The sequence below is a fragment of the Eulemur rufifrons genome, chromosome 8 (assembly GCF_041146395.1).
Source record: "Eulemur rufifrons isolate Redbay chromosome 8, OSU_ERuf_1, whole genome shotgun sequence".
Lineage (NCBI taxonomy): Eukaryota > Metazoa > Chordata > Mammalia > Primates > Lemuridae > Eulemur > Eulemur rufifrons.
This window is the reverse complement of record NC_090990.1, coordinates 6,963,767-7,101,635: the sequence shown is the minus strand read 5'-3', so window position 1 is coordinate 7,101,635 and position 137,869 is coordinate 6,963,767. Positions and strand designations below refer to the sequence as shown.

At 53.4% G+C, this 137,869-nt stretch overlaps 7 protein-coding genes and 1 non-coding gene across 11 annotated transcripts; 3 read left to right on the top strand and 5 right to left on the bottom strand.

Annotated features, from left to right (window-relative positions):
• Window positions 1-10,426: 10,426 nt before the first annotated feature.
• Window positions 10,427-10,567, bottom strand: LOC138390972 (U4 spliceosomal RNA). Its single transcript, XR_011234624.1, has one exon. It is a non-coding gene; the product is annotated as a U4 spliceosomal RNA (small nuclear RNA).
• A 1,445-nt stretch (window positions 10,568-12,012) lies between these two features.
• NPPB (natriuretic peptide B) lies at window positions 12,013-15,865 on the top strand. Its single transcript, XM_069479139.1, has 5 exons — window positions 12,013-12,138; window positions 12,367-12,622; window positions 14,470-14,569; window positions 15,353-15,419; window positions 15,767-15,865. Exons 1-5 carry the CDS (start codon window positions 12,013-12,015, stop codon window positions 15,863-15,865), a joined length of 648 nt encoding a protein of 215 aa, XP_069335240.1.
• Window positions 15,866-21,896: 6,031 nt separating this feature from the next.
• NPPA (natriuretic peptide A) lies at window positions 21,897-23,001 on the top strand. Its single transcript, XM_069479138.1, has 3 exons — window positions 21,897-22,019; window positions 22,140-22,466; window positions 22,990-23,001. Exons 1-3 carry the CDS (start codon window positions 21,897-21,899, stop codon window positions 22,999-23,001), a joined length of 462 nt encoding a protein of 153 aa, XP_069335239.1.
• A 3,812-nt stretch (window positions 23,002-26,813) lies between these two features.
• CLCN6 (chloride voltage-gated channel 6) lies at window positions 26,814-59,307 on the bottom strand. Of its 3 annotated transcripts, XM_069479357.1 has the most exons (23): window positions 58,915-59,307; window positions 57,729-57,788; window positions 49,832-49,897; window positions 49,052-49,117; window positions 46,791-46,857; window positions 44,804-44,910; window positions 44,108-44,234; window positions 43,356-43,423; window positions 41,774-41,832; window positions 40,433-40,565; window positions 39,691-39,804; window positions 39,240-39,406; window positions 38,581-38,704; window positions 35,435-35,561; window positions 34,962-35,115; window positions 34,664-34,823; window positions 34,469-34,575; window positions 33,263-33,449; window positions 32,322-32,479; window positions 32,008-32,164; window positions 30,238-30,345; window positions 30,007-30,132; window positions 26,814-28,539 (listed from the first exon to the last, which is right to left on the bottom strand). In XM_069479357.1, exons 1-23 carry the CDS (start codon window positions 58,999-59,001, stop codon window positions 28,459-28,461), a joined length of 2,610 nt encoding a protein of 869 aa, XP_069335458.1. In that variant the 5' UTR covers window positions 59,002-59,307; the 3' UTR covers window positions 26,814-28,458. The 3 variants fall into 3 exon arrangements, with proteins under 3 accessions (XP_069335458.1, XP_069335460.1, XP_069335459.1); XM_069479359.1 differs by lacking the exon at window positions 49,832-49,897; XM_069479358.1 differs by lacking the exon at window positions 57,729-57,788.
• Window positions 59,308-61,750: 2,443 nt separating this feature from the next.
• MTHFR (methylenetetrahydrofolate reductase) lies at window positions 61,751-72,396 on the top strand. Of its 2 annotated transcripts, none has more exons than XM_069479356.1 (12): window positions 61,751-61,904; window positions 62,195-62,437; window positions 63,556-63,794; window positions 64,601-64,711; window positions 67,486-67,679; window positions 68,357-68,607; window positions 68,821-68,955; window positions 69,161-69,341; window positions 69,619-69,801; window positions 70,647-70,748; window positions 71,615-71,734; window positions 72,089-72,396. In XM_069479356.1, exons 1-12 carry the CDS (start codon window positions 61,795-61,797, stop codon window positions 72,305-72,307), a joined length of 2,088 nt encoding a protein of 695 aa, XP_069335457.1. In that variant the 5' UTR covers window positions 61,751-61,794; the 3' UTR covers window positions 72,308-72,396. The 2 variants fall into 2 exon arrangements, with proteins under 2 accessions (XP_069335457.1, XP_069335456.1); XM_069479355.1 differs by having other exon boundaries at window positions 62,192-62,437.
• Window positions 72,397-73,630: 1,234 nt separating this feature from the next.
• Window positions 73,631-92,089, bottom strand: C8H1orf167 (chromosome 8 C1orf167 homolog). Its single transcript, XM_069479136.1, is given in 22 exon segments — window positions 73,631-73,795; window positions 73,983-74,508; window positions 74,786-74,841; window positions 74,843-74,897; window positions 74,986-75,128; window positions 75,417-75,698; window positions 76,649-76,768; window positions 76,878-77,151; window positions 77,658-78,065; window positions 78,940-79,084; window positions 80,753-80,961; window positions 81,707-81,829; window positions 81,904-82,101; window positions 83,479-83,665; window positions 84,182-84,357; window positions 85,752-85,929; window positions 86,364-86,494; window positions 88,293-88,432; window positions 89,094-89,301; window positions 89,673-89,716; window positions 89,812-91,022; window positions 92,020-92,089. Coding segments are annotated over 22 exon segments (5,049 nt in total).
• Window positions 92,090-101,413: 9,324 nt separating this feature from the next.
• AGTRAP (angiotensin II receptor associated protein) lies at window positions 101,414-114,007 on the bottom strand. The gene is made up of 5 exons (XM_069477339.1): window positions 113,936-114,007; window positions 106,450-106,484; window positions 104,494-104,599; window positions 103,481-103,655; window positions 101,414-102,178 (listed from the first exon to the last, which is right to left on the bottom strand). Exons 1-5 carry the CDS (start codon window positions 113,960-113,962, stop codon window positions 102,063-102,065), a joined length of 459 nt encoding a protein of 152 aa, XP_069333440.1. The 5' UTR covers window positions 113,963-114,007; the 3' UTR covers window positions 101,414-102,062.
• A 13,507-nt stretch (window positions 114,008-127,514) lies between these two features.
• On the bottom strand, window positions 127,515-136,843 carry DRAXIN (dorsal inhibitory axon guidance protein). The gene is made up of 7 exons (XM_069477338.1): window positions 136,393-136,843; window positions 134,536-134,726; window positions 134,306-134,308; window positions 133,129-133,240; window positions 132,629-132,718; window positions 131,129-131,218; window positions 127,515-127,627 (listed from the first exon to the last, which is right to left on the bottom strand). Exons 1-7 carry the CDS (start codon window positions 136,841-136,843, stop codon window positions 127,515-127,517), a joined length of 1,050 nt encoding a protein of 349 aa, XP_069333439.1.
• Between the last annotated feature and the right edge of the window lie 1,026 nt (window positions 136,844-137,869).

Genomic DNA, 137,869 nt, shown 5'->3' with positions numbered 1-137,869 from the left:
GACTAGCAAAAAAATCTAGGCATTATACAAGCCCAAGTTAGAAAATAGTTAATTATATTAAGAATATTAAACCCAGGCCAGCCTGGGCAACATTACAAGACCCCGTTTCTACAAAAAATAACATAAAAATTAGCCGGTCGTTGTGGCACATGCCTGTGGTCCCAGCTACTCAGGAGGCTGAGGCAGGAAGATCACTTGAGCCCAGGAGTTCAAGGCTGCAGTGAGCTATGATCATGCCATTGCACCCCAGCCGGGGTGACAGACCAAGATCCTGTCTCTAAAAAAAAGAAAAGGAAAGAGAAAAGAATATTAAACTCAGTGGACTACAAAAGGATAAATGGCAGCTCTTTAGCAACATGGAGAAGTATATTAAAATTTATATGTGAATATATATGAATTCCTCAAACAACGAAACATAGGGTTCCCATGTGGCCCACCAATTCCACTCCTAGGTATATACCCAAGAAAGATGAAAACGTGTCCACACAAACATCTGTGCATGAATGTTCACAGCAGCATTATTCATTACAGCCTAAAGGTGGAAACAACCCGTATGTTCGTCTATGGACAAACGGATACACACAATGTCTTATGTCCACAATGGAATATTACAAAGCCATGAAAAGGAGTGAAGCACTGATACACACTACAACAGGGGTGGACTTCGAAAACATCGTGCTAAGTGAAAGAAGCCAGACACAAAAGGTCACACATTATGTGATCCCATTTATATAAAATGTTTGGAATAGGCAGATCTACGGAGACAGAGAGATTAGCGGTAGCTGAGGACTTGGGGGCAGGGATGGGGAAAGGCACAGTGGCCACAAGGTATGGGATTTCTTTGAGGTGATGAAAATGTTCTAAAATTGTCTATGACGACGGGTGCACATATCTGTGACTATACTCCAATCTATTGAATTAGACACTTTAAACACATGAATTTTATGGTATATAAATTATATCTCAATGAAGTTGTTTAAAATGTACATATATGGATAAATATGTAAATGCAAAAACTGTAGACATGTTTATGCATCAGTCAGTCGACACACGCTGCTGAGGCCCCTTCCGCACGTCCAGTTCTACATCAGCCGCCCCAGGTCCAAACGGCCCAGTCTCCTCATGCCCTTGGGATCAGCCGCCGAATCCCATGCCGCAGCATGGGGGTACGTCAGTAGGGTCCATTCAGTGCCTGGGGAGGCGCGGGGGAGGGGGGAAATAAAACTAAAGGGGGTGGGGAGGGTGGTTGGCTGGGTCCAAGCCAGAGTCACATGAGACCCAGGTGAGCAGAGCCTTCCAGGTGGAGGAAGCAACCACGGGGTGAAGGGTCTTGGGGACTCGAGGCTGGCTGGGGTCGGTCGGTTCAGGGAAGCACAGGTGCAAAGCTGGAGGCCAGAGGAAGAGAGAAGCGGAAAGTGAGGCGTGCTGGCAGGGGAGGGACCCGAGCGGCAGGCTAGGAGTTTGGGTAGAGCTCAGCAGAGAACCCGTAGCAATGAGACGGAGAGTCGGCGGGGGCTGTGGGGTTGCATGGTGTTGAACAGTAGCCTCCAAAAACATGTGTTCCTGTCCCAACCCCTGGAACCTGAATTACCTTATTTGGAAAAAAGGTCTTTGACGATGTCATTAAATTCAAGATCTTGAGCTAAGGTCGTCCTGGATACACGGTGAGCCCTAAACCCAATGACAGGTGTCTTTATTGATGAAAGAGAGAGGGACACAAGACACAGAGACACCGAGAAGGCCGTGGGAAGACTCAGGCAGAGACTGGAGTGGTGCTGCCATGAGCTGAGGGCTGCCTGGAGCCACCAGGAGCTGGAACAGGCCAGGAGGACCCTCCCCTACAGCCCCAGAGGCAGTGTGGCCCGGATGACTTCTTGATTTTGGACATCTGAGCTTCAGACCTGGGTGAGAACATTTCCCGTTGTTCGAAGCTGCCAAGTTTGTGGGCGTCTGTTCCGGCAGCCTGGGAAAGGCAGGAGAGAGCGTGAGGGAAGGCGTTTTCTTTGAGGCCGGAGACAAGGTCGTGTTCACTGTTGAAGGTCACCCCCGCGTGTACAGCCAGGGTCCAGCTGGAGACAGAAGCCATGCCCGATATTCTAACAGAGAGAATTTCGTATATGAAAGCGTCAGGTAGGTACTGAAAACCGGGAAAGGCAAAAAGAAAGCGCTGAGTGTCGAGCAGGGAGAGATCTCAAGAAGTAGCACCCAGCCCTGGGCCTGGGGTGATGAAGGGAACAGGGTGGAATTATTAGAACTCAGAAGCTTGGAGAAGGAGTCCTGGGGGCTGGGCCCCAGAGCTTTGAGGAGGATGGAAAGAGCCAGAAGAAGCACCCAGGGCCAGCTCTCAGGAACAGGCTCGGCCACACTTAATGCCAGTGATCATATTTCCCCTCAGCTCTGAACGCTCGAAGGCCCCATCCTACTGGGAATGAAGTTAGCCCAAGTCCTGACGAGAAGGCTGGACCCCCTTTCCGGCCCCTCTCTCTTCACTCCGTTACTCCCCAGCACTGGCTTCCTCTGGTTCCGGAATGTTCCAGACATGTTGTAAGGCCTTTGCACTTGCTGTTCCCCCTGCCTGGGACACTCTTCCCCTGAATATCTTTAAGGCGCCCTCCTGACCTCCTTCAAGCCTTTGCTCCAACTTCACCTTCTAGTGAGTTCTTTACTTTCCTGCTAAACACCCAGTGACACCCCCCCCCCCCCCGCCACAGCCCTCGCTCTTCTCTGCCTTAGTTCCCTCCTTGGCATCATCACCCTCAAATATGCTAAATAGTTTGGTTACTTGATTTATTGTCTAGCTCCCCTCTGCTGAAATATAAACTCCCCAAAGGCAGAGATTTCGTGTCCGCTGTATCCTCAGCACCTAGAACACAGTAGGCACTCAATTCATGTTTATTGAATGAACGAGTGAATTAGAGCCTTTCCTAGGTCAAATGCAGCTACTATTAATAGAAAAGAAGAGCTTGCCAGGTGCTCACCTCTGAGTGGCCCTGCCTGCCCTTCCTGTTCCTGTTGGGACACAGGCCGCTGGAGCTATTCTGTCCCGGAGAGAACTGGAGGCTGGCCAGTCACTCCCTGATCCCTGGCCATCTAGAGCCTGCGAGCCCGCTCCGGCGCCCTCCGGCAGGAAGAGGGTGTGCGTCCGATGGTCCAGCCCCAGCGACACTGGCCAGAGCCCGCCAGGCCAGGAAGGAGCGCTCAGGAGGAAGGCATGTGTGAGTCACCCCTTGCCCTCCCGGCCGGCACATCCTGGGAGCCTTTGGGAGATAGCGGCTGAGAGTGGGTGACAGGCCTTAAAATAAGTCCCCTATGACCATCCTGGCTTCTTCACGCTCCCTTTTCAGGCCTGGAGTGCTCCCCTGTCCCCCACCCAGAGAGCTTAGCTCAACCAGCTGGGCCCTGGACAGACGGCAAGAATTGTCTGAAGAGCAGGCACAGGCGCCGTGAGCAGGGGGACAGCCTCCTGAGCTCAATAGCGCTGTGTGGGGATGATGGTGATGATGATGATGATACGGGGTAGCAGTGAGGGTCCTAGCAGAAAACGGACAGCTCATACTGCAATAGTTCAAGGAAGTTTAATAAAGGAGTTGTTTACAAAGGTGTGGGCGTAGAGTAGAAAGATGTGCATATAGAGAAACCTCTAGAAACTGTGTCCAGGGAAAGTAAGCAATGGCCCTGTTACTGCTCCTGGGTCCAAGGGATCCTGACACAGAGATCTGGGGAAGTGGCAGGTGTCGCCCCTGGGGGACAGGGCAGGGCAGAGCTGCTGGGAAGAATGTCCTGACCTCTCCCTCTGCTCTCGCCCGCTGATGTTTGCTGCTCCCACCACGGATTGCACCTGATACAAACCAGAGGGCACAGACGCTCATCCATGAACATTTGCCTCGTGGGTACAGAGCAGGCGGGAAAGACGGAGGCTGGGTCTACAGGGGCAGCCTAGAGATTTCCAGCACAAAAGCAACCACTACTTACGGAGGAAATTTATCACCAAATGGGGACAACAATGGGACCCCTTGCCTAGGGTTGTTATAAAGACTAACTGGGGTTGTGTAGCTAAAGTGAACTAGCTAGGATGATGGCGGCCACCTGAATTCAAATCTCCGCAAATCCTCCCCTAAACACATACGGTCAACAGAGAGTGCACATAAAGCCACACGTGACTCACCCCTTGGACATTACTAGGAGACAGAACGCAACAGACTTCAAATTACCTGTAGGTAGAGAAAAGCCCCCGAACTCCAGCAGACCTCCTTCGCCATTGCAGGTCTAGGGGTGGGGCCAGCAGGGGAGGGGAGGCTTAAAAGCCTCAGCAAGAAGAGGAAGAGGAAGGAAGCAGAGACAAAGCAGAGACAAAATCATTCCCGAAGGAGTGCCACGCTGAATATCCAAATACCGAACACAGGTCTGGGACTTGGTGGCTCACGGCACCAGCTACAGGAAAGAGGCTTGCAGTGAATGGGTCAAAGCCGCAGCCTCCGTACAGCACTGCTGCTGGGAGAGAGTATGATTGACAGGTGAGGTGGCTCATCTTTCAGATGGTCGCCATCAGTTCTTTCCCTTTTGACAGATGCACGCCGCCCCCCACTGAGAAGTGGCATCCATGCCTCTGCCCTCTTCTATCTGGGGTGGCCTGTGACTGGTTTAACCAATAAAAAATGATGGAGAAGACACTGGGTCAGTTTCAGCCCTGGCAGCTTCCACTTTGGGACATTTTGCTATGCGGATGCTGTCACCACCCCGGAGGAAGCTCCGGAGGGCCACACAAGGGGCCAAGTGGAGAGAGACATAAGGAACTGGCCTCTGTCTGCTCTGGCCACTCCAGCCCAGGTAAGAGACGGCGGATGAAGAAGTCTTCACGTGACTCTTGGCTCAGCTATCATCTGACTACAACCACCTGAGGAACCCCAGTGACAGCCGTGTGGCTGAGCCGTATCCACCACTGGGACCATAAGATACAATCCAATGATTGTTATTTTAAGCCAGTAAGTTTGGGGCAGTTTGTTATACGGCAAAAATAATCAAAACAATAGAAAGTGGTGGTGTCCCTCGGAGACAATGAGCAGAAAGAAGGAAGGAAGAGGGTGTCATGGACTGAATTGCATCCCCCCAAAATTTGTATGTTGAAGCCCGAACCCCACTACCTGAGAATGTGACTACTTTTTGAAGACAGGGCCTTTAAAGAGGTAATAAATTTAAAATGAGGTCATTAGGGTGGGCCCTAATCCAACAGGACTGGTGTCCTTATAATAAGAGGCAATTAGGACACAGACGCACACAGAGGGACGACCACAGAAAGACACAGGGAGAAGGTGGCATGTGCGGCAGGGACCTCAGGAGAAACCAGCCCTGCCCACACCTTTATCTCGGACCCTCAGCTTCCAGAGCTGGGAGACAGTACATTTCTGTTGCTGAAGCCACCCAGCCCGTGGTACTTGGTTAGGGCAGCCCTAGCAAACCACCACAGAGGGAAATTATGGATCCTGTAGAAACTTACAAGAAACAAGATGTTCTAACCCCTTTCCCGCAGCACTACCCGCCAACATCATCCTTTACAAGCACCACACTTTCCTGATAGAAGGGGGTGTTCTTGAGCCAGGAATTGTGTCCACAAAATGCCCTGGAAGATGGAAAATCAAACCCGCTTTAAATTATATAACAATTTTTAAAAACCCAAGAATCAGAAATTCAGATATTAAGAAAAAAAGGGACCCAAAACTGGAAGAAATGCAGTGAAAGTTGTCTGAAGTCAGGAAAGAAATTGAATATAAAGACAAAATCATGTCAGAAATAAAGAATAAGGGACACGTTTCCCAGGAGTGAATTATTTATTCAAATAAATACTGTAAAACACACCGAAGAACGGGGAGTGCAAGAGTGAGAGAAACTGAAACGAAGAGTAAAAAGGAAAAAGTGATCAAAGTAAAGACAAAGAAGAATACCCAACATAGTGATCACTGTAGTCCCTGAAGAATAAAAACAAAACAAAGTAACATGATTAATGTTTTATGTATTTTTTGTTTTTTTTTTTTTAGAGACAGGGTCTTGCTCTGTCATCTAGGCTAGAGTGCAGTGGTGTCATCGTAGCTCACCACAACCTCAACTCCTGGGCTCAAGCGATCCTCCTGCCTCAGCCTCCTGAGTAGCTAGGACTACAGGCATGTCCTACCATGCCTGGCTAATTTTTAAATTTTCTGTAGAGACGGAGTCTCACTATGTTGCCCAGGCTGGTCTTGAGCTCCTGGCCTCAAGCAGTTCTCCGACCTTGGCCTTCCGAATTGCTGGGATTACAGGTATGAGCCACCATGCCTGGCCAATATTTAAAAATATTCAAGAAAAACTTTCATAAGCAAGAGAAAACTTATATTCTTGGAAAACTGAGAAGTTGACCAGAAACTATCAACTCCAAGACTTTTACTGATAAAATTATTAGAAAAAAAGTACCAGGGCATCCAGGCTTTAAAAAAGGAACAAATTACTCCTAAAAGTAAAAAAAAAAAAATTAGCCTAACATCAGACATCTCAGGAGCACGACACACAGCAAGGCAGCTGTGCAGCAACATTTTCAAGAGACTCAAGAAAACAAAGTGTGAGTCAAGAACTTTCCATCTGGTTGTTCTTCTAGTATCAAGGGTGTGGAGGAGCAGGTTTGAGCTCAGGACGTACTGTTTACAGGTGCCTTTTTGGAGAAACCTATTAGAAGATGAACTTGATCCATCTAAGAGGTAACTGGGGAAACAGTTAAGAAACTGATCATGAGCATTTAGCGTGTTTATGTGAGGAGCAAAAATGGAAACAAAACGCGGACGTGGGGGAAAGAATAGTATCTGTTGGCAGAGAGGAAGTTTAACATATCAAAAGTGACCACTATGCAAATTAATGTGAAAACCTGGTAAATAGGTAAATATTTAGAAAAATAGGTAAATTATTTGGAAAACGTAGCTTACCAAAATTAACTGCAACTAAGACAAAATGAAAACTTAAATAGATCAATTTCCACAGAGGAAGTAGAAAAAGTTTCCCACAAACTATCCTTACAAACAAAACGAAACAAAAAACAATCCCAGATGGTTTCATGGGGGGCATTCTACAACTTTAAAGTCACAACAGTCCCGGTGTTCCGTAAATTTTTTCAGAACATAGAAAATGAAGGGAAGTTTTCTAATTTTTAAAAATTAAGATATAATGCACAATTCACATTTTAACCATACTTTGAATATATTCACAGTGTTGTGCCACCATCTCCACTAATTCTGGAACATTTTCATTACGCTCAAAAGAAACTCTGTACCCGTTAGTAAGTAGTCCCCGTTGCTCCTCTCTGAACGAGGCGGGGCCTAACGGGGATCCCCTAACGTGAAGGATCTCCAGGGGAAGGAGCCCGGCCCGGCTCGGCTCCGGCAGGACAGCACGGAGGTTCCAGGTCTGGTCATCTCAGAACGCGCTGACAGAAAGGTGGGGCACACAGACAAGGGGAACAACAAAACAGCAGCCAAGATTTCTGAGCACTCAGTACCTGCCAGGCGCTGTCCCAGGTGCTGCATATGAGAGTTAATTTCTTCAAGTCTCACAAAAGATTCTATTGCGTCCATTTCACAGATGGGGAAACAGCACAGAGAGGCTGCCTGACTTGCCCCGTGCTTTAGTCCCCCCTTCTGGGGCTGGGTGGGGAGACTGAGGCACAGCAGGGAGCTCAGGAAAGAGACAGGGGAGGAGGGTCTTAGGGGTGGGGCAGGCAGACAGACACAGGCAGGGGGAGCTTGTGGAGCGATCATGACTACAAGGAGGTGAGGAGGTGCAGCTGCAGCTGCGACCACTCCTTGTAATTAGCCTCCCAGACCAGGAGCAGGTGGGAGGTCGGGCAGTGGGGAGGCGCTGGGGGTAGGGAGAGGTGGGAGTGGGGAGGGGCGGGGGGAGGGGCCGCACCACCTGGTCTTCAACGCAGGGCACAGGGCGTCAGCACAGCTGGGTGGAAGGGGTGTGGCTAATGAAAGTCGGGAAATGCCCCTCTCCCTGGGGATGAAAAGACCCCTCTATGGGGGAAAAGCTCAGGCAGTCCCCACCCATCTAGGGTTGCCAGATCCAGCATATGCAAATGTGGGACGTCCAGTGAAATTTGAGTTTCAGACAAACAGGGACTAATGTCTTCAGTTTGAGCAAGCCCCACCTGTGAACTGCCACCTGTGAACTGCCGGTGCCCTCAGCGCAGATGTGGCTGCTCGAATTGAGAACTCGTAGAAGAGTCCCTGTGCACAGCGCCTGACCTGGGTGGGCACTCATTAATGCTGTCTCTCCGGGCCACACCAGCCATGGGAACAGACTCTGGGAGCTGAGGACCAGCGGGAGAGCCTGTGGGGTCAGCTGCTCTCCCCAAATCACCGGCATGGCCCATGAGGTATCCCTCCATGGCTGTTTCCACTGGAGTCCAAATCGGCCCCTCAGTTGGCGGCCCTGACCCATCCACACCTGACTTATGCTGGGTCAACCCAGTGCCACCATGAGGCCTGTGGAGGTCAAGAGCAGCATCCCTGGGGCTCACCTCACCCCATGGGGTGCTGAGTGCAGACCCGATCTCCCTCCTGGACTGGGGAGATGTGCTGGGCTGTGCCTTGGCCTCTCCCCTGCAGGAAAGAGGTGAGACTCCTGGAGCACCTCAGGATGCAGGTGGTGTCGGGGTACAGCAGTCACAGGCTGCACAAGCCCCTGGTGGCTGGGTGGGCCCTCATCTTAAGGAGCCCTCTTCGGCCTGACAGAGGGGAGGTCTGTCTGCCAATTAGACTACAAGCAACTTGAAGGCAAGCTCTGGACCTTCTAATTCCTCCATCTCTTCCCCCCGTGCCAGGACAGAGCCCTTGCAGGCGTGGACGCTGGGCTGACCTCCATCCTCCCTCCTGCAGCCCTCCAGCCTGTGATCCGTGTTTAGATCTGAAGAAAATCAGGCTTCTGATTTTTCTGTCCAGCTCCTACAGCCTTTTGGAAAGTCATGGAGCACATTTTCTGCTTTCCATCTGACCACAGGGGACCAGGTTGCATTACAAGAGGAGAGAGTTCAGCTAGACAGTGTTCAGAATGTTTTTGCCTACACAGGCTCTGAGACCTTGGGCTGTTACCAAGGGCTGAGATGTCCTGTGCTCAAGAAACATTTCTAAGAAAAGTGCAGGCAGTTTCTTTTGGGGACTGTATCAGTTAAGAATCTTTGGGATGGCAGTGACAGAAATCTAACTGAAATTGGTTTAGTTAAAAAGGTAGGGGGCAGATGTTTCAGCGCAGGTAGCTGAAAAGTCCAAAGTAGATTGACTTCAGGCATTGCTGGATCCAAGGGCTCCAATGATGTCACCGGAATGTCAGCTATGGAGATAATATGGACACGGTCCTTTCTGGAGGGGTGGGAAGGATAAGGTGACCCTTTCTGAGTTCCTTTTTCCTTACAAGGCTATAGCAATGGGAGCGAGGGAGAAAGGTGGGGGGAGAGAGAGAGAGAGAGAGAGAGAATACTACCTTCCAACATACAGTCATCTCCTCCACTACATTTAGATGCTCAGAAATTGCTGGTGAGGCTGAGGCTGGACATGGTGGGGTGGAGTTGATAGCTATTTTCTTTCATGCTGTCAAGTTCAACCCTCCCTCTGTTAACCACCGTTCTAGAGATTCATGTCAAGAGCAGGGGCAGTCTACACACTCATGGTGATTTCCAAAGCATCCCTTTTCATGCATGCGCGCGAGTGCACACACACACACACACACACACACGTGCACTGCCCCTGCCTCCAGAACTTCTCCAAGACTGGCATCTTTACACGGTCCTTACCCATCCCCCATCCTCATCTGCAGAATGCTCATCTGAGCCACTTGCCATCCTCCCCCTGCACACACAGCCACCAGACTTACACATCCCCATAGCAAAGCTCCCCGTGCCTTCATCAATGACAAGGGATTCCTCTGTGTTTTCTTCCTGTAGAAATACCTTGCGATCACCCTGTCAGTGATTAAGAGCTTCAAGTCTGGAATCAGAATGCCTGATTTGGAATCCAGGCGTTACCACTTGTCAGTTGTGTGACCTTTGGAAGGTAGATGAATTCATCTGAGCTCAGTTTCTTTGTCTGAAAAATGAAGAAGAATAATGATACTTTCTCAATGCCTAGCAGGTGCTATTTTTTAGGTACGATTTGCTCAAAGGACCCAGCTTCTTCTTGCTGCCCTTTCCCAAATCGCTGCCACAACCCATCTGCCTTCCTAGACAGCCCCCAGCCACCCTGCTCCTTTAGCACAAATTCTCTGTAAGGGGTAGTGACATTGGTCACATACACTTAAGAGGGTTATTTAAGCTGCCATATCTCTTCCCAGGGCCATTTCTCTTCAATGCTTCATTTCTTTTTTCTTTAAAAAAATTTATTTATTTATTTATTTTTCTTTTTTCTTTTTCATTCAGTCTCCATACAGACTGTCAAAAATTGCCAGTGCTGACTATATTACAAGTCATCATGGCGGGGTATTGGGAAAAGTTTTCAATTAGCAATAATCACACCTTGAATGAACCTCATTGGCTACGATACTGCCACTGCTCAAAGCTAAAATTTTCTTTTTAGAGACAAGGTCTCACTCCGCTGCCCAGGCTGGAGTACAGTGGCATGATCATAGTTCACTACAGCCTCAATCTCCTGGGCTCAGGTGATCCTCCTGCTTCAGCCTCCTGAGTAGCTGGGATTTCAAGCATGTGCCACCATGCCTGGGTAATTGTTTTATTTTTTTTGTAGAGGTGGGGTCTCAAGGTGTTGCCCAGGCTGGTCTTGAACTTCTTGACCTCAAATAATCCAGCTTCTTCAGCCTCCCAAAGTGCTGGGTTTATAGGCATGAGCCACTGCACTGGGCCCAGACCCTCATTTCTAAAGACATTCAGGAGTCCAGACCACCTGCTCATGGGAATCAGTTCATGGGTGATCAGATGAAGACAGCACTAGGGGAGGAGGGGCACTCCCTATGGCTCTGTTGTCTCCCAAGTAGATAACCACCTTTCCAATTATCTTTGCTTTTTCCATCATATGTTGGTTTGGTGTGGGAGAGAAGGTGTTGGCACCTGGAGGAGATGCCATAGAAAGCATTCCTGGATTACTTCATCTCTGGGCCTTGCCTCTCAAAATTCCAGCCACATCTGCTCTTCCCTTTAAGGCATGGAAGAAGGGTCAGCATTCCAGAGGTTCTTTGTCACGCCCAGGCTTTTAATGAGTTAATATTGGAGACTCAGCCTCGCAGTGCTGTAAGGCTTGTGGCTTTGGGGCGTTGTGAGGAAGTAGGGAGGGGTCCCAGAGGTCTCTCTTGCCCTTTCCCACGCAGTTCTTTCTGGCCTGGAAATTAGGTTGAAGGGAGCAGGTCTTGAGAGTTCGGGCCAAGTTCACTCGGGGCGATCAGCACCACGGACAGCGGCCAGGGCGCCCGGGAGACCTGCGGCGGGTGCGAGGAGTCGCGGGTGCTGAGTTACAGGCGGGCGAGGGAACCCGCGCGGGGAGGGAGGGCGCGCCGGTGGTGGGGGTGTTGGCTGAGGCTGTTCTCGCTCTGAGTCACCCCATGCGCCCCGTACTTGCGTCGGGCCTCGGAACGCTGAGGTTCTCCCTGCCCTTGCCAGCAACGATTGGGGTGGGGGGGAAGGGGAAAGCACCACGCTAAGGGCCGCCCCCCGCCCCGATTTTTGCAGGGAGGGAGGAAGCGGGCGACCGAGACGTGTTGGTGTCCCCCTCGGGCTTCCGCCCCCAGCCCGGCCCATTTCTATACAAGGCCTGCTCTCCCAGGTCTCCACCTCCAGGGAGGCGCGGAGGGGCGCATTCGTGGGCCCTGAGCTCAGCGGGCCGGAATGTGGCTGATAAATCAGAGATAACCCCGCAGGGCAGGGCCGGCCGGACCTCCAGCTCCGGGATAAAAGGCGGCGGTTGCCCCGGGAGCCAAGAGAGCACCGCCGGCGGCCAGGAGGTGGGACAGAAACCCAGAGGCAGCGCAGCGGCCTCCTCCCGCCCCTCCAGCGACATGAATCCCCCGACGGCACTGCCCCGGGCGCTCCTGCTCCTCCTTTTCTTGCACCTGTCGCCGCTGGGAGTTCGTTCTCACCCGCTGGGCCGCCCCAGTGCAGCCTCGGAACTGTCTGGGATGCAGGTGAGAGCAGAGGGACTGCGCAGGTGTGGCTGCCTAGAGGGCTTGGGTAGCGGCAATGAAAGGGTCTCCACCCACTGTCTTAAGGGGTCCCCACATTCGCTTGGGAATCAGTGATAAGGGAACCAGAAAGTGGCCGGATTGGGTGCCGGGACCCCATACCCAAGGCAGTGGGTTCACGTGGGCGTGGCGCGGGTTCCTGAGGCCCCCGGACTCCCCTATCCATCGCAGGAGCTGCTGGATCGTCTGCGGGACAAAGTCTCCGAATTGCAGGCGGAGCAGATGGCTCTGGAGTCCCTCCATCAGATCCAGGGCCCCGCAGAAGCCTGGGGAGCCCGGGAGGCAGCCCCAGAGGATGTCCTGGGGCCCCGCGAAAACGCCCTCCAGTTCCTGCGGAGCCTGCGCAGCCCCAAGATGATGCCCAACTCAGGCTGCTTCGGGCGGAGGCTGGACCGGATTGGCTCCCACAGCAGCCTGGGCTGCAATGGTGAGCCCCCACGTGCCGGAGCCCCCACCCAATGCCCCTGCCCTCCCGACCTTTTCCCCACGCGTGCCACCATTAGAATCAGCTGGGGGTTTATTGTCTCTGGGGACAACAGTCTCTGAGAAAAGCACACCTGGAACCATTCCTTCTTGTTGACAGTCTTCAGGGCCAAAGGCGTCTTTTTGGAAATATTGAATGTGGGCCCGTTCATGACCATGCCCATGAGTCCCCACCCACATCCTGCCCGACACCTGCCTCTCTGATCCAAGGGGGAGACTCTCCTTAGGGTGGACTCTGTTCATTGTCTGGCAGCCCCTCCCTGGAGTGAAAGGGTCCTAAACATTCTTCCTCCTGGTTTCCCCTACACTATCGCCTCAAAGGCGGAGAGCAGGGTCACCGGGGTGATGAGAACCCCAGTTCACAGATGAGGAAACTGAGGCCCAGAGAGATGGATGATTCCAAAGCCTCAAATATCAAGATAGTTGGCCAATCGCGGTGGCTCACGCCTGTAATCCTAGCACTCTGGGAGGCCGAGGCAGGTGGATCCTTTGAGCTCAGGAGTTCGAGACCAGCCTGAGCAAGAGCGAGACCACGTCTCTACTAAAAAAAAATAGAAAGAAATTAGCTGGACAACTAAAAATATATATATATAAAAAATTAGCTGGGCATGGTGGCGCATACCTGTAGTCCCAGCTACTCGGGAGGCTGAGGCAGTAGGATCACTTGAGCCCAGGAGTTTGAGGTTACTGTGAGTTAGGCTGATGCCACAGCACTCTAGCCCAGGCAACAGAGTGAGACTCTGTCTCAAAAAAAAAAAAAGGTTGCTGATGACTAGCGGTGGTGGGGAACCATGATGTGGGGAAGCTCAGCTCCCGCCTCAGTCTCCCACCCTAAACCCACTGTCCCCCCCTCCCTTCTCCCCACAGTGCTGAGGAGATATTAAGAGGGAAGAGGAAGTCCTGGCTGCAGACACCTGCTTCTGGTTCCGCAAGGGGCTCTGTCCCCAGTCCTAGGACCCCCTTTGAAGTGACTCCTATTTATTTTTATTTATTTATTTATTTATTTGGTTGTTTTATATAAGATGGTTTCTTAACCTTGAGCACAAAATTTCCATGGTGAAATAAAGTCAACATTATACGCTTTTTCTTTTGAATCTGATTTGTCTCTGCGCCTTGAAAATTATCCCTCATTTCAAAAAACCCAAACCAAACCAAAAAACACAAAGTGTTCTCTTTTCTTGAAGGTCCCAATGGTGTCATGATGGTGGGGCAGGGACACGGCCTCACGGGCTGGTTGCGTGGGGTGGTGGGGCTTTCTTTTCTTTCAGGTTTATCATGCTCTGAAAGAGATTCCTTGCGGAAACTGCTTTTCAAAGCAGGTCAGCTTCTTGCTGGCTGCGGACTGGGCCCTGATGTGTGCGTGCAACCTGAGGGCGTGTGTCCAGGCACTGCTCCGCCAGCCTTCCTTCTGCCTGGAACTCTACCAGTGAAGCACTGTCCCTGGCATTTACTGTTTCTAGAAGGTCTAAGCTGAAATGTCAGAGGTTGGGGTCAGTGTGTGTGAGTGACACGCTGGCTCATTTGCATTCCTGACTAAGGGGTGAGCCCTCCATCCTGCCCCAAATCTCAGCTTCAAAGCTCCAATTCCTGGAAAGACCTTCAAAACCCTGGCTCACAAGGGTCCAGAGGCTGACACAAGGCCCAGCTTTCCAGGGTGTCCCTCCCCTGGGGCTGCCTCATCACTTTCTCCTCACCGCAGAGAGAGAAAAGGAGACAGCCCTCAGGGTCCTGCTGGTGCCCGAACCGGCAGGGAGGCCTCCCCTCTGTGGGTTCCCCTCCATACGTCTCTAGATCCAGGCCGCCCAGGCCCTGCTGCGGAGCCTCCAGGCTCCCAGGAAGGGCCCCGTGCCATTCCCCTTCCCGGAATGCTCTTCATGGCCCAAGCTGAGGGGTAAACCGCCATGCGGTCAGCACTGCTATTATCCCCATTTTATGGATGAGAACAATGAGACCCAGAAAAACCAAGCATCCCACCAGAGAGCTCGCAGCCGCTAGGTGCTAGCGTTGGGATTTGAGCAGAGGTCCCAGGGACCCTTGAGCCTCTGTTGTCTGACTCTTGAACCCCACACTCCTGTGAGCGCCACACCCTGGCCTTGAACTGTGCTCTCACGGCCTCCCTGATTTTCCCATCTGATGTTTCTTTGAGTGGAAGGGAACCAGAGGGGCGAGTCTTTGTGTTATTTCTCATTTTAACTCAATGCGTGTCAGAGATGGGGCACCGAATGAGATCAGTTAAGATTGTTTTAAAATGAAGTTTCAGGAGCAGCTTATTTTCCAACGAACTGTGAGTCATCTTTGCCTGTTTCTGACCCAGGCAGGGCGGGGTTATTAGAATAGTTAACATTTATGAAGGCCTCATTCATGCACCAGGCACAGTTCCATTAACTCTCACAGCCCTTACAACAACTCTGAGAAGTTAGAACTCTTATTATCCCTCATGTTACAGCTGGGGAAACAAAGGCAGAGAGGTTACGTAACTTGCTCAGGGTCGTGCAGTCAGCAAGTGGCAGAGCCAGGATTCAAGCACCCAGGCCCCTAACCACTGTCCCACACAGGTTTCTCCAAGCCAGTGAAGTAGGTGGGACCTTCCAGCGCTGGTGAACGCTCAGTTCGGCGTCCCTCAGTTCAACATTTGGGGCCACTGCCTGCTGGCAGCCTTTCTCCTCTGCTCCAGCGATGAGGCCACGCCCCTCCCAGAGCCCCCACTCCCCAAAGCCATTCAGCACTTCAGAATTTCCCGGGTGAGTCCGACGCATCCGCAAATAGGGCTCCGATGGTGCAGCCTGTACGAATGGACATCCTGTTTCTTGGGTCTTCTCCCCAAGCAAAGGTCCAGGAAACAGGACCCCAGAATGACCAGTGAAGGAGCCAGATGTGATGGCTGGGGGCCGGGTAGTGGGTGGCATCTCACTGAGCTCCCATTGCAGGGCACGCACCATCTGCGGATGGCTGCCCTTGACGGCAGCCCTCTCTAGTGCTTGCCCTGGTAGCTGTAGCCGTGGCCTTAACCTCCCTGAGCGCCCTGTTATCAACCTCGTCCTGCAAAGAAGCTGCCAAATGATCCACCTCCACAGATCTGCCTCCACAGATGCTCAACCAGCGCTGGCAGGAGTGGGCACGTACAGACCCAGCTCGCTCAGTTCGCCAGTGCCACCTGTTCTATGCCTGCTCGGAGTCCTCTGTGTGAGGGGGAATTAAGCACGGCTTGTCCACGGTGATCACTGACTTCCTACCTTGCCTGTGTCACTCCCCCACTCTCTGCTGACATTTCCTGGGATTGTCTCCAAAAATAAACCACCTACACTTGAATCCTTGCCTCAGGTTCAGAGAACCTACACTGAGGCACTCCCACAGGATTCAACCTTCCCCCACCCTTGCTAACTTGAGCCCTTGGAAGCTTCCGCACTGTTCTCTGGCTGGACCACCCAAGCAGGCACGACACCCCTGCCTCCTTCCTTGTAGCATCCCCGGCTCTCCATCCTGCACTCCCCTTCCAGTTCCAGCCCTCACCCCTCATCAACTGGCCTCCCCACTCCAGGCTCTCCAATCTTGATGCAGCATCAAGGGAGAGAGCAGAAGATGCGTGCTTCAGCCGGAGGGTGACTCCCCTCCCTGTGAGGTCCCCAGGGAGGGCAAGGTGCAGTGGTGGCACTCAAGATATACATGGTGGGGGGGGGGGGCAGGTTAGGACAGGCACTGAAGGCAAACTTGTTGGTCCAGTCCTTCAGAAAATATTTCCTGAAGGATCACTGTGCGCCAGCTCTGTGCTAGGTGCTGAGACATAGTGCTGTCCTGAAGCCACCTCAAGGGCTGCCTCCGGCTCAGCAGCAAATGCAGCTCCAGCAATGGCGGACATGGTGCTCACAGCTGCTATCTGCCCCCTCCCACCTCCCCTCCTCCCATACCAAAATGCCCCTGCAAGCGGTGCCAACTGGCAAGGAGAGATTGCCAACTGGCAAGGAGAGATTGCCAAGCCAGTTCGCGGGAGGACTGGACTGAGGAATCCCTGGTTTCCCTGGTCACTGCCGAGGATCTGAGTAACACAGCCCAGAAGTGCAGGAGTCAGTGGCCTGCACTTTTGGGCGGGGCTGGGGTGGGGGAGGTGTGTTGAGCAGTGCGAGACAGGAGATGGAAAGGGGCCTACAGGTCAAGTGCTTGTTATGGGCTGAATTATGTCCCTGCAAAAGATATGCTGGAGTTCCAACCCCCAGAACCTCAGAATGTGCCCTTATTTGGAGGTAAGGTTATTGTCGATGTAATTAGTTAAGATGAGGTCACACTGGAGTAGGGTGAGCTCCTAATATGATTTGACTAGTGTCCTTATAAGAAGAGGAGAAGAGGCCGGGCATGGTGGCTCACGCCTGTAATCTTAGCACTCTGGGAGGCCGAGGCAGGGGGATCGCTTGAGCTCAGGAGTTCGAGATGAACCTCAGCAAGAGCGAGAACCCGTCTCTATTAAAAATAGAAAAAATTAGCCAGCTATGATGATGCATGCCTGTAGTCCCAGGTACTCATGAAGCTGAGGCAGGAGGATCGCTTCAGGCCAGGAGTCTGAGGTTGCAGTGAGCTATGATGATACCACTGCACTCTAGCCCCGGTGACAGAGCAAGACTGGTCTCAAAAAAATAAATAAATAAATAAAGACGACAAGATGAGAAGAGATACAGAGACACAGGGAGGGAAGATGGCCACGTGATGACGGAGGCAGAGATTAGAGTGACACAGCCACAAGCCAAGGAGCACCAGGATTGCCGGCAGCCACCCGAAGCTGGAAGAGGCAGGACGGATCCCCTCTTGCGGCTTCACAGGGAGCCAACACCCCACCAACACCTTCATTTCAGACTCCCAGCCCCCCGAACTATAAGAGAATAAACTTCTGTTGCTCTAAGCCCCAAGGCTTGTGGTACTTGTTCCAGCAGCCACAGGACATTGATGCAGCGCCGTCATCCTCTCTCCGCCCCAGCTGCCCTGAGGTGCTCTGCTCCATGAAGCTTTCTGGAGACCTCACTAAGGTGTTTTTGCAAAGCTGCCGGCGAGGCAACATGTCACCTTATACCTGCTCTCCCTCCTTGCCCACCTGTGCGGGCATGAGATGGCCCCAAGGACCCCCGCCTCCTGGCATTTGTGCCCCTCCCTTAGAGAGTGAACAGGACCCAGCGACTCACTTCTAATGAACCCAGTACAGTACAGCAAAAACAATGGGTATCACTTCCAAGATTAGGTTACTAAGGGACTGTGGCTTCCGTAACTCCTCTCGCCCTCTCCCTTGCTTGACCTGATGGCAGTCGGTTGCTTCTCTGTGGAGAGGCCCATGTGGCAAGGAGCTGACGTCTCCAGCCAACAGCCAGCAAGCATCTGAGGCCTGCCCACAGCCACAGGAGTGAGCCTGCAGGTAGACAGTCTCCCGGACAAGCCTTGAGATGACTGCAGCTCCAGCCAACACCTTATTTTTATTTTTATTTTTATTTGTTTTGAGACAGAGTCTCGCTCTGTCACCTGGGCTAGAGTGCCGTGGCGTCAGCCTAGCTCACAGAAACCCCAAACCCCTGGGCTCATGCAAGCCTCCTGCCTTAGCCTCCCGAGTAGCTGGGACTACAGGTGCACTCCACCATGCCCGGGTAATTTTTCTATATTTAGTAGAGACGAGGACTCACTCTTGCTCAGGCTGTTCTTGAACTCCTGACCTCAAGCAATCCTCTTGCCTCGGCTTCCCACAGTGCTAGGATTACAGGTGTGAGCCACTGGGCCGGGTGCCAGCCTACATCTTAATTGCAGCCTGAGAGAGCCCTGAGCCAGTGGCACCCAGCCAAGCAGGGCCAGATCCCTGATCCACAGGAACTATTAGATAATAGATGTGTGTTGTTCTAAGTTGCGAAGGTTTGGGATAATTTGTTACACAGCAGTAGCTAACTAATGCATTTCCTCACCCTGCCTTGCTGCCCTTAAACAGGAACCCCTGTAAAGCTTTGGCAAGTGAACTTTTTGCCCTGGACTTTGTTTTCTAGGGAACCTGTCCCCAACTTCCAGCTCCCAGTGACCTCCATATGGTACCAAAGAAACAAAACTTTGTTTTCAAAGTCAGAAACAATCATCCCTAAATATATCACAGTCTTACCAATTTCTCCCAACTGGGATTTCTGCTTTTGATCATTTCGGTCCCTACAGAATCATGCCATGAATGTGACGGGGTTTCCGTGCCAGGTCTGCACACAGGGGACATTGCACACTCCAGGCTTCCCTGCAGCAGCCCACAGCAGCCCCATGGAGAGTCATAAAACCAAACTCTGGGCTAGAAACTGGAGATACCCAAATTCTGGATTCTCCTGACCATTTGCAACACTCTTTCCATCCCATGACTAAGAGGATTGAGTCGTACGCAGTAAGAACTTTCGACTTTTCAGCTAGTGGGAGTGGTGGGGGTGGGGGGTGGGCCTGGCTTTCTGTGCCTGTTGCTTTTCTCCTCTCACCCTACAGCCTGGCTTCTAAACACCCAGTAAGTATTAGCTCCTCCACACACACCCCCAAAGTTGAGCAGGAACAGGAAAATGAGGAGAAACTGCATCAAGCCACTTTCCGGTTCAGGCTCACGTCAAAGGCTTTAATAAGACTCGGGTAAGTGCCTTTGCAGATTGTCTGAGTCTTTCTGGACCCTGTACCTGGAGGAGTCTTGCCGGTTCTAGGCAAAGCCCTCAGAGCAGCACAACTAGATATCCTTTTTCTTCCCCTCACCAAATAGAAAAGTCCTAAGAGAAGAAACTCAGCAAGTAACACACATGTCCCACTCCAGTTTCGCTCCGGAAAAGGGAAAATGACTTTAATAAAAGCAGCTGGGCAGATGCTGAAATTTTCTTTCTGGAACCTTGGACGGGATTTCTGCTTCTCCTTGGGCCACCTACAGACTGCAGAAGCAGCTGAGGACAGAGGAGCAGCAGTGGTCCAGCGGCCACCTGCTACGGAAGCCTTGGCTTGCATCAAAGGCCTGTCTCAAAGGGCGTCTCCAGGATACAGGCGTGTGACGCACACAGCAAGCAGCATGAGTCCCCCAGGCTGCTCGCCCAGCCCTCTTTGCTAATAATAACCTGCCAACCGCGCAATTAAGCTGTGAGCACATTCCAGGGACTCGTCAGGATACCACACGATTCTGCCCCCAGAGCTCCTACTTAGAATTGTGCTCCGTTCAAATTTCAAGTTGAGATCGGCGGACCCAAATCAGGTGCCCCAAAACCCCAAGCTTGCTGAAAAGGGCCCCCTTCCCTTCCCTCTTAGGAGAGCATCTCCCCGGACACCTCTTTGACCTCTGTCCACTTACTGCCCTGATTTCCAGCCTTATGGCCCAGAAGAGCCTCTTCATCTGGTCAACCAAGAGGTCAGCACAGGTGGGGACAGATCTGGCCGGGACAGAGCTGGTCATTCAACACACATTTTCTGAGCTTCCAAGGAATAGATTAGAACATGTTAGGTGTGGAAATAGGTCCTGGGGGTTGGAGGTAGCCCTCTCCTTGAGACAGAGACAGAGGCCAGACACGCGCAGACTCGGGAAGAACAGGAGGCTCCCGCCCAGCGCGTGGGGGGTGCAGGAGCTGCTCGGGGGTGCCTGAGAGGTGGGGACGGGGGTGCTTAACTGGGGAGCAGCAAAGGGCAAAGAGGCAGCACTCTTCCGGAAATGGGTTAGGATACAGACGTCAGGGTCAGACTTGGGATCCTAGTCCTTGTTCTGCCACTTACGTGCTCAGTGGCCTTGGGCAAGTGACAGCCTCTCAGGCTCAGTTCTGTCCCTCCCTAAATGGAGACAATGTACCTGCTCCTGGGGGGGGGGGTGATAAAAATGAAATCATCCCCACACAGCCCTCACACAGCACCTGGCACGTTACGAGTGAGCACTGAGGGGAGCGCCGTGAACTTGCACACGCATCACACGTTCTGAGCTCATGTGGGCCCGAGACCACCCTGAGAGGTGGGCGGGCGGGTTCTTACACTTTCCTCATTTTACAGAAGAGGAAAATAAGGCCCCAGAGACGTAAGTGACTGGTTTGTGCTGGGCTGCAATGCAGATCTCCCAATCCCTCAATTCAGTGTTCTCGCCCGCTCCCCACACATTGCATTCAACAGTAACGGCTACCGTCGAGTCCCCTGCTTAGCAAATGGAGGCCACTCATTAAGTGTGGACAGCCTCACTGCCCCTTTTGGGGGCCAGGGAAACTGAGGCCTTGGTGGCTCAGTCACATGCCTGGCCTTAGGGAAGGGTGGGGAAGGCATCATGGGAAACTGCCACCTTTGGCCCCCTCCCTCCCTCCACCGGCTAATTCCCCGTGGACACCTTCCTGGGAAGGGGGCGCTGCAGGCTTCACACTGTCAGAGAATGAGCTTCTATAAACAGCAAGGGGAAGGGATGAACGTGGCAGCGCCTGCTGAGCCCCCAGCACCTTGGAGGGCGGCTGTGGGTGTGTGGAGGAGCTTTGGAACGATTGTGTTCCCCCCACTTTCCTTGGTGTGTATATTTGGCAGCCTAATTCTTGAGGGCTTCATCACATCTGGTTCCTGCTGACTTGAAAATACTCTGAAAAAGAACTCCCTTTCACCTGGCCGTGGACAGGGACTGCCCAGGGCGGGGTCCGACCACGGCGGTGAGGCAGGTGTGAGGCCAGCTCCAGCGTCTGGGCTCATTTGTCCCAAGCTGCCGCCTGCCTGCTGTTTCCTCCTCTCCCGCCCTTATTTGGAGCCCCTGACAGCTGAGCCACAAACAAGCCCGGGGAGCTGGGCAGAGGCCAACCGTCACCCTCTGCTTCCCTGCACGGGTCCCAGCGTGGAGGAGAAAGAATCCTGAGGCGTGGCAGTGAGATAACCAAGGACTCTTTTTTGCTCTTCTCACACCTTTGAAGTGGGAGCCTCTTGAGGCAAGTCAGCAAGAATGTGGCTCTTGCCGCCGAGGGTCTGGGGGGCCGTTGGGCTGCCCAAGGCGGAGGGGCTGCGACAAGCCCTGGTGGACTGATAACTTTAAAAGGGCATCTTCGGCTGGCTCCTCACTCAGCCGCTTTATCGCTGCAAGTGACAGAATGGGGAGGGTTCCATCCCTCTTGCGTGCTCCGGAGCTGGGGGGCTATAAAAAGAGGAGGCGCTAGGCAGCCGGGAGACAGGGACGGATGAAGGCTGGGAGAGGGAAGCCCGAGGAGAGGGACGAGAGGCAGCAGGCATCGGATCGCTCCTTGGCCAACGCCAGCATGGGCTCCTTCTCCACCATCGCCGTGGGCTTCCTCCTCTTCCTGGCGTTTCAGCTCCCAGGTCGATCTGAAGCTAACCCCGTGTACAATGGCGTGTCCAATGCAGACCTGATGGATTTCAAGGTAAGGCCAGGAAAGGGAAACAGTCTGGGATTGGCGGCTTTCTAACACTGTGCTCATTCCTGTTGATTTTCCCCAAGTCAGCGAGGCCTCTCGCTTTCCTTGTATTTTCCTTTTGCAAAGAATTTGCTGGACCACTTGGAGGACAAGATGCCTTTAGAAGACGAGGCTGTGCCGCCACAAGTTCTAACCGAGCAGAACGATGAAGCTGGAGTAGCTCTCGGCCCCCTCCCCGAGGTGCCTCCCTGGGCCGGGGAGGTCAGCCCAGCCCAGAGAGACGAAGGTGCCCTCGGGCGGGGCCCCTGGGACTCCCCGGACAGATCCGCCCTCCTGAAAAGCAAGTTGAGGGCGCTGCTTGCTGCCCCTCGGAGCCTGCGGAGGTCCAGCTGCTTCGGGGGCAGGATTGACAGGATTGGAGCCCAGAGTGGACTGGGCTGCAACAGCTTCCGGGTGAGAGGAACTGGGGATGGAAATGGGACGAGGAGGAAGAAAATTGTGGTTTTGTTGAGAGTCAAACCTTGTCAAAGGGTACTCCAGCAGGAAAGGGACTAGGCTTATTCCCTCTGAATTTCTGCCCCAACTGGGAGGGTGCTCCGTGAGTCCCAGGACAGAGCCATCTACACAGACACAACGGCTGAGAAAATGCCAACGGGCAAAGTTACTCCCGCTAGCACTGGGAAGTTAAAACATCCCCAGGGCCAGGCCACCTTTGCACTGCTGACTGGCAGTTCGTGTTCCTCCCCAGAATTGCAAGATCCTGAAGGATTTAGGTGAAAGTAAATGAAATTAGCTTTAATGAGTAACCTGTCTATCAGTCCATGAAACTCAAAGGGTCTTTGGGCTGGGGTGGGGCCCGGTGGGAAGTAGCTGGTCCGTGGTTGAGAGGTTTGGGACAGTCACGCGTGAAGCTGACTTTTCCAGTAGAGTCAAGTCTCTGAGCTGAATATGTTTGTGTTCTGTGTTCTCTTTGTAGTACCGGAGATAACAGCCGAGGAAGAAAAGGCAGGCCAGGCCCCGGGGCAGACGGCAGAGACTCTCACCCCCTGGGCTCTCGCACGTGACTTTGTCTCATCTCACTGCCATCAAAAGCTGAGTTGTGACGAGCACCCCATTTGAGCTGCAGCTTCCTGTCAACATTTCTCACATTTTATGCTAAATATAGATACAGTGGTCTCATTGTGGCTTCCCAGCCTCTCCAACCCCATGCATTAAATTTTAGGGTAGACCCTCACCTGTTACTGACAGCGGTTTGAAAATGAATAAACTTCAGCACCATGGACAGAAGACAAAGGCTTGAGTTGGTGTGATTTCTTTCGTATCCCAGTGGATGGGAATTCAGCCCAAGGCTCCTCCTCATTTTACCCTCTGTCAGAGCAAACAATGCTCAGCTTCTTTCTCCTCCTTTCATTTCTCCCACCCTTCCTCTTTTTTGGGGGCGGAGGCACTCAAATTGCCGTTCTCAACCTGCTCTGCCTTGCCTTCCAGCCAGTCACAGATCCTGAAAAAGCTCCAGGAGACCAAAGGGGCATTTATTTTTAACCAGACTTGCTCACATTCAGGGCACTTATTTATTGAAAAAGAAATTCACAAGCATCCGGACTCTTCCTGGTTACATCTAATGTAGCTTGTACTCAATAGGCAATTTTTGCACTCCCAGTGCTTTTTGGTTACAGAGTTTTTGGGGAGGGGGCACATTTAGAAAATGAGAGTACATAACTAGATTTTCTCTGCTACATCTGAGAGGGTTAGCTGCTGCAGCTAAGAACGACACTTTTAGTTTTGAAAAGAGCAGGCAGTGCTGCACTTAAAAACTGCGGAAAGTAAAGAAATGTTTGCTATGCGGACAGAAGTTTATGTGCCTTTTGTGCACTGACACACGCCTTTGGAAAACAGCCGTGGTCTTTCCCTGACGGGTCCAAGAAGCCTGGACTTGTATTTACTGAGGTGGGAGCCACTGGACAAGACGCAGTGTTTTGTATTTGCTTCTGTCCTAGGCCGCAAATACGAGGCACGAAGTTCACCTTAAACAGGCAGAACTCTACCCTGTCTCCCCAGCCCGGTCCCTCCACAGACCCCACTTTCAGATTCCGTGGCCCTTCAACACCCCCACACCTACACTCGCTCCTCTGCGCCCTTCCTTTTGCTGTTTCCTCCACCTGGGATGCCCCTTATCCCGCCCCCTGAGGACATTTTCCCCACTCAGTGCTCACTGTGAACGCCACTTCTTCCCTGAAGCCACGAGCCCAGCACACATTAGGCTCTTTGTGGCAGCAATTTTACATGTGACTTATGAGTTGACGTGTATGTGATTATGTGTGTCTGTGTCCCTAGACCGCAAATGCCCCTCAGCACTCCCAACTGAGGCTCCATCAATGTTGGCCAAACTGTCTTGGCCTGGTAGGGAAATTGGGAAAAGAGGAAACAAAGTAGCAACGTGCTCCTTGTACATAAACTGATGGTAAGGGGTGGAGGGGGAGGGAGAGCTCTAATCTAACCAACTCCAACCAACATGTTCCTTACTCGGGCTTTAAACCCCAAAGGGCAGAAAAGCAGGCAGCAGAGAAAGACTGACAAGGGCAGGAGAGACGGACCTGTCCGAACGGCTTCTGAGGCCCAGCGCCGGGGGCCCGGGTTGCTAGGAGGGCAGGAGTGTAGCTGGGCACACTCCAAGCTGCCACCAAAACAGGATTCTCACAGGATGTAACTCACTGAAATTGACAACTACCCACGGCAGGAAATGCCCCTGGAACTGAGAGGACGCCAGGGGACAGGCAGAAGGGTCTGGACTGACTGGGACCGTTTCTGACCCTGCTGGAATGGCAGCTTGGGGTAGATCAGAGACAGAGAAAGTCACAATTCTTGCAAAACCAAATGCAAGTGAATCAAAGCCATGGCAGGTGGCACACACAGAAGCTAGCCACAGGTCTCGCCAGCTGCAGCACGACACCGATTTCATCTCTTCTGGTTGGACATCAGGGGACCGTGTCTGTGGGTAAGTTCCTACGCACAGCACCGTGAGGAAACTGTGTTTCTCCATCTGGTGCTCTGGGAAGCAGGCGCTGGCAGGAAGAGAGGCTTTTACGGGAGAGGATCAGTGAACAAGAAGGAAGAGCACCCATCTGAAGGGAGAAACAGAACAGTGGAGACTAGTGACTCTTGCTAAGATCTACAGGACTGGCTGGGTGCGGTGGCTCACGCCTGTAATCCTAGCACTCTGGGCAGACAAGGCGGGAGGACTGCTTGAGCTCGGGAGTTCGAGACCAGCCTGAGCAAGAGCAAGACCCCATCTCTACTAAAAATAGAGAAAAATTAACTGGATTTCAAAAAAAAAAAAAAAAAAAGATAAAAAGATCTACAGGTCTAAATTCAGTCTTACTAACGTAGCTGCCCAGTAGGGCAAATGGACCCCATGAACAAAGAGCCCGGCTAGGCGGCTCCGTGAGGGGAAATCTGAGACTACAGAACTACTTCCTAGCGCTGTAAATTTTACAAATTAGAGAGGAAGTAAAACAAAAACCAAGAACCCTTGAAAGAAAGAGCACTGTGGAGACAAAAGGCTAAAGGAGACAGATGGAGATGTTTTATTCTGACACGTCACGGTTACAATGAGAACTTCCAAGTTCCAAAGGTTCAAATAAAAATAGCATTTTACAAATTAAAAAAAAAATACAATTTATATACACAGGGATTAGCTACCACTACCATATAAACAGTGCAAACAGAAAAAGGAAGCTGCGACTGTCAAAGCGACCAAGGGCCACAGGGGCTGGGGGCAATACTGCACATCAACACTGCGGGGCCGGGGCGGGGCGGGGGTGCTCCAGTCTTTTCAGAAGTTTTCTTGTCACTCAGGGCCATGGCAGTGCACAATTCTGCATCAGAAACGCCATCTGGTAGACTGGGCCAAGGAAGTGTCCATTCCAGCTGGGAACTATTAGACGAGGCCACAAGCAAACCATCCCCCGGAGTGCACGGGCCCCACGGTCAGGAGCAGGGACCTGTCAGCCCTGCTCCGTAACTGCCCCAGCTGGGGGGCCACGAAATACCACGCTGGAGACGAAACACAGAAAACTACCTCTGGCCACCCCCAGACTCCCCTCTGGGGATCGCTGTTCTATCGAGGCGCTCATCACTAGTAGCCGACGGGGTGGGTTTCATAGGTGATGCTGCGAACGCTGCTTTCTACTGTACAGAGACTGAAGGAGCAAAGCTTACGGTTACTTGTCACGAGTGGAGAAGGTATTGTCTTTGGGCTTATCTGGAAAGGGCAGATGCAGAGGGAGGAGAGGAAACCGCGTGCCTTTGCAGAGGGGCCTGGGTGTGGGTCCTCCTTGGCAGCCATCCAGTCAGTCAGGGGGAGGGAGGCATTTGCATTCTACTGTCTATCTCTGGCTAAACTGATGGGACAAAATATCCAGTGACTTAAACACAACACGATGTGCACGAGGGATAAGTTCCAACAACATTCACCAGTGGCAGCCTCGAGGCAAGTGGCCAGTGACGCAGCCCTCCAGAGCCAGGGTCGTCCTGCAGGGCATCAGCTCAGCCAATTCCAGGAAGGGGTGGAAAGAGGAGTGGAATGTCTGTGACGGGTGGTCATGCCACTCTCCTGACTTGGACGACTGGTTTCCTTCTTAATAAGAGGAAGAAAGGCGGCCCAGCTCTGAACACCATCGTAAAGTAAAGCGGCAGCTCGTCGAACACAATCACATTTACAAGGGTTTTGCCTTTTTTGGTCCTTGCGATCTCCTGAACTATTTACTGGGAGTATCACCCCCACTTCCCAAGTCAGGTGCATCCAGGGAAACTGAAAACTTCAGAAGTCAAAGTAATTTTGGTCAAAAAGATAAGGAAATGAGGAGAAGGGAGGGGCCACAGTCAGCTGGAGAAGGTCCCAGAGCAGCCCTCGCGAGGGGATCACTCCCTACAGGGTGCTCAGCACAAGCCCTGGACTGGCAGAGCCAGGACAGCCACCCAGCCCAGGCTGAAAGGCAGTCCCGGCCCAGGAAGCCAGTGTGACGCTGAGGGAGAGGACAGCACTGCCAGGGCCAGGCACCGAGGCAGCAGGCAACTTCTATGGTTTGAAAAATACTAAATGCAGACCAAGGCCATCTTGAGTCCCAAAGTGTGTCCGCCCCAGGGACGCCCGAGGGGACTAGGACGCTGACAGACACGTAGCAGTTAGGGGAAGATACGTGCAAACGCCTGATGGTGGATGCTCACTCTGGGAGTCTAGTCAGAGAGGGGACCAACCAGCCTGCAGAGAAATGAAGTCACCTACGCTTAATGCTAAAACCTGCAGGTACACGCTGACAGGGAGCATCTCCCCCTCCCCACCTCCCTGCAGTGTGGAGACCCTCCTGAAGTTTCTGCTTAGGCTGGGCAAGGCTCACGGCAGCAGGGGAGTGAGACGTCTGTGAAGGGCAGACACCTTCTTCCTTGAATCAACCATCTGCTTCATCACAACATGTACCTTTTGTGGTCACTGGCTCAGGAGCTGCCTCCTTCCCCAGAGTTCCGTGAAGCCGTTTGATCTACGGGTGCCCTGCTTTCAGCTAACTTTGGCAGGTGACGCCAAAACCATCGAGCTGTGGCTGTTTCACCACAAGACCGGATAAAATCTTAAGGAAAGTTTAGCAGTTCACGGAGATGAAAAGAATCAGGGTAGAAACGTGCTAATAGGAGATCATGAATAATTTACAAAGGGAAAGAAAGCTGAACTGTCACAAAGCAGGATGGAAATCTGACCCTCTTATCAGAGTTATCAATCAGAGACTATCAGAGGGATTTTAATGCTTTGTGGTTCTGGTGGGTAGTGGTTCTAAGGAGATCCAAACCATAGGAGCAAGATCGGAACACCTGCTCACACCTAGGAAGCAGAACATTCCCTTAAACTGAACTAGAGAAGATACGGAATTGAGAGTCCCAACAAAGGAAGGCCTTCCTGAACCACAGGGAATTTTCTCAGAGCCCAATTCCTAAATTTAGTCATTAACTGAATTTGCAACTGGCGCACCCCTCCTCACCCCCAGTGTTTGCCTTGGCCAAGGTTCCTCCCATATGTTTACTGCAACAGCTGGGATCTCTAGGAAAGCAGTAAAGATGGGGCAGGAACACGGCTCGGAGTGTCACCCAGCGGTTTGCCTGACTTCCACCCCTGGTACTGACTTTAGCGGGGACTGCGGTGGGCCTGTGGCAACACTGGGGGGTAGGAACAAGGGGAGCAGGGAATGGGAAGATACTTGCTGAGGAAGTTAGGAAAGTTCAAACTCTGATGTTTCCAAACCCTCCCCAGGTTCTCTGACCAGCAAAATGTTGGATGACTCCAGGCTTTCCGAGAAGGGGGTGACTAGGAATCTTCCGTGCAGGCCCAGCCAGCCGTGCTGGCTGGAGTGAGCGAGCTGCCTCCCCAGGCAGCCCCGGGAGATGGGCAGCTGGCCCATCACATGGTCTGGTAGTGCTGCCTCAGTCGGGCCTGCAGAAATTCGTACGTCAGGTTGTGCCGTGTAATGATCCCAACGATCTAGGACAAGGAGAAAAAGGCCCAAGTCACCTGCAGGATAAAACCCACCGGCAAGAACAGGGGTGAGAAGAGCCAGCCCCGTCGGTTTGTCACAGAACGTGGAGGGAGAGAGAACCAGTGCAGAGCCAGATATGGCATGACCAGGGTAAACAGATGACGAGGGCCCTTAAACTGGAGACCAGGGGGACAAGTTTAGCTCCAAAAAGAGGGTGGGGCCAGCTAACATTCTCGGACATTCTTAAACAGGGCACATGCTATAGCTCTAGCTCCCATCATGCCCAGCCTGCTCAACAGACCTGTGCAAGAGGTGGGGCCTCTGGATGCTTCTGAGGTTGTGACCCCTGCCGCATCTTACACTCCTCACCTTGCAGAAGGACCTACTCGTCCTTTGTCACAGTTTATGGTGGTTCCCGCTTGTCACCAATGGGTGGTACCCCAAAGTCATACCATAAACCGTGTCAGAACTTGTCAGTGTAGTCGGCACTGACAGGGACACAATTTGATCTGCAATTGGACCTGCCCGAGGACGTGCCGTGCCGCGCGGGTCACGGCAGACGCACGGGAAGAAGGGCGAGAGGGCACGCAGCTAACTCCGCAGGGCGGACACGAGCGTTTGGTTTTTGAACTTTGCTCATCTGTGTTTTAATATTTGTGTGATAAGAAAAAATGAAGTTCTAAGAAGAAATGAAAAAGTCTGCTGCAATAATTACTGGACGTTGTATGTCTGTAAAACTCAAAATATTTTGCTTGAAATTCTCTCATTTAATGTTCCGAATCCCCATAACAGGGGGACTGAGGAACACCAAGAAGAGGTCAGGAGTGAAGAGAGACGCTGTGGGGCCGGGCGCGGTGGCTCACGCCTGTAATCCTAGCACTCTGGGAGGCCGAGGTGGGCGGATCGTTTGAGCTCAGGAGTTCGAGACCAGCCTGAGCAAGAGCGAGACCCCATCTCTACTAAAAATAGAAAGAAATTATATGGACAGCTAAAAATATATATATAGAAAAAATTAGCCGGGCATGGTGGTGCATGCCTGTAGTCCCAGCTACTCGGGAGGCTGAGACAGGAGGATCGCTTGAGCTCAGGAGTTTGAGGTTGCTGTGAGCTAGGCTGACGCCACGGCACTCACTCTAGCCTGGGCAACAGAGTGAGACTCTGTCTCAAAAAAAAAAAAAAAAAAAAGAGAGACGCTGTGGACACGAGGGACAGCCCCGCCCGCTTCCAGCCACCGGAAACTGGCGCCATCTGCTGGCCAGGAGGGGACAGGGTCCCAAACGCCTGGAGGCCAAGGGGGTGGGTTTTCACCCGGCCAGCTCCTCCCCCGCTCCTCCCCCGCCGGGGGCGTGTTCTGGTGCTTCCTCCAGCTGAGAGGCGCCCCCCCCCCCAATCTGCCCCGTGTTCGGAGGGTCCTTTCTCAAAGGCAGGGGCCGGGCCCGGCTTCCCTGTTCTCCCCCCAGACTCAGACTCACCTCTCCCACCGCATTCACCACTGGCAGGTGGCGCAGGCCCATCGTCCTGAACAGGTTGAAGACCTGGGAGACGTGGGTGTTGGGTGAGACGGTGAAAGGCGAAGGGTTCATGTACGGGGTGACATCCTATAGGAGAGATAGTATGCATCACCCGCAGTCCGAGACGCCAACGGCACAGATGGGCCGCGTTTTGCGCAGGACAGCCGGGGGTGTGGGGACAGCCCTTCTCACCACAATCATCCGTGGGTTCAGCAGCGTCAGGTCCAGGTCATGGATGTCCGGGTACATCGGGTAATCCTCAGCCATCTCGGCGTAGGAAAGGCGGGGTTGGTTGGCGCTCTGCAATTCCAACCAAGACGCTGTCCTTGCTCTGAGCAGCAGGGTCACACTTAGAGCCCCTCCCCCTTACGTCTGCATCCGCCCGGCCACGCCCCACCGAGAGGGAGGCGGTGCAGAGCTGGGGCCGGCAGCAGGTGCTCTGGAGTGAGACGTCTCAACCCAAAGCCAGTTCTCAGCCAGTTCCTAGTGGGTCACCCTAGGCACTCTGATCTCCCTCAAGGTCCCTTTCTTCATCTGCGAGACGCAAATGGGTTACCCTGAAGCTTGAATGAGAAAAGCGCTAGCAGTAGCAGCTGTGGGTTGAACTGAATCCCCCCAACAGATATGACCAGGTCCTGAGTCCTAGTACTATGAATGAGACCTTACTGGGAATAGGGTCTCTGGGGATTCTCAAATTAACATGTCATGTGGGATTAAGGTAGACCCTAAATCCAAGGACAAGTGTCCTTACAAAAGGGGAGAGGACACACAGGGAGAATGCCATGTGACAACAGAGGCAAAGCTGGAGTGATGTGTCTACAGCCAACGAGCGCCAAGGATGCAGGCAACCCCCGTGCACTAGGAAGCAGCAAGGATGACCCTCGCCTAGAGCCCGCAGAGCACGGCCCTGGCCACACCTGCATCTTGAACTTCTGGCCTTGAACTCTGAAAGGATAAACTTGTTTCAGGCCACCTCGTTTGGGGCCATTTGCTACGGCAGCCACAGGAGAGAGGTGCTGGCTTGCTGCTCTTCCTCCACTCTGGGTCGCCTGCTCTCTCCCTCAGTTCTCGCTGCTGCTGTCACTGGACATGGGGCTGTGGTGACAGCTCTCGGGCTGGGCCCAGTGGCCACAAGCACTGGTCACTGCGCTGCTGTAGCAGGATCCTCCCCATTTCCACTCTGCACACCTTCACCTTTACGCAGCTTTCCCTCTCATGCCACCCACTGCCTGCAGGGCAGCACCCCCTCCTCGCGCTTCGTCAGGCCAGGCCGGCTGGTTTCTGCACCCAGGCAAGGCCTCCGGGACCTCTGGACTTCGTGCCTGGTGCTGCACGTCACCTTCTGTCCCACCTTCAGCCAGGCCCTCTGCGCCTTGCCCCAGGTGAACTGCCCTCCTGCAGGCCAGTCAGACCCCATCCCGCAGCCAAGACCCCGACCGGGAGAGCCCGTTTGGAAATGAGGCCTCTGGGTGACTTAGTCCCTCTTCTTCTAAAGAGACAAAGTGTGTGAGGGTGACTGGGGCTCAGGTGGCCACAAGGACCACTTCAAACACACCCTGCCCACCCTTGCTCATCTCTAAAAACCAAACAAGAGAGGAAAAAGAACTGCAGTGGAACAGACAGGAAGAATGGTATTTCTTTTGATAATATACATGTGGGACTAGAAGTTACAATATAGAAATTGCATTCCAGACCTGCAGGCCAGCAGGACACATGACACATGGTGCACAGGCTAAGCAAAGACCACCTGGAGGCCCTCACACTCCCCTCGCTGCACCGTGTCCCCTCGCTGGGCGTCACCTGGAGACGCCAACAGCTGCAGAGGAGCCGTGAGGCCGCACAAGCAGCAGCCGTTGACATGTGAAGGCTCAAAGCCCCACCTCTCTTTCCCTGAAGTGCAGGGACCGTGTTCCTACCACCCTCCTGCCTTCCAGAACCTCGGTGCTAGCAAGAGAGGCTTACCGACTGACTCTCAGAATAACAAACTCCTCGGACAAGCAGGGTGACAAGCTGCGACCGAAGGATCAAGCCGTGGAAGGTCAGAGGGCGGAAGCGTTCCTCCATGGTCCAGTCTTCACTCGGGGACTGGTCCGGGTACAGGTTGGGGTAGGGAGTGTATCTGTTGTTACACAAAAAACAGATACTGCCTAGGATATCCTTGGCAGGACCGCTTCTCCTCCATGCCCCCAACCCACAGCCCAAATTCCCAAGAAACTCAGGAGCTGCCGCCGCCGTGACCCCTGTAGGCAGCTGGTCGCTCGGCCGCCCGTGCTCACCTCCTCTCGAGCATCTGCTGCAGGAGGTCCTCCTTCTCGGCTGCCTCCTCGGAGGCGATGTGCTCGTCACACATGTTCCGCAGCTCGCTCGACGGGTAGGACTTCATGGACTGGCTCCGTTTGCGCTGCTCGCCGGCTCGGGTGAGGATGCTAGATTTCTGCAGATCGGGGTGGGGGGTGATGATGACAGAGGCTTCCACAAGGAGGCCACGGATTGCCGTACATGGGCACACCAATGCCTCAGCGCCGACGCAGGAAGGGCACGGAAGTCTCACGGTGGCTTATGGTTCAGGCCCTAGGACTGGGCTGCAGACCCCACAGTTTCTGTTGGCCCGACATCCCCACTCCACTGATTTGGGGAGAGCACCCCAACTCTCCAGAGGGCAACCAGCCCCCAAAGCCACGGGGTGGGCCATACAACCCGAGTGAGGCCAGGGCCTCTCCCTGTCTGGGATCTGATCCAGAGGGATCCAAGGACAGAGAATGGCTGTGCACGTCCCTCCTGGGTCCCCACAGGGCGGCCACTAGACCCAGCACATGCACCCCACGGCACCCCGCCCTGGTTCTTCAGCTTTCCTGTCAGTCCTGAAGCTTCCAATTGACTTTTTTTCTTTCTAAAATAGGTCAAAGTCCATTTTTGTTGTTGGCAACTCTAGAACCCTCCCTCAGGATAAATAATAATGAAACCCGTTGACTTAAAAAAAAAGTCTGTCCATATGCTTACTGTGGCAAGAATGAACCCACGTCTTGATGGCCTAATTAAGTCCGTGCTCGCTGTCAAATCTATACTTAATGTCACCTATAATGAGAACGGCGCTGATTTCCCCTAAGAGCCAACCGAGTCCACTCCAGCCAGGGGGTGTGGCAAGCGCTAAGCCGTGAGCACCAGGGGACAGCTGTCTTCTCTCACCTACCTTTCCTCTCGAGGCTGTTTTCTTTACCTTGAATTTGATGTTGTTGCTGATGAGCTGGTTGCCCTTCATGAACTCCTTCTCGTTGCCGCGGTTCTCTGTGACCACGGGGAAGGCGTGGTGGACCGTGGTGCGCAGGATGCTCACCAGGGACTGGATGCGGGTGTGCGGGTACACGTAGGTCAGGTTGGGCTCCATGATGTCGCTGGCTCTCAGTCTGCAGGAGGGAAGCCATCCAGCCTCATGACGGAGCCCACAGACCCCTGGGCGCATGCGGTGACAGGGCCCTGCTGGGTCCCCCATCACTGGCTGGACCCCCCGGCCCCTGGACCCCCCGGGGCCTCTCTCTGAACCACCTCCCCGTGCCTTCCTCTGTACTTCCACTCTCCACACATGCTGTTCCCTATGCCTGGAACGCCCTTCCGGGCCGGTGGGCCTTTCCTCCTCCTTCAGCTCAGTACCAACATCCCCTCACCACGAGCCCCAGCTGCTCGCCTGGAGGGTGGCTGCCCCCGCCCCGGCATTCCATGGCACAGTCCACGTCTCACCACTGAATTGCTAACACTACTACTGGAATGTTAAAAACGATGTTTGGGCCTCCCTTTAGATCAGGGGGTGGCAAACCACAGCCCACTCCGGCCATGCTCACAGCATTCCTGCTACAAGAGCAGAGTTGAGTTGTGACAGAGACCACGTGGCCCGCAAAGCTGGTAACAATCAACTCTGTGGCCCTTTACAGAAAAGGCTGCTGGCCCTGCACTAGCCTATAGGGCCTTGCCTGACATCCAGACACAGGAAGCCCAAAGTACCTGTGGATCATTATCGGGTTATCAGGTGATTATGCCCAGAACAATCACCACTGACAGTATGACACTGTGTCAAGCACTCGTGAAACAACCAGTTTTCTCTCCCAGGGTTTGGCATATCCTTAAATATTCACTCATATCACAAACTTGACCCAGAGACCTCACGTCGTATCCAACCAGAATGCCACAGGGGCCAAACACAACCATGAAGTGGCCCTGCCTCTTGTAGTCCCCACTGTGCCCCTCTGTCCCCGCCCCGCCCCCAAAGCTCCCAGCCACCCCGAGCTGCTCAACATTCCTAGACACGCTCGGGAACAAACATGCTGTGTCTTTCAGCCCAACAAATGTGAGTTATTTTTCCTACCCTAATGCCAACAGGCCAGAGCTTATAAATTCTGAAACTAGGACACGAGAAAGATCACAGCCTTACTTGTCCATTTCCACCTCTGTCTCCCACTCCAGAAACGGCACACCTCGAAGGTCCACGTGGATATCATAAATGCCCTTATTGAAAAAGTCCCCTGTCCATTTGGCCACCTGAAACACAAAGTGAAGACCTAAAAATGGGCCCTTTGGGGTAAACGTGGCCCTGACCCTGCAAGCGGCCTGGAGAGGACGCGCTCACCATCAGGGTGATCATGATGGGAAGTCCGTAAGTGATCTCATTGGTAGACTCGATCAGGATGACCGTGAGACTGATGGTCATACGGACGATCCCACCCAAGAAAGCCGCGGCACCAACCAGGGAAAAGGTCCCTGAATAGATGTGGCTCAATCCAATGTAGCTAGTGAAGAACAAAACCGAGAACATGGCTTAGAATCACACCGGTCAGTTGGGGGGCACAGGGAGGACACAGAATTCACACCCTTGTGCATATACACATATGTGCGCACACACACACACACACACACACACACAGTACCTTTTTAGGACATTGGCAACTAAACGTCCAAAAGCTGCTCCACACAGCAGAGAAGGCACAAAAAGGCCACTTGGGACAGAAATGCCGTAAGTCCAACACGCAAGAAAGAAATAGAGGACGAAGAACAAGGTCAAAGTGACGGGGCTGAAGGTACCTGCAAGGCAAGAACTGATCTGAGTCCCACCACCCGATGCCGGCCGCAGCCCACCTCAGTCTGGGGGCAGGGAAGCCACCCGGCCTCATGATGGAGCCCACAGGCGCCTGGGCGCACACTGGGACAGGGCATCTCCGCTCCTGCCAGGTCTTCCTATGCCCCAAGTAGCTCCCCTTCTGCCACGGGAGGCAGAAAACAGTTTTTTGTCTGGGCTGGTATCACAAAGGACAGGTCCTGTTCTTGCCCAGAACGAAGGCCAGCCTGGCCGTGTCTGAGATGCAACCAGGCCCCGGGCATGGGCTGGAGCAAGGGCACCCACCCTCCTGGTGGAAGAGCTGGAGGATGGCAGACTCCTGGGGGTTGAAGAAGAGCGTGGCCATGTCATTGTAGGTATCATTGGGACAAAAAAACGTCTTCATACTTGAATTCACATCTTCTGTTCTGACCTAAGGAGCAGGAATCAAAAAGTCAGGAAAAGGGCACCTGACCTTGGGTCTTGAAGTAGGATGTCTCCAGCTGGGACAAAAGAAAGGTGTCTGGAAGGCTTTCCCCATAAATCAAACAGGCAGCAAAAACCTCATCTATACTGTATTCATTGCATTTTGAATGCAAAGAGTGAAAGACTCAGGATGAGGGCCTTTGTTCATCCACACTCATAATGAAAATGTCACTACAGCTATGAGTCACCACCGACTTGGCGCTGCTTCCTCTCCTGGCGCTGACGTTCTAAGCAATGCTGCCAGCAGCCTGGCCCGAGAGCCCCAGGGACTGTGGGAAGATGAGGCAGGTGAAAGACAAGTGGCTGGGAGTTGATGGATGTTTGGGGACGAGAATCCAAGGCACCACTTGACCTGAAGCCCCAAATTTAGTTCTAAACGGAAAAAGCCTTTGCCTTGAATTTGCTGCAAAATAAAACCCACCTCCACACAAGGCCGGGGAGCAGACCCCACGCTCCCACCTCCTCTCCTCCCAAACCCCATCTGGGGAACAGAACCAAACTATGAAAATAATTATTTCTGTACATTTCAGACCTCTTTTTCTTGCCATCATTCCGTGTGAGAAGATGAGATTCTGGTTCTCAGTTGAGGGCAAAGGTGTCTCAAGTGTGACATTTCTTAGTTCCTAGTTGATGCTGTACAACAGCACAAGGGTTGTGCTTCACTTACCACGTACATGTGAATAGGGAGTGTTATTACAAAGATTCGTTAAGGATGTGGGTTTTTCCTGGATTCAGTTCTATTGATGATGCTGTAAAGACGCCCCTAGTGGACATTATAACGACACTAGGTGGTTGGTGGTCTGTGTGATCCTGCCAGGGAACCTGGCTGGAGACACAGCGGGACGCGGGCTGCCGTAGGAACAGGGCAGCGCCCCCTGCTGGCAGAGCCTGGCAAGGAGGGAACGTGCAGAGCCCCAGCACGCAGAGCAGAGCGGATGGGCTGAATTGACAGTTTAATAAATGACACACGCAGCGTTCCCCGAACTGTCTGGAAGAACATCAGTCCTGAAGGCTCTCTGGAAAGAGTCCTGCAGTCAGCCGCACAGAGAAGCATCATAGCACTTTTTGGAAATCAGTGCATCTGCTAAAAGCAGAGCACAGCCCCCAAAATTAGACAGATGGCTTCGATCTCCTCTGCCACTCCCTAGTGACCTTGGGAAAGTACTTCATTTTGTGCTGCTTTGGTTTCCTCCTCTACAAAATGGGAGTAATATCTCCCCTCATGCTATATATTACTACCTGAATACTCTTGATCAAGACCTCACTTTGCCTCAGTTTCCTTATCTGTAAAATGGGGATAATACTACTGGCCAGCACGGTGGCAGTAAAGAGTAAATGAGATCATTTGTATGATGTGCTTAGTGGGGTATCTGGTACACAGTAAATATGCCAACATTCCTAACACTGACTGGAAGAAAGGCCCTAGGAAATCCTATATTAAAGAAACTTATTTAATTCTGGTTAACCCATTTCACCGTAAAATTGTTTGTTTTTGAATCATATATATTAATGTTCAATAACAGAGCACATTTTGAAAAATGCTGGTCTGGTAATGAGCTGGCCTTGGGAATAACTAGTGACAGGGGTCAGTAAACTTTTCCATAAAGAGCCAGACAGTAAATATTTTAGACTTTGCAGCCACATACAATCTCTGTGGTATATTCTTTATTTATTTTTCCAACCCTTTAAAAGTATAAAACTACTAATATTCTTAGCTTGGGGGCTACATGAAAACAGGCAGTTGCTAAGGGCCAGATGTGGCCCATGAGCCACAGCTGCCGACCCCTATCTAATCCATTCTAGCTGTTCCTGGACTGTTCCTGGGGACACTGAAGAGGCAGCCCTCCAAGACAAAGGCCCCAAAGGGGCCCTGAGAGATTCAAGATTCAAGTGGCTACTTAGAAGCAACAAGAAGACAGAGCACAGCCAGCCCTTGGTATCCGTGGGAGATTGGTTCCAGGACCTCTGGCGGACACCAAAATCCTCCGATGCTCAAGTCCTTGATATAAAATGGTGCAGTATTTGCACACAACCTGCACACAACCTACACACATCCTCCCATATACTTTAAATCATCTCTACATTACTTATATCTAATACAATGTAAATGCTATGTAAATAGTTATATTGTCTTTTTAAATTCATATTATTTTTAGTAGTATTGTTATTTTTCATTGTTTTTTTCTAATACTTCTGATCCACGGTTGTTGAACCCACAGACTTGGAACCCACGGACATGGAGGGCAGACTTTAGACTTAGAGAACACTCCCCACCCACCGCCACCGTAGCGCCAGAACCACGTCCGGCTGACCTCCTGAACCACAGGTTTAGCTCTCAGACCCACTGCACTGGACCAAAACCACAGGGTGGGGTAAGCTCCACTGCCTTCCTCATGGGCCCTGCTCCTCAGGGAAAGGCTCTGGAAAATACCACACATCCCCAGGAAGGGAAGAGGAGAAATGCAGAAAGATGCACGCAGTATGGAGTCCAACCCGGTAAGAACCAGAAGATGCTGGGGAGGGAGGATCGTAGTTGGCCCCGTGCAGACATCTTTTCTCTCCAGCCTAAGGGTGACTCTCACAATCACAAAGGCAAAGCAGTGGGTGACAAGCCTCTGGGCTGGCGGGCCCCCTTCAGACATGGAGAGGTGTGAGAGTGACCAGGGGTTGGAGCAGTGAGCAGTCAGCTTCCTGAGCGGCTGTCTTAATTAGTTTTGCTCAACAGGTAGGAGTTTCCCTCTGTGATGGGCAGGGTTGTTTGCAAAAGTGGACAAGACAGAATGCATTTGGTGTGTAGCCTCTCTTAGGTAAAAAGACGACTACAAATTTCTCTATCTTTTAGCAATTTGTACGGGTATGTAAGGATGAACCCAACACCTGTATTAGCTCTAAACAGAGGCAAGTCATACATTTCTGGACTCTTCTTGGTGGGTATAGGATAAAGGCAGCAGGTGCACTGGGGTTACCTGTTGGAATGAATCATTACGGACGTGACTGGAAAACGACATCTGTCGGCATTCTCCTAACACCATTGAGGCCACAAACACCACCACGGTGGTTACCACAGACACCAAGAGGCTCTCCAAAACTCTGGGAAGCAAAGAACAGCTGTTATCATGCAATAAAAAAAGATACTTTGGTCTTAGGAACTCGAAAACGTAACCCACCGACCCTCCACCCTCATTTCCCTGAAGAGCATTTACAGCAGCCCCTGGCTGGTCCACATGTTTGCAGAATTTATCAGTGACTTGCTGTACTACAGCAGTTTGTACATAAAACGTGGGCTGTCAACAAAGTGGGCTGCGGCATCCACGTCATCTCTCTCTGAGGAACAAAATGGCCTTCAATGGCAAGTTCCAGCAGGGCCACAGGGACCCTCTGACTGTATCATGTGTCCTAGTGGCCAAGAGAGGCCGGGAGTCAACCAGCAACCCTGACGTAAATTAAGCTCAGACTTAGCCTTTTGATCTGCCTGACAAGTAATGTATGACCCTGTTTACATTCTCAGTCTCAGATGAGAAATCAAGGCTGCCATGGGAAGCAGGGTCTGTTCCTCGGGAGAGATGGCCTGGCCCACACCAAGCTCAGGGAGCCACAGCAGGCTGGGGGAGGCGACTGCAGATACCTGACGAGCTTAGGTTTCGGGTGCACGTTTCGCATACGGTACTTTGCAAGCCTCTTGTTCAGACAGTTGAATATGGCTCCCAGGAGGCCCCCAATGACACCCATCACGACGAAGAGACCCAAATCCATAGCTGTCCAGAGATGACATTTTTTATCAGAGTCAGAGCACTGAGAGAAGGAAAAAGGGAGAGAGAGAGAGAAACCACAGCAGCTGTAAGAACAGGAAGGGACAGAAGAGGAGGAGACAGAAGCAAGAGCCAGGGCTGCCTTCTCTTCTACAGAAGCCAGGGCCCGCTGGAGTTCTCACGCCAAGCATGGTCGCACACACAAGAGGCTACAGGGGCGAGATGCAGCCGTTACCTACCCCTCTCAATCACTTCTCTCTGGTCCTTCACTTACGAGCAATTTTCATGGGTCAAGTAAGAAATCCTGGGGAAAAGGGCAAAACATACCTTAAACTCGCCAAAGTTGAGCAGTCCAGGGAGCTGGAAGGAACCCCAACTTCCAAACTGAATCCCAGAACGGAAGAAGTTGAGGGTGAAGGTGGCAGACATGGAACAAAAGAGCTAGGGGACAGGTGACAAAAAGACAAGGAGGTTCAATAATGGCACGTCCTACTCTCCCCCCTACCCTTCCTCCTAAAATCCACCGCTCTGCACAGAGACCTGCAGAATCTAGCTTGTGGTACAGGGACTTGGTAACAACCGCGGTAGACATACCCCGAGTAAAACAAATTTTACATCAAGGGCTCTCAGAAGCCTTTGTGCAAGCAGCCTGCTACGGGTGCCTATTTACTGCGAGCCTGTAGTGGACCAGACCCCGCACCATGAAGGAAGGGTCAACGCAAAGGCAAGGACGCTGTACTCTGAGGTAGGAGCCAGGCCAAGTCCAGGCTCTGTCACTTCCCACCTTATGACAGCCAGTTTCACGTTTTCATGTCGGGTGGTTCATCAAGAGAGGGTAACAGCAGTTTGATTTGGGGTTCACTGGAGGATGGGAACGTATTGATATGAAAAGTATAGAAAGTCCACCGTTTGGAGGTTATGGGCACCAGAGCAAAGGAATTTCTAACTGAGCCAACCCTCCCAGTCTCATCAAAACTACCGTTAAATGCACTGAGTAAGAGATGTCCAGTTTAATTTTCGGGGGTGTGGTTAAACCTAGGAGGCGGTTTGCACAGAAGGTCCCCCTCACCACTTTCCACGTGAGCCCTTGGTTCCAGAAGGATGAGCCCTCCTCCAGACTGAACAAGGTACCCCCAATCGGGGCCCCAAAAGCTGCAGCGATTCCAGCAGATGCCCCTGCTGACACGAAGTCTCGCTTGTCTCTGAAGAGAGGAGAGAGAGCTGGTTCACCCCAAAAGAGCCCTCAGGCCACAAATGCCAGTTTCTCCCTTCCTCATCCATGAACATTTTGTCTCACGACCTCTGGGTAGTCAGGGATCATGAAAGGGCAGGGCCCTGGTGACGCAGCTTCGGCAGCACGGACAGTTCCCCTGACGGCCACCGCTGCACCAGAGCCCCGTCAGGCACAGCGGCTCCTCTGCCTGGGAACGGGAGCTCCCTGACATGTGTTCACGCTGTGATCACAGAATCTCAGCCCCCAGCTCAGACGGCAAATCAAACCTTGCTGCCAGTCAGTGCTGAGCCAGGTTCCCACCAGATCTTGCTTCCAGAAAACCACAGCATAGTGAAGATGTCAGGGTGCTTGCTGGTTACACGGAGAGCAGCAGGGGAACAATGACTTGCAGGAATACACAGGGGAGCAGGTGGTCTGCAACACTGAACTAGGCCTCTGATCCCAAGGGCCTTACAAAGCGTGCAGGTCAGGAATACGCACAAATCCACAGGGCTAGAAAGCCCACCGAGAGGAGCACCTTCCAGCCCAGGGAGGCAGGTGACCAAGCAAACCATCTGGGAATACAAATGCCTTCTTGATAACATGCCTGCCTGTGGCCTTTCCTGGTTGGGTTTTCAATCTTGAACCATCTTCATTTGCCTAGGATGTTTCTAGGACTTAGGACATGATAAATAAAAGTCATGATAACAACTTGGTCCTTTTGCTTCTTATTTATAGAAGAATAATTCAAAGGCCATTTTTTTTTTTTTTTTGAGACAGGGCCTTTGTTGCCTGGGCTAGAATGCAGTGGCATCATCATAGCTCACTGCAACCTGAAACTCCTGTGCTCAAGCGATCCCCCCCTGCCTCAGCCTCCCAAGTAGCTGGCATTATAGGCGTATGCCACCACTCTTGGCTAATTTTTCTATTTTTTTAGAGACATAGTCTTACTCTTGCTCCAGCTGGTCTGGAACTCCTAGCCTCAAGCAATCCTCCTGCCTCGGCCTCCTAAAGTGCCGGGATTACAGGTGTGAGCCACTGCACCTGGCCCCCACCTCATTTTCTAAGTCAGGTTTCACGTGCAGCCTCCCAAGCAGGGGAGACAGAGCCAGGCTAGAGTAGTATCAGCTCTGACTAGCCGTACCTTCTCCCCCCTTCACCCCTCAACAAAAAAACCAGTTCCTAATGTTTCCATACCTGTCGCTTTGGAAATAGGGGAAGTTAATCTGGATCTTCCGTAAGGAGTTGCTCTGAAACTAAAACAAAAGAAGACAAAGTCAGGGGGGCCCATGAGGACTGAAGCTGCGTGAATCCATGGCACCTGGGTAGGCCCCTTTGATGGAGCACACCTGGGCAGGTGTGCTGCAAGAAGGAAGAGTCCAGAACAGCATTTTTTTTTTTTAAATTGAGATAGGGTCTCGCTACGTTGCCCAGGCTGGGGTGCAGTGGCTGTTCACAGGCACAATCCCACTACTGATCAGCATGGGAGTTTTGACCTGCTCTGTTTCTGACCTGGGCCGGTTCATCCCTCCTTAGGCCACCTGGTGGTCCCCTGCTCCTGGTAGGTCACCATATTGATGTCAAACTTAGTGTGGACACCTGATTGGCATAGTGCACTGCAGCCCAGAATGCCTGGGCTCAAGCGATCCTCCTGCCCCAGCCTCCCGAGTAGCTGGGACGAAAGGTGCGTGCCACCACGTCTGGCCAGAACAGCAACTTAGAAAGAAAGAAGTTACCCACTTTGGGAAGAACTTATTTTTCCTGCCCCCAAATTTTTAGAACCTTCTGAAATTGCGTTTTATGCACAGTCAACAAGTCAGAAAGTAAAAGGGGAAACAGCCAAGCCAAGGGCCGGGAGGAAGTGAAAGCGGCGACAGTAGATAAAGTCAGCTCTGCTCAGGGGAGGCCAGCGAGGGAAGGGGCCGACAGAGCCATTCTCAGTCTGTCCCCCAGCGTCTCAGGCTGAAACCCACTCCACACCCGGCCCCCTGCCACCTTGTGCTCACTTCTGTGAGACCTGGTACTTGAGGCAGTGGCAAGAAAGAGACCAAAACACACGCTCTGGAAGAAAGAATCGTCCCTCCTCTACCCCAACAACTCAGTCACAGTAACTTCCTCCCCTCAGGACAGGAGAGAGAAAGGACAAGTGACAGTTCACAAGCAACTGAAACTTCTCCAACCTGTAGCCCAGGAATCTGGAATAGCCCCTAAGAATGAGAGCTTTGGAGTTCTGAGCTAGTTCCTCAACCTCTCTCAGACTCAGTTTCCCCATCCGAGAATGGGGATGAAAATAACTAATCACTCAAGGTGGCTGTAAAGGAGAAGGACGTTGGTATATGCAGAGTCGGGCACACAGACCACTTAAGCAGCAGCTGGTACTATGTTATGACTCTGCCACGCTAAATGGAATCGGCACGGAACTGTGCCTGCAACCGCCTCAGCGATGCTTCCAGCCTCTTGGGATTCCACAGCGCTGACACGTTGCACCAACCATCCTACGTGGAGGTGCCTGGCAATGGCTGCGGAAGCACCAGATGACCTTCATTTGCCTATGTCACTTTTTCCCCTCTATGTCCCATTTCAGCTCCTAGGACTCAGCTGGGCATCATTAAAACTCAGAAGTCTAAGTGATACACTTTCCTGGGAGACGGACCAGTTTTCACAGCAAGTCAAAATGGCACCAGGTTCCAAAGTCACGCTAGCATGCTCCCAGTGGATTTGTCCAAATTCAACCACAGACCTGCCCCTAGGCCTGCCCGGGAGGCCCGTCAATCCTTACCTGAGGGAGGCCAGCTCCCACCACGGCGCCGCTGTGGATCATGGGGCCTTCCTTGCCCACGAAGAGCCCTGGGAATGATGAAGAAGGCAAGACCATCAGTCAGCAGAGAAAGGCCTCTGGGTCAGGAGACCTTTGCTACATAAGCCTTTCTCATGATGACTATAACACAGAGATGGTCATGTGACTTTATAGGAGAAAGAGTCAGCCAAGTTCCCATCAAACAAGTTCTGTTTAAGATCTTGCTATAAGAAAAAATATTCTACGTTCTAAATCAAGGGTCAGCAAAGTACAGGCCAGGGACCAAGACAGACTCCCTGTTTCGGTACAGCCTGAGAACTAAGAATGGCTTTTACATTCTTATTAATAAACGCATACGTTTAAATAGTTATATAAGTACCTTCACAGTATCTTCAATTTTGCCTCTTGGCCCACAAAGCCTAAAATATTTACTATCTATCCGGCCATTTACACACAAAAACCTTGCTGACTTTGCTAAAAGCTAATTCTACAAACTAACTAGATGGTCATGCTATTTCAAAACAGAATGGTGTGTTTGTCAGATATCTCTGAATGGCAACATATTATACTAATAGTGTCTGCCTTTTAAAAATAACCCAACAACAAAAAGGCAGACATCAGCTGTTTGAGGGCAAGCCCTCCGGTGCTAATCTAATTAATTCACATCCATACGCTTCTTGTCCTCTTCACCCCTTGAATACTTGAAGAACAAAAGTCAGAAAGACCTTCCTTACCTCCAGCCACACTGAACAACACTCCAAGGACCTTGCAGACCAGGGTCCGGAAACGGACGATGCCAGGCACCTTCACGCCATTCAGATAGCATTTGATCTCGGGTATCCCAGAACCTGCCGACACGGGCTAGTGGGAGAGAACAGGCACCCCATCAACTCAAAACCCCCTGGTTCTCTGGCCCACCCCCAACAACCTGGCAGCTATCAAGGGAAAACTTTGTTCTTTAACAGGAGCTCCAGTGTCACCTGGGAGGCTTGTTCAGCCACAGTGGCTGGGCCCCACCCCAGAGTCCCTGACCTGGTGGGCCTACGGGGGCAACAGCAGGACCCGCGCTTTTAACAAGGGCCCTGGGAGTCAGCATCGCCGCGGGAACCTCTCAACAATCACCGCAGGCGCCTCATTTCCAGACTCTCCTTGTCTGAGCTGGGGCCCAGTAGGAGCATTTTTTTAAAGTTCTTCAGGGGATTCTAATATGCCACCAAGGTTGAGGAACCACCATCCTCATCTGTATTTTTCCTCTTTAGTCTCGCCAGAGGCTGAAACCTCTACTTGCAAAAGCATCTCTAAGTGAACAAGAGGCCACTTTCCGCAGGAATCTGTATTCTCAGTTTCCTGTTTGCAGACATGGAAGTGGAGGAAAGGGGTGCAGGACTCCAAAACCTCACAAGGAAGCAGGCAAACCCACACCCCCTCACCTCAATTAGGACGACAAGGCTTGCCAAGAAGACAAAGGTCAGGTTAAAACCCAAGAGTTCAAGGAGAGACAGGCCGAGGCAGCCTCTCTGGCTGCATTCCTCCACAGCTACGGAAACTGGGTTAAGGAAACTGCGCCAGCCAAGTGCTGTCCCTGTAACCACTTGAAAGAGCGGGGTTTCTCCTCTCCGGCATCGTGCTGGCTGCGAGTCTTCCTGTTCTCCGTTGTATACATTTTTCTAAAAAATTGCCTGCGATGTCTTCCACCGTAGGAACCATTTTAAAATTATGAACTACTTCAAACATTACCAACAGTAACAAACACCCATGCCCTCAACCCTTTGCTAACCCTTGTTAACAAATTTCAACAGTATGCCTCATTTGCTCCAGGTATTTTTTTAAAAATAAAACATTAGGTACCACTTTAGAAAAACGACAAAAAAACCCTTTCTCTTCTGTTCTCTCTCCCGTGGGAGAAATCACTAACCTGAAACTGTGCATCCTTCCTGCGTATTTATGTGTCCGTACTGTTCTATATTGCGCTTCATGTACATTCTACAGCTTCCTTTTTTCTCTCTCTCAACATTAGGATTTTGAGAATTAGCCATACTGATACATGCAGCTCCGGTTCATTCATTTTAACTTCTGTATAAAATTATATTGCAGGAACGTACCGATATTTTTCCATTCTCCCATTTGGTGATGCCGAGGTTTTGCTACCACAAAGCTGCAATGAACCCCTTTGTACATGTCTAAGGTCCGCATCTAGAAAAGGAATTTATGAGTCATAGAAATGTGCACTTTCCTATTTTTTTCCAGAGGTTTAGTGATCATTCGGTTTTCCTCTTCTGAGAATTCCTGTTCACATCCTTTGCTCACTTTTCTTTATTGGACTGTTTGGGTTTTTTCTTAATTTGCAGCAATTCTTCCTATATTCTGGATACTAATTATTTGACTCTTAAATGCATAGTAAATACTCTCTCCCAGGCTGTGGACTTGCTTTTTCATTTTATTTATTGTTTTGTTGTTGTTTGGAGTTTTTGTGTTTGTCTTTATAAATGAAATATTTATTTTGATGTGGTCATGTTTACTGATGCTTCTCCTAACAGTCTGCGCCTTCTGGAGTTTTATTTAAATCATTCCCTACTCTTGACATCATATAGTCTCTTAAAGTTGTTTTGCTTATTTACATCTTCAATCCATCTGGAATTTATTTATAGTGTGAAGCAAGAATTTAATTTTATACTTTTCCATATGGATAACCAACGTACATTTAAGAGGCAGGGTCTCGCTGTGTTGCCTGGGCTGGAGTGCAGTGGCTATTAACAGGTGCAATCACAGCACCCTGCAGCCTCAGACTCCTGGGCTTGAGCCATCCTCCTGCCTTGGCCTCCAGAATAGCTGAGGCCACAGGCGTGCAGCACCACGCCCAGCTCCAGCATCTTTTATTATATAATTTATCCCTTCCTCATTATAATTTATAACATTAACTCTGTCATTCACCAAATTACTACGTATGTGTGGACCAGTTTCTGCTTCTTTATTATTTTCCATTGGCCTAATGGGGTATTCTTGTACCACTATGACACAGTTTCAATGACTACATCTTAAATTTTGTCTTGACATCTAGTAGGTCAAGTCTACCTGCTTGTTATTCAAGACTGTCTTGATTACTTTTGGCCCTTTAGTCTTCTATATAAATTTAGAAAGAATTTGAGTTCCTCAGTAAGTTCTATTGGAATTTTGATCGGAATGATATTGAATTTATAGACCGCCTGGGGAGAACAGGCATCTTTGTGGCATTTGTGTCTTATCAACGATGAATGCCAGTATATCTCTATTTACTAAAGTCTTCCTTTTGTGTCCTGCAATGATAATTAAAAACCTGAAAGCTGAAGAGCTAACAACATCATGTTTACTGTTAAACCCATTTCTACACAAGAAAGAATCTTGGTGACCACTGCAGCCCAGGAACCATGAAAAGGATACATGCTTGTACCACTCCATATTTGAGTTTGGTGAAAAGTCGCACAAAAAAGTCCACAAAGAGACCCACCTGTGAAGAGCAAGAGATCAATCAGACAGCGTCATTCCCAGGTGTATTACAGGTGTGCTTCTCCTGAAAGCATCGCCTTCCCCCACTGCATTTACAGTGGCCGGTCAAGTGACCAACCAGCAACCTAAGAATGAGCTTTTTATTAGTCACTCTGACTTCTGAGATCCCTGCCCCAGCCTGGTCCCACCACCCCTCCAAAGAACAAAGGCAGAGGGTCCACCCAAGTTATGTGAAGCAAATTTAAACAAAGAGGGAAAAGGATGCAGAAAAAGATGTGAGACCAAGAAAGACCATTCCGTGGTTAAAGAATAACAAGAACCACTCAGTGCTTTCTGAAGGCAATTTCAAAACAATTCCAAAAATGTCTCCAGTGATTCTTAGCTGGATAAGCATATAACTTAAGATATTGCTTTAAAAGACAACATTCACTTAAGCGTATGTGGTTTTTGCATGTTTGTTAGCGCTTTGTATTTTACAAGTCATTATTTTGACTTATAACCATCTTATAGTCAGTGGTCACCTTGGATAGAGAAAACAACCTGTGTTCCACTATTCACTCTTTTAAGTGTTCAGGGCTTAAAGGAGAACTTGAAAGACTTCTAATTTTGTGGATTCAGGATCAAAGGCTTCATGCCTTTAACTCTGGCCTTCCCTCAAGCCAACACCCGGAGGCTTTTTAATACTGAAGTCAAAAGTGGCCACAGATCAAAGGACAAGAGAGTCAGAGTGCTATGTCATAAAGGCAGGTCTGCCTTCCTAAAATACAAGGGTGAGAGGTAAAGTTGCTTCAGGTTGAGTATCCCTGATCCAAAATGCTTGTGACTAGAAGTGTTTCGGATTTTGGAATATTCGCATCATACTGGTTGAACATCCCTAATCAGAAAATCCAAAATCTAAATCTTCTAATAAGCATTTCCATTGAGCATCATGTTGGCACTCAAATAGTTTCAGATTTTGGAGCACTGTGGATTTTCTGATTAGGAATACTCAACTTGTAGTATTAATGAATGGCAGTTCAGAGGAGTTTGATATGAAAGTAGCAGAAAAATTAACAACTAGATGGCTAATGACTATGCCTAATACAGGGGAATTTGCAATTACAAGTGTACACAGAAAAACAGACACTCTGATATTTCAATAAAACAATTAAATCAACCCAAGTTCCCCCCGCAATGTTATTCATCACAATATCATCAAAGAGACCTTCTGAATGCCATTAGTCTTACTTAGTGAGATGGTCTTTATTTGTGAATTTTACTACAGTAAAAATTGATACATGTCATCAAAATAAAAATCATGGTTGGCCCTTGTGGCTACATTATAGTACTACGTGTGTAAATTTCACAGGTGTACCATGCATAGTTAAGTATGAGGCTTGTAGCCAGTTCCAGAGAAAGGTGATCAGCAGGCTACTTCTGAGGAACAGACACGCCCCCATGCGAACACTGCGCTGATGGGAAGTCGGAGCTGACACGTATCATTCTGACCGACTGCCGACTTTCCCAGTTTCACTTCCTCAGGTTTAACAATGCTAGGTCAGCAGTTATGGTGCCAGACCTTTTGCTACCATCTCTGGCATGTTTCCAATCCTTCCTGGTCTGTGATTCACCTGTGAACTTGCTGAGCACAGGAACTTTGTTCATTCAGACATATCCCTCCACTCACAACTGCTGGCTCTACCTTCTAGAAAACATTAGCCATGTGCAGGGAGCAGCCCAGGACAGCACAAAAAATTCCCTGAGTGAGATCCGTGGTGTCCCACCGTGTTGACTCCCACACTATGCTAAATAAAGGCCATGATGCTCAGTCCATACTCACTACTTTGCTTTTTCCCTAGAGTAACCTCAACATCCACTATGTACTCTACGTAATACGTTATCTACCCAATAGAGATGTTATTAGGTAGATTATGGATTATGATCCATAATCATATCATAAAAGATAAGCCTTGACCAAAACTTTGAGTGCTTTAAGAGCACCAGAGTTGCATGTCTCATTTTCATTTCGCAAAGGGAAAGCAAGAGAAAAACTGTGCCAGGATTAATTTAAAAAAAAAAAAAAAGGAAAAAGGAAAATGTTGTCTTGGTTATGATGACGTGTGTTATAATGTCATGTTCTGACAACTGCCCAACGTTATTCGCCAGGCCAGGCTTTCCCTCTGGGCCCCCCAGCCCGCCAGGCCCCGCCTGCTCACCAGCCCAGTGCAGAGTCCAATGGCAAACACCACCATCCACTTCACCACCTCGAACCTTCGACCTTTCTGTTCACACAGGAAAACAATGATTCAGTTTGCTACAGGGTCATGTTGACATCAGGGAGGGAACACATCTTGGCCAACCAGTTTTAGACTAAATTCCACGTGGATAGAGAGCACCGTGTGTATCTCAGGAGCTTTACAACGCAAGAATGATGAACTCTACGGGGCTGGGCCATGTGTACTGACCGTGGGTGCTCTGGCTGGCAGGATGAAAGTCTAAGGAGCAGGTGCTAATACAGGCATACCTGGGAGGTATCGCGCGTTTGGTCCCACACCACCATAATAAAGCAAATATCACAATAAAGTGAGCTACACGAATTTTTTGGTTTCCCAGTGCATATAAAAGTTGTGTTTACATTATACTATAGTCTATTGTGTGCAATAGCATTATGTCTAAAACACAATGTACATATCTTAATTTAAAAAAATATTTTATTGTTAAAAAATACTGACACAGAGACAGGAAGTAAGCACACGCCACTGGAAAAATGACTTTTTGTTCAATGCAGGGTTGCCACAAACCTTCAATTTGTAAAAAATGCAGTATCTGTGAAATGCAATAAAGCAAAGTATGCCTGTATCTCATGAAAAGGTTAAAAAAAAAAACAAAAAACCCAAGGGGTTAAGGATACTTACTGGGGCATTTAGGGGAAGAAAAAAAAAAAAGCTGTCTTAACATCTATTCAGTCCCAAGAGATCAAGAACTGCAGGACTCACCTTGTTATCCATGGTCTCCAAAACTTCTAGATAAGGGTCATTGATACAGCGATCATAATCCAAACTCTGAAAGAGGCACATGTGAGTTAAAAAGTCACATCTAGGTAGGAATAATTGTCAAAACCTGGAAAGGGACAAAATTCTGGGTTCCTGCTATTCGACACTTGGATGCGCGGAGCAAGCCGCTTGTTAGAAATGCAGTGTCTCACACCTGCAGCATCAGAGTCTGCGCTTTTAACAAGATCCCACGTGACGCATAAGTACATTCAAGTCTGAGGAGCACTGCTTTGGGTTAATACTTCATGCTTTAGAAAAAATTTTAAACTACGTATTTTAAAACTTCCTGTTTCTGAAAAATATTTTAAGACCTTGCAGGTATCACCAGCCTTACCCAACTTACTCCATAGGATGTGAATAAAAGCTTCAATCAACCAGAACTGATTAATTAGAAAAGCAATTAATTATCTTTTGTAGTTAGCTTCTATGAAAATGAGGTTAGTCACAAGACAAACTAACAAGGAGACTATTTTTAAAAACAACTTCCAGTTTATGTTAGGAAGAGCCACAGACTTAGCCCATCTCCTGAGACTTGTCTAAAGCAGTGTTCTTTAAACCATGCTTCACAGAACACAGATACTCTGCAATTTGCAGGTATGCCACAATTAGAGAAATGATTCAAAGGAAATAATTTTATTTCTATGTCTTCTAAGAGGAGTGGCAGCCTGTGAACTAAGGAAAATGGTGTCCCAGGTGCTCTCTCCTCATAAGCTGTTCCTACCTCCGTCAGCTACTGCCCAAGGCAGACGTTGGCCAGGCAGCCACACTCCCAGGCAGTAGTTTCAAGTCAACCAAACACACACGTGATGTGTGATAATTTATTCCATTCATATGACTATGACTGCCCAGAGTAACTCCAAATTCCTTTTTTATGACTCCTGGAGTATCAACAGGTGACCGATTAATCAATCATCACACATCCAAATAGAGACTATGTAGCAATAATTATAGTAAGTCTACATGGATAGATATGGAAAATGTCCAAAAATTATTAAGAAAAAAAAGACTCAATTAAAAAATAAAAATAAAGCAAGTTGCAGAATAAAATGTATAATATAATCCCATTTTGACTGAACAAAATTAGGATTATTTGTCAGCATACACAATGCAAAAACACCTGGGAAAACATCTGTGAGTTGATGTTTTGGGAGATGTTTAGATCTGAGTATTGTTTGAAATTCTCATAGCACACATGGTGTGCTTTTTATATTTTAAAAAAATTATCTTTATTTTTATCTGATTAGGAAAAAAAAAAAAAACAAGGGGAGGAAAAAATACCTCTGCTGGGAAACTAGACTCATCCATAAGTGATTACAGACACACACACACATATACACACACGCACACTCACACTGCAGAGGCCAAGAGGACAAGCTCCCCCTCCACCCTCTGAAGGTCTGCCGAAAGTGAGCTGACAGAAGGCAGGCTCATAGGAGAAAAGGCAGGGATTGATTCACATGTACAGCACAGGGAACCACAGGAGAATGACCACCCGATGATCCAGTGAGGTCCAAATGCTTCTACACCCTTCTTCACAGGGGAAGGGGTCAAGGGGGTGCAGGAGTAAATGATTTTTAGGGGACAATGAAAGAACCAAGGAGGCGGACATCATCTTGTGATGATTCTCTTTGGAAACTGAATGGGACCAGAGAACAAGCCATGGTTTGGGAAAAAGTTCGTCTGGGATCTAGGTGTGGTGGTTGATTTTCAGTCTCTTCCTCTGTGAAGTGAGTTTTAATCTTCTCTGGTACATTAAATTTCGGGAAAGGGATCAAAGACAATTGTGTTCCTCTTTGGTGGGTCCAGTTTCTAGGTAGACAAAGAAACTTCAGAGAACGGTCTCATCCTGTACTTTGGGAGAGACAAAGTGTTGAAGGACAGGAAAGGGGGTCAGAAGGTCAGAGAGACCTTTTTTTTTTTTTTTTTTGAGACAGACTCTCGCTTTGTTGCCCGGGCTAGAGTGCCACGATGTCATCATAGCTCACAGCAACCTCAAACTCCTGGGCTCAAGTGATCCTCCCGCCTTAGCCCACGGAGTAGCTGGGACTACAGGTGCATGCCACCACGCCCGGCTAATTCTTTTCTACTGTTAGTAGAGATAGGGGCTCACTTGAACTCAGTCTGGTCTCAAACTCCTGACCTCAAGCGATGCTTCCACCTCAGCCTCCCAGAGTGCTAGGATTACAGGAGTGGGCCACCACACCCAGCCAGGTCAGAGAGACCTTGAGGCTGCTTCTTTAGTTCAGCCTGTCAACGCAACTTATTTCCAAGTATCATTTTCTTTCTTTCTTTTTTTTTTTTTCAGACAGAGTCTCGTTCTGTTGCCTGGGCTAGAGTGCCGTGGCATCAGCCTAGCTCACAGCAACCTCAAACTCCTGGGCTCAAGTGATCCTCCTGCCTCAGTCTCCCGAGTAGCTAGGATTACAGGTGCATGCCACCACACTCAGCTAATTTTTTTATTTTTAGTAGAGATGGGGGTCTCACTCTTGCTCAGGCTGGTCTTGAACTCCTGATCTCAAGCGATCCTTCCAGATCTTCCCACTTCAGCCTCCCAGAGTGCTAGGATTACAGGCATGAGCCACCTCGCCCAGCCCCAGGTATCATTTTCTGAGCCCCAACTGTATGTACATATGTATACATCCACACACACACTCTTTTTTTTAAAAAATCAATTAAGTGACATCACATTCTAGGAATAAACAGAAAAAAATTAAAATGTTGAAAACAATGAGGCCAGCTTGGTGGCTCCCGCCTATAATATCAGCACTTTGGAAGGCCAAGGCAAGAGGATCACTTGAGCCCAGGAGTTCAAGACCAGTTTGGGCAATATAGTGAGACCCTGTCTTAAAAAAACAACAACAACAACAAAAAAACACAAAAATATGAATATATCCAATATTCTTTTGTAATATTTTAAAATACATATTTGGTCTTTTTCTTTTTTAAGATGGAGTCTTCCTCTGTTGCCTGGGGTAGAGTGCAGTGGCATCATTGTAGCTCACTGCAGTCTCCAACTCCTGGGCTCAAGTGATCCTCCCACCTCAGCCTCCCAAGCAGCTGGGACTGTAGGCATGCGCCACCATGGCAGGCTAATTTTTGAAATTTTACTAGAGACAAGGTCTCATTATGTTGTCCAGGCTGGTCTTCAACTCCTGGCCTCAAGTAATCCTCCAGTCTTAGGCTCCCAAAGTGCTAGGATTATAGGTGTGAGCCACTGCAACCGACCTGGTCTTATTTATTTTTTTTTTTTTCCCAGACAGGGTCTGGCTCTGTTACCCAGGCTGGAGTGCAATGGTGCAATCATAGCTCATCACAGTCTGGAATTCCTGGGCTCAAGTGCTCCTCCTGCCTCAGCCTCCGGAGTAGCTAGAACTACAGGCGTGTGCCACTATGCCCAGCTAATTTTTACATTTTTTTTTACAGAAACAGGGTCTCACTATGTTGCCTAGGCTGATCTTGGACTCCTGGCCTTAAGCAATCCTCCCACCTCAACCTCCAAAAGTCTTGGGATTAGAGGCTCCCAGACTATATTTGGTCTTTGACCAGTCACCTGGCATCCAGGTCCTAAAACCCAGAGTGTCTTTTGTATGCTAATGAGATGACTCCTGGTTGAGGGACCCTAGACCACCTCAGAAGAGGGGCTGCTCCTCAGAAAGACCAAGGCAGGATTAAAGGAGTGAGACTTTTAGCCCCAACCCCCAACCTCGAGGGAGGGGAGAGGGGCTGAAGGTTAAACTGATCACCAATGACCAATGATGTAAATAATCGTGCCTACATAAGGAAGCTTCCATAAAAACCCAGGAGACAGGGTTCAGAGAGCTTCCAGACAGCTGAACACATGGAGGTTCCTAGAGGTTAGCATGCCTGGAGACGGCATGTAAGTTCTGTGCCCCTCCCCACATGCCTTGCCCTATGCATCTCTTCATCCAGCTATACCTCTGTATCCTTTATTCTATACTTTCTTAATAAATTGATAAATGTAAGTAACATGTTTCCCTGAGTTTTGTGAGTGCTCTAGCAAATTAATCAAACTCAAGGAGGGGGTCACAGAAACCCTCAATTTACAGCTGGCTGGTCAGAAGTACAGGTGACAACCTCCTACTTGCAACTAGCATTTGAAATGGTGACGGTCTTTGTGGGACCGAACCTTCAACTGGTGGGACCTGACGCTATCTCCAGGTAGGCAGCGCCAGAACTGCATTAGAGGACACCCAGCAGGTGTCCTCTGGGGAACTGCTTGCTGGGCATATGGGGAAAGCGTTGTGCGGAGTGGTGTGGGAGAGTAGAGGGGGAAACACTTGGTTTGTTCTTGTCTCTTGCCTTCATCTCAAGTATGTACAGAAATTACTGGTTTGTTAATTATTTGCCTGATGGTTTTGTGCAATAATGCTATGGCTCCGTAGACATTTAAAAGGTGTTTAGATGTCCAGAATAGGCAAATCCATAGAGACAGAAAGGAGATTAGTGGTTGCCTAGAGTCAGGGTGAAGGGAATGGGCAGTGACTGCTAACGGGTGCAGGGTTTTTCTTCAGGGTCATGAAAATGCTCTAAAATTGACTGGGGTGATGGCTGTAAAACTATGAATATACTTAAAAAAAACCCATTGAATTATACACTTTAAAGGAGTCAACTGTACAGTGCATGAATTATAACTCAATAAAACTGCTAAAAAGGGCATTTAGAAATAATCGCAACACCAGAATTTTTCCTTTTTTCAAAATTAATTTGTTGAATTTGACACTTTGTAAATAGGTCCCAGTGGAACATATGGCCTATTAAAACCAGATATTGCTATTTCTTCTTTGCTATGACTAATTTCTTTTTCTTTCTGCTGTATATGTTGCTCTTTGGTTTGGGGGACTAACACCTCTTTTTCTTAAATAATTTTTTTTTTTTCTTTTTGAGACAGAGTCCTCAAACTCTTGTAGCCTCAAACTCCTGGGGCCAAGCAATCCTCCAGTCTCAGCCTCCTGAGTAGCTGGGACTACAGGCATGCACCACCATGCCCGCCTAATTTTTTATATTTTTTTAACTAGAGGCGAGGTTGTGCTCTTGCTCAGGCTGGTCTCAAACTCCTGACCTCAAGTGATCCTTCCAGATCCTCCCACCTCGGCCTCCCAGAATGCTAGGATTACAGGCATGAGCCACTGTGCCCAGCCTTAAATAAAATTGTATAGGTGTCCTACAGGGCTGTTGCACACGGTTATGAGCAGAATGGTACCTGGCCATGAGAGAAAGCGGAGGTGACACAGTGCAAATTTAAGTGGGCAAGAGCACCATAGTGCTCACACAAAAAACACCTTCAAATGGCCATACGCTATGGGTGTTGCTATGGTCCAGAGGGGAAGGCCTTTAATTTTAAGTCTTCTTCTCTAATGGGTGCTTCTTTCTAACTCAAAGGAGCAATATAGGCTCTGTGACCTGCACAAAAGCATTACTGTTTATAATAGGACATCACACAGCTGGGAAGTTGTTATTATCTGGGAAGTTGTTATTATTCAAATCAACTATAATGAGAATGGATGTCAAAACGGGGATTCTAACATCTTGTAAATTTATAAAGAAAGTCAAGTATGTGCAATGAACTCTTCCTGAGGCAGGAAGGAGAAGGAGAACATTTTAGAAATATTTTCAACAGAAAGGTTTTTTTTCTAGTTGACCCTTAATAAATAAAATCCAAGCAGACTTTTTTTGATTAAGTGCCTAACTGAATTTGCTCTTACACAGGGCAAATGCTCTAAGAAGCTCATACTTGGAGATGGCTAATTGAGAAATATTAATGACTCGCATGAAAGTACATTAACCCACACAGTTTACATGAATATGCATATCAGCTAAAGGCCAACTGTACTACAAATGTAAGTGCAATTTAGCAGAAGGAGTGCAGGACCCTTGGTAATAACAGCAGGGTCTGTGGAGAAGCCTCAGTGAACTCCTGGAAGTAGGACGAAGGCCGCGAGACAGGCTCAGCCGTGCTAATACAGTCAGGAGGACACAACAGGGCTCAGTGAAAGAGTGCAAGGAGACAGCACAATATGGAACATCTTATACTAATTCCTGCAAACCTCCCAACTATGTACAAGGAAACAAATATTTAAGAAATAGGAGAAAATACAGCAGTGGATACAGTGCTTTGTGATTCATTAAAAGCAGTCCCGTTAGAGTAGCATATTAAACTGTACCACGGGGTACAACTGGCAAAATCCAGACAGTAGAAAATTCCAGCGTCCTAATTATGCTGTCAAATACAAGGGGTGAAAAAGATGAAGGAGGAATCTACAGATTAAAAGATATATCAAAATTTAAAAGAAATTTAAAAGATATATCAAATAAATGCAGTGGGAGGACCTTATTTGGAACCTGATTAAAACAAAGTTAAAATATATATGACATTTATAAGAAAACTAAAATATGGGTATTTGCTGTTAAGGTATTGTTATTTTTTTTTTTTAGATGTGATAATGGTATTGTGTTATGCTAACAAAAAAAGGCCTTATCCTCTGGATATGCATAGCAAATTATTTATGGGTGAAATGGTATGATATACAGAATTCCTCCAGAATAATATGGGAAGGAAGCAGATGATGAAAGCATAGACAAAACAAGGCTGGGCATGAGCTGAATGACTGTGGTAGCCGTGTGATGAGGACAGAGGGTTTTAGCAGACTATTCTGTCCATTTTTGTATATGTTTGATATTCTCCACAATAAAAGTTAAAAAAAAAAATCCATACTACACTACAAATCCTATAATTCCAGCACTTTGGGAGGCCAAGGAATGCTAGAACTGGAGAGTTCAAGACTAGCCTGGGTGAGACCCCTGTCTCTGAAAAAATTTTTTAAAAATTAGGTAGGCATGGTGGTATGCACCTGTAGTCCCCGCTACTCAGGAGGTTGAGGCAGGAAGATCGCTTTTGCCCAGGAGCTTGAGGTTGCAGTGAGCTATGATGACACCACTGCATTCTAGCCAGGACAACAGAGCAAGACTGTCTCAAAAAAAAAAAAAAATACTAATAAAAGGAGTAATAATATTAATAATAATTGTTAAGTGGAGGAGGAGCAGGACAGGTTAAAATAGTATAATTAGTAGACTCTCAATTTTGCTACTTAAGAAAAGCATGTCCATAAACATGCATTAGGATGTAGTAGGACATTAGTAAGGTGTGAATAGCCATCTTTTAATGAGTGGGGTTATAGGTTTTTCTCTACCTTCTTTTTGTATATGGTTTAAGAATTTTCTGTCACAACCATGGCTTGTTTTTGTCCTTTCAAAAGTCATAGAAAAGACATGAACTGGTTAAATGATAAAAAAATCAACCATTTTAAGTTCCACCCCAGCAGCGTTGGCCTCAGTAAAAACACACGTACTCTTAACAGTTCCATACTGGAAAGTGGGAACTACAATCAAGAACACTTCTGAGAGAAACTGCTTGGGCAGGAAGACAATCATCTGAAAACTAAGCTCTCTCTTCTAGAACAGAAGCAAGGCCCCCATAGCAAGTTATAAGCACACGCCTACGGGAAAATACACTGTCAGTGGCTTTCACTCTGGGTCTCCGTAAGTTGTAAAAGCAAACAGTTTAATGGCAAATACATATGCTGTCCAGGTTAAGGTGCCATAGATCTATAAAAGCATAAAGACATCAGACCTTGTTTTGGGTTTAAGGTGAGAAAAGGGCTTGTTAAACAGCTCCTTTCCCAGAAGAAAGTTGTCTCTTACCCTCTCACTCCCTGGGACAGAAGATCAAAGAGCATCACTGGTTGGAATCACAGTGCTTCCACCTGAAGTGACCAGGCCACTCACTACTTTAGTTACCCAAGATAGCATCTTAGCATCTCACCTCATAGTCTTTCCTAGGAAGGATCTCATCCTCCTCCTCCTGTGTTTCTCCAAGGATGGTCTAGAAAAACAGATCCATAGAGGGAGCCCTTTTTAGTGGCTAAGAGTGGAAGGAGGCAGAGGTATTTACTGAAATCAGTTGCTCACTTCCAAATCATCTGCAGCCATCATCAAATGAGAACAAGATGGCAAAAAAAACTCTTGGGGTGCCTGGGTGTGGTAGCTCACACCTATAACTCTAGCACTCTGGGAGGTCAAGGTAGGAGGATCGCTTGAGGGCAGGAGTTCAAGACCAGCCTGACCAAGAGCGAGACCCCATCTCTGCTAAAAATAGGAAAAATTAGCCTGGTGTAGGTAGTGGTGTGGGAGCTACTTGGGAGGCTGAGGCAAGAGGATTGCTTGAGCCCAGGAGTTTGAGGTTGCAGTGAGCTATGATGACGCCACTGCACTCTAGCCAGGGCAACAGAGTGAGAACTGTCTCAAAAAAAAAAAAAAAATAGCCCCCCTCCCCATCACTCTATGTCCCTTTACCCTGACTTAAGGAAAAAAAAAAAAAAAAAGAAGGGCTACGTGGGTGAGGATCTACAGTCATCCAGCTGAGCTCTTCTTTCTATTGGTACATTCTCCAAATAACCACTAGTCTTCAGGACACCTCAAAGATGTCTGATGCCAGCTCAAGGGGGGAAAAATTCACGTTCCATCTGACAATGCGATGAAATTGAAATCAGAAGGGACCTGTCAACTCTGGGGACACAACTCAAGTTTTCCCAGGGTGCTTTGCAGGGGGAAGCTGGATTGTCAGTGACCCAGAAAGGGTGAGGGATAGAGGGAACAAGGGCTGAAGAAACTACGCCAGCTGCATGATAAGCACGAAGTCCTGCGAAGGAGCTCATTCTGCAAAACGCTTGTTTCATTCAAAACTCTTTTCAGATGGAAATAAAATAAAATATGGATGGGATTAACTGAAGCTAGCCTGGATTCTCCCTCGGATTCCACAGGATTTATAAGAAAAGACCCCAGACGGGCATGTGACGCAGCGCAGAGCCTTCCAGAACCCAGGCTGCAGTCCCCAGGCCCCACCCGCTGCCACCTGCAGGCCCAGCTCGGCCCGGCACCACCCCCAGCAACGCTGTTCGCAGTCCCATAGCAACCGCCCCCTCCCCAGCACTGCCCCGCCCGCTCCTCACCAGCTCCTCGGGGGTGCGGGTCTCGCGCTCGCCGCAGCAACTGCACAATTTGCAGCAGCAGCACATGGACCCCCTGCTTCCCGCCATCTTCCTCCTTCACTGCCACCGCGAACCCCTCTGCCAACCCCCTCCCACCGAGGATCGGCGCCTCACGTGACTGGCCCCGGGACGGTCACGTGGCCCTCTCGAGCTAAGGGATGGAGACAGGGAGTGGCTGCAGACGGGTGGGGCGAGGGTTTACGTCACAAGACGGTAAAGGCACAGCTTCCAACGAGACCTCCAGGCTCGGCCATGTTGGAGGCGGAGCTTCCTGTCGCCTGCTTGAGTGGTATCCGCCCTCTCGGCCCCCCCTGAGAAACCTGACACCTGCGCCACACTCCGCCCCCACGCGTCCCCACCGCTGTCCCACCGCTGCGACAGGCGAGCGAGCGTTCTGAGTCACCCGGTACCGGAGGGTGAGTGACGGCGATGCCTGGGATCGCCGGGGTGGGAGCCGGCTAACACTCATCCGGGGGCGGGCACTCGCTTGTGGGCGGGGATCGCTGGAGGCCGGCCCGCCCCTTTATTTGGGAGGGCTCCCGCCCCTCCGCGCACCCCTCGCGAGACTACAGTAACCGTTCCCCCCTGCCCCTCCGCGCAAGGCTGCCCGCCCCCCAGCGACCCCCAACTCTCTGACGAAGACTCACTTGCGGCCCCCTACCTGGACTGAGGGGCCGCGGAGATGAGGGGTCCTGAGCCTGGGGTGGAGATCCAGACGGCTGGACCGGTCTGGACCCGCGCCTGGCTGGTGTCCCAGTGACCTGGTGATTCAATTCCCGGCCCTCCGGGCACCCGAGCACCGAAAAGGCTTTTAAACCTGCTTCCCCAGCGAGCACCTGGAGACGGGCGGTGGGCCGCTGGCACTGCCGTCCCGGTGCCCACTGCGTCCCGCTGTGCACGGCTGTCCACCGGGACCCTTCCGGGAGGGTGGGCTTAATATCCTGGTGTTTGGCGCAGTCTAAGTAAGTGCTCAGTAAATGGCAGAGGGTTTTTTTGAGAACGCAGTGACAGCGCCTGGCCCCTTGGTGCCCAGCGAGTGTTGGCTGTTATTACTGTGTGCCAAGCACGGGGCGTACCACAGGCAGCATACGGGTCCTGGTTTCAGGGAACTGGTGGGCAGAGAGGGGAGACAAACATGTTAACCCACAGTTAAAACCCAGGGGGCTGTGGGAGCCCGGCTTAAAATGGATAAATGGTGGGTGTTGGTTAAGGGAAGGCTTGTAATAATACGGCACGTGTCTGGCACATACTAGGAATGCAGCGTTTTTGAAGAGCAGAGTTTGCAGGTGGTTCAGCCTCCTCCCCCGCTCTAGGGTTTGTTCCAGCAGGCAGTAGTGAGGCACTCCTCCAATGCAGGAGGAAGGCCAGCCAGCCTGCTGCTCTCACCATTGGCCCCTTCCTTGCTCCCCACCACCATCCTCACTGGGAATCTGGAGTTTTCGGTCAGAATCAAAACGAGTATCCTAGTAGGAGAAAGCGTTGGCACAAGGGTTCTTAGTCGGGAATCTGTGCCTTGACCTTGGATGCAGCCCTGTGTATTCTGTGTTCTGTGCGCTCGTGTATGTTTCAGGGGAGAGAAGCAGTGATTTCAGCTGATTCTCAAAAAGAGTCTAGAACCCCAGATGGTTAAGTCCACCGGTCTAATGGTGGACTTTTCCTGAAAGGAATGAACCTGACCTGGTCATTCCTTTGTTGCACCATGTCACCACACATTGATTTTGACTCCTGTGCACTTGCCATTGCTGTGCAAGAGTAGTGTTTTGTTTCATTTTTAAGTATTTGTCTTATTTCCTCCACCAAACTGCCAAATGGCCCTGTGCACTCTGTTGGCCTGCCTGTGGTTGCCATGGTGACTCTGCAGTCACCATGATTTCCTTTTTTTTTTTTTTTTTTTTTTTTGAGACAGAGTCTCGTTCTGTTGCCCAGGCTAGAATGCCATGGCGTCAGCCTAGCTCACAGCAACCTCAAACTCCTGGTCTCAAGTGATCCTCCTGCCTCAGCCTCCCGAGTAGCTAGGATTATAGGCGCACGCCACCACACCCAGCTAATTTTTTTATTTTTAGTAGAGATGGGGGTCTCACTCTTGCTCAGGCTGCTCTCAAACTGCTGCCCTCAAGGGATCCTCCCGCCTCAGCCTCCCAGAGTGCTAGGATTACAGGCGTGAGTCACCAAGGCCGGCCAATTCTTTTTTTTTTTTTTTTTTTAAGAGATAGATCTGTCTGTGTTGCCAAGGCTGGGCTTGAACTCCTGGATTCAAGTGATCCTCCCGCCTCAGCCTCTGGAGGTCACCATGATTTCTGTGATGTGTATAAGGAGAGCGGGCTGCAAGGCTGGCACAGATGGGTCAGCCTTTGTTCTGAGTTGGACATGAATTCGTGCCTTTGCTGAACTTGGATCTGGCTACTTTTGGAACACAGCCAGTTTCAAGTTCTAACCCACAACACAGTCTTTTTGGAGTAGGATGAACTCAGAAGAAATCTGACTGCAAAGTTAAACTCTCACCCCTTCTTTCCTGCACACAAACTGTTCCAAGTAACAGGAGATGTCCAGGCAGGGCCAGCCAGAGCGAGCTATTCCTTCTTTGGAGAGTGACCCAGTGGCCGTGAACGTCTGTTGGCCTCATCTCCACCAACCCCTGGAGACTCAGCCCTGGTCCTCCTCCTTCCATCTGCCGCCTCCGACTAGAGCCCCAGCCCTCCCTCCTCTGCCAGGAAACCTTGCCCCCGCCCCCTTGCTCCGCTCAAGGCTCTTCCTTTGTCAAAGCTCCACCCAGTCGTACACACCCGCTGGGGAAGGTTCCTCTGTTCCCTCCCCACTCACTCTGGGGCTGAGCTGACAGAGATGGACCATCGAAAAGCCAAGGTCCTCCCAGCTGTGCACCACTGCCCCTCCCTAGGAATGCGGGCCTCCGAGGCCGGCAGCATGAGATTCTCTGTGCCACCTTCCATCAGGTAGCTGTCACTGAGGATTCATGGACAGGAGGAGCATGTTTCGGTGCTGGGTGGGGGCTACCTCGCATGCAAGGAGCCAGGAAGCAGTGGAGGGCAAGGCTTTGAGTGAGGCAGCACAGACAGCTGTGCAGCGTGGAGCCACTGGGCGGGGGCAGTGTCACCTTCCCCTTACTGGCCTTCCTGCGTGGAAATGCAGCGTCTCTCACTCGAACCTGCTACTCAGGTGCCTCAATGTGCCTGGGGCTTGGCTGCCTGCCCCCTGATGCCCCCTGCCCCACCCCGTGCAGCAGGAACCCGGCCATGCTGAATGAGGCCAGAGGGAGTGGCGGCCTCAACCCCCGCTCAGAGGGCAGCAGCAGTGGCAGCGAGAATTCCAAAGATAGTTCAAGATGTTCCACGCCGGGCCTGGACCCCGAGCGGCATGAGAAACTCCGGGAGAAGATGAGGCGGAGGATAGAATCTGGTGACAAGTGGTTCTCCTTGGAATTCTTCCCTCCTCGAACTGCTCAAGGAGCTGTCAATCTCATCTCTAGGTAAACTGATGCTAGTTGCGGTGGGGAAGGGGTGACAGGGAAGTGAACTGTCAGCCCTGCAGCTGCGCGGCACTTTAACCCGGTAGGAAAAGCAGCCGGAGGAGGGCAGGCAGGAGAAGGCTGAGCAGGTCATTTGATCTGCAGCCTCTCAGTTGTTTGTAAGAGTCCCTCTGCAGCATTGAGTATTTTTAGACACACTCTTCAATGGTTAAAAATGTTGATTCTCTCAAACTGTATTCTTTGGCGGAACTTGGGGCTGGATCACGAGTACATTTAGGAAGTCACAAAGCAGGGAGAATGTTAGAGAATGTTTTCAGCAAGTTAGGAATTTGGATTATGCCTCTTGAAATCTAAAAATGCCAACTGAATTATGTTAACACTGCAGTTCCTGTTTAAAAGTTTATACGTTTTACTGTTTGTACTTCTCATGTGTGGCTCCCAAGGTTTTGAAGTTTAAAGGCACAAGGATGTTTACACTGTGTAACTTGTAACAAAAGTACTCATGCCCATCCAGGCTTTTGAGTCTCGTTCAGGAACTTGGCGCTGGGCTGCTGCCGAGGCTGGGAGGCAGCACGGGAGGCATTTGTGTCTGCTGCCCGTCTCTTTCCTGTTCCTGGAATGAGGCTGTGCTTGGCAGTCTGAGGATTTCCCTAACCCTTGACCATTAAGATGTCTTAGCTCACCCGAGATAATAAATGTGCAAGCACTGTGAAAAGTCTGCAGTGCTGCTCTCGCCCCAAGTGGTGGGATGGCTGCTACCAGTATTTATTATCTCTGTAACAATAGTGGCCGTAATGGCACCTCCCTTGCACTGAGTCTTCACTGTGTGTGTACCAGGCACCGTCCTAAGTGCTGTGGAGCCAGCTATCATCATGTTCTCATGGTAGCGGTGTGGAGTAGGTACTGATATCTGCCACATTTTATACGTGAGGAAACTGAGCTCAGAGAGACTAATTTACCCAAGATTGCATAGCTTAAGTAGCCAAGCCGGGATATGAAGGCAGGTGGGTTTGACTCCAGCTTCCACGTTATGCTTTTCTAACTCCTGGGCCCCCTGGGAAGGTGCTGAGGGATGGTGTTTCCCCTGGAACCTCTCTTCAGAAAGAAATTCCCTACAGATTTGACCGGATGGCAGCAGGTGGCCCCCTCTTCATAGATGTGACCTGGCATCCCGCAGGGGACCCTGGCTCAGACAAGGAGACCTCTTCCATGATGATTGCCAGCACTGCCGTGAACTACTGTGGTCTGGAAACCATCCTGCACATGACCTGCTGCTGTCAGAGCCAGGAAGAGATCACGGGCCATCTGCACAAAGCCAAGCAGCTGGGCCTGAAGAACATCTTGGCGCTGAGGGGAGGTGTGGAGCCAGCACTCCCCTAGGCTCAGGGTTCTGGCTTTCCCCAAGGCCTCTCCTGTCCCTGGAGTGGTCCTTTGCTTTTCCTGGAGTCCCACCCTGAGCATGGTCCCATCCCTGCCAGTAGCATCGGGAGGCATCGTGGGTAGTGAGTCTACCATGCGCACCCACCGCACAGAGGGAGCCACCTCTTCCACCTCTTGACCGTGACGTGGGAGTTCAGTCGGGAATGCAGGCAGCGCCCGATAACCCTCGGCCCTGGCTACACACCTTCTTCATCGATTGCTGGCTGCACCCAGCGCTTGGCCCAACCAGAGTGCAGCTGGAGTGAGAATGGCTGGTTATGCCTCTGGTACCTGCTATCATCCGGCCACCCGAAAGTGGGAGGAGGGAGCCTGCTGGGTGGGATGCTGTGGCCCCGTGTTCCCCACCAGCAGCCCACTTCTCACTTGAGATGAGTAGCAAATTCTCCCAGGAGGCAAGAGCTCTGCAGCCAGGGGAGAGCGAGTGTGCCCAGGTGTAAGCAGGGAGGAGGTCCCAAATCCTCCAGGCTCAGTGAGGAGCAGAGCTGTGTCCTGTTCCCACCGCTAGCACAGGACCCACACGGAGTTGGCACTCAATAAATATTTGACAGGTGGGCTGCCCTCTTCCCTCCTGCTATTTACCAAGTGCTGTGCCAAACCTAAATAATATGAAGTCCCTGCCTTCCAGGAACTCACAGTCCCATTGTAGGCGTAGGTAGAGGAAACAAAAAGGCTCTTTGAAGGTTGGGCAAGACCCAGTGACTATGACCTCCACCAACCCTGCAGACCCCACCGGTGACCACTGGAAAGAGGAGGAAGGAGGCTTCAGCTACGCGGTGGACCTGGTGAAGCACATCCGAAATGAGTTTGGTGACTACTTTGACATCTGTGTGGCAGGTGAGTGGCTGGAGCATCCCGGTGGGGGCAACAGAGAGGGGAAGGACCGAGATGCCCAGAGAGCCTGCCAGAATCCCGTTAGGGACACAGCGATCGAGCGCACCCATGGGCCTGAGCCTGTGCTGGATGAGGGACGTGCACAAGGGGATTACCCAATGTCTTTGTTCTCCTTCCATCACACACTGCCCGTCCAGGCCTGCTGCCACCCCCTGAGTTTTTATTCTTCTACCTTGCCATGCTCGTAGCCTGCTTCCCAACCCTGTTCTTTTCTTTAAAACGGAAGATGGATATTTATTAAGATGACTCCAGGGGGCAGGGAACCCAAGGTCATGAAATAGCCTCAGACCTCACTAGGCACTGGAAGCTGTCAGAAACCCAGGCCCTGCCTCATTCTCTCTGGGGCCACAGGGTCCCCCATCTGTACTTCTTGCTGCATATCTGCTCCGTGCTTCTTCCGGCAGACCTGATGTCTACACTCCTCCACACACATGATGTGCCCGGTTCCAGCCAGTAGCCCTGACTGATTGACAAGTCTCAGTATCCATTCCAAATTCCAGGAGAGAGAATGAATGGGCCGGCTCAACTCTGGTTCCATTGGCTGCAGCCAGGAGGCCAGGTTCACCTGGCAGAAACGGATGGCATGGCCTTTCCTCCTACTCTCGATGCTGAAGCTGGGATTGGACCTTCACTTTCTCATACAGGGTTCGGGTATGGTGAGGCAGTGTGTGCCAGGGACATAGGAGGTCCCTAGATTGACTTGGCACATCTAGGAATGACAGTTATTCTCAAATTTGGGGGGGGAGTCGCATCATTTTTATATTAAAACAACCATCGGGGGCCAGGCGCAGTGGCTCATGCCTGTGATCCTAGCACTTTGGGAGGCCGAGGCGGGAGGATCACTTGAGGCCAGGAGTTTGAGACCAGCCTGAGCAAGAGTGAGACCCCTCTCTACAAAAAATTAAAAAATAAGCTGGAGGTGTTGCTACAAGCCTATAGTCCCAGCTGTTCAGGAGGCTGAGGGAGAAGGATCACTGGAGCCCAGGAGTTTGAGGCTTCAGTGAGCTATGATGATGCACTACTGCCTTGGCAACAGAATGTGACCCTGTCTCAAAAAAAAAAAAAAAAAAGGCTACATTATGCAGTAGTGTCTCAAGTGATCTGAATTAAAAAAAAAAAAAAAAGTGTAGCTTCAAGAATTAACTTGTGGGTGACTTTGGCCTTGTCCCCAGGCCCCCATCTGCATACCCACTCTTTTGTCGACAGGGTGTTTAAGTGTCTGGGAAGCACAGAGCAGGAGTCAGGAGCAGAACAGGCATTTCCCGCTGTGCAAATTGTCATCGCTGTGCCGGCCACGATCCAGTCAGTTAATTGCGGGTGTGCACATGTGCGCCAGTGATGGGTGCTAGGTGAGCAGGATTGAACCAGCAAAGCTGTGAGCTCACAGTTGCGGAATGGTTTTGTGCTTTGCTTGTCATAAAGTGGCCAACAGAGAAGGTCAGTGGATTGGAAAGCACCAAGATGGCCAAGGTAGAGAATATGGTAAACTGAGCAAAAGCCACATGTAATCACATGCTAGATTCGTTTGGCAATATTTAGGTGTTACAGCTATACGGTTTTAGCTATTAAAAAGCTCCTTTGTTTCTGAAATTCCTACTGGAAAAATACCTTTGTTATTGAAACTGTAAGATTCTGGTGCTTAATCCCCCATCCCCTTACCCCTTGAAATGATAGCTTTTATATCCATTTTTGATGACTCAGGGTTTCTTAAGAATGGAACTGCCTTATCACAGCAAAGCAGCTTGGCTTCCCAACCGCCCAGCTCTCGGGTCTGCGCCCTGCCTGGCCCAGGATCCCGCCCTGGGTTGGGCCAAGGAAGCCGGTGCTCTCCATGCAGTTCCATTAAGGCCTGTGGTCTTCCTGCCTTCCTGACCTAGCAAGGCTGCTAGTAAGTTTAGTCACTTAGGGGAGTCATAGCGTTCACAGAGCCAGTAAGGAGCCTAGAGGACATCTGCTCCCTGTACCCCCCACCAAGTTCTGGAATCCCAGCTTTGGCATCTCCACACATGGTCATCCGCTGCCCCAGTGTGTTGAGACCCCAGGGGCTCATGGTCTCGTGGGGTTGCTCGTCCAGCATCGGGCAGCTCTCTGGAATGGACGCGGGTTCTGCCGTCAGATGCAACACGGAACACGACTGCTAAGCGGCTGGGCTAGCATGGGTCCTTTCCCCATGACAGACCTCTGGACGTGGGAAAGGGGTTCCTGTGTCCTCTCCATTCCTTCCTTCAAGCAAGACATCACTTTCTTCAGTTCTTCCTCGTGTAACTGGGTTTCTAACTGTTCACTATCTCAGACCCCTGAGTAATTTTAATGTTACAAGAAAAACAATGTTTTAATGCAGCACCTAGAGTCAAGCCCAGTACCCTAGATGTTGCCTGACTGGTGCGAAACGCAGCATTTTCTCTTTCCCATGGCCGCCAAGTGCAGGCCTGATTTGCCTGGCTGGCTGAGGCAGGACAGCATGGGGAGTTTGCAGCAATCTACTCCCACTCTTGGGAGGGTGGCTGCCCTCTCTCAGGGATCGTCTCCAGGCTCAGGGCACATCATGTGTGAGCCCAGCCACCCACCGTTTCAGCTCTGTGCGTGCCGTGCTGCCGGCAGGTGTGAATCCAGAACCCTGAGACGGAGGACTCCCTGTCCCCAGGCTCTCTGGTCTCGTCATCATTCACCTGGAACAGGTGGAGGCCAGCCTCTCCTGATTGTCATCCTGTTGGCAGGTTACCCCAAAGGCCACCCTGAAGCAGAGAGCCTTGAGGCCGACCTGAAGTACTTGAAGGAGAAGGTGTCCGCCGGAGCCGATTTCATCATCACGCAGCTGTTCTTTGAGACCGACACGTTCCTACACTTCGTGAAGGCTTGCACCGACATGGGTGTCACCTGCCCCATCCTCCCGGGGATCTTTCCTATTCAGGTGAGGGGCCCAGGAGGGCTCATAGACCCCCTCGAAAGTGCTTCCCTGTTGCTTACTAGATTTCCAGTCCGACAGTGCCCCAGTCCCGCACCTCATTGCCTCGTCATCCGCCCGTGGCTGCCTCTGATTTTCCCAGAAAACAGCGTCAGTGTCTGTTGAGGGGCTTCTTGTACTTTCACCTCCTGACAAGTGTCACTAAAAGGGATTATATGTCTCATTATAAATTTGGTCAGATCAGTTTTTCCCAAACCTGGCTGTCATCAGAACCACTTGATAAGCTTTTACAGAAAATGGATTTCCAGGTCCCACCCCTCAAAGTTCTGGTTCAGTAAATCTGAGATGGGCCCTGGGCATTTGTATTTTACTTCCTGAGATTGATGGGTGATCCTGAAAATCGGTGAGGGTTGGGAACAACTGGGTTAGGTGACCACCGTGTTACCAGTGGACACACCTAGGGACTAAAAGGCTGGCTCAGTCCGATGCAGGAGTGCTCACGGGCCGCTGCTCTGCTCTGCGAGAGTGGGGAAAGCAAACGGCCCAGGCACACTCCTGCAATATGGTCTGACTTCCCTGGGTCCTGCGTGACGCTGCAATTGGCCAGGAGGCCTGGCGGAGGATGGACAGGGTGGGAGACAGGCTGGCAGCTGACCCCCACGGCCCCCGTGTGTCTTGGACAGGGCTACCACTCCCTCCGGCAGCTTGTGAAGCTGTCTAAGCTGGAGGTGCCACAGAAGATCAAGGACGTGATTGAGCCAATCAAAGACAATGATGCTGCCATCCGCAACTATGGCATCGAGCTGGCTGTGAGCCTGTGCCAGGAGCTTCTGGCCAGCGGCTTGGTGCCAGGCCTCCACTTCTACACCCTCAACCGAGAGATGGCCACCACGGAGGTGCTGAAGCGCTTGGGCATGTGGACTGAGGACCCCAGGTGAGAGCGGTGGCCCAGAGAGCCCCAGAGGAAAGTCCTTATGCATACCAGACATAGTGCTGGCCCTTAGGGGTGGCACAGGGGGATGCCTGTGCTGTGACTGGCTGGCCACACCAAGGGCTCCAGTCTCGGAGGGGGTCAGATGGAATGACCCAGGCTCCCTGGGGCTCCCTCTAGCCAGTCCCTTGTCTCTCTGTCTCCATCCTCGCCCAGGCGTCCCCTGCCCTGGGCTGTCAGTGCCCACCCCAAGCGCCGGGAGGAAGATGTACGTCCCATCTTCTGGGCCTCCAGGCCAAGGAGTTACATCTACCGCACCCAGGAGTGGGACGAGTTCCCCAACGGCCGCTGGTGAGGCCTGCAGACGTTCCTTGCAAACATATGCAAGTTCTTAGGAGGAAGGGGCAGAAGGAGTTTGCGTGCTTGTGGTCGAGCCCTGGGGTGGTCAGGGGCAGGATTTACAAGGCTGGCCTCCTGGGCCTGTGGCGACCGCTGCCCTCTGTCAGGAGCCCAAGGTCAGGAGTGTACCCTGACCTCCGGGTACCTCCTCTGTCAGGGGCAATTCTTCCTCTCCAGCCTTTGGGGAGCTGAAGGACTACTACCTCTTCTACCTGAAAAGCAAGTCCCCCAAGGAAGAGTTGCTGAAGATGTGGGGGGAGGAGCTGACCAGTGAAGAAAGTGTCTTTGAAGTCTTTGTCCACTACCTCTCGGGAGAGCCAAACCAGAACGGCCATAAAGTGAGTGGTCCTGGGCTGGGTCCCTGGTCCCATCCCCTGCCCTGACTCCAGCCGTGGGCCAGGCCGTGGGGCTGTAACTTCCCAGCCTGAGTCGCCTCCTCTCCGTGTTGTGCACGTGGCACCGCAGCCAAGGGAGGAGGGTGAGTTGGGAATTCTCCACCTGGAAGGGGCTTGTGGAGGCAAAGACAGGCTGGGTCTCTGACGGGGACCATGGGAGGCAAGGACCCAGGGTGTCAGAGCTGGCCGTCGCCCCAGCCCAGCTCACTCTATCCCGCAGGTGACTTGCCTGCCCTGGAATGATGAGCCCTTGGCGGCTGAGACCGGCCTGATGAAGGAGGAGCTGCTCCGAGTGAACCGGCAGGGCATCCTCACCATCAACTCGCAGCCCAACATCAACGGGAAGCCGTCCTCCGACCCCATCGTGGGCTGGGGCCCCAGTGGGGGCTACGTCTTCCAGAAGGTGTGGTCGGCATGCGTAGGGCCACCCCACCTTGGCCGGCACCCAGGGTTCCCCAGAGATTGGGTCAGAGCAGCGTTTCTCTCCCGGGCTCATAATTTGGAGTAACAATGGATCAGAGCAGACGGGAGTTTACACCCGGAATCAGACGGACCCGGGCAGGCAGGTTTTCTCTTCAGCACAATGAGATGTAACGCACATTCTGGGGCCGCAGCTATGCAAAGTGCCTGACACATGGGAAGAACTTAGGAAGCATTCACTAAACAGAGCTGTTGGCACTATACTGAGTTGACACCTTCCTCCTGGAGCTGCTGGACTAACAGCCCGTGGGCTCTGGACCGAGAAAGACCTGGGACTAAGTCCCAGCCCTGCCGCTTTCTGGCAAGGTGGCCGGGTGGAACCTGCTTTCCTCCTTGAGCCCGCCTTGCAGTATTATGAGCATGATAGCAAATCAATTTAAGTAAACCCAGCTTAACCCCCATAGGCACTGGTGCTAGAGGAGATGTCACTGTCATTGTCATCACCCAGTCACTGGAGAGGATAGACGTGTCGGACCTCTCCCATGCCTTACCTTGTCAAACTGGGTGTCTCTGCAGCTCCTGCAGTGGTTTCTCCGTGGAGCCGCCCCTGACGGACTGGGAGGTGGCAGACACCCTCACACCGTCCAGACTGAGACGCCCCTGCACCTGCTGCCTCCCCCTTTGCTTATGTGCTGGGCAGCTCCACGATTTGCACTTGATCTGTGTGGCCACCACTGGTCCTAGTGCCTTAGGTGCCCTGCTGTGTGTCTGTGAAAGGGTGTCTGGCAGGGAACTGGGGTTGACATGACAGGCGCCTGTCTCCCACAGGCCTACTTAGAGTTCTTCACTTCCCGAGAGACAACAGAAGCGCTCCTGCAAGTGCTGAAGAAGTACGAGCTGCGGGTTAATTACCACATTGTGGACGTGAAGGTAGGCGGCTCCCGGGAGCACACAGCGCTCAGCACGGCCAGAGCGCAGGCCCGGGGGCACACATTTATTCAGTCAGTGATCGCCCAGCACCTGGCCCTGGCCAGGCGTTGTGCAAGACACAGACAGACAAAACCGGGCCCTGCTCTCAAAGAGCACCCGGCCTAGTGAGGGAGACAAGTAAATGGACAATTGCCAGCCAGTGTGATAGGAAAGTCAGGCTCAGTGTGGTATGCTGTAGGATCCAGAGGAGGGACAGCTAACCTGGGTGGTTGGGGAAAGCTTTTTGGAGGGATCATGTGTGTTCTGAATCTTTAAGGACTGAGAGGAGTGGGCCAGCAGGGAGAAGGGCACTCCCAGGAAAGGGCAGGGGACATGCACAGGTCGAGCCACACACCTGCCGAGAAGCTGGGAAGGGTGGGGGACTGTTAAGCAGGGGCTCTTGATTGTCCTGCTTGGAATTCGGGTTTTCCCTAAGGGCGAGGGAGCCTTTCTCCAGCAGTGGAGTGGCCGGGTTCTGTTTTATTCTAGGCAGATCACCGTGGGCGGCTGCGCAAATGCTAGGGGCTGGGGAGGCCAGCGAAGACTCCCTTGTGGTAACCCAGGAAGGACCCGGCCTGGCAGCGGGCTGGACAAGAGGGAAAGATCAGAGTTGAATCAGCTGGATATGGGGCAGATGGGCGCACAGTGAGGAGAAAAGGAGCACCCAGGAGGACCTGTGGGTCCCCACCTGTGGGCCTAGAAGGCAGGGCAGTGGGGTCTCAGATAGAGAGTACTGAGTTGAGATGGTCCCTGAGGCTCTCCAGGCACGAGAGGACTGCAGCTGTCCTTGGCCCGGGTCTGCTCTTACCCCTGCCCTGTGCCCCCAGGGTGAAAACATCACCAATGCCCCGGAGCTACAGCCGAATGCCGTTACTTGGGGCATCTTCCCTGGGCGAGAGATCATCCAGCCCACGGTGGTGGATCCCATCAGCTTCATGTTCTGGAAGGTAAAGAAGCCAGGCGCCAGCCTGCCCCAGCCTGCCCCAGCCACCTTGAAAACCCCAGGCAGGAAGTCTGGCTGGGTCCCAAGTGTGTAGCTAAAGGCCACACCCCCAGGGCCCAGGACTCAGCCTCCAAGGCATGCCCTGCACTGACTCACCAGGGTCAGCGTGTGCACGTGGTGTTTGTTTCCCTGCTGGGGCAGGAAGTAGGCCTGTTCTATTCCTGGAAATGTCCTGCTGGGTAGCTCCGAGCCCTTGGAGTGCTGAGCACATGGAGCCTGACCCGAGGGCAGCCCTGCTAACCTTGCCCGTGTCTGTGTGTGTGTGTGTGTGTGTGTGCACGCGCGCTCGCTTGTGCAGGACGAGGCCTTCGCCCTGTGGATCGAGCAGTGGGGCAAGCTGTACGACGAGGAGTCCCCGTCCCGCATGATCATCCAGTACATCCACGACAACTACTTCCTGGTCAACCTGGTGGACAACGAGTTCCCGCTGGACAACTGCCTGTGGCAGGTGGTGGAAGATGCACTTGAGCTTCTCAACAGGCCCACCCAGAGTCAGAGGGAGGCGGAGGCTCCGTGACCCTGTGTCCTGACATCCTGAGCTGGGGGGTGCTCGTGTCCCACCTTCCTCCTTCCCAGTCCTGGTTCTCCCAGGAACCCCACTGTCCTTCGTTCCTCCCCGAGCCCTGGCCTGCACTGCCAGACGTGACGATGGCAGCTGGACTAGCGTGAGGCTCCCAGGCTCTGGCTGGACCTCAGTGGGCCCCACACAGGAGCCAGGTGCTCCCTGCACTAGCCAGGAGTGTGTGCTCTGTTGGTGGGTGCACCTGCACCTGCAGGGGACCACAGTGGGGGGCACACCACCCTCCCTGAGAAGGAGGGAGACTGTCTGTTGCCAGCTGAGCCCTTGAACCAAGGCAGCCTCCAGGAGCCAGCCTGGTACTCCCAGTGAACGTGCGCTTGGGGCCCATGTAATACAGGCAAAGCACACACGGGCAGCAGGCATTGGTGGCATTGTAGAAGAGATGTGGCAACGGGAAGGTGCTGCACCTTCCCCCTCCTAGACGTTGGCAGCCAGGCCCCACCTGCTTGTGACTGAAGGGGCAAACACTGCCCTGCCTAGTACTCGCCGTCCACAGCACCAGGCCCCTGGATGGGCTTGGGCTGGCGCCTAACAATGCAAGCAGCTCTCCTCCCTGAGAGCTCAGCGGGGCTCCTCCCCTTTCTGCAATGCAGCTTTTTGGAATTGTCTCTGTATTCTGATGGCTCGAGAGAGAAAGCGCCCCTTTAAGGGTTGAAGCAGTCTGACTCCTTCAGCTTGGTGGCAGCCCTGGCCTTCCCTTCTTTCCCCTGGCCACCGAGGCATCATCTGCCCACTCACTGTCAAAGGCAAAGATGAGGTTCACCTCACCAGAGGCCCCAGCTCTGCGTGGGGCTGTGCGGCAGCCACACTTCCTGGCTTATTTGCTCGGTAGGTTTCTTCCCGCCAGCTGCCCTCCCCTCCGCTCCCTGGGGCAGTGACTGGCAGGTGTAGATGGGCTGTCCCCTGTCCCGGGTCACTAGTTCAGCAGAAACGAGGACTGCAGCCAGAATGGGGGTGGGGTGTCCCAGAGCAGCCTGATGGCAGAGGAGGCGGGCACAGTCGCGGGGTCCCTCTCGGCCGGCTGGGGCAGAAGGGCAGCCTTTCCAAGAGACTGAGCTGGGACTGAGGAGGGCACTTTCCTGTCCTCCAGAGCTCCTTGAGCTGTCTGTCCGTCACTGTTCTCCCTGGGCGTGTGGGGCGCGGTTCCTTTTCTGAAAAAGCTGGGCTCAGTTCTGCTTTTTTTATTTTTTCTTTGTTTTTCTTTCTTTCTTTCTTATTTTTTATTTTCCCTAGTTCTGCATTTTATTCTATGGGAACAAGTTACAGCTGCAGCTGGGCCCCCAAGCCCACCACCCCTGGGGACTCAGGAGCTTCCTGCCTGCTCCAGGGGCCCCCGGGGCCTGGCTTGGCCAGGGCTGTTGGGCTGCTGGCGGCTCCTCTCCTTGGGCTCCTGGCTGCCAGGCGCTGATGCCACTTCTTAAAGGCCTGGAATCAGAGGGGGAGGAAAGGCTGTTTGTCTCAGCTCCCTCCAGGGGCTGTGCTGTGCCTGCTAGAGCCAGCCCTGTGCCCAGCTCCTCCTGTCCCCAAGGCCCCTCTGCCCCAAGCAGCCAGCCAGCCCTGCCCCAGGCCAAGTGCACAGGCTCAGAACAGATCCAGGAAGCTGTGCTCAGAGTGGCGCAAATGCAGGATGGGTGCTCAGGGACCCAGACCCTACGTGGGCTAGTGTCAGCAGCAGCTGCACTGCAGGCCAAGCCTTGTTCCCAAACTGGGTTCCCGGGTGGGACTGGGCTGAGCTTGTGGCCCGAGTCAGTCGGGGCTCCAGCATCCAGGCAGTGTGTTCTGTAACTGACTGAACCCCTTTTGCTGAAAACAAAGGGGCCCCGGGAGTGGCGAGCGGGAAGACCCCCAACTCAGCAATGTCCAGATGTGTCACTGGTTTTGGAAGGGTTGGCTGGGTAAAGGAGGGTGGGGAGATGCCAGTCCCTGGGAAAGGATCCGGCTGTCTTCTTGCTGCTATAACCGTTGAGCCACCCGCAGTCTCAGGATCCGCTGCCGCCATGTCCGCCAGGCCCTTCTCAGATGCCACTCTCTGAGCTATGGGGACAGTTGGCAGAGAAGGGCTCCCGCGCCCACGCTCCCTAGCAGCCCCAGCCCTCCTGCTGCTTCTCCTGCATGCCTGTGGCACCAGGGTGAAAGGGCTGTGACGAGGGGGTTGTCATCTGAGGAGTGTTAATGCAGATTCTTGGGCCTGTCCCCCAAGGCTTCAGACTCAGGAGGTCCAAAATCCATACTTAGAGGGACACCTTCTAGGGGTGAGGGTTGAGGATGGGATGAAACAGGAGATGTGCCCAGGGCGGGGAGAGGCCGTGCCCACTCACCAGGGCCTGTGCCAACTGCTCCGCCCCTTGAGCACCCACCACATCGCTGCCAGGCGCCGGGCCGGCTGGGAGCCCTGTGGTGCCTCAGGGCGCCAGCGCTGTAGGTGCTTCTTCCTGACGGCCAAGAGCATCAGGAACCTTCATGGCCAGGAGGAAGGGCAGAGCCACGGGCCTGGGCCTGCTCCTCCAGGACCCTGCAGCTGCGAGCGCTGGCCAGGGAGGGCCCAGCTCTGGCCATGGCTCAGGCAAGCCCCTCAGCCCTTGCCCCACCGCGTGCCCACACACAGCCGCTCTTACCCCAGCCTCCTTTTACGAGCCCAACCTTGGCCTTTGAGGGCCCTGGGCTCAGGGCTGCAGTGCCCTCCTGGTCCCGTGGGGGGCGGGCCTGGGGCCCAGCTATAGCGGCCAGGCCACTGCAACCAGCCTGGAAAGGGGAGTGGAGTCAGAAGAGGTCAACACAGTGGTCCAGCAAGGCAGCTTGTGCCTTGGCATGAGCCTAGGAGCCGAGAGCAATGAAGAGGGTCGATGGAGGTGTAGTGCTGAGCATGGCGTCCCCCCTCTCCCCACATCTCCTGAGCCTCCTGCAGCTCCGAGCTGCTGCCCAAACAAAACTGACAGGGTGGGACAGGAAAACCAAGTGTTTTCTCAAAACAGCTGTTTAAGAGGAAATGGGTGGGGAAAAGAGTAAAAACCCAGAAGACCAATTTGCCAAGGGGCTGACTCTAGACCCTTGAGGGCTGGTGACGCCTCACCCCTAAACTTGTCACCCAAGGCAAAGTCTCCTTACTCTGAGCCCAGGATGTTTCCCTCTGCGTCCTCTGTCCACCGAGGCTGTGCTGCAGTGCTGGCCCGGGCAGCACTGGCCCTCTGGCCTGTGTCCAGCAGCTGTGGATCTGAGGGAACAGCCAGAGAGGAAAACCCGAGCCCAGCAGGCTTGGGCCTCCTGGGGCCCAGGCCAGGGGGTGGGGGTTGTCCTCCCTGTCCTGCCCTGCGCCTGGTAGCAGGGCCTCCTACTTGCGTGTGCACAAATGGGGTGGTTCACATTGCCTCATGTCCCCCGTGGCCCCCAAGCCTCCTACAGGAGACAGAGAGGGTGCCCAGGAGTAGCGTGGCCAGCAGGACACACCACTGGCTCTGCGCCAAAGATGGCGTGATGCCTGCGTGTGTGCGCACTGCGGCAGAAGGGAGGGAAATCAAGCCCTGGGTACCATGCCCTGCATTTAGTTTCTAGAAGCCTCAGTTTCTCCATCAGTATTTGGGATCCTTGTCTCTGCTGACAGGAATGGAATGAAAGTATAAAAGTGCTCTGAAAAAAGATTGCGCCGTAACACATATCTAGAAATAAAATACCCCAAGGCCCCAGCATCTGCTGTTGCCGTAGCCCCACGTATGTGAATTCCGCACATAGCCAGAGCTAGGGTCTTTCAATTCCATTTAAAAAAACAAAAACCGTCATGACATTTTTGCTTGGACTCTTTCTAAAGTCGATTATATTCTTTCCAGCATTCTGAAATAGGGTATGCGATGATGCCAATTGATCTTAGGAACTGTCTCGCCTGCTGGTATCTCTGGGGCTGTGTCCCTCACTGCCATGTCCCCAGACTGTGGGGCAGCGTCATTTGTGCCCGACTTTCGTGGTCTCTTCCTCCCGTTAGGCCGTCAACTTTTCACCACCATTTGCGATGTTGGAACTAACCGCCTCTGGTGTGGGGAGGGACTGACAGTTACCTTTGGGTGGAGCGAATTATGAAAAAGAAGTTGGGTTTTTTCCCACTTTATACTTTCTGATCTATCTGTAATGAGTGTATTTCACTTTTCTAATATGAAAAAAAAAAACGACAAAAAATTGCTATTGTCCTCACGTACCTATGTGGATCTTAGACGGCACCGTGATACGTAATGAATTTAAGCATCTGTCTCCCTAATGGACCGTGGCCCCAGCAGTTTGTCTGCGGCAGACCCACGTCGGCCTGGCACTGGCTGGGTGCTCGGCAAATGCGGACGGATCCAGAGTTCCGTGCAGAGCCAGGAGGCTGACCGAGAACCGGGGAGGGGTCATGTCTACGAGGCTGCTGGGCCCCTGGAGAAGCATCCAGCGTGCAGCCACCATGGGCCGAAACAAGCTGATTCTAAGGCCAGTGGCCTGAGGGTCATCTGTGGACCTCCCATCCATCTGGGCCGCCACTCACCTGCTTCCACGGGGCTGGGGTGTCCAGCAGCAGCAGGAGGTGCCCCCTGCTGGCCATCCTGGGCCAGTGCGTAAGGTGGGCCTGGGGCCTGGGGCAGACTGTGCTGGCTTTCTGGGCCGCAGCCCGCTGGTCCAGCCGCACTCTGAGCAGCGCTGTCTGCCACTGCGCCCAGTGGGTCTGCAGGAGGCGCCTGCGCCCAGCCTGCTGGAGCTGGGTGACAGCAGCTCGCTGGACATGGCCCTGGGCCACCGACTGGGCCCAGGCCTCTAGAACCCTGGGGGTGAGGGATGAGCCCAGACCCAGGGCCATCAGGTCCAGGACCCTGGCAAGCCCTGCAGAGAGCCCTCCCCAGTGCCCCCAGCCCACCCCATTCCCCACCCTCTTCTGAAGAATAGGGTTAAAACAAGCATGGGGAGTGGCCTGGAGGGAGAAGAATTTCACATGCTGGGGACAAGCATCCTGTTTAGGGGTAGAGAGAGGACAGTCCTGCCTGCTCCACTTTACTGCCCTCTGCTCATGAGAACGCCAGTTGACGGCACGCTCGCTGAGTGGTGGCCTGTGCCCAGTGCCTGCAAGACCCTCTGTTGGAGACTTCCCCAAGGAGGGGCCACGCAGCCAGAAAGTGGCAGAGCTGGGATGTGGCCGAGCACCAGCTGCAACGGCCAGGATGGCCTGTCCCTATCGCCCCCAACCACGCTCCTGAGCCTCTGCACTGCCCCAGGCACAAAATACACCCTGGCCCTGCCACAGACAAGCTCCAGGCCTGACCCGGGCACTCACCAGGCACTCAGCTCCCGGGCGGTGTGGGCTCTGCTGGACTGGCCAAGGCGGGATTGGCACACCCCCGGGGAACAGCACAGGGCTGCCCGGGCCCCAGCTGTCCATTCTGCCGGCTGCTGGGCCCCATGGTGCCAGCCCAGGGCCGCTTGCCATGCTTTGGAGGCCAGCCGGGCCCGGGCCCTCCTCAGCTGCCTGTCTGCCCAGCCCCGCTGCACGAGACTTCTCCAGCGGGCAGGGGAGGCCTGGGCCCCGAGCTGCCCCTGTGCCCGGGCTGCAGCCGCAGGGGCTTCCCGCCACGTGGGCGGCATGGCTGCCAGTGCCCTTCTCCTCAGGCCATCCTGGAAGTCTCGACGCCGGGCCTGGTGCACCCCTGGGTCTCTCACAACCTCAAGCCAGGCCTGCAAGTAGCTGCAAAATGGGCGATGGAGGGGGCTGCTGGCTCTCAGAGTCAAAAGTCCCATTTATTCAAATTTATGCCCACAAACGCCCACAAAGTACTGACTGACGAGCAACGGCTGAAAGCATCGGCTCCCCTTTAGGGGCCTCGGCACTCGCAGACGCCCCGTCTTTCAACCTCAGGCTTGGGGGGCAGGTGCTGCCCTGGGAGGGATGGGAACCAGCACTTGTGGGTTCAAGTCCCACAACAGCCGTGTCCTGCGTCCCCTCACACGCCCAGTGTCCGAGAGGGAAAGGAGGAACACAACCCCCACTCCCTGAGGGGCCCAGGAAACGTGGACGCCCCTCACAGCGACAGCGCAGACGTCAGCCACTCTGCGGTCAGTCAGCTGCGCCTGTGGGGACACTGTGAACACTTGCAAATTTGTACTGAGCTTTCGGCAGCAGTGTCCTCTGTCCCCTCTGCTTAATTTTAAAATATGCATGAACGAGCTGTCTGCTTGCTCCACCAGAACGTCCGTGTCCAAGTGAGGATTTCGCTCTCTGCCCTTGGCAGCAGCAGGATTCTCCAGTGCTACGACCTTCGTCAGCACGCGCTATGGGCGGATGTCTGAGGAGTTGCTCTCCCCGTCTTGATTGTATCCCCTGACACAAACGGACTGACCTGGCCAGGAGCTGGACTCCTGGGGCTTGTTAGGGTCAAAGGTTAGGGATGGGGTTGGCCGCCACCCCCCAGAACAGATAATGAGGTGTTGGTGGTCATGGCCCTCCATCTCCAGGCTGGGGTCTCCCTGTACACCCCCTCCTTTGCTGGGCCCCAACCTCCAGGGCTGCCCTTTGAGCTTCCCGTCCCCCGGGCTCTGTGTCCGCCCCCAGGTCCACCCACCTCTGCAGTGGCAGCTGCTCTGGCCGGGCCGCCGTGTGTCTCCGCTGAACCGTCGCCTGTTGCCAGCCCTGGAACACAGCCCTCTGCAGGCGCTGGAGGCGGACCCGCACCCACCTCTGGTACTTGTCACGCAGGAACTGCTGCCCTGGGGCAGAGGGATGCTGAAGTGCCATGGATGCTCATGCTGGCCTCTCCCCTGTGCCCTGGGTGCCGTGGGCCTCTGCCCCGCCAGCCCTTTGCCCCGACCCGGGTGGGAACAGAGGAGGCCGCCCCAGCTGTCTGGGTTAAAATGCTTCCATTACAAGTGTCCTCCTGGGGACCAGGCCAACTCCCCGCTCACAGAGTCATTGGGGTTTTGTTTTTTAAAAATTCCTGGACAACGTTTAGGAATCAGGAGAATTCAGATACAAATCTAGATTTTCGTTTTTTTCTTTAAAAACTAGGTCTGGCAACACTGTGGGCAACAACTGGGCTGAAGAAGCAACTGTCCCCAGTGGACAGGACATGGGCTTTCTAGAACAATCAAGGCCCCACCTGCCAGCCTATTAATACGATCCATTGGTGTAGTGCGCAGCCTCTAAATAGCCCTCGATGGCCCCTCTTCTTGGTGGTCATGTCCTGCGCAGTGCCCTCCTCGAGCAGGGACTGGATTTCTTGACTTGATTCTGATAGAATTCGGCAGAAGTCATGCGATGTCACTTCTGATATTGGGTTATAAAAAGACTAGCTTCTGGCTTGGGCACACTCTCATTTCCCCTTGGGTGGGTCACCTTGGGGGAAGCCAGCTGCCATTCATGAGGTGGCCTGGAGAAAAGCCCCCGGGGCAAGGCCTGCCGACAACCAAACCATGGGAGTGACCTTGGAAGTGGATGTCCCTCCCCCACTGAGCCTTCAGATGACACTGCCGCCCTGGCCAACAACTTGCCTGCAGCCTCCTGGGAGGCCTCGAGGCAGAGGTACCAGCTGAGCCACACCTGGACTCCGGCCCCACAGAAACTGTGAGACAGTAAAGGTTTGTGGTTCACAAACGACCACGTGTTTGGGGAATTTGTTACCCAGCAATAGATAACTAATGCAGTTGATCAGAGAGACCTCTCCAGCTCTGACCCTGACTTCGCTGGGTTCAACCTGCTGGAGCAAACCTGTCTTAGAGTAATCCTTCCCCCTTCGCTGGCCACACTCCTCAGGCCTCTCCAGCAACGCGCAGCCTCAGCCAGCTCAGCACACCTAGGTCCTCCCCGCTGCACCTTGGCCTGTGCCTTTCCCGCCACCTCAGCCCCTCTCCCCGATGCTCTGCCTTCCTCAACTCCTCCCGGAGACCCCCTCACTAACTCTGCTGGGGTCTAAGGGCACCGTGACCCTGCCCACTGCTCCCCCGACTCAGAGCTCAGACCAGTGGCTCTTGGAGGCCAGGCGAGGATGATGAGGATGTCAAGGATGAAGACGAAGGCGATGGTGACATGGATGATGGTGACACCTACCAGGAACTGTACGTGGAGTGTTGCACGGGATTCCCACAGTGACCCTATGGGGCGGGTACTATGCTATCCCCCCTTCACAGATGACAGAGCTGAGACTCAGGGAGGGGAAGGAGCGTGTATAAGGTCCACACAGCAAGGGGATGGGAGAGCAGGGACTCAAACTCACCCTGACAAGCCCAAGCCCCCAGGTCTGCTCTGCCACCCCAGTCCTGGGTGTGCCCCATGGGGGTCCCATCCCCGGACTCTGCTACAGGATATGAAATCCCGGGTCTCATGGATGGACCCAGGCCCCTTCCTCACCCACAGTGCCCCCACCCCAGTCCTCCACTCACTCTGCCAGCAGGAGTGCCAGCAGCACAGGGCGTCACGCGCCAGTCGCCAGGCCCGCTCCCGAGCCCACCGCTCCGCCTCCTGCCACTGCGCCAGCCGCCGCCGCCACAGGCACAGCGCAGCCCTGCAGCTCCGACGCCAGGCCCAGCGGGCTGCCAGCTCTCTCCGGGCCGCCTGGGCTGTGGCCCAGTGGCTCCAGCTGAGGAGGACGCTGGGAAGGGGAGTGTCCACCCTGAGGATGGGCACCGCCACCCAGGCCAGGCCAGCCCAGCCCGCCTCTCCCCTCCCCTTAGCAGCAGGAAGGGGCCCCGGGTGACTCTTCTCTCTGTTCCCGCCGTGGGGGAGGGTGGATTGCTGGGGACCGGAGGGGCCAAACACCTCTCTGAGGGTCACATGACAGGTGGTGGGGATAGAATGGGACCCAGGCCCCCACTGCCCAGTCCTGTGCTCAGCCACTGGCCATAAATATTGCTACGACCGAGTGCTTACTACGTGCCATGCACTGTGCTAGGGGACATCTGTGTCCCTACCTCGCTGATGTCCCATTGCAGTGAGTACTATTATTACCCCCATTTTACAGATAGAGAAATGGAGGCACAGAGAAGTTAAGCAACTTGCCCAAGATCACACAGCGCTGAGGGGCAACGCTGGGATTAGAACCCAGGCATGCCAACTCTCACGCATTGTGCTGTGAATGAATAAATGAATGAACCACAGCTGTGAAATCTCTGAGAGGAAGAGCGACCCTGCAGAGTGCCTCACCCCCTGGGAGGACAGGAGGAGTTGGGTCTGGGGCCAAGCTGACAAGGGTGTGAAAGGGGGGCGCCCGGGACGGGATGCGGACGCCGAGGGGCTGCTGCTGCGAAGGCCGAGATTGCTGGGAGAGACGGCCAGGACACGGCAAGTCCATAGGGTGGTGGGCAGCAGGGCTCACCCGGCCTGGGGAGGGTCCCTACCGCCTCTGCAGGGTGCACTGGGACCACCTCATGGCGCCCCGGGACTGCTGGGCCGGCACCTGCCAAAGCAGAAGGCACAGCCCCTGCTGCTGCCCAGCTGCCACAGAAAGCTCCCCCGAGGGTCTCCAGGAGCCCAGGAAGGAGGTGCGGCGTCCTGGGTCCCTGTCCCCTGCCCCGTCCCCATCCTCGCCACCCACCTGCCCCTCACCTTCTCCAGTGAGCTGCAGGGTGTGCTGCGGCCCAGCGAGGCCTGCCCTCCCAGGACGCTGCCCGGTGGCTCCAGGACCAAGGCGATCCTGGCACAGCCTGACGGGGACCCCGGGCCCCACGCCCTCAAGTGCCACCGCCTCAGGGTACGCCGCATCAGCCGGTGCCGCATGCTCTGGAAGAAGGAGCTGCGGAAGAGGCAGGGAGTGAGTCCCTGAGTCCCTGAGTCCCTGAGTCCCGGACAAGCGGAGGCCACCCACCTGGCCACTGGGAAAGTGCTGAGGTGCTCACCGTGGGCCAGACACTGGGCTAGTGCTCTACCCCGCCATGTCCCACACTGGCCGCACGCTGGGATCAATGGGGGCTTCACGAAATACCGATGCCCACCGGGTTGCCACCCCCAGAGATTCTGACTTAACGGTCTGGGTGCAGCTGGGGCTTCCGGACTTTTCCAGAGCCCCCGGGTGACTCTGTGAGCACTAAGGCTGGGCTGATGCTCTACCCCTTAACTTGTCTAGTCCTCGCCACACTCCAGGGCGTGGTGGGGGCCATGCAGCTGACTGGGGTGGAGCCGAACGAGGCCCAGGGACCCCGACTCCGGAGCCCACATGCACAACCACACCAGTACTTCTGCCTCTACTCCGTTATAAAGATAAGAAAACCAGGGCCTGCGGGAAGGTTATCTCCCCAGACTCCAAACAGTGGCAGACCTGGGTCTCATCTCAGACTAGCAGGGCAGTGCCGGGTACACTGCAGGGAGACATCGACTGTGCCCTGATGCCCGAAGGCAGGACTGGGGGAGGGAGGGCTATGTTCTGAAGGACCATGGTGAATTGGGTTCTCCTGGAGTTCTAGGGGTACGCTGAAAGAGACTGAGGGTCCAAGTGGACCAAGTGGCTGTGGGGATCATGGATGCCAGGTGTGTGGCTTTCAAGGACAGAATTCTTAACCCTGCTCCCACGGGCTTTCGTTCCTCCTGACATCCCGTCAGGGAAGCCGCCCCTCCTGAGCCCACCCTCCCGTCACCACAGCTCAGCCTGGCTCTGACCCCAGCAATGAGCACTCTGTGCAGAGGCAGCACCAGGAAGGTCTTGACACGGGGGCCTTCCTGCTCCTGGCTCACCCTGGGACTAGAGCAAGCTCCCCAACCCCTCTGAGCCCCGGTTTCTCTGCTTGTGTAACGAGGCAGATGGGGCGGGGGAGAGAGCTCTGCTCCCGGCTCCTTCCCTCACTTGTGTGTGGCACTTACCCTGTGCCTGCCCACGCCAGGCACGGGCTGGGGGCCGGGGAGGCAGCGGGAAGGCCAGACACAGTTCCTGCCACAGGGGCTCGCCTCAGTGTGGAGACGGCACCCACTCAGGCTCCAGCCACCTCGGTGGAGCTCCTGCCTGTGTCCCAGGCAGCCACATGGCCCCTGGCGGCTCTCTGCTCAATCACAGTCTCAGTGTCCCTAGGCCACCTCCTGGGGCCTGGCATCTGCCGGGTACCACAGTGTGCCAGGCCCATGCTGGGCCCACCCTGTGGCCCCCGGCCCAACCCTAGGTCACAAGCTCTCAGACACCTACTTGGCCCACTGGCGCAGGGAGAGCCGCGTCCTCCAGAGCAGCAGTGCCCGGTGGAGGGCCAGTCTCCGGCAGGCTTCCTGCAGGGAGTCCCGGCCTTGCTCCTGGGACAGCCTCTGCGCCTGGTCCGCTGCCCCCAGGTCTTGCGCCTTGGTGGCTCCAGGGGCTGAGCTGCGGAGGGCCACATGCCCTGAGAAGCAGCGAAGGGGTGAGTCAGCCAGGTCCCCACCGACCTCCCTCTGCCCAGAGCTATCGGTAGCTGCTGCCCCAGGCCCCCGTGGGACCCCTTCCCTCACGGGCACCGCCCCCGCCCACCACCTCCAGACCCTCCCCTCCAGGAGGTCCCAAAGATCCCATCTTCCCCTGTCAGGTTTTGAGGTGGGGGCAGAAGCTTCCCAAGAGCAAGGACACATCCCTGCCGGGAAGGAGATGAGATACCAGGGCTGCCTGCAGTGGCAGGAGACGGGACAAGGTCTCTCTCGCAGGGAGCACCCGATGGGGAGTGGGGATGTGTCCCAGCCAAGGCCTGCCCACTCCGGGGACCCCTCCTGGACGCTCCCAGGCCCGCAGGCTGCGCTCTGGAAAGCCCCCAGTTCTACCACCTCCCACGACAAGAACCCACACATTCCACTGGGGCCCGCTGAGGAAGGGGCTCAAGCGACACAGTCTGCAGGGGTGGGAGCCCCTCGGCCCATCGTTTGCTCACCTGCCTTCTGCAGGCAGAGGGACAGCTGGGTCACCTTTGCCCCATCTGAGCCCCGGAGCTGTTTCATCTGCACCCACCGTCCCAGGCACGTCCTCAGGATCCCCGCCCGGCGGTCAGCCAGGTGGGCCCGGCACCGGGACCCTCTTTGCACGAACCGCTGCCAGGCCCCAAAGCACCTGGGAGAAAGTACCCAGGCCGATGGTCAGGACCGATGGCTGCAGCTGCAGCTGCCTGCCAGACACACTACCGAGGCCTTGGGCAAACCACCGCCTCTCTGCGCCTCTGTATTCTCATCTGTCGAATGGGGCTGCTGTGAGGACACATGGCATGCCACCAGCTCAGGCCCGACACCATCACCTCTGGGCACCTGGACGGCCCCAGCAGCCCCCGGCCCGGCCACTGGCATCCACGCTTGACCCCTCCTGTCAGTTCCTACTCGGTAACCAGAGTGGTGTTTTCCCAATGTCAAATCAAATCATCCTACTCTCCTGCCCCCTCCTCCGGCAGCAGCTCCCTTGCTCTTGTAACACTTCAGCCCCTCCGCACGGCCTACAAGGACCTGCATGATCTGGCCCCACGGACCTTTCCAGCCCCCCGGCCCCCCAGCCTGGACTAACAAGGCTCCAGCTGGACGCTGCTGTCCCTGGAGCTTGTGTGGTCCCCACCAGGGGCCTTTGAGCCGAGCTCCTCCTGCACACCCCGCCGAGCCGCGGTCGTGGTCGGGGTCAGCTCCCTGTGTTAAAAGTTCCCGGGAAGACTAGGCCAGGGGCACGCGGGCAGCAAAAGGCCAACAGTGGGAAACTAGAGCAGACTAGCAGCCTGGTTTCTTCCACAAATAAAATGCAAGAAAAACAAATGAGGGGGAGCCCACAGACTAAAACGACGTTAACGACTCATCGACCACTCGAGAGTGGATCTCCACCCAAACCCTGACACGATATATACTGCGAAACAACTGGAAATTTGAATACTGACCGGATATTTGCGGGCGTTAAGGAATTATGGTTCATTTCTTTAGGTGTGAGAATGGTATTGCGGCTGTTTTGTTTTGTTTTTGTTTTTGTTTTTAAAGAGTCTTTGCCTTTTAGAAATGCACGTAAAAGTATTTAGGGATGAAATGGTACGATGTTTGGGATTTGGAGGGGACGAGTTGGGGGCGCACGTGAACACGCTTTCCTGGGAGGCTGACTGCGTTGAAGCTGTGTGATCGGCACGCTGGGGTTTACTGTCCCATCCGCTCTACTTTTGTGTAAGATGAAAATACCCCATAATAAAACGTTAACCACCAGGGGAAAAAACGCAGGGATCTGTGTTCCTTCCCGCCACAGCACTAGACTCAGCCTGTGACCGCTCACTTCTCGTCTGGTCCCCCACCGGCCGCGGCTCCACGCCCGTGGCCCACAGAGGCGGGGGAGGCGGGCGCTAACCTGTGCTGTGGCCGAATCCCGGCCCGGGGCGGCCGGCGTGGCTCGGGCCTGCCCAGGCAACGGCAGCGTGCTCACTTCTCACTTGGGCGCTCGTCTCTCAACACTAGCAGTCGAGAGCTGACGTGAAGGGAAGGGGTCCCTACCTGCACAGCCAGGCTCTCTGCTGCTGGCAGTCCACACGGGCTGCGTGGGCAGCATGACAGTGCCCGGCCTGGGGGGGCCTCCCTGTCCTCCAGGTCTTCTGCGTGGCCCCAGTGGCCTCCCCCAGGACCCCCCTGTTCTGCCTGGCCTGTTCCTTCTGATGGCACCACAGGAGGAAGACTGTGGAGAGAGAGAGGAGAGAGAGACCGAGCAAAGGGGAAGATCGGAGCCAGGAGGGGCTACTGACACCTGGGGTGCCAGTCGCACCCATCCCTGGACCTCCCCATCTCTGGTGCCTGAGTAAGTGACATCTTCTTCCAATGCTCAAGCCTCTGGTGTGGGCCTGTATCAGTGTTAGTGTCACCCAAATGCAGATGGGCACCTCTCGTGCTGTGTGTCCTCAAGCTGGTCACTCAGCTTCTCTGTGCCTCAGTTCCCCATCAGTAAAATGGGCACAGTTTTAAAAATGGGCACAGTAAAATGGGTCCCCATGGAGGTCTGGGAAGTTGCTCACTCACTCTGGGCTCCCCCACCCTTCCCCACCTGGTGTGGGGGCTCAGGCCCCACCTGGCCTGCCTCCATCTCTCCCCGGTCCCCAGCACACACCACCTCACCGGCCAGTTGCCGCAGGGCCTGCAGCGTCTGGACTTTCACGTCTTCATCGGCTGGCCTCTGCCCAGGATGGGACCGAATGTGCTGGGGTCTCTCCTCCTCCTCCCTCGGACTCCCTGGGCTAAAGGTGAAGCTGCCAGAGAGAAACTGCCGGTGAAGCTGGGCCCAGGGAGGGCGTGTGGTCCCCTCCTGTCCACACCGAGGCAGGCCGTGCCGTCTGCCCTTGGGAGCCAGGGTGCTGAGCCCCCACTTCCAGACAGTTCATTTCATCCCTGATTATAAAAGCTGAAGGGGGGGGTGGGGTTCTCCTTTGCTTCATTTTCTTCAATACTGTTTGGACTTTTTTTACAATGTATATTTTTTAACATATCATTTAAGTAATTGTTTAAATACATTTGTTCAATTTAAAAATAAGAATGAAAACAATATACTGCTGGAGTGGGAAATTGGGGAAATGAAGAAGACAATAAACAATAGAGATAAACACTATTTCTATCTTTTTCTTTCTTTCTTTTTTTAGAGATAGGGTCTCGCTCTGTTGCCCAGGCTAGAGTGCAGTGGCACCATCACGGCTCACTGCAGCCTCAAACTCCTGGGCTCAAGTGATCCTCCTGCCTCAGCTTCCTAAGTAGCTGGGACCACAAGCACAGGCCACCAGGCAGGCTAATTTTTTTTATTTTTTGTAGAGATGGGGTCTCACTACGATGCCCAGGCTGTTCTCAAACTCCTGGCCTCAAGCAATCCTCCAACCTTGGCTTCCCAAAGTGCTGGGATTATTTTGACCTTTTTTTTTGAGACAGAGTCTCGCTCTGTCACCCTGGCTAGTGCTGTGGCATCATTGTAGCTCACAGCAACCCCAAACTGTTGGGCTCAAGGGATCCTCCTGCCTCAACCTCCCAAGCAGCTGGGACTACAGGTTTGTGCCATCATGCCCAGCTAATTTTTTCTATCGTTTTTAATTGCCCAGCTAATTTTTTTTTCTATTTTTAGTAGAAATGAGGTCTCACTCTTGTTCAGGCTGGTCTTGAACTCCTGAGCTCAAGTAATTCTCCCGCCTCGGCCTCCCAGACTGCTAGGATTACAGGCGTGAGGCACCATGCCCGGCCCATTTTCACCATTTTTAAGTGTACAGTTCGGTAGTGTTAAGTATATTCACATTGTGCAATATTTTAGTACTTGTTTTCCTTTTAGTCCTTTTTCTAAGCACTGTTTTACATGTTTGGTAAAAAATATTTTAGGTACTATTTTTTATCCTCTTTTCTTTTTTTATTTAACATTGTCATACCATTTTCTTCTCGCCTTTAAAAATTCTATGCAAATACTCATAAAAATACTTCCAAAGAGGGGAACGGGAGGGGATGCAGCTTTCTAGTTGATTCATATACTTCTGACTATTTTTAATGTTTTTTCAAATCAAGCATGCGTTACTATTATGATTAGAAATAAGACCAATAAAGATATTGAAAAGAAAAATAAAGGGAAAAAAGAGTGGGAAGAGGCCAGGCAGGAGGCTGAGGCAGGAGGATTGCTAGAGCCCAGGAGTTTGAGGTTGCTGTGAGCTAGGCTGACGCCACGGCACTCTAGCCCGGGCAACAGAGTGAGATTCTGTTTCAAAAAAAAAAAAAAAAGAGTGGGAAGGAATTTTTTGAAAGTCTTCTAAACGTCATATTGAATGGTTGCTCCATTGTTCATCACGTGGTCAAACCCTAATATCCTCACTCACTGTTGAGCATTTAGGCTGTTTCGAAGTTGTTAACAATTATAAAAGATGCCGTGATGGACATCTTTTGCATAAATCTTTGTCCGAGTCTGCTCGCTGCATCCCATTCTCTGATGGGGGAGGGGAAGGACGGGCAGCAAGGTAGGAAGGAGGGGAGGGAAGGCCACCAGCTGCCCAGGCCACACTGACCATCTGGGGGGTCCCAGCCTACCTGGTCCTCTGGGCAGGGTCCGCCACCGCCTTCCTTCCCAAGGAGGGGCCCTGGCCCTGGCCCCCCCTGGGGGGTGGGAGGCCTGACCCAGCCTGGATGGGATGCTTCCCCTGCTCCCGTTGCAGAGCCAGGTTCCTCCACTGGGTCAAGAAAGAAGGGGGAGGGGATGTCGGCCTCAAATGTGCCTCCCAGGAGAGCACCAGGCAGGGACGGGGACAGGAGTCAAATACCCCTATCAGGTTCCAAAGCCTGTGGTCCTAACCACTGAACTACCCTGCCTCTTTGGGAATGAAGGAATGGAGAAATGGATCCCTAGGGGCAGGGCTTTTCTTGGGAGATAAAACCTGGGACTGGGCCTCCCAGAGCACCCTTTTCCCAAGGAGGGAAGAACACAGAGGCACCCTTCTGGTCCAGGCTGGCAAATCACTATTAAAAAATACCAATCACTTACAAGGTAGAATGCTTGCTAGGTGCCAGGCAGGGTTCTGAGTCCCTTCCATTTATTAATTTAATCTCACAGCAACCCTGATAATGTACTATTATCCCAGTTTAGAGATAAAAAGACTGAGGCACAGAGAGGTTAACTAACTTGCCCAAGGTCACACAGCTAGAAAGTGGTGGAGGCAGGATTTGAACTCCAGCAGAGCTAGTTCAGGTGTCTGGACTTATAACTACATGCTCTGCCCTGATCACTCATGAGGTGCAGCCTGTGCCCAGTGGGTGCCCTCTCAGCAGACAGAGGCTCCTCCCCGACACACCAGTGCTTCACACCTCCCCTGGCCCAACCTGGAGACCCCTGACCTCTCGGAAGCTCCGGGCCAGCAGGGCCTTTGTGTATCGTCCCCGTGCTGCCTCCAGCCGGGCCTCCCGGAGCCACGGGGCCCACCGCAGTGCCTGAAAGCCCCTTCGCAACAGCCGCCGGTGGCCCAGTGCCACTGCTGCTGCCATGGCCCGCCGGCTCCGCGCCAAGTGCCTCCAGGCTCTGAAACATCTGGACAGCAGCTGCCGGCTGGGCACAGACCAGGGCTGATCAGGGGGTGGCCCCGGCCCTTCTACCCCCAGGGAGCAGCTGGCAGCTGGGCACCGCCCATGCACCTTTCCAGCAATCACGAGGGTGACGTGCCATGGGGCTAGACTTGGAAATCCCAGACAAGAAAGGCCCTGGAGGCAGGAGAACACCCCATTTGACTGACAAGTGTCCAGGGCAGCCTCCGGTTAGGGCTCCCAGTGCCCCAAACCCAGGAGCAGCAGTCCCCACATTCTTGTCACTGGGGCCAGGAGGCTCTCCTCATTCCCCAGCAGGGACAGCCCAGGCAAAGGGAGACGAGCTGAACTGGGAGCGTGTCCCCCACCCCCGTGCCCAGCCAGCCATGGCCTCACCGGGTTGCAGCCGATTCCAGAGGCACAATGTTTGGGGCCTGGTTCTAGGAAAGCAAGAGGATGTCACACAGTCCTCAGGCCGAGGAACAAGTGGGACAGGGCTCCCCCTCCCCCACCCCCAGCCTTCTCTGGCCTCTACCTGCAGGGTGCTCCTGGCTGGGGCTGTGTCTGGCAGACAGGAAGCCGTGCGCTCCTCCTCCCTGCTGGCCAGCTCCTTTGGGGCCCCCTCCTCTCCTTTCCGCCCAGGTAGGCCCCCCGGGGCTGCACTAGAGAAGGCTGAAGAACAGAGTGTGGCCTCCCTGCTGCTCACCCCTTGAGGAAGACGGGGGTGGCCCCTCTGTGCCCTGCCACACACAGGCTCTGGGGAGCAGTCCTCTCCGGGCCCTAGCGGGTGGGCAGGATGCGGCCCCTGCTGCGGGTCAAGATCTCCAGGCAGCATCCCCAAAGTGGTCTCCGGCAACGCTGGCTTGCTGCGTGTCCCAGAGTTTGAGAGACCAGCCTGAGCCCCCTGGGTCTCGAGGAAATCTGCAGTTTTCCTATGGCCTCGGGGGTGTCTCTTCCTCCTCTCATGCCAGGAGGCAAGAACAGGCCGGCTGGGCTGGGGTGCCTGGCCACTGCTGGGCCAGGGGTCCCACTGCGCAGCACCTGGGGACCCCTGGGACACCCTGCACTTGAGACGGGCTGCCTCCTGCTCCAGGCGTCGTACGGAGGCCAGTAGCTCATGGATGGCAGCGTGGGATGGGGCCCGAGCCTGGCTCTGGGCAGGGACAGCCAGGTCCTCCAGAGTGAGGGGTTGCCCCTCAAGCCTGGAAGTCCAGTTCCCCAGGCCACGCCAGGATCTGGGGCCTGGCTGTGTGCGCCCATTGAGAGGGGCAAAGCCTGCAGCGGGCCTGAAGTCCAGGCTTTGGGTGTCTGTGGCCAGCAGCCTGGACTGCATCAGGCTGTGGGATGGGCGAGCCGGTGGCCCTTGCGGTAGGGGACTTCCCCAGGGCAGCACGTGGGGCCCGAAGCTTTCCCGAGGCTCTGGCCAGAGGCAGGGGCTGGTGGTCTCGCTTATGCTCAGGTTACTCTGCTGGGCAAACTCTCGGGCCTTGCCCCGGGGCCTCCCAGTGGCGGGCTGCAGGTTACTCTGTTGCCAGAAGCTTGAATTGACCAGTGGGCCCACGGTGTCCTTCAGGACTAGGCCCAGGCGGGGACCAGGGCTGGCAAGGTTGGTCTGGACCCCACAGGGCTCCTGGTGCAGCGCTGCCCCTGGGGAGGGTGTGGCGGCAGGCCTTCCCCTCTTGGGCACCCACTGGCCACATCCACTGTCCAGGCCGACGCCCAGGGTCCTTCGGAATCTCTGTTGCTCTAAAGAGAGGAGAGACGGTCATGTCCTGGGGGAGGACTCAGTGGTCAGCGCTCAGGAGGCACAGGTGGGGCGTCCAGGCCTCAGAGCTGGGCAGGGAAAGGGCCCCAGGAAGAGGGAGCCAGGACTTTAGGGGTCTGCTGCCAGCTCTGTCTCCAGAGTGGACTGATGGGTGCCCCCTGGGGGTCTTGGAGACAGGTGGTGGGGGACACAGGGAAGCAGGGAAGTATTTAGGAGGCTGGTGAGGGGGTCCCAGGCATCAGGGTGGCAGGTGGGCAGGTGAGTATAGAGAAGATTCACACAAGCTTCAGAGGTAGAGACAACAGGCTCCGAAGAGGCAGGTCAAGGAAAGAAAAGAATCAAGGCTGACTCTTTGACTTCCAGCCTGAGCACCGAGGAGACGGGGCAGCAGGCTGGGGTGAGAGTGAGACCCGACAGAGCAATCGGCGGAAAGTGAACTGCTCTGGGGCACACGGAGGTGGGGCTTGGAGGCTCCCCTCAGCCCCCAAGGCCACTCCACGGCCCCAGAGTCTCCGTGGGGATGGATGAGGTGCCCAGGAGGTTCTCGGCACTGGGCCTGGCGGGTGCAGTAGACCCTGAAAGTTGCTGCTTTTTTGTGGATAGGAACTAAAGCTCCAAGAGGTTAAGTAACTTGCCCCATGGTCACACAGCTAGAACATGAAGAAGCTGGGATATGAATCAGAATCTGAATTTGTTCTTGCGGTGTTCCCACCCTTGGCTGGACCAGCTCTGCAGCCTTCTCACAGCCCTGAGAGCCTGAGCAGGGAGGCCCCCAGCCCACCAGCCCCCTGGCACAGACTGACCTACAAGAGCCCCGTCTTAGCCAGGGACACCATCCCTCCCTCAGGCCCCAGCCTGGAAAGACTGTCCTGCACGTAGCTGACTGTGGGCGGCACATCTTTAGAATTAGCGAGGTCTGGGACAGGGGCTCTGGGCCAATGCCTGCAGGGGCCCACCCAGGCCCACTAAGCCTCTTGCCTGGCCTCAGGGGTGCCCCAGGCTTTGGGGGCACGTTCTCCTTGTGGCTGGTGTCTGGCTGTAGCTCCATGGGCTTCAGAGCAGTGTCCTTGGTCTACGCCATGCTCAGTGGTCTGGTTTGTTTGATCACATGGGCTCTGTGGGGAGAGGACAGGCTGCCCTGGCTCCCACCCAGCCCCGGCCGGCTCTGGTCCCCACCCCCACTCTTCAGCAGCACCCTGGCTGCCCTCCGCCCAGCCTCACGGTGTTCCGGGCCTGCCCCTCACTGGTCGGGCCTCTGGGGACTCTTCCTGCCCCACTATCTTCCCCCTTTCCATGTAAGCTGCTAGTGTCCTGTGCAGGATCTTTCTGACATTGACTGCAGACTCCCAGCCACCATGCTGACGCCACTGCCTAGGCCGGTCTCTGGGAGGGGGGACCCTGGTGGCGGGGTGCGGCCCTCTCTGCTTCCTGTTGCCACTTCCAGACCACTCTCCCTCCCCTCTCAGAAACACTCCAGCTCTAAGCTGTCTGCGCTGAAGGACGACTGGGTGGAGCCTCCATTCCTGGACATGTTCAGTTCTTGGTTCCTGTCACTTTCTCTAAGAAACGCCTGCCTGAATTGTGCATGATGTCACCATCCACAAGGAGTCCCCAAGGACGCCTGGCCCTCGGAGCCATCACCCTGCTCCCCTCCCCCACCATGGTCTCCCCCAAACTTTGTCATTGAAGTAACTGCCCCTCCACCAGGCCTCCCCCATGACACCCCAACCCTCTGGCCCCACCACCCTCCAGCTGTCCCTTGTGCCCTGGATGTCTCTCTCCCTCCTTCAGTAGCTTCCGGATCAAGAATTATGATCATCCCCTTCCAGCCCTCTCTGTCCTGGCCACACTCGCTTGGTGAAACCACAAGGCTGGTGAAGGCAGAGCCCCCTTCGCCCACATCTGGCAGGTGACAGTGGCTGTAGGCAACCCCACGTGCACTGACCGCAGCCCCCTGTCCCCCCCCCCTGCCCTGTCACCTCGAGTGGGGCTGAAAGGATGCTCGAGAATCAGACCCTGGTCCCTCCCTCCTAGAGACTGCTTCCCGCTTTCTCCTCTGTCCTTAAACCTCTGCCACCCCCTCCCAGCCACCCGTCTCAGCACCTGTGCCTGTGGCCTCCCCTCCTGGGGACCGACCAGCCGTGGTCCCCTCCCAGCTGGCCCTCCCACCTTGTGCTCTGGGTGCTTTCCTGTCTCACCTGCCCACAGGCAGCACCCTGGCGGGCACGGCCCCCACAGCCCCAGGGCACAGCTTAGGGACCAGGCCCAGGCCCAGAAGTCAGCCCCCTTAGGCAGGGCCCCCACTGTCAACACTTCCCACACCTCTACTGAACAGCCACAATCAGCACCATCAACAAAACAAAAGAAAACAACCCCCCTCCCAAAACACCCCTCTTGAGCCTCTGGGTTCCAGGCCATTTCTCACCCTCATCCCATCTAAATGCCAGTCCCCCCCTCCCCGCCTCCCCTTATGCGATCCCCCCCACAGAGCTGCCTTCCAGGGAACGCTAGGATGCCCTGACTCCAGGATGCTGCCTCCCTCTCCCTGCAGACCTCTCAGCTGGTCTGAGAGGGGCAGGCTCCTCCACATGCCCACCCGCATGTCTGATGGGCACTGCAGCGCCAGTATGTCCAGAGCTGAACTCCCTGCCCTCCCGAGGACCAGCTCTCTCCCATCTGCACAGATGCCCCTTTCTCCACGGATGGCAGCGCCAGGCTTCCGGGGGCTCAGATGAGAATCTTGGAGCCACCTGACGCCCTCTCCCTCACACCGCAGCTAATCCCACGTGCTCTACCTTCCAAAGGCAGCCAGAATGTCGCCTCTGCTCTGCCTCCATCCCGCCCCCCTGGGCCAAGCCACCATCACCTCCAGCCTCCCAGCCGGTCTCCCTGATTCTGCCCTTGTCCCCAGGCCCAACAGCCTTCCTTGTCCCCACACAGCAGCCAGGCTGATTCTGTGAGCGCTTAAATCAGACCAGGCCCTGCCTCAGCCCAAATGCCTCAAATGCTCCCCAGCCCACTCAACACCCCCCAACAGGCCACGACACCCCCACCACAGGGCCTTTGCGCTGCTGTTCCCTCTGCTGGACCTCTCTGCCCTCGCCCTCAGGCCTTCAAGTCCTGCCTCCAATGCCACAGTGACCCTCCCCTGCCTCACTCTCGCCACCTGCAGCTCCCTGCCCGCTCCTGCATTACTTCCCTGTGGCACTTATTGCTGCCACCTAACATGGTGAGGAAAGGAGGGTGTTTCTCCCTGCAGGGAGGGGCCTATGAGCCGCACAAGGACAGGCTGTTTTGTCTCTTTTTTCCGTGCGTATTTGCGGCACATAAACTAGGGCATGGCACACAGTAGGGGCTTATGACCACATGTTATCAATAAATGAATGAACCATGCTAAGCACCCTGCAGCCTTCAGCAGGCATCTGTCGTTTCACCTGTACCGCAGCCCCGAGGCTCGGGTTCTGTGTTTTAAAGGATGAGGAAACTGGAGCTTAGAAAGGCTGCCTGCCCAGCCCCGGGCCTCAGCGGGACAACCCAGGGCTGGCTCCGCAAGCAGGACCACCCCTCCCCCACCTCTTGCCAAAGCTGATTGGAAGCAGCTAATCCACAGCACCCCTCCCTACACCACCCCCAACGCCTGGGCTCATCTCTCCATCTCCCTGCCTCTCATCCCTCCCTCCGTCTGCCCCCTCGCCGCTCCACCCCCATCCTTGTCCACTTGAGGACACTCAGAGCCTCCCGCCTGTCCCCACCTAAAGAGCTTGCGGTCAGTTTCCTGCCCTCACGTGCGTCGGTCCTCCTCGGGTCCGCCCGCACCCAGTCTGGTTTGAACCTGCAGGGGACTTTGGGCTGGGACGGCTAACGACCCGGGCAGGTGGGGGATGGGGGAGGAATGTCAGAGAGCAGAGCGGCCCCGCCCCTGGGCGTGGCCTCCGGCGCCTGCTACTGCGCACGCGGTCCTCTGCAAGGGGGTTCCGGCCCAGGCACCGCAAAGCCGCTAGCAAGGCCCGCGGCCTGGTGCAGACTTCCTGCGCGTGCCAGACAGGCGAAACTGACCTGGCCTTCGGGTCCCCCCTGGGGTGCATGGAATCCACCCTACCCACTCCTCGTCCTGCCGTGAGCCTGGCCCAATCGCACTCAAAGCTCCAAACGTCCCTGCATTTCCCCCTGCCAAGCCTTTGCCTACGCTGTTCCCCACCGTGCCCTGCCATGCCCTTCCCTCCCTCTGCCCAGATTCTGTGCTTGACCGCCTGATGGGAGAGGAAAGAGCACTGGGTCAGGAGTCCGAAGACCTGTGATCAAGATTGTTCTGCTGCTGTGTGACCTTAGGCAAGTCCCTAACCTTTCTAAACCTAAGGCGTCTCTTCCGTGAAAGGGGGGTGGTAACACCTACCTCACCTGCCTCCCGGTTCGATGTGAGGGTCAGATGTTTAACAAATAAACGCCAAAGAGCCTTTTAAACTCTAAAGCAGTTCTTGAAGGAGAAAGTGATTATTGCGTCCTTCTTAAGTCTGTGTCTACTATCTCCTTCCACACCTGGAGGATGGAACCTTTTGTTATTTAGGTTTTGATCCTCTTTTATCTCTAGTAATATTTTTTGCCTTAAAGTCAAATTGGGCCGGGCGCGGTGGCTCACGCCTGTAATCCTAGCACTCTGGGAGGCCGAGGCGGGTGGATTGCTCAAGGTCAGGAGTTCGAGACCAGCCTGAGCGAGACCCCGTCTCTACTAAAAATAGAAAGACATTATATGGACAACTAAAAATCTATATAGAAAAAATTAGCCGGGCATGGTGGCGCATGCCTGTAGTCCCAGCTACTCGGGAGGCTGAGGCAGGAGGATCGCTTAAGCCGAGGAGTCTGAGGTTGCTGTGAGCTAAGCTGACGCCACGGCACTCACTCTAGCCTGGGCAACAAAGTGAGACTCTGTCTCAACAAAAAAAAAAAAAAAAAAAAAAAAAAAGTCAAATTGTGGGATAGTAGTTTAGCTACCCCAGCTCTGTTTTGGTCCTTACCTGCCTGGTATAACTTTTTCATCCTTTTACTTCAGCCCTCCTGTGTCCATACTTTTAGGTATGTCATGTGTAAACACAATATAGCTGGAACTTTGAAAAATCTGATCTGACAATCCTGTATCTTAACTAGAATTTAATTCATTTACAAGTGTTTAATTTTGACATATTTATTTTAGCCATCTTATTTTTGTGCTTGCTAATGGTCAAATTTTTTTCTCCTTTCTTGCATTTTTTTTTTAGAATTGATCAAGATTTTCTCTTTCCTCAGGATTTTTTTTTTCTACCTGTGGCTTAGAAACTTCGCAGTCCTTATCTATTCTTTCAGTGGCTATCCAAGATATTTTATTAGGTATATTTAACAAAATCTAAAGCTAATCCAGTATTTACCCTCTTTCCAGACAAAAAAGGGCCTTTAGAACACTTTGTCTCTGGTCAGCTTCTCCTGATTTATATATTTTTATTGTCTTGGAGACTAAACCACATGTTTACTATTTCCTTTGTGCATCCAGATCTTTCTGGAAAAATTTCCCTGTTCTACCAAAAGATTCTTTAGACGCTTCTGTACTGAAAATCTATAGGTGATAAACTCTACTGTCATTCTTCTGAATGTCTTTCTTTTACCCTCGTTTCTGAAAGATCACTCACTGGTACACAATTTTAGGTTGACAGTTATTTTTCTCACCACTTTCAAGGTATCATCCCACTGTCTTCTGCCTTCTGTCGTTGCTGCTGAGACATCAGTTGCCGGTAATTGTCATTCTTTTAGGACACTATCTTTTCTATCTGGCTGCTTTTGGGATCTTAATTTTTGTCTTTGGTGTTCTACAGTTTTCACTCACTCATTCATTCACCCTACAACTGGTATAAAGCACTGGCCGGTTTCCAGCACTGTTCTAGGTGCTGAAGATACAGTCATCCACGAACAATGTTCCCTTACGACGTTAACTGTAGGTTTCTATTTATTTATTCAGTTTGGGAATTGTTTGGCTTCTTGAATCTGAGGTTTGGCAACTGTCCACTTTGGAAAATACTCTGCCATTACCTCTCTGAACGTTGCTTCTCTCCCATCTTCTCCTTCAGGAACTCTGGCTATGTTTGTATTGTCCCTTCTCACTCTGTCTTTTGTTTCTTTCTTTTTTTTTTTTTTTTGGAGACAGAGTCTCGCTCTGTTGCCCAGGGCTAGAGTGCCGTGGCGTCAGCCTACCTCACAGCAACCTCAAACTCCTGGGCTCAAGCAATCCTTCTGCCTCAGCCTCCCAAGTAGCTGGGACTACAGGCATGCGCCACCATGCCCGGCTAATTTTTCTATATATTTGTCCAGCTAATTTTTCTATATAGTTGTCCAGCTAATTTCTTTCTATTTTCAGTAGAGATGGGGTCTCGTTCTTGCTCAGACTGGTCTCGAACTCCTGACCTAGAGTGATCCTCCCACCTCGGCCTCCCAGAGTGCTAGGATTACAGGCGTGAGCCACCGTGCCCGGCCTGCCCTTTGTTTCTTAATCTCTCTATTTTGTCTCTTTTTGCTGCGTTCTGAGTAATTTCTTCAAATATATCTTCCAGGCTACCGATTCTCTCTTTGGGTGTATGAATTATTCTATGAATTAACCTAGCCCTTGAGCTTCTGATTTTCATCAGTTTTTCCTCTGTAGAAGTTGTTTTCCTTTTTAAACCCCACTGGCATCCGAATCTCATTGCCATGTTCCAGCTCTGAAATCGAGTCTCCGTGTGCCCTTGTCCAGAGCTCCTCTTTCTGGGGCTGCATCCCAGGCAAGGATCTAGGAGGTCACTTTCACGTGCTCTGGGAGCCCTAGGTGCTGGTAGTGATGGGAGGAGGGAACTTGGTCACACTCAACTCTTGTACATACTGGGTAATATTTCTTTTGAGCAAAGGGTTTGAAACAAAATATTTTAAAAACCACTGGGCTAGGGGAGCTCTAAGCTCTCTTCAAGCTCAAATGTGTGATTCTGAGTTTCCATGTCAGATAAGACGCTTTGTAACCACCTGTGGACTGTGCAGGTAGCTTCTGGACTTCGAGTGGTGCACATAAGCCCCCAACCACCTGGAGAACTGGACCCTCAGAGTTCTGCTGCTTCCAGGGAGGAAAACCTCCATTAAAATGTAAACTTCCTGAAAAATTTTCCAGTCTTTTGGAAACTTATAGAAAGCACTCAATAAATGTTTATAGAATCGATAATAAATGAATAGATGGATGGATGGCCAGACAGACTGGTCACCATCTCTCTCTTTGATAATTACATGGTAATCAGGGTAATGAGATCTAAAACATTTACTAAACACACCATTTTCAATTCCCACTAATCCCTGAGTCGGACACTATTATTATATTATCCCCATTTTTTTTTTTTTTTTTTGGAGACAGAGTCTCACTCTGTTGCCCAGTCTAGAGTGCTGTGGTGTCAGCCGAGCTCACAGCAACCTCAAACTCCTGGCTCAGGCAATCCTTCTGCCTCAGCCTCCCGAGTAGCTGGGATTACAGGCACGCACCACCATGCAGAGCTAATTTTTTCTATATATTTTTTAGTTGTTCAGCTAATTTCTTTCTATTTTTAGTAGAGACGGGGTCTTGCTCTTGCTCAGACGGGTCTCGAACTCCTGAGCTCAAGTGATCCTCCCGCCTTGGCCTCCCAAAGTGCTGGGATTACAGGCGTGAGCCACTATGCCCAGCCTATTATCCCCATTTTTCAGATGACAAAACTGAGGCACAGTAAGGTTAAGAGACTGTTGTTTCTTACACAGTCACAGGGTACCTTTGGGATTTAAACCAAGCCTTACTGGCTCCAGAGCCAGTTTGGAGACAGGCTGTGAAAACTGGAATTTCTGGGCTATTCTGGAGACTGAGGACAGGCGGAGGTGGGGCCCTGTGGGTACTGGCAGCTCTGGTCTGGTTTTGGCCAACAGGAGAAGGCAGTGACCTCCCCTGGGCAATTTCTCTGGCTTCCTCATCTGGGGGACTCAGCTTTGAGAAAACAAGAAATAGATTTGAAAACTGGACAAGCGACTTCCACCCCCTCCAGCACACCAGCCAAGTGGAATTTGCTGCCTGTGCTTGACAGTTTCTAGAACATCAGACACTATAAACTCAAACCTGGAGAGTGTCCTGCTTCCAGGTCCCTGCTGACACGGGCCTTTTAAAAGGCACACGCTGATGAGGATGTCCAGTCGGACAGCCCCGTTACCAGAGCGCGGCCCACCCGAGACCGAACTCCCGGCCTCGCCCTGTGCCCATCCTTCCTCCCAGCCAGAGGCAGCTCCAGCCTCCCAGCTGCTCGGGCCCACAACTCTCGGTCACAGGCTCCTCTCTGCCTCCCACAGCCAACCCCACAGCAGACCCGCTGCTTGCCTTCAAAGTGTGTCCAAGAGTGACCACTTGTCACCACCCCCACCTCCACCCCCCCCACCTCTGCTCCAGGCCACCAACACGGTCCTGTCAGAATGTAAGTCGGCCCGTGTCCGACTCTGCCCAGGGCCTCCCATCTCACTCAGCAAAAGCCAAAGTCCCCCGAACCACCCACTAACGCGGCACCATCTGAGACCAGCTGCCTTCCTGATCTCAAGCCTTCCTGTTAGCTGTGCCCTTGCCTAGAGCTTCTCATGCTAAATAGCACCTCCCAGGTGACTTTCCCCGGCTCTGGCACCCCTGCATCTGGAACACAGCCTCACTCACGGGGGGGCTCTTGAGCCCTCGTTATATTGAGTGGTGTCCCTCACGGGGCCTGCTGGGGGAGGGCGGTCGGCCACACTGGAGACCCTCACCACTTCTGTCTGCCTCTGATGGCATTGGGCTCCTGGAGCCACATCACCTGCATGGTCAGGGAGCAGGAGTGCCCGGAAGTTTAAGTCACTGTCTCCCACCCTCAGAGTGGCCCCTGCCAATGACCAGAAGCCCAGACCCCTTGCTTTCCTGTCAGAGTCTGCTTCTGGGGAACCCTACCTGAGCCGGGAGCCTCCTTCTGACCCCGCCCCAGACAGCCAGTCCAACTCGGGCGTCTGGGACTATGAGGCACCGAGGCCCCTGGACACACCACCCCTGTGCTTGGCGGGCTCCGCCACCTGCCCCCACTGCCCGGGCCGAGGCCCTGCCCTCGCTTTTCGTTCCCTTTGGGAATCGGACACATCCACGACACAGCTGCACAAGCATGTCGGCCGCAAGCCTGCCCCGTGCCCGGAATTGGTACAAACAAGAGAATGGGTCCCATGCCCCTCAGGCCACACTCCTCCGACACTCAAGGCCACTGCAGTCATGAACTTGACATGCATCCTCCCAGTCTCTACTTTTCTGTTACTGCCCATATACCCAAGAATGATACATGGCATTGCTGTGAGGTCTTAAAATTCACACTAATGCCATTCTGCAATCTGCTTTGTTCGTGTTTGGGGACCAGCATTTATAGGAATAGGTCCAGGTCACTCGCTGTGACTGCCCGGTGGCACCCGAGGCAACGAGCGGACTTACTGGCCTGTCTCCTGACAGCGAGGCTGTTCCCAGTTCGCACAACTGCAGCCGCTCGCATCCCTCCAGCCGGGGCTCTAGTCCCTTCTCCAGAGCAGCCTCCCTCACCGGCCTGGAGGCCTGTGCTCCCTTCTTTCAGGGGTCTTGCCTTGGAGTGCAATCCTCCTGACAGGGAGACCCCCAAATCTGAGAGAGCAGCCCGAGTTCACCACTGGGCCCGGGCCGCGCTTGGCACCTGGCGGGTGCGTGGCCTCTTCTGATGGACTGATGGATACAGGAGAACGGAGGGGGCTGTGCACTTGGCCTTGACCTCTTGGTGCCAGGGACAAGCCAGGATGGCCTGGAAAAGCCCAGGCATCTGGTGCCCAGAGGGTAGAAGAGCCAACTGTGAACGGCCAGACCAGTCACAGTGGGGTGGGCCCCAGCCCGGGGACCTGAGGAGTTGCGGACCCATTTTGGTCCAAATCAGCTGTGACTAGAACACAGGGGCTGCCAGGAACAGGTCACCCGTGGCCTCCTAACCTGACACCAGTGGCTCAAGTAGCAACTTTGCCGTCACGTAGGGCCAGGCACTTTACATTCAGTTTGCATCACCACCCCTGAGCAGGCACCAGCCCCGTTCCAGAAGACACTGAGGGCACACAGCTAGTTAGTGGCAGGGCAGGACTCACGCCAATACCCAGGCCTGCTGGTTCAGACAAATGGGTGCCCGTGCACACACCCACCAGGGCCCTCCTCTGCTGTGGCCTCGGCTGGGCCAGAGCCAGGCACAGGGCAGGCCCAGCCCAGCTGATGCGCAAGTGCCCCGCTTCTTCCTGCCACAACAGAACAGGGCAGCTCAGCCAGGCTCCCCCTGGGGATTCAGAGGAGGAATCTTCCCAGGACTGGCAAGTCCAGGCCTCAGCCCAGCCAGGAGATAGAACATGGCTCGAAACGCCGCCTAGCTACAGAATTCCCCAAACTTTAATGCCATGGCCCCCAAAGGGCAGCTGGAGGCTGTGGTAGGTCATGGGTGCTGCAGAGACCTCTCGGCTCCAGCCCCAGGGTCCCCAGGCACCAAGTGACCAGGCAGTGAGAAGCATGGGGACCTCACTCCCATGCCCGACTGCTCTTGGGGCTGGAAAGGCCCGAAGCTCTCAGAGCTCCTGCGGGGGGAGGGGGCGCCACAAACTGGGGGGAGCTGTGGAGGCATCACCGGCCCTCAGAGGCCTAAGCCTGACTCAGACTGGGGCCTCCGTGGTGCAGCTCAGAGGTGGGAGGTGAGATAGAGATCACAGTTCCAGCCTGGGGACCAATGGGTGCCTTGAAGCGAGGGGAGGCCTCGGGGAGTTTGGGACAGGAGTGTGCACAGGGCTGGGAGCCCACGGGGGCTCCTGGTCTCTTGGGGCACTTGACTCAGGCAACCCGAGATGGGGATGGGAGGACACGTTCCATCTTAGGTCCAAGAAAGGGAGGCCAGGAGCATCCCTGGAACAATCTCCCAGGCACATGGAAGGCGACGGTGCCCAGGCCGGGGCCAGGCACAGCAGGGCTGGCTTCAGTACCCACGGGCGGTTTGACCCCTGTCCTCTGGGCTTGCAAAGGGGTCCACGGGCGCCTCTGCAGAGTCAATTGTCTGGTAGGCGCTGCGATCCTGAGATGGTCCGAGGAAGCCTGGAGGGCAGCGGACACGGGGGGAGGAAAAAGGAGGGTAAGAGCTCAGATGCTTTTTGTGAGTCTGGACCAAGGTCCACCCCCAAGGCCAGAGCTGTGTGTCCTGACACCAAGGACACTGACAGTGGGGGTAGCCCTGGGCATTAAGCCTTTAGTATGTACCATTCATTCAATCCTCTCGTATCCCTATAGAGCAGGTATTTTTATTGTTCCCACTTTACAGATGAGGAAACTGAGGGTCAAAAAGATGAACTGACTCGTCTGAGATCACACAGCTCTAAGCTGATGACGCTGGGACTGAAACCTGAGCCCAAAGCCAGTGCCCCTGGCTGCCAGGCCATGGTGCCTCCCCACGCAGGCCATGCTCAGGAATCTGAGCCCTGGGCCTCCCAGGCACGAGGACATCCCCCACTGCACATATTTGTCCTGGGATCCTGAACAAGTGTCAAGGGCTACAGGCCTCAGTCTCCTCATCTGTCCAATGAGAGGAACGTTCCCATCACGAGGCTCCCATCATGAGGGGGGCAGATCTGGTCAGTGCTGAGGTCAGCCAGGGTGGGCGGCTCCAGGCCATTCCTGTCCTCGCCCCGACTGCTCCCCTGGGCCAGTCACAGGCCACTTGGGGCCTCTCAGGGGTGAAAGGTAGAAGGCCATTCCCCGCCCCTCCCCGTTTGTCTCAAAAAGAGAGAAGGGAAGTGAAAGCATAGGTCAGAGATTGGGAAAATGGCTCGGCCACCACGAGAAGGGGTACAGGAGTTCAGGAGTTCAGAGAGGACGTGGGAGAGGGCGAGAGGGGAGAGGGCCAGTTGGTGGGGAAAGCCAGGCTCCCGTGGCCCACGCCAGCACTGGCTCTCCCTCGGCCACCCAGCGCTGTCTCTGCCACAAGAGAGGGATGACCCCACGTGGTAGCAGAGTGGGGCTCCAGCAGCGGGGCCAGGTGGGAACAGAGATGAGAAGCTGCCCCCGCAGGTACCCACAGGCCTCAGGCTGCCTCTGGGACCTGAATGGCACCCCAGCCGCGCCCGTGCTCTGGGCTGAGAGGAGGTCCTGGCCACGGCCTGAAAGCAGGGAAAGGTCACAGCGGATCAGGACAGCCAGGGGACCACAGGGCTCTTGCAGCAGAGACGAGGCACTTGCACCCCTTCCAGCCCGGGCAGAGCACCATGCCACGCTCCTCCGTACACCTGGAGCCCTGGTCCCACGGGGCAAGGCTGACCCACAGGGCAGCGGCTGGGGCCCAGGCGAGGGAGAGCATGGTGCGGCAGGAGCTGGTGGCCTCACCGGTGCGGATCAGGAACTCACCCCCACGCTCCCGGTACATCTGGTAGACGAAGCAGCAGGAGAAGGGTTTGAGCAGCAGGTTAAGGATGGCCATGCCGGCCCCAAAGCGCCCCGTGTCCGTGAGGCCGGCCCGTGGGTAGAAGATACTGATGTACACGATGTCCAGGAAGATGGTGGCCAGCAAGCCACAGAGAAACTGCAAGACAGGCGACATGTTGTCACCAGTTGACACCCTGACACTCCCACCATGCCCCTATGGCTCCCCCATCATGGATCCCAGACTGGAAGCTGTTTTGTGCGCTGCTGTGTCCTTAGGGTTTGCTGGAAGGCAGACCAGGCAAGCAGGCAGGGCCTGGGGACAGGCCTCCTGGCTGGGGCCACGGCCTGCCAGCCCCACCAGAGCCCCTACCCACCCATCTCCCGTCACCCCTGGGGCCAAGACAGGGCACAACACTTGGCTCCTGGACCTCTAGGATGGAAGGTCCCTTGGAGTTAATCCAACCCATCTCTACCACAAAGGAAATCTCTTCTCAATTGTCCTGGGATGCCCCAGCCTTGGCCTGGAGAGGCGCGAGGTGGAGTGCTCACTGCTCCCAGGGCTTAGTGGGTACAGGGAAGCTCCCTGTGTGGGAGATTGCAGCTGGGCTAGGTCAACTCTCTTTCGTAAAGTCGTGGAGTCTCCTTTTGGCCGGGTCTCCCAGCCACCTCCCTCCCCACTAAAGGAGCCCCCGAGGCAGGTTATAGGGTGGATGCTCCTCTGCCCTTTCAGAGTGACCGATCTGGGGCACTGGTGGGACCCCACCCCACACCTTTCTTGGAGAAGATAACAGCAGACTTGGGAGCTCTAGGCCAGGCAGGCGGAGCGGCAGGCCAGGATAGTGCAGACACATGTGGGCTGGGAGCCCGGAAGCAGACTTACAAGGCTTTAGACCACAGGAATAGAGGGAAGATCGGAACAGGAGTGGGAGGCAGAGCCGTGGCCCACACTGCACTGCTGTCCCACTCCCGGCCACCCCCTGCCCCACCCTACTTACCATGCTTATGGCGTCCACGGAGTCCCGCTGCGCCACGGCCCACACGCCCAAGGCCAGGATGGTGAAGTTGGCCCAGGCATAGGAGCCTGAGAACACGATGCAGCCCCTGCAGGAGGAGGCAGCTCAGTCCCATAAGGTGGCCACCGCCCTGTAGGTCCCCTCTCTCCTGCTCTGGGGTCTCAAGGCCTCTTCCAAGAACAGGCCACAGTCTGCGGGGCCACCTGGCCGTGTGCCAGCAATGTCAGCAAATCCCACTGGCTCCACCTCCCTCCCGGATCCTGAATCTGGCCCTGTCCCTGCAGGTCCAAACCGTCATCCCCTCCTGCCAGTATTATTGCCATAGCCACCCCACGCCGGGCTCCTGGCTGCCACTCTGTTCTCTAAATAGCAACCAGTACTGTCAATCACATGCCGTCACTTCTCTGCTAAAAATCCTCCAACAGTTCTCTGTCCCATTTGGAATAAAATACAGACTCTTCACAAGGGCCCAAGGGGCCGGGGGATCCGCCAAACACAGCCCCACCCTTACTGACCACCCAGCCACCGCCCTGTGCTCACCGCTCTGCCCTGAACACTCAGCCCTTTTGTCACTGGTGACAGACAGCTTGAATGTGCATTCTGACACCCTGTCCCTCACCAACCAATGCTAAGTTCCACCTCCCTCATCACTTTCCCAGCACAACGCCCACCCTATTCTATTTTTTAGGGTGTTGCTACTGACATTATTTATGTTTGCTTGCCAATCCAGTGAAAATCACAGTTAACGTTAACAGAGCACTTGCTAGTATCTGGCACAGTTATAAGTGCTTTAAATTAACTCATTTAGACTCACAAAAAAATAAATAAAATAAATTAACTCATTTATGTGCATTTGTGTGTTAACAACTCTCGGAAGGAGGTGCTATTATTATCCTCCTTTCACAGATGAGGAAACTGGGTCACAGAGAGGTTAAGAAACTTGCCCAAGGTCACACAGCTACTAAGTGGTAGGGCTGGGATTTGAACACACAGGCCATGCTCCTGCCCAACCTGCTGTGCCACACAGAAAATCCAGGGGGACTGGGGTCTTGTCTGTCTCACTTACAATCAGGGCCACCGGGCCTTGACTGCCCCAGCACGCAGCGGGGCACTTCATGAATTCAAATAACGTTCCCTGAAGTGTAACAGGCAGAAAACTGATGCAAAGTACTTATGTGTTAAGTGCAGTCAGGCTCAATAGTTCTTTCAATAAGTCATCTCACCTTTTGGCTTTTTTATGTTTGTTTGTTTTATAGAGATGGGGTCTTATTCTATTGCTCAGGCTGGTCTTGAACTCCTGGCCTCAAGCGATCCTCCCTCCTCGGCCTCTCAGAGTGCTAGATTACAGGTGTGAGCCACCTCACCTGGCCATGATCTTTTGGTTGTAAGAAAGCAGGTGCCTGGGACCCAGCCCAGACTCATCAACTCAGAACCCTGGGGAGTGTGACTGAGAAATCTGCATTTTGGCCCCGTTCCCCAGGTCGTGAGCCATGACTAGCACTGTTCGCATTATTCACAGTGCAAAATGCACCTGTGAGCTCAATGGTTTCCAATCTTGATTTGGCAGAGAAATCTCCCAGAAGCTCAACAGATAAAAGAGATGGAAATATTGAAAATCGAGCCTGCGATGCTGATGCCAGAGCCTGACTGCATGGCGGGCCCTGGGCAGCGTCTGATGAACCCTGGCACACTTCCCCCTGCTCGCCCCTGTGGGGTGTACAGTCCTTATGCCCAGGGAGAAACCAAAGCCCCAAGAGGCGGAGCCGCTCGCCCAAAGGGACCCAGCTAAAACATGGCAGAACCAGGATCTGACCCGGCTGACGCAGATCCTAGGAGACATGTAGACAGAGCCCAGAAGACACGTGGACACACACCCCGAGAGACACAGCACAGAGCCAGGAGGTGCGTGGATGCAGCCAGATACCCACAGTCACTTACCAGGTTGTCAGCAGCCAGTGACCCAGGAGAATCACCTGTGGCACAAGGGGGGAGAAGGTCTGTGAATGTGAGCACCAGGAGCCCCCGCCTGGCACCCCCAAGGGCCTCAGAAATGTCTGTCTTGCAACAGCAAGTGGCCCAGCGGTGAAGGAGAAAGAACACAGGCCAGGCCAGGGGAGCCGCCACTTCACCCCCTCAGCCTTCCCTTGGGACAGCCGACACCCCGTCCTGCCTCCAAGGGCCGGAGGCTCCTTTGGGGAACACAGGGACTCTGCTCTGGAACCAGAGGGCTCGATGGACAATGGGGGGTGCTCACAAGAGGGTGATTTCTGGGGACACAGGAGCAGGGGCACTGTGGGGGGCGGGGGGGAAGCAGCTGCTGTGGCTGGAGAGGGAGGGTCTGGGAGGGTGGCAGGAGACCAGGGTAGGGTGCGGGGGACAGAGGGGGCCTTGGGCCTTGGGAAGGAGCATGGGCTTCATGCAGGGGGAGCCACGGGGACTTTTCTGTAGGGAGACAGCATGGTGTGAGTTATGATTTGGAAAAAATCCCTCTGGCTTTTTGTCCGGATTTCTGCAACAGTCCACCCTTTTTATTGCCCTCTAGGTCCTTAAAATAACAGCTCCTCTACTGGCACTGGTCTTTACTCCTGATAATCACAAAGGCCCGACTGAAAAGCTGCGGAGTAAGCAGGAGCAGAGGCTGCGTCGGGGGCCAGAGCGGACGGCCACAGCCAGAGCTTCCAGAGAGGACCTGGGCTGAGCGCAAAGCTGAGCCAGGCCCGGGCACTGCGTGGGTGGAGGGTGTGGCAGTGGCTGAGGTGGGGGTGGCCCTGAGACTTGGAGGCCCAGAGCCCCTAGTGAAGAGCCCAGTGGGGCTCAGTGGTCAGTGGGAGTTTACTCGAGTGATTGAGGGGTGGGGGTGGGGGGTCAGAGTGGGAGGGAGAGTTGCTGAGAGCCCGGGGCAGGGGCCACATGCTGGGCCCAGACAGCACCCATGAGCCAGCAAAAGGCCCAGGTGTCTGGCCTGGATGAAAAGGCCGAAGGAGACATCACGGCCTGCAGTAAAGAACTAGGAGGAGGGGCCGGGCACAGTGGCTCACGCCTGTAATCCTAGCACTCTGGGAGGCTGAGGTGGGTGGATCGCTAGAGGTCAGGAGTTCGAGACCAGCCTGAGCAAGAGCGAGACCCCCGTTTCTACTAAATAATAGAAAGAAATTATCTGGCCAACTAAAAATATATATAGAAAAAATTAGCCGGGCATGGTGGCGCATGCCTGTAGTCCCAGCTACTCGGAAGGCTGAGGCAGGGGGATTGCTTGAGCCCAGGAGTTTGAGGTTGCTGTGAGCTAGGCTGACGCCACGGAGCTCACTCTAGCCCGGGCAACAGAGTGAGACTCTGTCTCAAAAAAAAAAAAAAAAAGAAAGAAAGAAAAGAAAAAAAAAAGAACTAGGAAGAGGGGAAAAGCATTTCTAGAAGTTTCTCTTTATTGTGCACCTACTATATGCCAGGTCCTATGCCAAACACCTGCATGACCTCATCTGGGCCTCACAGCAGCCTCTGGAACAGACATTATCATCCCCATTTCACAGATGAGAAAACTGGGCTCGGAGGTCCATTATTAATACATTGATCAAGATTCTACAAATATCAAGTGGCAAAACTAGAATTAAATTTCAACTCTGACTCTAAAACCAGTGCTCCTAACCTTCACACAGGAAGCGTGAGCTTTCAGCCAGTGAGAACCGTGGGCGTCCTTCGCACAGGAGGGCGGATGAAATCAGGGTAGACGGCTGGGACACTTCGCCCTCATCTCCGGGGCCCAGAGTCAGAGTGAATGAACCAAATAAAAGGGGCCTGGATCCGTGGCCAAAGTAAAGACTAGGAAAATAATTCTATAAGGACTGATGCCCCCGGCTTTACAGAGGTCTGGAGGCTCTGCAGGGGCTGAGTCGGGTCTCACGGAAGGCCAGCTCTAGAGGCAATCTTCACGACCATCCACCTCCATCTATTACTGAGCACGTCCTGTGTGCTGCGCACCAGCCTAAGTGCTTTCCGTGTATGCACGCGCTGAGTCCTCGCATCCTCTGCGGGACCATTGTCCTCATTTTACAGCTGAGAAAACTGAGGCTCAGAGGTAAGTGTTAGTCACTTGCCCGAGGTCACACAGCAGGCCAGCGGCAGAGCCAGGATCAAATCCGGGATGTACTGTCTGGACATGAGGCCTCTCTCCATTACAAAGACAGGGAAGCTGAGGCACGGGAGGCTTAGTCTTCCATTGGTTTCTCTTCCCAGGAGCTTAAGAGAAGTGATCAAACGGTGCTAGGTTTCTTAAACACTGACAGTTTAGCCCAGCACACTGGCAACTGCTCTGCATCCGCCCTGGGGGTTCAAAGGTGAGCAGAGCAGACGTGGAGTTGACCTCCAGGACGGACATCCAGCAGGGAGACGCTCGGTAACCAGGTACTTGGCCTTAAGAGCCTGGGGTCCAAGGAGACCCCTGTCCTAAAGAGAAGTTTCAGCAAAGGAAACGGAACCTCACTGTATGGCAGGGAAGGCTTCTCTGAGGAAGAGACAGGTGCAGGGCACAGGGGAAATAAGAGCATTTTGAGCAGGCAGGACAGCACCTGCAAAGGTACTGTGGCACAAAGGGGCATGGGACATTCTGGAAACTAAAAAGCAGCCAGTGTGGCTGGAACAGAAGGCAAGAGGAGAGTGGAGGAGGGGAGGCAGGAAGCTGGGAGTGTGGGCAGGGCTGGGCCCGGAGGGGATTCTGATCTTTATCTTCAGAGCAACCACTGCCCCTCTGCCTTATGGGAAACCCTGGTCCAGAGGGGAAGGGGCCTGCTGAGGCCTCACCACGCAGTCGGCACAGTGGGACTGACCTCCGGCTTTCAGACCAAGAGAAGCCACCAAGGAAGGAGGCAGAGGGGAGGCAGCTCACATCACACTTTCCTCCCCAAATCAACATCTAACCCTTCCCACTTTGAGTCTGTTTCAGAAACAATCTCCATTTCCAAGTGCTCTGTTGTCCGTATCTACACTGTGCACACAACACGTCTTTAATAAGTGGGCGTTTCTGGGCCCTGCAGAGCCCTGGACTGTTGCGGAGAGAATGGAGCTTAGGATGAAAGGCAGATACGCAGGAGGGTCCCCTGCAGGTCACTCGCTCTGGATAACCTGTGTGTGAGCTGGAAGGGCCCGTGATATGCAGGGAGCGCTGGCTCGGGGCCAAACCACTGCCGTCTCTGTAGGGAAGAAAATAGTACAACCTGGCAACACTGCAGCTCCTTAAAGGATATGCAATCCCATCCACGTGACTTCACTTTCGTTTTATAAACATTTAAGAAAGTCAGCACCATTTGATCACTTCTCTTAAGCCCCTGGGAAAAGAAACCCACAAAAGACTAAGCCTCCTCAGCCTCAGTTTCCCCATCTTTGTAACAGGAGGGTGCCCCCCAACCCAGAGAGGCCTAATGTATAGGAAAGCTCCGGGGAGAAACTGAGCCAAACAGGCCCAGCCGGCCCTGGCAGCCCAAGGAAGGAGGGGCCAGTGACTCATTGTCAGCACAAAAGAACTGTCTGCTGCCTCTGGGGGAGCCTTCCAGGGGAGGAGATGCTGAGGATGCTCAGGTAGTGTCTGCAGGAGGGGCTGGAAGCAGGGGAGAGGCCTGAGCTAAACGGGAGGGGGATCTGGGACCCCAGGAGACACCTGAGCAGCAGGAGCTTTCCTGGCTGGGCAGGAAGAAAGAAGGGCCTGAGCCCCTGGACTCTCACTATAGTGCTCAGCCCAGGGGAGGCTGCCCAGCTGTTCCCCAGACAGGAGCCAATGGGCCGAGGCAGAAGAGGGTCACAGGACACTGCACTGGGAATAGGAGACCAGGGTGCTGGTCCAGGAGCCAAGGCCTCGGGCTCCTTCTCCGTGAAATGGAGGCAGCATATGTCATGGCGGTACCCGTCTGTCCACGGGGACGCCTCAACCCCCAGAGAGACAGGTGTCTGGACGGTCACTGCCTGCATCCATTTAATAACCATAAGTACCTATGCGGGACAGGCCTCCTGGAACCACAACGGCAGCAACTCCTGCTACTGGCAAGCACCTGGCTGCTACGCATCTACGCTGTACCAAACACTTGACCCAGGTCATCCATGTAACCGTATGGGGAGAACTGAAGCTCTGAGAGATGAAGTAAATTGGCCCAATTTATAAAGCTTAGAAACAACAGAGTCCAGACACAAATCTCAGAATACTTGGTCTACAGGGCCTGAGTTTTTAACCCTAATTCTACAATATCTCCTAGACTACCAGATCCTCCCATCACCCTAGAAGGTAGGGCCTATTTGCATCCTCTTTTTACAGGAAAGAAACAGATACTCAGAGAGGTTAGGAGACCTACTCAAGGTCGCACAACCAATAAGTAGCAAAGCCTGGCCTTGCATGCAGGTCTGTCTGGCCCGAGGTACAAGAGCCAGGGAAGGGCGGATGGGAATGGGGAAGTTTAACCTGGAGAAGGAAAGGCTTATAAGAACCAAGGGGCTATGCAGACTAAGACTTAGGCCACTAGAGCACCCGTGGGAGGCGGGGCTGAGACCTCCCAGACAGGTGGTGGACAGAACTGCCATCAACCTACAGATCAACATACGGAACACATTCTTACCCGTCCCGTGCAAACACCTGGCAGCCTGTTACATGAGATAGTGAGATTCCCCCAGCGTAGCTGAGGCTAAGGGACACCAGTCAGGGCTGCCACAGAGGGGAAGCAGAGTCATGCATTGGCTCCACAACTTAGAAGCTATGCAACCTTAGGCAAGTCACCCGACCTCTCGGAACTGCTGTTTGCTCTTCTGCAGGGATAAAAACATCAGTTTCACAGGGTTGCTGTGTGGATCCAGGGGTGCAGGGAGGCAGAGAGGTGCGGGAAGTGCTCAACACAGTGCCTGCCAGGAAGTCAGCCCTGGACAGGCAGCAGTCCTCTTTACTACAACTAAGAAGTCAGCTTCCTGAATTGTTTTTATGTTTTAAGAGACTGGCTCCCGCTCTGTTGCCCAGGCTGGAGTGCAGTGGTGCAATCATTTCTCACTGCAGCCTCAAACTACTGGGCTCAAGGGACTACAGGCAAGTGCTACCACGCCTAGCTAATTTTTTAATTTTTTGTGGAGATGGGGTCTGGCTACGTTGCCCAGGCTGGTCTTGAACTCCTGGCCTCTGATGATCCTCCCCCTCAGCCTCCCAAACTGCTGGGATAACCGGGGTGAGCAGCCACACCTAGCTGAAAGCCTAGTCCTCTCTTAAGCTTGTCACAGTGTCATTTTTCCAGCTCAGGACCTGATTTAAGAGAGGCATAGATGGGGTTCGGTTAGGTACTGCCCTTTGTGCAAAGGGCCTAGGGCAGCTGTTTCTTCTCAGCTGGCAGCACTGCCCACCCTGGCTGAGCTGGGCACAAGCAGGCAGTCAGCCAATGCCCAAGGAAGGTATGCAATGAAGGAGTGGATGGGGGCACAGGCCCGGGGTGCAGTTTCCCAGCTCCTGAGGGGCTCTGGCCTCAGAACAGCCCACATTAAATGCCTGCAAGCAAGGAGTCAACAGCTACCCTCCATAAGGCAGCCAGATTTAGGAAGCAAAATACAGAACAGCCAATTAATTTTGTATTTCAGATAATGAGTAATTTTTTTTTGGCCACTAGGTCACCAGGGAAAGATCATGAATAATTTGTTAATATGTCCCCAAATATCACCTGAGACATACTCAAACTACAAAACTGTTGCTGATCTGAAATCCAAATTCAAGGGCATGTCCCGTATGTTACCTGGCAACCCTGGTGCCTCAGGGCCTCCCCACCCTTATGTGTCTGATTGGCAGTGGCTAAGACCCTTGGAGACATGGGGTCCTGCTTCCCAGGTCAAGGGGAGGACCAGCCTTTTCATCCTGGGTGCACAAAGCCAGCTCAGCTCACACCCATGGACGCTCTTGGCCTGTCAGGCCCATAAAGCTGCTCTAAAAAGCCCTAACAGACTAAACCCTCCGGAGGGACACAGACAGTCAAGGCCACAGTTGGCCCTAACTAATATGGTACCAGGAAAGAACAGGGCACTGGAGTCTGATCCCTGTGGGTTCAAATCCTCGCTCTGCCACTTACTCCCTGTGGGAACCTGGCAACTTACCCCAGCTGAGCTGAAGTTTGCTCATCTGTAAAAAGATGACAATATCAGCTTTCTCGGAAGGTTGCTGTGATTAAATAACCTGGCACACCACAGATGCCACATAACTGAGTTCCCTTCCAACTCCTGCAGCTCTCCCCCTCACCTGATCCTTTCTTAGCAATTATTTTAGGCAAATCTCTAATCAGAGAAAAGGCAGTTGGTGTTAACCCCACATTGCCCGGTACAGAGTGAGTATTGTTACCAACCAACCTCAGTTGCCCTCATGTAAATTTCTTTCCAGCTAACCCTTCCACCCAAGTCCATTCTCTGGCTCCAGCCATCTGTCCCCTAGTGTTGACTGGCAGCTTCAGGCAGGTTTGCTGAAGCAAGTGCGATTAGGAAGGGAAAACCGCCCAGGGCAAGTCATAGCATAGACTATGTGTAACAATCCAAACAAAGATTATGCTGTTACTCTGTAGCCATCTTTTAGATTCCTTTAGTCTCAGACACCAGCAGGGTAATAAATGCTTTGTCACTCACGAGTAAGAGCGCATTCCTGGATACAGTCTCAAAGGAGCCTGCACCAAAACCCAAAATGGCCGTTTTGGTCCAAAGTCCACACCTTCCAGACCAAAGCTAAAGTCCCCAGCCCCTCTGTTGCAAATGAGCCACGACACGGGGCGACTGGGGCTGGGCGCGGAGAAAAGAAGAACAGCGCGGGCACCCCGCGAGCTGAGCGCGGCTCAGGAAATGAAGACACTCCAGGAAGCCCTGCAGCGTTTTCCCAAGTGCACAAAGTTGGGGTTTTCTGTTTTTAGGTAATTTCTATTGGAGTTCGTGCTTCTCAATTGTGAAATAAGAACGCCAATTGTTTGGGAACATCTGCTTTTCTTAACCTGATGTAGCAAACAAAGGCGTTTCCCAGGACAGTTCGGGGACCCCGGGAAGAGGTCTAGCCCCTCTGTCCCCGCAGGAGAGGGGTCCGCCGCCAAGCCCCTCCCTGGGCTCCGGGGGCCACTTCCCCGCGCCGTCCTGCCCCTCCAGGGGAACTCCGGGCGCGCAGGCCAGAGCCATGCTGGGACCCCGCTCCCCGCCGGAGGGTCTCTTCCCCCCTGCCACCTCCAGCTGCCCCTCTCGGGCGTCCCTGCTCCCTTCGCCTGGCTCCCTCTCCCCGCTGCGGCTGTCAGCTCACCGCCTCCTCGCCGGGGGTCTGTGCCTTCTCTCGCTCCCTACCTCCCCAAATGGGGGCAGTTCGCCCCAAACTCGCGGTCCTCCCACCTTCCTTTAAAAAGCAAGCGCCCCACGCCCCTCCCACGGAGGAGACCCGCCCCGCCCCGCCCGCCGCCACCTTCAGGTTCACCGCGGGCAGCTCCATCGCGACCAGGCGGAAGGCACCTGCGCGGCAGCCGCGGGGGCTCCTGGGCTGCCAACTCGAGGGACAAACTTGCCGGCCCCGCCCCGCCCACTGCTCCAGCCCCAACCCCGGCTCCGCTCTGGGCCACGTGAGGCGGGCCAGCGGGTCACGTGACCGTCCCGCGGTCGCTAGGAGACGGCGTCGTCAGCTCGCGCCCTCCTCCCGACGCCAGGTTCCCGCCACCGCCCGGGTGGGACGTGGGGGAGGCTGGCACAAATTCACAAGTTCCGGATTCGGAAGCACAACATCCTGCCTGGCTAAAATATCCCACGAGGCGGGCTGATGGGACCACCTACAGCCAGGAGGGCCTGGGGGCTGTCCAGGGGCAAACTGCCCATGTGGCAGCAGGTGGTGTCTCATCCCTGGGGGCACCCTCTCTCCTCTGTCCCTCCCAGTGTAGACGGGTTATTCACAATACCTACCACATGGGATCCTTGTGAGGATAAAGGATCTAATTCAAATTGTTAATGAAAAAACCATTCTGACACTTGTTAAAGCCGAAAGGCAAGGAAGACTTTTCAAAACTATCACAACAGGGGTATCGCCACAGGAGAGAGGGATTGGGCTCAGCTCCCAATACAACAAGGACAAGTGGGGTTTATAGCCAAAGAGCAGAGTGAGGGAGTCAGTGGATGGAAAATTACTACGAGGAGACAGCAAGGGTGGGGGGGATTCTTGCTAAATTAGCAGGATTCTTGCTAAAACTGGGTTGTGCAGGCCCAGCAAGGACAGGATACAGAAGGTCAAGGTCAAGGCCTACTAAGAAGAGGGCTGGGGCACAGGGGCTCATGCCTGTGATTCCAGCACTTTGGTAGGATCACTTTTGCCCAGGAGTTCCATACCAGTCTGGGCAACACAGCCAGACCCTCATCTCTACCAAAAAAAAAAAAAAAGGAGAAGAAGAAGAAGAGGGCTCAGAGCAGACTAACTAAAGTTTGGCCAAGGAGACCGTCCGTATCAATGTAAAATGCCCAGAACAGTGCCTGGAACTTAGTAATTGGGTAATACGCATAAGCTGTTGTTATGATCAACACACAAGGAGCCTACTGGTTGGAGCCCACTTAAGTCAACATATCAAAAGTTTAGAAAACTCTAGGGAAAATCAGCAGAAATTTCTCCCTGTACAAACCCTCAACAGTACTTGCAGGAATTGAGGAAAGAAAGGGCAGTCTCACCTGGCATCTTAAAGATTGTTGGTCCCCACCTCCAAACAGGAACTTTCATCCCCCCCACCTCCAGGCCCTCCCCACCCCATCCTTCGCTCATTAACAGAGAAAACATTAACTTTCCTGGGGAGACACTAGGAAAGTGTTTGTTCTTGTTTCCAGGAGGGGAGAAACCATGTGGGAACCCACAAAGCTTCCTGGGTGGGTCCCCAGATAATATCAAAACCCATAGTCTCTCCAGATACAAAGAAAGGATTCATCTGGAGGGGTGAGGGGGGGTTTTGCAGGGCCCACCGGATTGACTTAATGCCCCATTTGGAGGCACAGGCTTCCAGCCCAGGGGGTGGTGCAGCCCAGGTCTGCCGTTGTAACCAACAGCTGGTAAGCTGCAGAGACCAGCCAAATGGCTACATCCCTTGGGATTCAGGATTGGCTGCTATTTTATTATTAATTATTAGCTAATTATCAGCAAAGTACTTAAAAGAGAGTAATTCCTCAATAAATGGTGATATTATAACATTATTACGTTATTATTAATCAGTTTCCTTCTAAAAATATTTCCTATCCACTCCAGATGTTAGATCTGTTTAACCCAAGCCTTTAGGTGTGTATTAAAATTTGATCACTTTGTAAGGACAAAAATGCAAAACAAATAACTCCTTGGATTAGGGCTGACGTTTATTAAGTACTATAGGGGCAGAAGTGTCACAGCCAACACACCTACAAAAAAGACAAGAGAAAAGCACAACTTTTTTTAATCAAAATTTTCCATGACACAGGAACCTTCAGAAATGAAGACCCAAAGACCCAGGGTAAACTGTCCATTTTTGTGCCTAGATTCGATGAAGAATGGGCAGCCGTGTAGAAACTCGATTGACAATAGACTGAGAAGTGGGAATGGTTATAGACCGAGTGGGGAGACCCAGCAAGGCCTGTCCAGAGTCTTCTTGGCCTCTCTGTGTCTCATTCCTTCCTCCTGGGTATGGGGCAGGACCCCTCTGGAATGAGGGTCTTCAAAGGAGAGGGGAGAGTGTGACCTTTGTAGGTTTTATGGTTTGCTTTGGGGGACAGGGGTCCTAGTTTCTGTGACCTGCCCTGAGGAAGGAGGAATTCTGATCTCCATGACTTATGTCAGGGAGATAGGGGCAGGAGACAGGAGGACAGGAGAAGGTCACAGAGACCTTGCTTCCGAGGCTGTCCAGCCTCCTTTAGTTCACAATACTTAGCATGCCAGAGCTCCAGACTTTGGGGTAACATTTTCTGAGCCCCAACAGTACTTAACCTTGAGGCAGACAGTGTGAAAAGTGCTTCCTCGTAAATGCCCACAACAACCCCAGGGCAGGTCCTGCTCTGATCCCTGCTTACAGGAAGGCTACTGAAGTCAAGGAACATGGCCAGCTAGTCAGTGCTGAAACTAGGCTGGGGACCCAGGAGGACTTGGCTCCAGGCAGCATTTAACCGCTGCCTACATAGCAGGAACACACATCCCGAGTTGAGATGAAAGGGGGGAGAGAGGCAGGAGGGGAAGACAGACAGCCCGAGGAAGCACGAGGCTGTGAGTGTGGACTGTCCCTGCCGCTCACACACTGACACTGTGTTCATCCCGACAGCTGGGCCCAGAGGCGTGGGGAGGAGGGCACAAGAGGACCCAGCTGGCTGGGCAGGCTGAGGGGACAGGGTGCAGGGGTGGGGGGTGGGGACTACAGAGGAACAAAGGAAAGTGAAACTGTCCGTACTCTCAAAGGAGCCAGAGTTCCTGTCATGACCTATTCTTGGCTCTGGAAGGAGGAATGGTCCCCCACGAAGCACAGTCCACAAGGCTTCCGGGTCATATTTTTAGTGAGTACAGACAGTCCCTAACCTGCAATGGTTTGGCTTAGGATATTTCAGCTTTAGGATGGTGCAAACCGATCCACAGTCAGTAGAAATCATACTTCTGAGTACCCGTATAATCATCCTGTTACTCAGTTTTAGTACAGTATTCAATAAATTACATGAGAAATTCAATACTTTGTCATAAAACAGGCCTTGTATTAGATGGTTTTGCCAAACTGTAGGCTAAGGTAAGTGTTCTGAGCACATTTAAGGTAGGCCAGGGTAAGCTATGATGTTCGGAAGGTTAAGTATATGAAATGCATTTTCCACTTGTGATGTTTTCCACTTATGGTGGGTTTATCAGGACGTAAAGTTGAGAGGCACCTGTCCCTTTTGGGAATTCCAATATAGATTTATCTTGTCCCTCACCAATCCTGTCCCAGCCAAATTTGATATTTGTACCTTCAATAAAGAAACCGACATGTAGAGGAGATTCACTCATTCATTCAGCACATGGTTACTGGACGCCTACGGGGCAAAGGCCTAGGAGTGAAGAGTCACAGAGGCCTGTGACAAAGCAGGGCCTTCAAAAGAAGCACATCCGGGAAGGGCCCAGAGCAGAGTTGTGGCCCCTTACGGACAGGACCTGTTGCTGGGGTTCGATCTCGAGCCCTTTCCCCAGCTGTTTCTGTTCAGCTCGTTACAAACGTGCTGGCTCTGCGTGTTTCTTGGCCTGAGGTCTGGCAGGGCTGGAGAAGGCCTGAATGTTTTGTCGGTCAGTGTTGTTCTTTGCATCTGTGGACAGGGTCTTTGTCTCTCTTGCTGCAGGCCAGCTGCCTGTGCAGCAGGGCAGGAGGAAACCCGGGCAGGGAAAGGCGAAGGAACTGAATAGAACCCTGTAGGATTGAAGTTGGGATGTCTCGGGGCGTTCCTGGGCTCCCAGACCTCATCCCCCACCTTCTGCCCAATCTCTGGTTGATGCCAAGATTCTTAAAGCAACAAACACCATGAGGACTTGTCAGTCAAATTGGCCATGTCCACGCTGCCATTTACTGGTGGCCAGGGAGGAGATGTCCTCAGGGGGAACGTGGGCCTCGAGGGGTCAGTGTGATTAGTTCTTCTACTTCCCTCTTCCTGTGTTTTCTAGAGGAGCCTGGACACGGTGAGAGGTGAGAGAGCCCCTCCCTCCAGAGAAGACATTTGTTTTTGTGACTACTGAAAATTAAACGGAGCTGATTCTGAAACAGTTGTCCCAATGGCACAGAATTCAAACTCACAGCAGCAGTCATCACTGATGTTTGTAGACCCCCAGCAGGCTCCATACATACTCCTCCTGAGCTTTAAAATGCAAAAATAATGGCTAACGTTCCTGCTGCTTTGCTCCTCATCAGGGCAATTGCTACTGGGTGACTATCATCCTCACAAGGCCCCCAAACACTTAGTAATATTGCCTTGGCCCTCCAGAGACCCATGTGCTCAACTCAGGCATTAGGGAAGCCATCAAAACACCCTGTGGAACCCTTGGTGATCATGGAAAAGGCAGAAAAGGAAACTGCCTGTGTTCTGTTGTATTCCGGGAAACCGTGGTTATGTCAGAAACCAGCCAGAACGAAAGTGAATGGAAGAGGCTATTGCCCAAGAGGAGGGCGAGGCCCACCGGCTGCTCTCTCATTCTCTGTCCTGTGTCCTTTTCTTCAACCCCTTGTCCCTACAGCAGTGATCCTCTGTATTTCATTATTTGTGTGTGCACATGTGTGCATGCGTGTGCTCTCGTGCTTTCTCCTGACTTTGAGCATCTTGTTCAAAGCTGAACTCCAGTCCCCGGCCCGAGTCCTGCACGGAGCAGGCCCTCCTGAATGTGTGTTGCCCACCTCCGGCCTCCCCTCGCCTGCCCTGGTTCTGGCTGGACTTCAGGCTGCTGCCTCCGTCCCTCTGCCAGGCCTCCGTCTTTCCACGTGGGTGGTGCTGGAATTGCAAGGGGGGCATTTGAGGGCTCTGGCTGCACTGAGTGATGGCTCAGATACAGGACAGGGCCAGTTGTGGCCCGGAGCCCTGGGGCCTCCAAGATGCCTATCTGCCGTGGGTGGGGCCTATCTGGGTGTTTGCTTTCACTGCTCTTCGGCTTCCCTGGCAAAGGCTTTCATGTCCAGCTCCTACAGGCTCTGTGAGGTCTCGCCTTCTTTGCTGGGGGTCAGGGGGCAGTGGCCGTGGAGCCCGATAGATAAGAGAAGAACGAGGAGGAGGAGGACGTGGGTGGTGGTGGGCAGGGCAGGGCGCCTCCTGGGCCCCACTGTTTGGGAAGTCCCTGGGAGGAAACCAACCCCCTTCCTCCCTAAGGGGCCTTCCAGGAGGCAGCTTCAAGGTGAATATGTGACCTTTGGTCCCTGCAGCCCCCACCCCCACCTGCCAGCAGCTTTGGGGGTCCTGGATGAGCTACACAGCTCTTCTGGGCTGGGGAGTGCGGGGTGGGCTCAGTGACCGACTCCCAGCAGGTGCTCAGGAAACGTGTGGCATGTGAGAGGCAACGTGGGGCCACGGACGTGATCGGGGTTTGGAGTCAGACAGACTGGGGGGCCCTCTGGCACTGCTGCCAGCTCTGGCACCGCTTTGGGCCAGTGGCCTTTGTTTCTCTGCGCCTGTTTTCCTCCTTTGCAAAAGGGAGGCTAAAAATTTCCAGTTACACAGAGCATGAGCGCCTCACGCGGCAAACGAGGCCAAGGCTGTGTCTGGATGAATGCATTCCCTCTCTGAACAAGTGTTCTGCTCCGTGCTGGGCACTCATGCAAGGTCAAGGTCGGGGACACAGAGTAACAGTTCGGGACCACAGTGTGCAGAGCCGTCCAACACGTCCTTGCTGCACTGACCAATCACTGGCATGGAAGGAGCCAGGTTTCCTGACTCTAGCCCTCAGCAAAACATGTGATTCAGGATATGCCATTGCGTGTGTGTGTGTGTGTGTGTGTGTGTGTATGTCTGTTACCATGAAGGGAAAGGAGCACCTCTGGCCATGTGCTGACCCAGTCATGTGTCCATCCACGTCAGCCCCATACCGGGATTTTATGTCCTGACACTGAGCAGACACCCGTCTGGGCACACCAGGCCACGTGTGCCCATGTACATGACTGGGGTTGGCCACTGCTACCATCTGAAGCTCAAGCCGCCAAATGGAGGGAAGGAGCCCGAGCTTCATGACCTGCCAAAGACGACTCTGCCGCGTGCCCAGGGGCTGAGCTCCAGAAGCCTCCATGGTGGTCAGTTTTCTGTGTCATCTTGGGCAGGTTTGAGTACCTAAGGAGCCAGGCAAACACTGGTCCAGGTGTTGCTGTGAAGGCGCATCTACACTCAGTTGACTTTAAGCAAAGGAGATAACCCCGAATAATGTGGCGAGCCTGATCCAATCCACTGAAGGCCTTAGAAGCAAAGACTAAGGTCTCGGAGAAGAGATGTAGCCTCAGACTGCAACATTAAGACCTGCCTGAGTTTCTGACCTGCCGGCCTGCCCTACAAACTACAAACTTAGTAAGCCCTGCGATCGTGTGAGCCACTTCATTCAAATAAATCTGTTTATATACAGTCATGTGCTGATAAACGTCAGCGATTTGTTCTAAGAAATGCGTTGTTAGGCAATTTCACCATTGTGTGGAAATCGTAGGATGTACAGCTGACTCTTGAACGACAGACTTGAACGGCATGGGTCCACTCAGACGGAGATTTTCTCCCGCCTCTGCACCCCTGAAACAGCAAGGCTGACTCCTCCTCTTGCTCAGCCTACTCAGTGTGAAGACAGTGAGGATGAAGACCTTTGTGATGAACTGTTTCCACTTAGCGAATAGTAAATATGTTTTCTCTTCCTTATGATTCCCTTAATATTTTTTCTCTAGCTACTTTATTGTAAGAATATGGTATATAACACACATAACATACAAAACACCTGTTCATCCACTGTTCATGCTATCGGGAAGGCTTCCAGTCAACAGTAGGCGATCAGTAGTTAAGTCTTGGGGGAGTCAAAAATTATATTCGGACTTTTGACTGTGTGAGGGTGGGCACCCTTAACCCCAAGTTGTTCAAGGGACAACTGTGCTTAGAAGCCCGGACGGTAGAGCCTACTGCACACCAGGCTCTGGCACAGCCTGCCGCTCCTGGGCCATGAACTGTGCAGCATGTTACTGTGCTGAACACTGCGGACAACTGGAACAAAGGCCAGTGTCTGTGTCTGTGAATTCGTCGAAACAGAGAAAGGGTACAGTAAAAAATACAGTATTATAATCTTATGGGACTATCATTGTACGTGCACTTTGTCATTGACCAACTGGCCAGTTTGTCATTGTTATGCGGTATGTGGCTATATATACCTATATATGAGAGATATAAATACATAGGTATTTGAAGATGTATAAATATAATATCCTGTTGGTTCTTTTCCTCTGGCGAACCCTGACTGATCCACCCCCAGTGCAGCCCCCTGACCCCTGAGGCTGTGCCCAGGCTACTGGCACAGAGAGCTGACATCCCCGTGACCTTGGGTGCCACTGGTCAGGACCCCTTATCTCAGCACTGCTCTGACCCTTATTAGTAGAAATGGGTTCAAGTTGACATCCCAGGACAGGAGGGGTTTTTAGAAGCCCAGCATGCCTTTCTGCAATCGCCGACCCAGGGGTCAGCAGCATAGATCAAGGGCCAGCAAACTGCAGCTCTGGGGCCAAGTGCAGCCGCCGCCCTTTTGTGTGAAGGTTTATTGGAACACAGCTGCACTCATTCGTTTGCACTCCTCTGTCCCCGTGTTGTCCATGGCTGCTTTTGCACTACGATGGCAGAGTCGAACAGCTGGGCAGAGAGGGGACCCATCGTCAGTGGGAGCTTCCCCAGCCACCTGGGGCCTGAGTAGGGAGGACATTGAGTTCTCAGGGGGTTTGATGCAGCAGTTCCCAGGCTTGACTTATCAATCATGTAGATCTCCAAGCCCAGCCCCAGAGATTCTGAGTCAGAGGTCCAGGTGAGTTGGCTCCCTAGAAGATTCTGATGCTGGGAGTCCAAGGGCCCATGTTGTAAGAAAGACAGACGGGCAGGGAGATCCCTGCAGGGATAGACATCAGGCCCTTAGGCTGCTCCATGTCTGTGGTCACCATGGACCCCAGGGCCATGTGGTCCCTGCCTTGACTTTAGGACCAGGGCCACTGGGAGCCATAACACAACCTGCTCTGGTCAGCCAAGCCTCGGAGGGCCTCATTGGTGCTGGCTGGAACTGCCAATGCAATAAGACATGTCCTTCCTGGTCCCAAGCCAGGCCACCCCGTCACCAGTTCATGCCCTTTTTCAAGACGGCATCTAAGCCTGCCCAGACCAGGCTTCAGGCGGTGGTGCTTTGTTCTTCTTCATCCTGCTGAAGTTGGCATCTGCTTTTCTCTGCTCTCAGCCTCCCGGTCCCCAAATGAAGTTTCTGGAGACCAGCCTGCTGTGACCAGCCTTAGAATCTCTTTGGGACCTTAGCTGCCCTAACCTAAAATGGGAAGGGAGATGAAAATATGAGGCTGCCACCCAAGAGTTCTAGCTAAGGGACCATGGTGAGGTCGGGTGAGAGCAGGGACCCTTGCTGCTTAGCTCAGAGCAAATGCTCAATCAGACATGTTGAGAAGTGGCAGGGGAAATACCAGGCTTAGGGTCCCCTCCAAATCCCCCAGTGGAGCTCATTGCCAGCACAGACCACCTCCTGGAGGAGCTGAGAGAGAGAGGACAAATCAACAAGTAGGCTTAACCATTATCTCTTTATTTACAGCTCAAGAGAGCACATGCAATGTGACATGATAGGACTACAAGGGCGTAAGCACCTCCCCCCTCCCCCTGCAGCTCCTGCATTTAAAGAGGAACCCCTGCTCCCCAAGAAATTTCCTAAGAGTCAGAAAACCCTATGACTGAGGGTCCCAGTCCAGGCGCTCTGCTTCCTCTAAAAATAAAGACTAACTCCAGCCCAGGGGGCAGGGCCTCGGAGCCTGTGAGTTTGTCGTTGCTGGTAATTAGCTGGGCAAACCGGATCTCAGACTTGCCAATTCATGCCTGAATGCAAATAGCCCAACCATCCAAATGTCTCTGACTATAGCCCACATTTCTGTTTTCCCCTCTGTATCCCAGACCTGTGACCCTCAAACCTCATCACGCACAGAACAAACTGGAGACTTATTAAAAGCCCTAGCCCCAGAGAGTCTTGTTCAGAAGGACTCAAGTCGTGGGGCCCAAGATTCTGCGTTTCTACCAGTCCTGGACCCACTCTGAGTAGCAAAGGGCTAGAAAGCCTCTTGCACTCAGAAGTATCCTGACCTCAGATCCGGTATCAGACCACTTGTTCTGACTTAGAATTCGGAAAATGCACTCCCTGCAATATAAAGCCCTGGTTCTGCAAACTGCTCGTCCCTGCTGACCCCCTCCCCAGCATACACATGCACGCACACACACACATACACACACACACATACGAGCGCGCACGCACAAACACGCACTCGCTGTTGCCTGTGGGAGTGAAGATTATCATGAAGGTGACAGCGCCCAATCCAGCCCCATGTCACCCGCAATGAGGAGCCCCAGTAGTTTGCTTCTCTCGTCTCTCCCAGCACCAAACATGGACCTTGCAGGTCACATGTCTGTTGACTGTCTCCCCAGCAAAGTGAACCCCATCCCAGGGAGCCGAGTGTTCACTTAGCATCAGGTTTTATTGGGTGGGTTGAATGTGGCTTAAAGTAAGGACCCATCTGCAGCCTCTCAGTGGTGGAAGGGGTTGTGGCTTTGGGATTTGACTTGTGGCTCAGTCCTTCCTCAAGCAGCTGCAAAGCTGTCATTTTCCCGTGAGGCCTGGCCCTCATGTCATCGGACCCTCAGCCCATTCTCTGCAGGCACAGAGAGCACCCTTGGTGTCACCAAACCATGGAAAGGCAGCCCCGTGGGAAGAGTGGGTATCTCTGGGAATGGCTGTAAGACTTCAGTGGAGGGACGCAGGTGGCCCAGGTGATGGGCTCAGGCGATGGGCCCAATAGCTATTGGTTTCCACTGGGCGCCCTGCTCGGCTCTCCCCCAGGGTATGTTTTTAGAATCATGCACCTATTATTGTGAAGCCACTTACTCTTCCAGCTCTGCCTCAGTGCCTGGAATCTATCTGCCTGTGTTGCCAAGGGCTGAGGCCAGAACAGTTTTCCAAACCTCGTTGACCACAGAGCCCTATCCCTTCCTTTCCAGTGGAGCGACTCATGGCACCAATGTTCTATGGAACACACTTTGGGGAAAGAGCCTGAATGGTGACTTAGAAATTATCTTTGAGTATGTGACAGATCATTGTCGAAGAACAGAACGCCTACTAAAATTCTCCCAAAATAAGTAGTTAGCTAACACTGGGGGTCTATTATGTGCCAGGCACTGTTCTCAACATCTTATAAGAATTAGTCATGCCTAGCACTCTGGGAGGCTGAGGCGGGAGGATTGCTCGAGGTCAGGAGTTCGAGACCAGCCTGAGCAAGAGCAAGAGCCCGTCTCTACTAAAAAATAGAAAGAAATTAGTCAGACAACTAAAAATGTATAGAAAAAATTAGCCAGGCATGGTGGCGTATGCCTGTAGTCCCAGCTACTCGGGAGGCTGAGGCAGGAGAATCGCTTGAGCCCAGGAGTTTGAGGTTGCTGTGAGCTAGGCTGACGCCATGACACTCTAGTCCGGGCAACAGAGTGAGACTCTGTCTCAAAAAAAAAAAAAAAATAATAATTTAGTCATTAACTCCTCACAACACTCCTGTGAAGGAAGAGTTATTGCCCCCATTTTGCAGATGAAAAAAATCAAGGCACAGAGACCTTAAGTGACTTTCCTAAGGTCACTAAGGCAGTGAGAGGTGGAATAGGCCGATTTCTGACCAGCTGTGCTGCGCCAGACGGGGGAAGACAGCAGAGGTCCTCAGCCAGGCTGCACAGGGGAGTCACCTGGGAGCTCTGAACAACTATGAAGCCCAGACCCAGACCGCAGCGCAGCTTAGCCAGTCGGCCCCAGGCCTGTGAAAGCCCCCCAGATTAGTTCAACGTGCAGCCAGGGTTGAGAACTAGCAGGCGTGGGCGGGGTTGGCAAACTATGGCCCTTGGGCCAAATCTGACCCACTGCCTGTTTTTCCATAGTCAGCAAGCTAAGAGTGGTTTTTACATTTTAAAATGGTTTTGAAAAATCAAAAGAAGAATCATATTTTGTGATATGTGAAAATTATATGAAATTTAAATCTGTGTCCATAAATAGTTTTTATTGGAACCCAGCCATGCCGGTTCATTTGCACATTGTCTGTGGCTGCTTTGAGCTACAACACAGTTGAGAAGTCGTGACAGAGATCGGGTGGCCTGCAAAGCCTAAAATATTTATTTGGTCCTTTATGGTAAAAGTTTGCCAAACCCTGGCTTAGAGGAAATTGGCTTCTGTACCAGCAGAAGAAGTTTAAGACAGACCTAAGAAAGAACTTCCTGGCAGAGAGGTTGACTAAACACCTGAGGGGGCTTTGGGATTCCCAGCTCGGAGTTAAGAGGCTCCCAACCCATCCACACGCTTTGCAAATGCAAAACAGAGGTAGCTAGGGCAGAGACATGACATGGAATTTCCAACCACGTGACTTCCCTGGTAGGCAGGGATGGTTCTGTGGGCCTTTCATCTTCCTCCAGACCTCCTGTGTTTTCCACTGCTGATGTCCTGGGGCCACCCTAACCACTGCCCCCCCAGCCATAGCAATGCTGGGGTTTCTGCCTGCAGCTGCCCTCCAGGGTTCTATCCCCACACAGCCTGCACAGTCCCGATTCAGCCACCCCATGAGAGGCACACACAGCATGCAGTTTGTCTGGTTCAAGTACAAAAGAGCCAGCAGATCTGCTTTCCAACTAGCCGGCTTTGATCTCTTTCAGTCCCCTCCCCTCTCCTCTCCCCCACGGGACTCCCATGCCCATCAAACTTGAATAGGGAGAGAAGAGCAAGCATATTGGGTTTCTTCTAGATCTAACCGTTTTCCTTGGTGCCTGACCCTGACCCTGACTGATTTTCCCAGAGCAGTAAACAGCCCTGGCATCCTACGGGCATGGACCAGGCCAGGGGGGAATTTGGATGGAGAAGGCTTTTGTCTTTTGCAACCTGGTTTGCCCTGGACCGGAGGGTTGACCAGGAGTAAAGTGCCAGGTGGGAGGATTTAAATGGTTCTCTTGAGGTGGCCCCTGGAGCCACCTCTGCTGGGACAGATGTTCTGGGTGGGCATTATGGGTCTGGCCTGTTGGGGGCAGCTAGCTTCAAATGGCACCTCAATCTCAGGGTTGCCCCAACTTCCCAGTGGGCTCTGTTGCAGAAGTGTGGGGTGGGGCCTAGGGATGGTTCTGGGGGCCTGGGAACCGCTAAGTGGTATGCAAAGTGGGTACACATGGGCAATATGTATATTTTTTTAGAGTCCGTGTTTGCTTCAGTGCCCCTGGGGTAGAAGCTCTCAGGGCAACTTGAAAGTGTGTGCCCCAGGACTCGGTGAGCTGGACCACAGCGACCTAAGGGACAATATTGTTATTTTTCCCAAACACTTCATATCTCAAAATATCTGCTACTGGAGGGCAGGGACCAATCTGCCCAACTCATTCCTTACAAGCAAGCAGGCAGGTGCTTAAGGTACATTCTGTTTTGTTTTCAAAGACGATACACCTTTGTCCAGGGAAGACAGAGCACAGTCAAGTTATTTCAGCCACAGTGAAAGGAACCAGCAAGGAGTGTGGCTTTCGCACTGAAACCCTGGGACGGCCTGGAATTCTCAGTTGTGGGGAAGCAAGAAGTGGCCCTGGGAGCTTTATAGCCTTGGCCCAGGGCCAGATCTGGGCTCTGCCATCTACTTCCTCCCCAGGCCCTGTCGGTGGGGTCCCAGCAGCGTGGGCAGCCCTGGGAGCGTGTCAGAACCCACTGAATCAGAATCCGCATTTTAACCAGATGTTGGGTGACTCACACGTGTTAAGACTCAAGTGGCATTCATCTGGGGCGCCTCAGTGTCCTCACCTGTTAAGTAGTGATAATGCTTCTCGAAAAGGTTGTGAAGACCCAGTGAGGTGACGTGTTCCGCGCACTTAGCACAGTGCCTGGACCGCGGGAGCTGTTCCAGAGTCATCTCCTGCCCTTGGCTTGGTTCTCTTCTCTCAGGGAGTTTGCGTTTCTTTTCTACCCTCAAGAAACCTCTTGGCTTTGAACTTGAAGCCGTTGCAGTGCCGCTGTGGGACAGGAGAGGGCACTCTCGGCGCCGCCATCGCGCCGAGTCGGGCCGCGCGAGAGGCGCAGGCCGCGGGTCCGGCGGGGGGTGCGGGCGCGCTGCTGGCCGGCTCCCGGGCAGGGGCGGCTTGCTCGCCCGGCAGCCCCCCTCCTGGGGCTGGGTGTCCTGGCCAGAGCCCGCAGCCTCAGCGTCTGGTCCCCCATTTGATCACCCCCTGCTCAGTTATAAACAAATGGCCCGGCTGCCCCAGAGCTCCGGGTCCCAGTCCCCAGGCGGCGGGGAGGCGCCGCCCGCGGGCCGCTACACGTTGATGAAGGATCCCTGGTCGCCGTTGGCCGTCTCGGGCTCCACGCAGCGCCCCTTCCTCCGTGTGACCCTGCGGTTCCGGTGGAACTTGGCGTAGCAGCGCAGCCCTGAGCCAAGGGAGGAGGCAACGGGGTCAAGGAGGCGACGGGCCAGACCCCGCCCCTTCCTTCCCCGCATCCTCTGGGGCCAGCCGCGTCTTCTCCCACCCTGCTTCTCTCTGCGCGACCACCCGGCGCCGCAGCGGCCTGGAGCAGCTTCAGAGAGACTGGCGGGGAGGGGGGGCGTGGGGGGGGGTAGATAAACAGGTGGAGCACAGAGAAAATGCAGCACAGTGAAAATATCCGGTATGACACGGTCATGGCGGATACGGCAGGCGTCCGCCAAACCCGGAGGATGCGCAGCACAAAGAGGGAACCCCAACATAGACCGGCCTTTAGGTCACGATGATAAAGAACCGCCATCGGATCGTCCGTCCTAACGAGGCACCGCGCTAACGCAAGACTAGTGAGGGGGAAACTGCATGCAGGGGCGAAGGAGGGGATGTGAGAATTCCGTACGTTCTGTGCAATTTTGCTGTCGACCTAAAACTGCTCTAAAAATAGTCTCCAATAAAAAAATTGGGAAGAAAAAAGTTTACTAAAATTTGTTAAAAAGTGACTCAGATTCTGCCCTTCCCTGTAAAACCTCCCATGGCTCCCCTTGCACCTGAAATGAAATGTAAACTTCCCACTGTAGGAGTACACTGAAGCCCTGACTTTAGCGTTGTACGATCCATCCACGTGACAAAAAACACTTGTACCCCCTAAATCTGTTGAGATTATATATATACACACACAGATATTTCATGTATATATATACTTCCTACTTTGGCTTACGAGGCCCTCTGGGACCTGGACCCTAGTACTTGTCTGATGTCTTCACCTCCCAGTCCCCTCCTTGCTCTCTAACCCCAGCCACACCCAGCCTTCTTGCTTTTCCTCACATACCTAGCCATTTGCTGCCTCAGGACCTTTGCATGCACAGTTCTCTCAGCCAGAAATCCCTTCCCCAAGCTCTTTGTGTAGCTCGCTCCTTCACAGCCTTTGGGTCTCAAACCCTTCCTGGCCACCCTAATTAAAGTAGGTCTGGCCCACCAGGGGGAGCGTTCATGGCTGTGGCTTTCTGTGTCACACCACAGTCATGCCCTGAGACGTGTGGAGAGACGTATTTTCCATTTAGGCCACAGAAGGTCACATCCTCCTGATGGTTTCAGGTTAGGAGTGACCACAGGGAAAGAGAACATCTCTACTTTAAGAGCCACTCTTGTCATCATGAAGAGAGTGGGACTGGCTGGGAAGTTAGTGCTTAGGGACCTAGAATTTACACCTGGGCCACTGGGCTTTCAGACCTGTGGCCACACCAGTGGCATATGGGAGGGACAGGGGATTCATGAGCAGGAGTGTTTGGTCGTTGCAGAACCCCTTCTGGAACCCTCCAGAACCCTGGCTGGCCCTGACTGCTGGACTTCAGCCCTGGGCTGTGTGTCCAACATTTTGGGATTTCTCAGGAGTCCTCAAGACTCCTAGTCCCCGTAACGGTTCCTGGCATTCCCCAAATCCCTGTGGTGTGGCATCTGGGTGACAATCCCCTCTTGGACCAATTTTAACAAGCTGACCACGCTGTGATCTCCACTTTCCATTTTTTTTCGGATCTTGAGTCTCCAGGAAAGAAGCAAGAATGTTAGTGGGTCCAACCAGTGCAAGAAGGAGGGAACCAGCAGACAGGCTTCGGATGCAGACACATCTTTCAGGTGCCTGGGAAGCAGCATATGCCCCCTCCCATCTGGGCAGAGGGGCCACGCACTGAGCCACCCATGTCCCCCTAGTCCTGGCTGGGCTGGAGTGCCCTCCTGCCTGCTCTGTGCCTCAGTCTCCTCCTCTGTGAAATGGGACCCTAACTCTGCACACAGGTAACTGTGTCTTGCAGAAAGTGGCTTCCCAGCATCCCCTACCCCACCTGCCTCTGTCCTCGCTCACCACCCGGGTGGTCCTCCCTGTCCCCACTTCTGGCCACCACAGTCCTGCAGCCAGAGTGGTGAGCCTTTAAACTTACAGATCAGACCATGTTACTCCTCTGCTTAAAACCTGCCGATGACATCCGATTACAAACAAAACAAAATCCAGACAAGGCCCACAAGGTCCTGTGTGATCCTTCTAGAAGCTTCTCCCCACTCGCCTTGTACCATCTTCCCCTGGCTTGTTCCTGCCGAGGTCCTTGTCCTCCCATCTTCAGGTAGCTGGCCCCGCTGCCCAGTCCTGCCCACCCTTCTGAAGCAACTCCAGGACTCCTTATCTTGGTATTTGCGTTAGAGCCTGTATTCCTTTCTAAAGACATCGTATCTGTTTATTTGCCTTTTGTCTGCTCATCTGACTAGAATGTAATCCCTGGGTGCAGAACTTGCCAGTTCCTGTCACCACTGGATCTCCCCTGTCCGGGATGATACCTGACATAGTAGGCACTTGATAAATATTTCTTAACTGACTAGAGGAAGGAATGATCAGAACTAAAGAGGTATATTGCTTTCACAGCAGGTAAGTTTTGAGGATAATGTGAGTAAAATAGGGCATGTATCTCAGATTAACAGAGAGGCTGGGACCAAATTCTCCTACACAGGAGATGGGAATGCTGATTGGATATTACATGTACTGAGTAATTATTGTTCATTTTTGGCATTCTGTTTTTTAAAGGAGTACTTATCTTTTAATACTCTTTTATATGCTAAAATATTCACAGATGAAATATCTGTAAACTCCCAGGAGTTGCTTCCAAATCATACTGGTGGGAGGGAAGCGGGTGGCAGGGTGACAACATAGACTGGCCACGAGTGGGTCGTTATTGGAGCTGAGTGCTGGGAAGTGGGGGTGCATTAGACCATTCCGACGACTTTAGTATATATTTGACATTTTTCAGAATACAAAATTGAAAATATCCCCCCACTTTTCTAGCTGGGTAAGTTTGGGCAAGTCATTTAAGCTTTCTGTGCCTCGGTTTGCTTATGGTGAAGTGGGGATCATGATAGCTCCCTTCCGAGGGTGGTCCTGAGGGTTCCAGGAGACAAAGTGCTTGGCACGGAGCCTCACACACCTGGGCCAGGCGGGAGCCTAGAGGAGTTAAAGAGGCAGCCGGCCAGATGCATCCTTCCCTGGGATAGCGCTGGGAAACCCACCCCCAGCCACCGCGGTTATCACACTTGGAATGCCTCCCCTGGGGTAGAATTCCAGCGTGAAAGCGGCAGCCTTCTAAGGTTGGATCTTATTTAAAGAGATATACTCCTGTCTCCTCCCTTCTCCCTCCTCCAGATCGTGGGAGAGCATCACGCCAGCTTGTATTTTCTCAAGAGGTGAGAAAAGCAAATCTGAGAAACGATGCCAGGAATCGGGACTAAATGAGTTCACAGATTGGGAAGGCACCGTGCAAAGCTGTTCTCGCTCCTGTCCTCAGCTCCCAGGGGACTCTCCCACCCGCTGGGAAATCTTGTCCCCGCCTCACTGCAGAGCCAGCTTGGAGAAAGGGAGAGCTCCGTGGCTCCTGGAGCACGGGGAGCCCCCCACAAAGGAGCCCAGACTCACCCTCCACACACATGCAGTCATCAAAGCATTTGTTGTTGAGGCCTCGGTTGTGGGGCGTGCAGAGATGCTCCCGCAGGTCACAGCAGGTCCCTGCCGACACAGCAAGCACACGCGGTCAGCCAAGCTGAGCGGGCCCTCCCCGAAGCCCCACACTCAGTCCCACTGGACGGGAGATCCATCATCGCTGTGGCAGGCTGTGCCCCGGCAACGGGGGCCATCTGGTGTGCGAGGTTCCCAGCCAGAACCGCCAGAACCGCCCACGCGTGTCATGGCCGAGGCCCGTGGGGTGGGCGGCAGAGACCCCAGCTGCCCCAGATGGGCAACTGATTGATCGTGGGAAGAGCAAAGGTGATGTGGGGGTCACCTCCCAGGGAGAGTGGGGGGAACAGCTGGGGACTGCCAGGTCTGGAGCCAGCTCAGAGCTGGGCGGGGCCTTGGGATCACTGATACCAACGTCCTCTTTTGACAGATGGGGAAACCGAAGCCCCAGGCAGCTGCAGGATGGTCCCAGCCGAGCCCAAGGCCTCACCGCGGGGCCAGCTCTCAGAGCCACTGTCCGGTTGCCCCAGACTGGAGCCTTTTCTTTGTGTTCAGAGTGAAAACAACGGTTTGGAAAGAAACCAGCCTGCCAGGGAGCTGGTGGTCTGGCTTATACGATGCAAATTGCTGCTTTGGTTGCTGTTTTGTAGAATATTCTGGCCGCTGTGCCATTCCCTATTCAGATGGCAGTTAGCTGACAGCCTCCAGCTGTTTGCACCTGCAGGGGTCACCTGGGCCTGTGGCACATGGTCCCCCAGCAGGAGGTTTCAGCCCAGCTCTGGCTGGGACTTCACATCACAATCTGGAGCTTTCTCTGTCCAGTCCTGCTTCCTCCTCCTTTTATCTTTCACAGGTGCTACCCTCCCCCGGAATAAACCTCTTCCGCTTCTAACTCCCCTTAGTGCCTGCTTCTCGGAGGGTCTGGTGGGCCCGAGAAGGGCCAGCAGTTTAGGGCATTAGTCAAAACATCAAGCCGCTTGTTTTCAGACTGTCTTGACAGTGAGGATGTCGTCAAAAGCACCCCCAGAAAGCCTGGCAGTGTCGTGATGGGACAAGGACAGATTTAAGCCCTTCCAGGTGTTGGGAGGAAGAGAGCAAGAAAAGATCACCCTGAGGGTGGCGTGGGGCCATGGTGAGAGGCTTTGGAACCGGGCTAACTCAGGGGTGAGCCACTTCCTAGCTGTGTGACCTTGGGCAAGATACTTAGCCTCTCTGGGGCTCAGTTGCCTTGCCCGAAAAGGGAGGATGACAGTCCCCCTTCCCCGGGTTGCTGTGAGTAATGTGCTAAATGAATGAACCTATGACGCCAACTCCCAGGAAAGCGGTAGCTGCTCTTGTTGTTACTGACCGTCAGTAAAGGGTCACGGACCGGCTCATGTGCCTGGGACCCCCAGCCCTTTCCCTACCCGGGCTTCCTCCCGGCACCTGGCATGGTGCCTTGAACGTGGTGTTGGTTGGTACCTGGCAGGCAGTCTTGGTGGTGGTCGCATGGCTCCCCTTCGGCCGGTGACGTCTCGTTACCATTGCTGGACAGTTTACCCCGGTGTTTCTCTGGGGACAAGAAAGATCTGTCGTCAGAAGCTGAGGCTCAGCCGAACAGAGATTCAGCACAAGGCCTCGGTGTCAGGGTGCCCATGAGGCCACCCCCACAGCGTGGCCGGGATCAGGCCCGATACCTCTTGCTCTCTGCCCCACTTTTCTCTTCTCTAAAATGGGATCAACAGTAGCTCAGACCTGGCCGGTTTTCCCCCCAGGGTAAAGTGGTTAAAGCGCGAAAGCTCTGCGCACGATGAGCACTCGGTAGCACTGTCCCCTTGGAGGGTCAGTGCTGGTTCAGACTTGACGAGCCCCTGCCTTTGGACATCTGCAGGTCAGGCCGGGCTCACTGGGGCCCCTCCCCAACAGATGGTGGGCGAGGGAGGGGAGCCCAGGCGTGGGGGCACTGGGGCAGGTGGGTGCACCTTTCTTCTTCGCAGAGGGCCAGACATCAGGTTTCAAGTCTTCATAATCGGTCCAGTCGAACAAGGCCATGTCCAGTGTGGGCATCACCTCCCCGTCAGGCCTGGGCCGTGCCTGCAGAAGAGAATGGACCGCGGGGGGTGGGCGGGCAAGGAGGGGAACCTGGGGACTTCCAATCCATGGAAGCAGGAATGTGGGGTCTCAAGGCCAGAGGGCAAAGGAGGGGCCGTCAGAGGCCACCTCATCCTCTGCTGGGCAGCCTGGAATCCCAGCCTGAGGACATTGAGACGAGCGTCTGAGGCTCCTGCTCCAGCGGCCACTAGGGCAGTTTCCTCACGGTGCAGCCACCACCCAAGTGGGATGGCGCCTGAAGGCAGCCGGTGCAGACAGAGCCGGCGCGTGACCCGCCAGGCCCTCTGAGGAGCGGCTGAACCTTGCTGGCTCAAGGTTTCTAAGCCCACGAGGAGGGAGGCAGAAGTAGCCCCGCTATTCACTTTCCTGTCCCTTCCTCCCCCTGCAGAAGTCACCACCTCTCTGTGCACCGTCGAGGCCACGGCCAGGGCTCAGTCCCACGCACAGCCCCAGCCAGTGGCCCCGGCAGTGCTGAGGCCAGAGCCCATGGCTGGATCTGCCCACGGTGCCCGTGCAAGGTAGGACATGGGCAGGAACCCACATTCTAGGGCTTCAGGGGGCCTAGATGAAGTGGACAACCATGTAATCTGGGGGGATGGTCCCCAGCTGTTATCAGAATCTCAAGGGGGTGCAAGACCCAAAAAGAGGATAGGAAAAATCTGCTAAAAGAAGTTTTATTTCTTTTTTATGTATTATTTCTTATACATGTATATAACGTATATACTACTGATCCTCTTAAATGATTTTATTTTTAAAAATTTCAAAGCCACAGAAGAGGTGCAAGAACGATGTGGTTAACTCCTATATACTCTTCTTCTAGAATCACCAGTGGGTAGCGTTTTTGCCACCGTGGCTTGCTAACTCTTGCTCCATGTGGCTTTTTTAAAGATCGGAAGCAGACGAGTCCAGGGGCTAACTAATGCTTGCTCATTCTGGGACACCGGTTTTAAAATTACCATTATTATGCTCTATACTTTTCTGTACACTTAAAGTTCTTCTTCAAGTGCCCCTGCTCTCCATGCAGAGACCAGCGTGCTGAGCTGCCACTTGCTTCCTTGACTGTCCCCAGAGTGAGCCCCCAGGACCACCTTCTCCTGGACAGTGGCAGCCCTTTCTCAGGATGGAGCAGGGCTGGGCAGGCATCCAGAGATCTGGTTCCAATGCAGGCCCGGAGGCCTCCTGCCCCTGTGCCTCAGTCTCCCTGAGTGAACTAAGGGGTTTGCACGACATGGTCTCAAGACCCTTCCAGCTCCAAGGATGTTTTGGGACCCCCTTACCTGGGGCCTCAGGGAGGTGACAGGCAGGATCAAGGACTCTTCTGTGGCAGGGGCCGCCTCCAAGGTGGTGAGAAAGAGCATGGTGGGGGCCAGGCTGGTAGAGGACTCCTCGCCTGCGGCCTCCAGCGCCTGGGCTTCGGAGACCTCCGCCTTCTTCATCAGGGAGCTGGGACCTCGGACCAGGGCTCGGCCTGAGACATGGGGCGGGAAGCGCAGGGGACTTATCTGCTTGCCACCTCATGTCCGCCTATAGTAGAACCCACATTTTCTGCTGTGAACCAGTGGGCAGCAGGGACCAGGTGACAAGTCCATGGTTCAGTTAACATCCCTGCTGCCTACCCTCCTGGGAAGGTGGAAACAGGGGAACTCAAGGGGGAAAATGTCTTGGGTGAACTCGCAGTGTTGCTAGGGAGATGACCCAAGGGTTCTCTCTGTAAAGAATCATTCCAAGGAAGTCCAAGTCTTGGTTGGCTGGGTGCAGCTAGGGATGTAAGTATAACAAATGGGTACTGTTAGGATTAACCATGGAAGGCTTCTTGGAGGAGGTGAAGTTTGAGTGGTGAGCAATGCAATGAAGCCAAGAGGCACTGCAGGGGGAAAAGACCTTTGAGAAAGCTGGGAGGTGGGAGCCACAGCTTATCACACACAAGTGAGTGCTTCCTACATGGTGATAATTAGTCATCACTCCATTTATTGAGCACCTGCTGTGTGCTGGGTCCCAGATGAGCCGCTGTGCAAGCACTGTTCATCTAACCATTGGAGGAGCTCTAATAAGTGGGTGCTCCTTCAGCCTCATCTACAGGGGAGGAACTGAAGCACAGAGAGGTTAGGTGACTTGTCCAAGGACACTCAGCTCATGAGTAGCAGAGCCTGGATTTGAACCCAAGTCCATCTGACCTTTTAAACCGCTGATGCTGCCTTCCAAAACACACGGGCATGGGATAGGGTAAGTGTGAGAGGAAGTCACTGAGTCAGTTGGAGTCACCCTAGGAGTGGAAAGGGGACTCTAGGACCACTAAATTCATCCCATTCATTTTGCAGACAAGGAAACTGGGGCCAGTTGGCCTGAGGCTGCACAGCTGGTTGTCAGCAGGGCAGGGCCTAACCTGCAGGCCTCCTCTGTCCCCCGCCTCCTGCCCATCATACCAACCCTCCTAGGAGGGCCCCCTGCTCCACCGGAGCCGAGCAGGGATGTCCCAGGTGTGCCCTCTAGATTGTCCTCAAGATGCCCACAGATGGCCTCCAGGGGTGGAAGGTTGAAAGTCAAAGCTGGGGGCCCCAACTGGGTTCTGCCCCCTTGGGAGGTCTCAGTAGATCTGGCAGGGGAGTGAGCCCCAGCTGTTTGCAGGGGAAGTGGGCTGAGGCTCCATCGCCCTCCTGCCAGAGAAACACTTCCCCCAACACCACCACCGTGTTTGTGGCACTAGGCGTGCCCCTAGAGGCAGTCTTGTCACATGAAGAGACTCAGAAGCTGAGTTGCGCCTGGACTCAGGGCCGGGTGAGGCTGGGGAGGGGCCCCCCCCGGGTGGAGCTGCTGGACCAGTTTGTTCAGAGACCGCATGGGCTGGGAAGGGAGAGGCTGGGACAGAGGGTGGGTGGCTCACAGGCTGACTTAGGAGGATGACGATCTATTGGTAAGACCGAGCTTCTGTTGCTACATTCTTCTCCTCCCATGCCCACCCCAGGCCTCTCCCTGGCCCCTCCCCTTACCAGACCCCTCTGGCTTTAGTGAGACCCCTCCTCTCCTGTGGGTGCCCACTGCCTGCCTCCTTTGGGGCCTCTGGATGTCCTCTCAGGGACCCCATACCGCTGACCATTCCCTCCAGCCCCCTCCTGTCTTTGCAGATCTCCAGCTACCTCGGTGCAATTTCAGCCTGTCCCTGCGTCTCTTGTGCTCCCTGCCACGTTTCTTGGCCCTCTCCCACCCCGGAGGCTGATTCTCCCTCTCGGGGTAGGGCAATGCCAGCCCCAGGAGCAGGTCCTTGTCCCTCAGCAGGCCTGCAGGAGTCTGCCCAGGCAGCAGCCCCTCAGCCCCTGGCATCCGGGAGGCCTGCCTGGTGGCAGTGATCGCAGCCGCATCCTGGGCCTGGCTGGGCATGCCTGGGCCCCGCTCCTTCTTGCCCAGGCCCCGCCGGCGGTGGTGGCTGGCCTGAGGCGTCCACAGTGCTGGGCCTGGGAGGTCGATGTGATTCTCAGGGAGGTTCCGAGCAGGGGTTCCAGGTGCAAGGGAGCCTGCCAGGCTCAGCCCCAGAAGCACGAGGAGGACGAGGAACAGCGTGCGGGCAGCGTGGACGGCAGGCCTGGCCATCTGCTCCTCCCTGCAAGAGAAGCAGCTCTATGAGGGGCAGCGCCGCAGCCGCTTCTCTGCCACCCACTGCCAGTCCCCTCACTCTTGTTATTATAGCTCAGTCTTGCTCCTCCCCCACAGTCCCCTCCCTGGGGACACTGGGCAATGCCTGGGGACATTTTTTAGCTGTCAAACCTGGGGATGCCCCTGGCATCTAGAGGGTGGAGGGCCGGGATGCTGCTAAACACCCTACAATGCACGGGGCAGCCCCCGACAGCAAAGTCACCTGTCCCGAAGGACAACAGTGCTGAGGTTGAGAACCCCTGTCCTAAATCGTTTAAGCAGCATCCGGGTTCCAGATTAGCCTAGAACTCCTCTCTCTGCACAAACCCCTGCCCTTTGCCAAGTCCCCTGGAACAGAGCCGAGTCCCTCAGAGCGCAGAAATACGCCTCTAGTCCCTGAGACTTGACTCGAAGCCTAAATTCACACAAATGGAATCACAGCGTCTGAGCACATGCTGTAGGCAGCAATTGTAGGAATTGTGTTACGTGCTGTGTGAGCTGATGTCACTTAGCCCTGTCAACAACCCTCTGAAATGGCTCCTGTCATTTCCCCATTTTTCTGAAGCAGAATTAAGGCTCAAGGAGGGGAAGTCACACCTGTTAAGCAGCCTGTGTCGTTCCTGTCCCACTCCATCCTTGCCCCTTGCCTTCTGCTCCCACAGTGAGCGCTGAGGCCCCAGGATGTTCTGACTCCGTCCCTGCCAGGGCTGAGGGGCCTTGGGGATGGCTCTGCAGGCTTGGCTCTGCGCCCTGTGGGGTGGGGTGAGCAGCCCTACCCCCCTCATGACAGTCCCCTCTCCCTGCCCCAGCAGTGGAGCCTCCTGGGGGACCCGGTGTGTTCCCTTCAGCCAGAGGAGGAAGCAGCGCTGGGGGCGGTGGGCGTGTCTGTCTCACTCTGGAGATGCCCCCTCCCCCCCCCGCCCACACCCCCTCCCTCCCACCCCTCCACTGCACCTGCCTCGCTGAGTCCAGACAGGCTGACAC

What these genes read in the sequence shown, in the direction of transcription:
- NPPB (XM_069479139.1), top strand. Translation starts at nt 12,013, where the DNA reads ATGAATCCCCCGACGGCACTGCCCCGGGCGCTCCTGCTCCTCCTTTTC. An exon ending in CGGAACTGTCTGGGATGCAG is followed by an intron (nt 12,139 to 12,366) that starts GTGAGAGCAGAG and finishes TATCCATCGCAG; the next exon opens with GAGCTGCTGGATCGTCTGCG. An exon ending in CAGCAGCCTGGGCTGCAATG is followed by an intron (nt 12,623 to 14,469) that starts GTGAGCCCCCAC and finishes ATACGTCTCTAG; the next exon opens with ATCCAGGCCGCCCAGGCCCT.
- NPPA (XM_069479138.1), top strand. Translation starts at nt 21,897, where the DNA reads ATGGGCTCCTTCTCCACCATCGCCGTGGGCTTCCTCCTCTTCCTGGCG. An exon ending in CAGACCTGATGGATTTCAAG is followed by an intron (nt 22,020 to 22,139) that starts GTAAGGCCAGGA and finishes CCTTTTGCAAAG; the next exon opens with AATTTGCTGGACCACTTGGA.
- CLCN6 (XM_069479357.1), bottom strand. Translation starts at nt 59,001, where the DNA reads ATGGCGGGAAGCAGGGGGTCCATGTGCTGCTGCTGCAAATTGTGCAGT. An exon ending in TCAACTTTGGCGAGTTTAAG is followed by an intron (nt 39,407 to 39,690) that starts GTATGTTTTGCC and finishes TCCTTCTCTCAG; the next exon opens with TGCTCTGACTCTGATAAAAA. An exon ending in GTTATTCTGAGAGTCAGTCG is followed by an intron (nt 30,346 to 32,007) that starts GTAAGCCTCTCT and finishes TTGGAATTGCAG; the next exon opens with AGCGCCAACCAACCCCGCCT.
- MTHFR (XM_069479355.1), top strand. Translation starts at nt 61,795, where the DNA reads ATGGACCATCGAAAAGCCAAGGTCCTCCCAGCTGTGCACCACTGCCCC. An exon ending in GAGTTCCCCAACGGCCGCTG is followed by an intron (nt 68,956 to 69,160) that starts GTGAGGCCTGCA and finishes CTCCTCTGTCAG; the next exon opens with GGGCAATTCTTCCTCTCCAG. An exon ending in CAAACCAGAACGGCCATAAA is followed by an intron (nt 69,342 to 69,618) that starts GTGAGTGGTCCT and finishes TCTATCCCGCAG; the next exon opens with GTGACTTGCCTGCCCTGGAA.
- AGTRAP (XM_069477339.1), bottom strand. Translation starts at nt 113,962, where the DNA reads ATGGAGCTGCCCGCGGTGAACCTGAAG. An exon ending in CACTGGCTGCTGACAACCTG is followed by an intron (nt 104,600 to 106,449) that starts GTAAGTGACTGT and finishes CTCCTCCTGCAG; the next exon opens with GGGCTGCATCGTGTTCTCAG. An exon ending in GATGTACCGGGAGCGTGGGG is followed by an intron (nt 102,179 to 103,480) that starts GTGAGTTCCTGA and finishes GCTGCCCTCCAG; the next exon opens with GCTTCCTCGGACCATCTCAG.
- DRAXIN (XM_069477338.1), bottom strand. Translation starts at nt 136,843, where the DNA reads ATGGCCAGGCCTGCCGTCCACGCTGCCCGCACGCTGTTCCTCGTCCTC. An exon ending in GCCCTCTGCGAAGAAGAAAG is followed by an intron (nt 132,719 to 133,128) that starts GTGCACCCACCT and finishes TCTTGTCCCCAG; the next exon opens with AGAAACACCGGGGTAAACTG. An exon ending in TGACTGCATGTGTGTGGAGG is followed by an intron (nt 127,628 to 131,128) that starts GTGAGTCTGGGC and finishes CCCTTGGCTCAG; the next exon opens with GGCTGCGCTGCTACGCCAAG.